Genomic DNA, 134997 nt, shown 5'->3' with positions numbered 1-134997 from the left:
TTAGTTTTTATTTACAACTGAAATGAATATGTGGAATTTTACTTTGCGTTTCTGAGTTATTTCACTTACAGTAATGTCCTCTGGTTCTACCAGTGTTACTGCAAAATGTATGATTTCATTCTTTTTCACAGCTGAATAATATTCCACTTTATATATACCACATTTTCCTTGCCTAGTTATCAGTTGATGGACATTTAGGTTGATTTTGTATCTTTGCTATTGTGAACAGTGCTGCATTGAACAGTTATCTTTTTGACATCGTGATTTATTTTCCTTTGGTTAGATATCCAGTAGTGGGATCAAATGGTATTCTAGCCTTAGTTCTTTGAGAAATCTTCATACAGTTTGCCATAAAGGTTGTACTAATCAATTAACATACATTCCTGCCAACAGCGTTCCTTTTCTCCACATCCTCGCCAACTTGTTACACTTGTCATTTTAGTAATAGCCATTCTTATTTGCATAAGATGGTAAATTCCTATGGTTTAATTTACATTTCTCTAATCATCGGTGATGTTGAGCAGTTTTTCTGGTTTGTTGGCCATTTGTTTGTTTTCTTTCGAAAAAGTTTCTTCATTTTCTTTACCCACTTTTTAATGAGGTTCTTTGTTTTGTGGTTGAGTTATTTGAGTTCTTTGTAAATTCTGGAAATCAATCACCTATTGGATGCATAGTTTGCAAATATTTATTTTCTCCCATTTTGTATGTTGTTCGTTTACTCTGTTGAGGTCTTAGACATAAATTATTTGCCTAGACCAATGGCTGGCTTTCCCTCAGTTTTTTTCTAGTATTTCTGTAGTTTCAGTCTTACACATTAGTCTTTGATTTATCTTGAGCTGATTTTTGTATGTAGTAAAAACTGAGAGTCAAATTTCATTCTTTTACATTTGGCAATACAATTTTCCTCACACCATTTATTGAAAAGCGTGTGTCCTCACCACAGACAGCCATCAAAGCCCACGTGTCCCGGGAATGGGCCTGCCCCTGTCTCCCTGCCTGTTCAGTCATTGTCCAAAAGCAGCCTCCAGGAAGCATGACCTCAAAAATGGATTTCAGATTGTAGCAGCCAGGGCCTCTGATCTTAGACTGACTGTAGGCATGTTCCTTTGCCTGTCCCAGCACATGCCTGGCATGCTCTCAAATGCTCAAAATTCATTTATGTTCAAAGTCATAAAATATTAGAATGATGCTTCCATGATCTTACTTAGACATCAGCAGTGTAATGGTTTTTAAAAAGGCATTTTCTCATTCAGGTTTTCCTAATCCGTAATATATTTAAATTAAGTTATTGCAGCCTGTATTTTTCACTTCCAGCTCAATATAGCTGTTTTCATTTTGAAGGAGAAAAGCTATGCTAGTATTTAACCTGTCTGTTGTCCTGGCAGCTTGGAGAGGAGTTGGGGGACTTTCTGAGTGAGACTCCCATTGCCTCGAGAGAGAGGAGCTTGTACACATTCTTAATTCGCTAATTTGGCCTTTTTGCTAAAAAACATTGCTTGCAAATTATCTCAATTTATAATTCTCCTAAGATTGAATTACTCCATATCTCCAAATAACGAGCATTGGTCCATTTGTTAGAGACACGTGCCTAAGTATATTGCTTCAGGAATTGTCATTTTTACTATCCTACCTCCTGTATTCATCTAATATATTAGATCATTTCCACCAGCATATAAGCATGCTCTAAAGCCTCCTGTGCTCAGGGCAAACGTCCTTCTTACATGCACAGTTCCTCCTACTAGTGTCCCATTTTTGTGGTGTCCTTTAAGAGTGGAACCCTGAAACATCTGCCTCCTGCTTCTGTTCCCACTCCTTCCCTTTTCATTTTCCCTTTAATTTGCCCCAACCTGTCCACCATCCACCTGACACTGGCCTTGTCAGGGATATCATGTCTTCCATTGCCAAACTCAGGGGTTAATCTGGTCCCCATTTTATCCAACATCTGCATATTACAAAGCATCATGTGATCACTGTCTCTTAAAACCCTTCCTTTGGTGCTGAGGACACTATCTTTTTTAAAAATTTGTATAAATTGAAGGGGCACAAGTATAATTTCATACATGAATATATGGCATAATGCTGAAGCTTGAGCCTTTAGTATAGTCATCACCCAAATAATGAACACTGTACCCAATAAGTAATATTTCATCATCCATCTTCCTCCCACCCCGCTCCTTCCGAGTCTCCAGTGTCCGTCACTCCACATGTTGTGTCCCTGTGTACACACTAGTTAACCCTTTTTTTTTCTTTCTCCTTCTGTAGCTGCTGCTTCTGGTTCTCTCTAATCCAGATCTGTCCCTCTCATTCATGAGCACTCAGCATCACCAGCATCTCCACTTGGCAATCTACTGGGCATCTCTAATTTGTGAATAAACCTCAACTGATGATCCCCCTCCCCTCCCTCCCAGAACAAAACAACTCATTCCTCATTTCATTTTCCTCCTCTTGGTAAATGACAGCGCTATCCTTCCAGCTGTTGAGGCCAAACACCCTGGAGTCATTTTCTACTTCTCCCTTTCTCTTATACCCTATGTCCAATGCAGCAACACATTCTGATTCTACATTGTAAATATTATCCAAAGTCAGGCAGCTTCTCCTCCATACCACTGTTTCCTTCCCAGATTAAACCTTCATTGTGTCTCCTATTATCTCATATTGAAACCATCCCATTGCAGGGTTTTTGTAAAAGCAATCTCTAATCCATTGTGTGACCCACACAGGGAGGACCTGTGTTTCTCTGAGCTGTGACTTGTATTTGTTTAGCACGTACTGCACTCTGCTAGGATTTAGAGATCTTGTTTCTGCAAACCCGCTCAGTCCCCAACAATAGGTGCAGATGATATTGGGATGCCAGCAATTTTTTTCTTTGAGGGACAACATTTCTTGGAATAACCGAACTGACCCCTGAGGAATAGGATAAAGGGGTAGATCTTGAGCCAAAGCATGGTGTGGTGTAAAGTGAAGTTCATCACCCCAGGTGTCATGTGCTGCAGATCCACAGATCACCTGATTGTTAACAAACAGGCAGCTCCTAGATAAGGTGAGCAGAGTGAGGAGGCATGGGTAAAAGGCAGGCCGCTGGTGTCTCCCTCCAGGCCTGTGCCACCAAACATCCTTCCTGTAATGTCACCACGATGAAGAGTGCAGTTAAAATCATATTCAGCGATGCAGCTTAACAGCTTACTAACCTTTACCAAATCACCCTGTTAAGGTGTCTAAACACTGACTGTGGTACCAAGCACATACTACAATAGTCGATAGGTGGTATGAGACATATGGCCATGGTTACTAATGTCATTTCTTAACATGCTAAAGACATCCCTGGGCCCTCTGCACATGCTGTGGGGCATTCAAATAAATACTGAGCTGTTATTGGGTTACTGACGATGCAAGATATCTGACCAATCTAGAAATCTATAGCAGCTATGCTAGGTTTTTCATAAATTAACTCAGTTTTGCCCTGACTTAGTTTATGAGATTCTGCCACAGAGAATGTAGTAGATGGGTCGCCTGCTAAAGGTTATCAGGAGTATTTCCCTGCTATGAGTTTGATGTGTCCTATGTGTCTCCTGGTTTAGAAGATCACCACTTAAAATCTTGGGATTAAACTAAAGTTGTCAGTGTTTGAATGAATTGTGTCATTTTAGTGAGATTATCTATCTGTACCACGCAAATTAGGAGGTGAAATTCAGGCTCACTACCTCTCAACATATTAGGAGTCAGGAGAGAGTTCAGTAGAATCAGTTTTCCTCTGTGAAGTTAGGTGACTATGAATCACTGGATGTTGGAAGCCATTATCCTCAGCAAAGTAATGCAGGAATAGAAAACCAAACACTTATCAATGGGAGCTGAACAAAGAACATATGGACACAGGGATGGGAACAACACTGGGTCTGTCGAGGAGGGTGGATTGTGGAAGGAGAACATCAGGAAAAATAGCTAATGCATGCCAGGCTTAATACCTAGGTGATGGATTGATTGATAGGTGCAGCAAACCACCATGGCACACGTTTACCTGTATAACAAGGTACCTCTACATGTACGTCCTGTACATGTACCCTAGAATTTTAAACAAGTAATAACAAAAAAAAAAAGCTTCCATGGCCATCAGTGGTCAGTCAGGAGAAGAGTGTGTCTCAGGTGTCCCACAGAGCAACAAACTCCCCACCCACTGCATTCAGCTAACCTTCTCACGTGTTTGCCTCCTAGAGTTTGCTGCTTCTTCAGTCTGATTGCATCTGGCAAGGCAGAGAGTGGGCAATGCACTTCAGACACATTTCACTTAAGAGTATGGACTTTCCTGACCACTTGACCCTTATGTAATATCATGACCATTGTCTAGTATAGTGACCACATGTCACTATGTGATGGGTAAAAGAGTTCCGGCCCTGCCACCAGACAGCCTAGCTTCAAATTTGTCTCTGCTGTGTGACATTAAAGAGAAATTATGTAAAGCCAGGTGTGGTGGCTCACACCTGTAATCCCAGCACTTTGGGAGGCTGAGGCAGGTGGATCACAAGGTCAGGAGATCGAGACCATCCTGGCTAACCCAGTGAAGCCCTGTCTCTTCTAAAAATACAAAAAAATAGCCAGGTGTGGTGACACGTGCCTGTAGTCCCAACTACGTGGGAGGTTGAGACAGGAATATTGCTTGAGACTGGGAGGTTGCAGTGAGCACTATTACACGCTAGCCTGGGCAACAAGAGCAACCATCTGATCATTGACAAACCTGACAAAAACAAGCAATGGGGAAAGGATTCCCTGTTTAATAAATGGCGTCGGGAAAACTTGCTAGCTATGTGCAGAAAGCAGAAACTGGACCCCGTCCAGACACTTTACACTAAAATTAGCTTCTGATGGATTAAAGACTTAAACATAAGACCCAATGCCATAAAAACCCTAGAAGAAAACCCAGGCAAAACCATTCAGGACCTAGGCATAGGCAAGGACTTCATGACAAAAACAACGAAAGCATTGGCAACAAAAGCCAAAATAGACAAATGCAACCTAATTAAACTTTAGAGCTTTCTGTAAAGCAAAAGAAACAATCATTAGAGTGAACCAGCAACCAACAGAATGGGAAAAAATTTTAGCAGTCTACCCATCTGACAAAGGGCTAATACACAGAATCCACAAAGAACGAAAACAGATTTACAAGAAAAAAACAAAACCCCCCAAAAGTGGGTGAAGGATAAGAGGAGACACTTTTCAAAAGACATGAAAAAATGCTCACCATCACTGGTCATTAGAGAGATACCATCTCGTGCCAGTAAGAATGGTGACCATTAAAAAATCTGGAGACAAAAGATGCTGGAGAGGATGTGGAGAAATAGGAACACTTTTACACTGTTGGTGGGAGTGTAAACTAGTTCAACCATCGTGGAAGACAGTGTGGCTCTTCCTCAATGACCTAGAAATAGAAATTCCATTTGACCCAGCAATCTCATTACTGGGTATATACCCAAAGGATTATAAATCATTCTATTATAAAGACACCTGCACACACATGTTCATAGCAGCATTGTTTACAATAGCAAAGACCTCAAACCAACCCAAATGCCCATGGATGATAGACTGGAAGGAAAATGTGGCACATATACACCATGGAATACCATGAAGCCATAGAAAACGATGAGTTTGTATCCTTTGTAGGGACATGGATGAATCTGAAAACCATCATTCTCAGCAAACTGACACAAGAACAGAAAATCAAACACCACATGTTCTCACTCATAGTCGGGTGTTGAACAACGAGAACACGTGGACACAGGGAGGGAGCATTGCACACTGGGGTCTGTTGGGGGGTGGGGCCAAGGGAGGGATAGCTTGGGTTTGGGGAGGTTGGGGGGGATAACGTGGGGAGAAATGCCAGATGTAGGTGATGGGGAGATATAGACAGCAAATCACATTGCCATGTGTGTACCAATGTAACAATCCTTCATGATCTGCACGTGTACCCCAGAACATAAAGTACATAAAAAAGAAAGAAGTTATGTAACCTCTCTGATCCTTACTTTCCGGATTTATAAATTAGGCATAATATAGCCACCATTTCACGGAGTGATTGTAGGAAATGAGTTAATATGAACAATTTGAAGCAGTAACAAGTATATTATACATTCATAATAATTATTCGCTCTTATTATCAATTATATACTCATCAGTAGTTTGTACAATGAAATATTCCTGCTACGTCATTTATAAGGAGTCGTGGTCCAGCTGGCTGTTCCTCACTTAAGGAACCATTCTTCTCTTTCCAAGAATGGCCTACCTTTGGGATATGTCCCATCCAGCCAGAGTAAGGATAAACTGGAAAAGGATAAGCAAGTCTGGAATGAAATGTCTCCAGCTTATAATGATGTTTATTCACCTACCTATTTGGTAAATATTTCTTAAATTCTCTGTATACCCAGGTACTGGGTTAAGCACAGATGATATAGAGGAAATGAAGATTGGCAAGGTCTAAGCTGCCATCAATGGGCCACAGGAACTATCCTGAATCCTTTCTGCAATAAGCCAGAGCACAAGTAAACTGAGTCCCTACCAGAAGGAAATTCGATAAAATGTAAATGGTGATTATTTTACTTTAAGAGGGGGAAATTAAAGGTGATTTTTAATTCTTCTTTTTCACTTCTCTGTAGTTTAGAAATACCTATAAGAATATATTACTTTGAAGAAAGCTTACCTGCGTTAAAAAAAAACTTTTATAAGGAAAGAAAGCAACTTGCAACTTTCTGAAAATGGAAGTACAGATTCAGAAATGCCTAGTCAATAATCTAAGGTCTATATTTTGTGAAGATTTAAGGAAGGGGAGGCAAGGCATAGGAAAAGTCATAAAAGCAGGTGCACGTGGCAAAGAAATGACCTCAGAGGCTGAGCATAGCTGGTTGGCGAACGGCTGCACTGTAATGATTTCTTGCCAGGGCAGTGTGGAGAATTGATTGTCCTTTCCCACTGACATGGGGAGGGAAGGAAATGTTGACTAAACCAGAGGCAGAAGAGGAGCTGAGTTTCAAGCATTTACAGGGGCCTGCTTCTACCCCATAGAATGCTTTCAGCCCCTGCTGGTCCCTGTAGGAAGGACCCACAGCAGGTCAGACCTGACACCTGACCTCTAAATGAATTCCTGGCTCCACCCTGGTTTCTACAAGTCTTAGCAAAGAAGCTTTAACGAGCACTGTGAGGCCCAGAAACAACAAGAAAGCTTAGTGCTGCACCTTTGCTGTGGCTAGCTCCGATCTCACACCCTAAGATCAGCATCCTCCTGTGTTACGTCTCGTCAGGTTTCCTGCTACTCTGACCCTCTGCAACTCAGCCCTCATCTCCTCTCTCATAGTTGGAGATCTGGCCCCAGACCTCAGGTCTGAGGTTGCAGCTTTGCTATGAGCAAATGGGCTTCTCAGGTGCTCTCCATTGGCTATACTGAATCTCTAAAAAGTGCTCCTAGAAAGTCTGAGAATTGCCCTCTTGAGTTTTGGGGAGATCTAAAATAGGAACATCAACTGGACTTGCAGAATTGTTTCAGACTGAATTATTCTCATGCAGCCAAACTATGTATATGAATGAGAGGTAGGTCTGTGGTTTGAGCCTGCCTCAAAGGTGTGATTGGTTTAAAATCAATTTTATCAGGATATACCTACACACCAATAAAAAGCACTCATTTTAAGAGCACAGTTCAATGAGTTTTGACAAATGTATATGCCCATGCAACCATTACCACTTCCAATGCAGAATATTTTTATCCCCAAAAGTTCCCTCATGCCCTTTTCAGTTAATTTTCGCAACCCCTAAAAATAGGCAAAAATTGACACACTTTCTGTCACTATCGGTTAGTTTTGTCTCTCTTAGAATTTCAAAGAAACTGAGTCATACACTATGCACTCTTTTGTGTCGAGCCTCTTGAGTTCAGTGTAATGTTTTTGCAAATCATCTGTGTTGTTATGTGGGTCAGCAGCTTCTTTCTTTCTGCTGATGAGTGGTAGTTCCATTTCTCATTGCATGGATGTAACACAATCTGTTTTTCATAGTAGAGTCATTTACTTACTATTATTGAGTTTTATGAGTTTTCTGTATTTATGTATTGTGACAGTTTCTCCCAGTCTATAGTTGTTCTTTTCATTATTTAAAGGTGCTCTTCAAGAAGCAGACATATCTAATTTAAATGAAATACAATTTATCAACTTTCTTATCTATGAAGTTTGTGCTTTTCATTTTGTCCAACATAAAAAATAGCTCCTGCTTAAACATCACAAAGAATTTTTTTAATTATACTTTAAGTTCTGGGGTACATGTGCAGAACATGCAGGTTTGTATACATAGGTATACACGTACCATGGTGGTTTGCTGCACCCATCACTCCATCATCTACATTAGGTATTTCTCCTAAAGTGATCCCTCCCTTAGCTCCCCCACCCCCTGCTATTTACTTCTTTATTCCACTTTGAGTTGATTTTTGTATGCTATGTGTGGTAGTGGTCCAATTTTATTCTTTGACAAGTGAATATCCAGGTTTGTTAGCACCATTTATGAAGAAACTGTTTTTTTTCCCAATTGTGTATTCTTAGCATCTTTGTCAAAAATCAATTGACCATAAAGGTGTTGATTTATTTCTGGGCTCTCGCTTCTATTTTATTGACCTATTTTTCTGTTTCTATTTTTTTATGCAGTACCATGCTGTTTTAATTACCATCACTTTGTAATATATTTTGAAGTCAGGTTGTGTGATGCCTCCAGCTATGCTCTTTTTGCTCAAAATTTCTTCAGATATTCAGGATCTTTTGTGATTCTGTATCCATTTTAGAATTGTTTCTTCTATTTCTGTGAAAAAATGACATTGGGATTTTGATAGGAATTACACTGAATCTGTAGACGACTTTGGGTAGTGTGGTAGTCAATTTTGCATTGCTATAAAGGAATATCTGATGACTGGGTAGTATGTAAAGGAAAGAAATTAATTTTGGCTCACAATTCTACGAGCTGTGGAAGAAGCATAGTGCTAGCATTTGCTTCTGGTGAGGGCCTCCGGAAGCTTCCAATCATGGCAGAATGTAAAAGGAGAGCAGGCATGTCACATGTCACATGGCAAGAGAGAGAGCAAAACAGAAGGAAGAAGGGGCCAGGATCTTTTAAACAACCAGATCTCACATGAATTTGTGATCATCAAGCCATTCAGGAGGCATCAGCCCACTTGATCCAAAAAACTCCCAAATAAGCCTCACTTCCAACACTGAGAATCACATTTCAACATGAGATTTGGAGAAGACAAATATCCAAATCATAGCAGGTAGTATGGATAGTCTCACAACATTAATTTTTCCAATCTATGAACATAGACTATCTTTTCATTTATTTGTGTCTTCAATTTATTTCATTAACATTTTATAGTTTTCAGTGTACAGCTCTTTTACCTTCTTGGTGAAATTTATTTTTCAATAATTTACTCCTTTTGACACTGTTGTAAATGAGATAATTTTATTAATTTCAATCTTTAGTAGTTTGTTGTTAGTGTTTAGAAATGGTATTGATTTGAATTTTTAAATTAAAGCCCTTTTTCATATCCTAAATACTTGCTTAAGTACACTTCATTTCACTTGGAGGGCTTACCTGTAGCTGTATTTTGTTTCATGACTATTTAGCAAAGATATGGGGATTTTCCTCAATTGATGCATCCTGGCTTTAATCTTAGCATTTTCTTGGAATTACTCTGTTAAACTTTGATTTTTCATAGTTGAATGATTGGAGTGGTTTAACAATGCCCATTTCTTTAATAGAGCAAAGTTCAGATACTTCAGTGAATTTTATTTTAGCATGAGTATGTAGTGGGTGAAAGGGGTTATGTTTCCTTTGATTTTGTGCGTTTCTTTTGTCTTATAGGGCCTTCAAATTTTCCCCTTTCCTCTCTTCCCTTTCTCCAACAAATTACCAAATGTCGTGTCTCTCCCCAAAGTTATGCATTTTGAGGGTTGCTACTTCAATTTATGCATATATTTAAATACCTTGTGAATAATTCAAACACTTTTTAGTATTTTCAGATTAAGGATAGAATAGGTCTTTCTGGAAATGATTTTAGATCAACCTTAGGCCCAGGAATAACCCCCTTCTTTCCTCTTCACTGACTGTTTTTGTTGGTTTTTGTTTCTAAGAAAACGTTTTGAAGCAGGGTCAGGGGGCAGATCAGAGGAGGACATGAGAGACTGAACACTGAAATTTGGCATCCCACCCTTATGTATCCTTAGTTATGTTGAATTTTGGTGATTTTCTGTCTTCAAATTATGCTGACAGTGTGGCTTTGTTTACTTTTTTTTCTTGTTATTCTCCATATTTTCCAGAGAAAAAAACTGAGGGAAGGGGTCTTAGAGTGTGGCCATCATCTTCAACTTTCCAGGCATTTATTACCTTCTTAATTCTACTTACTTCTGCTTAAATTTATTGTCTTTATTTTTTGAGTTCTACAGTTGAAATAATCACTTATTTATAATATTATAATATTTTCTATTTATAACTTACACATTTTGTTCTACAGATTGCCTTACCTGCATTTCTGTAATTTCTGTATATTGTATTTTTCATTTAATGCAAACTATTCTCTGTTATCTTGTGTGTTTTTTCCCCTAGAGGCTATTTAGAAGTATTTTGTTTAATTTCCAAATAGTGAATGCAGTTGCCAAATATATCCTTGTTATTCTATTTTAATTCCATTTGATACAGAGACTACATTCTTAAATGATTTAATTCATTTACAGTTTATTGAGGTACATTTTACGGTCTGGAATAGGGTCTATTTTAAATACTTCATGTACATTTGGAATTATATGTATTTGTCATTTTTAGGTAGAGAGTAGCATAAATATCAACTAAATCGACTGGAAGGCAGTGCAGTTTATGTTTTCTATATTCTAACTGATTTCCTCTGTACTTGTTCTACTAAAGGCTAAGAAACATTTCCAACTACAACCGTAGATATGTTATTTCTGTTTTCAGTGCTTTCAGCCTTTGCTTTGTGTACTTTGAAGCTCTGTTATGTGCTTTATACCTTTAGGATTGCTTTATAGCTTTAGAATTACTATGTCTTCTTAATGGATGTACCCCGTATCCTTAGGCCGTGTCCTTTACCCATAGGAGTGTCCATTGTTCTGAGGTTTACTTTGCGTGATATAATTATTACCAGTTCAGCCTTCTCATAATTACTGCTCGTGTAGTATTTTGCTCATCTTGTCTCATTTTTGCTTCTATCTTATCTGTATATATTTATATAGTGTGCCTTGTAGATGATATATAATTGGCTTTGCTTCTTTATGAATCTAAGTTTTCCACCTCTGTCTTTTAAATGGAGCGTTTAGGCTATCTACCTGCAATGCAAATAATGTTGGATTTAAATCTACCACCTTTCTATTTGCTCATTGCTCATATACTTATCTGTTTCTTGTTTAATTTTGGATTAATCCAAAATTACCCTACAGGGACTGGGAGATAGGGGTGGGAACCTGGCTCTCCTCCCACAAGCCCCTCCCCAGCGTCCCAACTCCTGGACATGCACTAACGGCGGCTGGGAAAGTCTCTCCGAAAGTGTGAAGGGGGATTGGAGGAGGTTTTTATTTCCCTTTGTGCCGGTAGCTAGGGCGGATGGAAGCGGCCCGGCCGGGACCTTGGGACTGGGGCTCCCCGCTGGACTGAGAGGAGCGTGACAAAGAATGCGTCCCGCCGGGGTCACCGTCTCCGCGCCCCAACTTTGCTCGCGACGCCCCCGCCCCTAGGGAGCAGGCCTGCTGCGCTGAGAACCCAGGAGTCCGGGCTGGGCAAGGGGCCGGAAGCGTCCACAGGCGGCGCTGACCCCTATTTTCGGATCCCAGGAAGGGACCCCGGAGCTTCCCGGAGGGGCCGGGCGGCCGAGCAGCGCCAGGGAACCACGCTGCCCGCGGAAACTCCACGCGCCTCCGGGGACGCCGCTCGCCCTGGCCTCCAGCGCGCGGAGTTCAGGGCTCTGCGGGGCTCCCTTCCCCCGCGGTGCTTCCCCAGCCGGGCTAAGGGGGGCTTGTCCTCCTCCCTCCTCTGTCGCCTCGTTTTTCTCCCCCTCGTTCACCTTTTCCTTCCCTCTATTCATCCAGAGCCCCGCCACAGGGCGCACCTGACCTTTCTCCTCTTTCCCTGCTCTTCCTCTCCTCCTCCTCCTCCTCCTCCTCCTCCTCCTCCTCCCCCTCCCCCTCCCCCTCCTCCTCCCCCTCCCCCCCTCCTCCTCCCCCTCCTCCTCCCCCTCGTCCTCCTCCCCCTCCTCCTCCCCCTCCTCCTCCTCCCCCTCCTCCTCCTCCTCCTCCTCCTCCTCCTCCTCCTCCTCCTCCTCCTCCGCCTTCCTGGGGAAAGGGGCCCGGAGAAGCGCATGTGGGGGTCCCTCTGACAGTGGCCAGATTGGGGGTGACAGGCGCCCTAATGGCCAAGTGGCTACGGGACTACCTGAGCTTTGGCGGTCGGAGGCCCCCTCCGCAGCTGCCCAGCCCGAACTACGCCAAGAGCGACATCCTGAGGGCCTCCTGGGAACAGAAGAACCTGGATTTCGAGGACCACTATGAGGACGCAGAGAGCCGCTTGGAGCCGGACCCTGAGGGCCCCGGGGACTCCAAGAACCCCGGAGATGGCAAGTATGGCTCTTTCAAGCACTGGCTCATCAAGGTGGAGGCTGCAGATATGGCCAGAGCCAAGACCCGTCTGGGCGGCCTCGAGGAGGAGGAGGTGCGTGGCTGGGCGGGCCCGGGAGACTGGGTGGAGGGGAGGCTCAGGCTGGGTTCCCTGGATCGTGGAGAGCTTGTTTTATGTGTGATCACGGGGAGACCAGGACACCAGACAGGCCCTTCCCAGTCCTCCAGACCTCCACCTGCTTGGAGAGGTCTATTTTGTTTGGTTTTTGTTTGTTTGTGTTTGTTTTGAGACACAGCCAAGTCTCCCTCTGTTGCTCAGGCTGGAGTACAGTGGTGGGATCTTGGCTCAGTGCAACCTCTGCCTCTCGAGTTCAAGCGAATTCTCCTTCCTCAGTCTCCCAAGCAGCTGGGATTACAGGTGTGCACCACTGCCCAGGGCTGTTTTGTATTTTCAGTAGAGACAGGATTTCACCGTGTTGACCAGGTTGGTCTGGAACTCCTGACCTCAGGTGATCCTCCCACCTCGGCCTTCCAAAGTGCTGGGATTACAGGTGTGAGCCACTGCACCTGGCTGATATCTGTCGCTTTTCAATGCATAATGCTGGCTGTCCTCCTGCCTCTCTGACCTCCCTGCTTGATCTCTGGGTCCTCCTCCTCCCCCATGGCCATCCCCATGGCCCTCAGTCCCCTCCCCTCAGAACTCCTTCCTCTTTGAACCTGCTGGGACCTTCCTAAAACAGATTTGAGTGAGTGGCTCCCCTATTGGGCACATAAACATCCTCCCTGTGACTCTGCACTTCCCACCACTGTGTTCCCATTTTGCAGAAGTGGAAACCGAGGCTCGCAAAAGAGCAGTGACTTCCCCAAGGTCTCAGCTCTAGCTTACTAAGATTTGAACCCAGGTTACCAGGAGCACTAGCTCATGCCAATAATCTCAGCACTTTGGGAGGATTGCTTGACTCCAGGAGTTCAAGACCAGTCCTGGCTAACAGACTGAGACCTTGTCTCTCCAAGAAAAAAAAAAAAATCAAAACATTAGCCAGTTGTGGTGGTGCACACCTGTAGTCTCAGCTACTCAGGAGGCTGAGGCAGGCGGATCACTTGAGCCTAGGAGGTCAAGGCTGCAGTGAGTCATGATTGAGCCACTTCACTCCAGCTTGGGTGACAGAGCGAGACCCTGTCTCAAAAAAAAAAAAAATGCTGGGCATAGTGGCTCACATCTGTAATCCCAGCACTTTGGGAGGCAGAGGTGGGCGGATCACCTGGGGTCAGGAGTTAAAGATCAACCTGGCTAAAATAGTGAAAATCCTTCTCTATCAAAAATACAAAAATTACCCAGACGTGGTGGCAGGTGCTGTAGTCCCAGCTACTTGGGAGGCTGAGGCAGGAAAATTGCTTGAACCCGGGAGGTGGAGGTTGCAGCGACTGGGATTGCACCACTGCAAACTCCTGCCTGGGTAACAGAGTGAGACCCTATCTCAAGAAAATAAATAAATAAAATAAAAACTCTTGGCTAGGCATGGTGGCTCACACCTGTAATCCCAGCACTTTGGGAGGGCGAGGCAGGCAGATCACAAGGTCAGGAGTTAGATACCAGCCTGGCCAATATGGTGAAACCCTATCTCTACTAAAAATGCAAAAATTAGCCGGGCTTGGTGGCACGTGCCTATGTCCCAGCTACTCAGGAGGCTGAGGCAGGAGAATTACTTGAACCCAGAGGCAGAGTTTGTGGTGAGCTGGGATCTCGATCCTGCACTCTAGCCTGGGTAATAGAGAGAGACTCCATCTCAAAAAAGAAAAGAAAAGTAACAAACAAACAAAAAACACCTCTTGGGCCAGTGTGATGGCTAACGTCTGCAATCCCAGCACTTTGGGAGGCCGAGGCAGGTGGATCATTTAAGTTCGAGACCAGCCTGGCCAATATAGCGAAACCGCATCTCTACCAAAAATGCAAAAATTAGCTGGGTGTGGTGGCGGCTGCACTGGGCAACAGAGCAAGATTCCATCTCAAAAATATAAATAAAATAAATAAAAATAAAAACTCTTGTATTTTTTAGTAGAGATGGGATTTCGCCATGTTGGCTAGGCTGGTCTCAAACTCCTGACCTCAGATGATCCACCCACCTTGGCTTCCCAAAGTTCTGGGATTGCAGTCATGAGCCACCACATCCCAAATACAGCGGCATCTGGCTTTGGGCCCATGAGGCATTGCTTGCAGACCGCTTGGAACAAGCCGACAGTAGTGAGTGCCCACCACCCTGTAGTCTCAGTCCCAGTCCCAGCACTCCACTGGGGTCCTGTTAGAGCGGCTGTAACTCATTGCCATATCGACAGGGCACTTTCTCTTGCCTGCCTTTGTTTGCTTCTCACTATGACCCTGTGTAGGAGGGGGGACCTGTTTGTTAGTGTACCCATTTTCCATCAGAGGAGATGGAGGCTCAGAGAGGTTAAGATTTCACTCCCCTGAGGCTGCCTGGTCGCTGTGGCAGACAGGATGAGGTCCTCTGTGCCTGCTGCTCTGTGTGCCCCATGCTGCCTCCCAGGCCTCTTGTGCAGATCCCACTTCTCATCCTAGACAAGAGGCCAGTGGGGTGGCAGTGCCCATTCCCAGCACTGGGCACATAGGCACAGCTCTGTCCTTGGTCACTCACTCCAAAAAGTACATGATGAGCTTTTCAGACACCTTCTGCCTGTTTGATATTTTGTTCTCTCCTCACTCCTCTCAAACAGGCAAACCACTGATTGAAATCTTGGAGTATGGTTGCCATTTAAATTGGATTTCCAGCTGTAACTACACTGGAGAAGCTAGCACTGATTTTTCACCTAAATGATGCAAAATATAGCATATTAATGTGGGGCATGGTCTAAGGTGACAAGCCCCGGGTGCGTTCCTCATGGTCCTAAGCCCTCTTGGGAGACACTCTGCTGACCGTGCCAGCTGAAAGCAGAGCTGCTGCCCTGGGCTCACTCAGTGCTGTGCTGCCCATCATGTGGTACGAGCTACGTTTGAGCAGACTTTGAGTTCTAAAAAACTTATCAGTGGCCGCTAATGCTCCTGCAGTAAGAGAAGAAAACTTAGCACCATTCTTTTTTTTTTTTTTTTTGAGACAGGGCTTTGTTCTTGTTGCCCAGGCTGGACTGCAGTGGCATGATCTCAGCTCACTGCAACCTCCGCCTCCAGGTTCAAGTGATACTCCTGCCTCAGCCTCCCCAGTAGCTGGGATTACAGGCATATGCCACCATACCCAGCTAATTTTGTATTTTTAGTAGAGACAGGCTTTCTCCATCTTGGTCAGGCTGGTCTTGAACTCCCTACCTCAGGTGATCCACCTGCCTCAGTTTCCCAAAGTGCTGGGATTGCAGATGTGAGCCACCACACTGGCAGCACCATTCTTTAAAAAACAGTTTGTGAATTATTCACTGGAAAACTGCCTTCTGTGGCCATACTTGCCTCTTTTTTTTTTTTTTTTTTTTTTTGGAGACAGGATCTGGCTCTGTTGCCTAGGCTGGAGTGCAGTGGTGCAATCATGGCTCACTGCTGCCTCAACTGCCTGGGCTCCAGCGATTTTCCCACCTCAGCCTCCTGAGTAACTGGAACCACAGATGTGCCCCAGCATGCCCGGCTACGTTTTATATTTTTTGTAGAGATAAAAGTTTTTACCATGTTTCCCAGGCTGGTCTTGAACTCCTGGGCTAAGGTCATCCTCCTGCCCCCCACTGTGCTGTCATTACAGGTGTGGGCTACCACCACTGGCCGAAACTACTTCCAGATTTGGTTTCTAATTTGACTTCAGTCTTGTTTTTAATACTATTTCTGGTTTCCGGGTTTAATGTGTGTCCAGCGAGGACTTTAAAACTTCCTTGACTGGCCGGTCTTGTCATGGCCCAACCCTCTCTTGTTATGGCTCCATGCATGGTAGCTTTGACCTTATGTTTCCACTGATACTGAGGGCAGTCTGGGAAACTTGAGCATCCTGGAATTTGGGTGCGCATGGGGGTCCTGGAGTTTATATCCCCTCAGATACCAAAGGATGACTGTTTTAGCCTGACTGGGTTCAAATTGGTTTCTCTAAATGCAGCTAAGTCATAGGTGTTCCTCAGTCTCACCCAGACATGGTAGATTCTTCTCCATGGGTGGAAAGTCAGTTGACATCAAGAAGGGAGCCTGGGCATTCTTCCCCAAGAGCTGCAGGAACCAACTAGAATTTCCATAGCCTTTGGGCCAGGTGGGGGTCTTGGTGCCCAGGCTTAACAGAAGATGGCTTTGGGGTGGCCGTGCCTCCTTAACTTGTTTGGAAGGCAGACGAAACACAGTGAGTGTGTGCCTTCAGAAGTAGGTAAGGTGTTTGTTTCTCTGTCCCACCCATTTCTCTGCTGTACTGATGTGACTCTGTGATTTAACCTGAGCTTCAGTTTCCTAAGGTGTTGTGGGCATTGATGTGAAATTGACCTGTGCCATATGGGGTGCTGCTTGGGCATGAGCAAAGGTTCTGTATCCTGTAAATCACAGTGTGTTGTAGTGAGTCACACTCTTTTCCCTCCCTGTGGTGCCCCAGCACTGATCATGCAGGGTGGAGAGCCAGGATGTGACAGGGGAACATGGTCACGATCATATCCCTGGTTAGACAGAATACAGAAAAGGCCACAGGGGGTTCCAACTGTGTGGAGTGTGAACTTGTGTACTACATATACAAATTTCTTGTGTTCTTTCTCTTGGAAATCCCTTCCCTGCAACATATGCAAAGATATTGTCACCACAGTTGGTGACATGCTGAAAGACAATGCCACCGAGGTGAGCAGCTGTGAGCGAGCTGCGGGCATAGGCACTGGTTCCTAAGAGAGCTGTGATTCTGGTGTCTAAAGAGCAATGGTGTAGGCCTGAGGGTGGCAGATGTCTTCTACAAAGGACCAAGGAGAAAAGATTTTAGGCTTTATGAGCCATCTACTGTCCCTATCACACAGTCTTTCTTTAACAATGCCTTAAGAATGTAAAAACCACTCTGAGTTCTGAGTTGTACAAAAATAAGCTGAAGGGCCTACTTTGCTGACCCTGGGACAAAATGCCCAGTTAATTCAGATGTCATGTTGCTGCCACTAAGACCTAGGTCCAGTTTGGCCCTCTCTGTGTAGAATTCCCCATGCCTGCTAGAGAGCAGATTGGAGGACCTTCATTTTGAACGTCATGTCTGCTTTTGCCTGATGGATCTGATAGAGCCGTAGCTAACTGTAGCCAAGTCCTTTTCCCCGAGGGCTGGTTGTTTTCCAGGCTTGGTTTTTCTGGTAGCTATTAATGGCTTCTTGCCTTCAGCCTGTTTATTCCAGGGAAAAAAAGCTGGTCCTGATTCTGACCTGGTGTCCTCTCGTAGGAGGAGATCCTTGTTTACTTGGTGAAGACCTGCAACTGGCTTCCTAAACCAAACATGTCTGCTTCATGCAAGGAGATAGTGGACTCCTACCTCCCAGTCATCCTGGACATCATTAAAGGAGAAACGGTAAGTGATGGGAGAATAGGCTTTTCCCTGAAGGTGTTTCTGAGACCCACAAGAGGCAGTGGCCCAGAGTAGACTGATTAAAATGGAAAGTCTGTTCACAGCTCTGGAATTCCTCAATAGCATCTTGCTACAGTTTGGCATGCAGAATAGCTTTGGCACAGCAGGCCCCTCTGAATGTAACTTGCCCTGGGGTTAGTGAGGGTGTGGCTGCTGGGGACTGGTCAGATTGCTGCAGGAATGTAAACCCACCTAACCTTCAGAGCTGTGAGGTGGATCGATCATGTCCTATCTTTAACTGACCCCTGTGAGCAAGAACAAAACTTTACTTCTGTGAATTTATTTCTGTGAACTTATAATTACGGAATAATCGAGGGAATGTATTTGGGTGTTCAGCTACAAGGATGCTAATCTTTCATTAGTTAAGTATGTATTATACACAGACCCTGTGCCACCAAGTGGCTTTTCAGCAAAGAACATGGAGCTAGCTTTGTGGAATTTGGAAAGGCCTTGACAAAGAAGAGGTGTTTTTAGTAACTGAAGAGGGACAGCGGGGCAGGACTGACCCAAGACAGGACCAAGGTTGTGATGAGGAAGGCAGGGGTTATGTGGCAAGTCCTTCTAGGCCATCTTTAAGGATTGCAGGTACGGTCCTTGGAGTGCCATGACTGTAAGGGGGTTTCAGTGGTCTTGGTCTCGGTCTAGGTCCCAATGATGGGGAGCTGCAAGTGGGGGAGCCTTCAGGACCCTCGGGAGGCCATTGCCTTCTCAGTGAGATGTGATGTGGGCAGTGGAAGTGGCAGATGCAAATTCCCTTTTGGAAGATTAAATGGACTGGACTTGCTCATGAGGGGGATGTACAGGAGCTCCAAATGTCTACTGGGTTTCTGTGAAGATGAAGGTAGAGTTATTCACTGCAATGGAGCTGGTCAGGCAGGATAGAATGAGGGGTAAGTTGGAGATGTCTGGTGGGTGGGCATGGGTACAAAAGTCCAGATAAACACTTGGGAGGCATCAGCATATGGAAGGTGTTGAAACCCATTGTGTTAGCTCATTTTGCAGGGAAGTGGCTTAGAATTGTTGACTCTATTCCTCCAACCAGAAGCTCCTATTTCTTTATTTTTTTATTTTATCATTTTTTGAGACAGATCATTGTGTCTCCCAGGCTGGAGTGCAATAGCGCAATCTTGGCTCACTGCAACCTCTGCCTCCTGGGTTCAAGCAATTCTTCCACCTCAGCCTCTTGAGTAGCTGGGACCACAAGCACCTGCCATCATGCCCAGCTAATTTTTGCATTTTTGTAGAGATGGGGTTTCACCATGTTGGCCAGGCTGGTCTTGAGCTCCTGACCTCAGGTGATCTGCCCACCTTGGCCTCCCAAAGTGTTGGGATTACAGGTGTGAGCCACCACACCTGGCCTCCTATTCCTTTAAAGAAGGGCTGAGGGGAGCAGAGGTAACATTTAGGAAGCCCGTATTAGTCCATTTTCATGCTGCTAATAAAGACATACCAGAGACAAGGTAATTTATAAAAAAAAAAATTACCATGTGGAACTCACAGTTCCACATGGCTGGAGAGGCCTCATGATCATGGCAGAAGGTGAAGGAGGAGCAAAGGCACATCTTACATGGTAGCAGGCAAGAGAGTGTGTGCAGGGGAACTGCCCTATATAAAACAGGGGATTATGGGAGCTACAATTCAAGATGAGTTTTGGGTGGGGACATAGCCAAACTCTGTCATTGCCCAACAGGATAATTGAGGAAGCGTAGGGGCTGCTGTGTGGTGAGGCACTTGGATTTGGTAATTTTGATGTTTTTGGGTATGTGAGCAGTTTGAATTTAGACAGCAGGTTTGTGTTTCTTTTAGGGGATTTAAAGAGTGGGACTAATTCAGAGGAACCAGGTGGCCTGTCTTATTTTCCCCTGGGGAGAGGATTTTCAGTGGGGATTCTTTCCTTCCCACCAGAGCTGTCCCAGGGAGGTGTGCTCTGCTCTCAGCCCCTGCGAGTCTCTCTGGAAGCACCTGGCAGAGCTGAATCACCAGAAACAGCTGGAGTCTAATACGATCCCAGAGCTGGACATGAGTGAACTGGTGGCCCCCTTCATGGCCAACATCCCTCTCCTCCTCTGCCCTCATTATGGGTCCTGCAGCAAGCCCCAGCCAAAGATAAGACAATGGGCTGGCCACTGAGGGCCCCATTTTTGGTTGCACTGGAGGTGAGAGACAAAAAGGGCAGAGAGTACCCCTGCCGTTCTTAAACTGGGGCTTATCCCTGCGCTTGACTCTGCAGTTACATGAGCCAGCTTTAAATGGTTGTACCATGAAGTTTCTAAATAATAAGATATTTAAAATATGCAAAGATGAACCCCCTTTTAAAAAATTGTACTTCTTTTGTTTTTGAGACAGGGTCTCGTTCTGTCACCCAAGCTGGAGTGCAGTGGTGTGATCATGGTTCACTGCAGCCTCCACCTCTGAGGCTTAAGTGATTCTCTCACCTTAACCTCCTAAGTAGCTGGGAGTACAGATGCACAACACCACATCTGGCTAATTTTTGTATTTTTGTTTTGCCATGTTATCCAGCCTGCTCTCAAAATCCTGGGTTCAAGTGATCTGCCTGCCTCAGCTTCCCACAGGTGTGAGCCACTGTGCCTGGCCAACGTTTTTATACTAAACCCCCTTTGTATACCATACTGTTCCTGTAATGAACACTCAATTAATTTTAAGTAATCAGTAATTTGAGAGCCTGTAAAGCACCTTTGGAACTGGTCAATAAGTGCCCCCTAATGCTGCAGCTCTGAGTATATGAGGACATTTTCCTAGGAATTTGAGTCCTCTTAAGTTGCTGACCTAACTGCTTCTCCTGTAGGTTGATGGGGACATTTGCCAGGACCACATTCAGATGGTGACTGACAGCCAGACTGCTGTATAGACCAACACCACCTTTGTCTAGGCCTTGGTGGAGCATGTCAAGGAGCAGTGTGACCACCTGGGCCAATATGGTGAGCCTTGTGTCCTGTGCATTGAGGATGCCCTGGGCCAGGGGGTTGGGTTCTGGAGGCTGGAGTAGGGCATTCAGACAACACGCTTTTCTTTTTCCTCAGAAAGCAGCTTGAATAGGTAGTGGAGACTTGAATCTATTTTGGTCAATGGAATCTGGACAGGTAACAAAACTGGGGACAAAAAGTAGGAGACCATTTCTGGGAAGATTTTCTCTCCTGTGAAGTTCCCTGTGTATTAGGAACACGGTAGAAACACTTTTTACTCCCCCCCTTTTTTTTTGTTTGGGACAGAGTCTTGCTCTGTCGCCCAGGCTGGAGTGCAGTGGCATGATCTCAGCTCACTGCAACCTCCGCCTGCTGGGTTCAAGTGATTCTCCTGCCTCAACCTCCTGAGTAGCTAGGATTACAGGTGCATGCCACTACACCCAGCTAATGTTTGTATTTTTAGTAGAGATGGGGTTTCACTGTGTTGCGCAGGCTGGTCTCAAACTCCTGACCTCAAGTGATTTGCCCACCTTGGCTTCCCAAAGTGCTGGGATTACAGGCATAAGCCACTGTGCCCAGTTTTATGTGACACTCAGAATTCCAGCTGAGCTCCTGCAGCAAGCATGGTCACTGACCATGGTTCCCCTGGAAGCCTTTCTTAGTCCTCTGGGCTCAGAAACTTATTTTATTGGCCCCTTAGGCAGATGGTTTTATTCTGGGTCCCTATTCCAACATTATTAATCACACTCTGGTGGATGTGTGAAACCAAAATGCTATTTTTAGTAACTGACAACTGAAGAAACCTGCCAGACTGGCAGGTGGGAAGCAGGTTGTAATCACTCTGTCCTTTAGGATCTAGAGAGGCTTTTTGAGTGGGAGTGGCTGGCTCTAGGAGATGAGGCTTTCTCTCTCCTCTTTTTTTTTTTTTCTTGAGACAGTGTTTAGCTCTGTCACCCAGGCTGGAGTGCAGTGGCACAGTCATGGTTCACTGCAGCCTTTACCTCCTGGGTTCAAGCAGTCCTCTCCACAACCTCGTGTGTAGCTGGGATTACAGGAGTGAGCCACCACACCCAGCTGAGGGTTTCTCTCTGACTTATTCTCCATTAGGAATATCAGTCAGGTCAATATTGATTGATTTTGAAAGCCTAGGAATTCTGTAGCCTCATTTTAAGTTTCTTTGCATAACACCATTTAAATAGGTTTCCCAATTGAACCGTCTCTGAGAGGCTGTATCAGATAGTCTGAAAATAGGCAGTGAAAAATCATAACTTGACTCTACTGGATTTAAGCTTTACAGTGACATCTGAGATGGTGTAAATGGTTTTGAAAGGCAATCTCCAGTTCCTAAGTGGTGTATCTCCTAGCTGCCTTATCTCCAAATTGCCACTGAATAGTTGCTGTATGATCCTGGGGCAAGTGGGGTTAAAATATAAAGGAGACAGGAGGATGAAATCTTTAAGCTCCCTTAAGATACATTTTCAAAACATCTTTTGCACACATTTTCTATAAATGATAGAATAACCAAAGTGTCATTTTCATCTTATTAAAACTGGTGCCGAGCAGACGTTTATTCTACTTTATTAAAACTGGCGCCGAGCAGACGTTTATTAATTCTACTTTAGAAACTTGCTTGTTAGTCACCAGTTGCCACTGTTGGAAACGCTGGCATTTCTTTTGGCTGGTTTTTGGTGCATAGTTGCAGTGATTTGTTTAACTAGCAATCTGTTTCTCTCTCCTCAGTGCAAGTACTGAATCAACCAGTATTCCAAAATTGCCAGTCAGATGATGATGCACATGGTGGGTGGCATGGAGGCCCCTTGTTAGCATTTTTCTTTTTCTTTCTTACTTTCTTTCTTTTTTTTTTTTTTTTTTTTGAGACGGAGTTGATCCACCCACCTTGGCCTCCCAAAGTGCTGGGATTACAGGCTTGAGCCACCATGCCCGGCCACCATTTTTCTTTGTTTTTCAAATTTCTTTTTTTTTTTTTTTGAGACGGAGTTTCCCTGTTGTTACCCAGACTGGAGTGCAATGGCACGACCTCGGCTCACCACAACCTCGGCCTCCTTGGTTCAAGCAATTCTCCTGCTTCAGCCTCCTAAGTAGCTGGGACTACAGGCATGCACCACCATGCCCAGCTAATTTTTGTCTTTTTAGTAGAGACGGGGTTTCACCTTGTTGACCAGGATGGTCTCGATCTCTTGACCTTGTGATCCACCTGCCTCGGCCTCCCAAAGTGCTGGGATTATAGGCATGAGACACCGCGCCTGGCAAATTTGTTTTTCAAATTTCATCATTTCCAGGAATTTTGAATATTCCATAGTTTAGTTTTCCTTTTTTAACCTTAGAGTACTGAATTGGGCCAAATGGAACCCTCTGGCTGGGGGACTCTCCACTTGTGATCTCAGTACCTCCCCGATCATGGGAGAGGCTGAAGTGTCTTGATCCCCAGCACCGCCCCAGTGGCTTCCTGACATTTTGTTAGTCTCTGCCCATTCAGGCCAGCCAGCAGGTTTCTAGGTCTGGCTGTAACCCTGGGATCTGTAGAAGTCACGTGCTCTCTTGCTGAGCCCCACCGGAGAATGGCTCTGTTGCTGCCTGAATGGGGGAATACTGCCTCCCAGAGTTTATCCTGTGCACTGCAGCAGTGTCCACTGAAGCTGTGGCTTGAGTTGGTAATTCCTACACTGGCTTTGGAGGCATTCAGGTGGTAAGGGTATGTTCCTTTATTAGAATCAAGAACACCCATCTGGGAAGGCACTGCCTCCTTAGATCTGATTGGCAGGGCTGAGGAGGTGGGCTGCACCTTTTTCCTCTCTGTCATGCTTTCTGAACACTTGAGATTGACACACCAGTGTTTGAGTTTGTTCTCTGATCCAGGGGTCAGTAAACTGACCCATCATCTGTTTTGTACAGAAAGGATACAAAACAGAAAGGGTCATTTTTCAGAAGACAATGACGCCTGTTTGGTGCTACAGCAGCACAGCTGAGTAGTTGCAGCCAGATCTTACTGCCAAGGAGGCTGAAAGATTGACTTTCTGACCTGCTCTAACCACTCAAGCAGGGCACCCAGGAGGAGCAGTTTCTTTGGGATTAAAACTCACAGTCTACCACGTTCTAAAAGCAGTTAAAGCAGCTTAAAAAGACACACACCTGAAGGAGGTAAAGAGAAGCGTTGATGGGACTTAGTGTCCTGAAGTACTTCCTAATAGCTAACTTAAAATATTTTTCTTATTATAAAAGTTATACTGTGTAGAAATGTTTTGAAAAATATGGACAATACTTCCCACATGAAAAATCATTTGGAGTCTTTAAAACCATCAACGGGATCATATATACTACCTTGTACTTTGTAGTTTGCATTTTCGCCTAAACATATCTTGGCCATTGAATATTCTTGTACAAATGATTAAGTGCTTGTATAATAATCACCCGTGAACATAGAACAGTATTTACATAACCAGTCCCCTGTGGCCAGATGTCTAGGTTGTTTTCAGGTTTGCCGTTGGGAAGATGAAGATCCTTATAGCCAAATGCATACATGTATGCACATCCCTGCCTTTCCAATTCGTATAGAGAAAGAAAGCTGGAACTGCTGAATGGAAGCATGAGGCTTTGTATATAGTGTTAAATTGGCCTTCCAGGCTGGCATTTGGCCACCTGTGGTAGATTGCCCAGGATTCCTGACTCCTCAGGGTGTTTATAACACACACCCCCTTACTTGGGCAGCCTTGTGTCTTGGTCCAAGGTGCTGCTGGTCACTAACCTGTGAAAACTCTCATGGACCTGGGGCTGGTGTGGGATCCTGAGGATGGAGACCCTTCATCAGGTGGCGTTTTCTGGGGACCCTGCTGCACAGTGTTTAGAGTGTGATTTAGTGTGTGAGACCTGGAGATGGTGCACACAAAAGCAGGACAGCCCCCAAACATTCTATCCTTGCAGGGCCTGGAAAGCTTTCAGGGGCCCCTTGTCCATGAGACAGCAGGAATAAGGTAGGCTTGCTAAGATCTGACCCGCAACAGCATTTCCCCTAAACTTCTTGGGACATCCTTACACCTGGTTAACTGCTTGATTGTTGTTGTAATTTTTCTCTATCTGTTGTGTCCTTTCCTTTCTCTTATTTTCACCTCCGATTTCATGTTTTTTTGTTCAACAGCAGATCAGGTATGTATCCAGTACTATAATCTGCTTATAGTAGTGGTCTGTTGCTTTCTCTAGTTACTATGCTGCTTTTTTTTTTTTTTTTTTGGTATTGTATGATTAACTCTGACAGATACAAGGAATGGTTACGAGGGGCAGGGTGCCTCTCTGTTAATAATTTTCAGCTGGAGAGGGCTTCTGCATCTCTCCTCTGTAATTCAGCCCATGAGCCCTTGAGGTGTTGTGGGGGGTGGGGTTTCATCTCCTCTTGAGGTGGGCCAGAAAAATGAAGCCAACAGGGCATTTTGTTCTGATCACAATCCACATAAAGCATATGTACATGCAGGCCACCAGTGTGACGATGGGAAACCATGGATAGCCCAGCTTCCTTCAGCATAGGCCGGCTAGGAAGTCCAGTGTAGATCTGGCTTCCCCAGGGCACCTTGTGTCTGTCACAATGCAAGTAGGAATTGCATGTCTTTAGTGCTGTTTTTCATAACCACAGAAATGCTTCTGTTGCATAAGCAAACATTTGTAAGCATCCAGCAGCCTGGCTGTTGGATCCAGAGAATTGGAAACAATCTCTTGATTGTGGCTTCTGCCCCTCTGGGTGACAGGGTGTTTTGGGATCTAGAGGCATATCAAATGGCATGCTGGAGGGACCAAGTGCCCTGTCCATACTTGCTCCGAGCCAGGGCCCTTTGGGACTGTCCTAAACACTGCTACCTTCTGTGCATCGGCATCCATCCTAGGATTAGCATAAGAGCTTTTCTTGAAGGTATTTTGAAGTCTAATGGGAGAGCACTTTGGTTGAAATACCCGAATTTTCACCTAGGCCTCTTCAAGGAGTTAGAACAAACCTGATAGAGGCAGAAACAGCCCTATACCTCCTGAATCTTGGCCTCTCTTTTTCTAGAAAGCTTGCTGTATCTTCAGCTGTGTTCTGATTTTTTTTTTCATTCTTGAGGTGTGCCAAAGATAGGGGACTTGGAATATACCTTGCAGACTCCCCCAGTCTTATTTAATTCTCAAGCCTTCTTGATATTAAAACAAGCTGAGCCATAGTAATAATCTAGCTCTTTTCCCTTAACAGCTCCCGTTTTTAGTACTTTTGTTCCTGCAGCTTTAGGGTATGGTGCTGGGAGGCAAATGCAATCAGGCTCAGAGCTGGTTACTGGTCATTGATTTCCATGGTATACAGAATGTAGAGGCTTCTCTCACTCTTGGCCATCAGAGTGTCATGGTCAGGATGTCTGGACTAGCTAGTGCTCTGTGTTTGGTGTCTAGATGGTGAAAGGGGATCAATCCAGAGACATTGTGACTTGAAATGATTCATCCATTTGGGGGATTGGGTTTTCATGTGCACTGTGTACAGTTGTAAACCTAGAATGTGGTTTATAAAAAGCCAGCATTTCCCCTTAATGCCTCGTTTTAAATTGTCCTGCCACTGAAAGATCCGATGTGGTTTGATTTCTAACACATTTGGCTTTCTGCTAATTTATAGGCATGACTATCGTAAACATAGCTTAGTTCCTACCTAGAGTGGCCTGAAAAACACATTCTAGAGCAGACCAGGTGTCCTTGGAGGTGTCAAAGGTGCTGGGGAGTCTCCCTTCCTTGTGGTGGCTCTGGATAGAGACTCTGTTCGATGTCCCTTAAGCGTTTTGTGTGGCCTCCTCTCCCAGATGTAACTGGCACATATGTACTGCTTCAGATGTGAGCCCTTTAACATAGAATCTGGAATCTGTTCACTTGTGGGAGGGGGAGAGGGAGGCAACCTTGACACTGGGCCCAGGGTGCTTCCAGCTCACTGTCCTCTGGCTGGATGGGACTAGGGGGGCAGTGGGCACAGACGCCGCTGACTGGTTGTTCTGTGCTCTCTTCAGCAACCCAAGGAGATCTGTGGGCTTGTTGGGTTCTGTGATGAGGTGAAGGAGATGCCCATGCAGACTCTGGTCCCTGCCAAAGGGGCCTCCAAGGACGTCATCCCTGCCCTGGAACTGGTGGGGCCCACTAAGGTACCCGGCATCACTGTGTGTGCTGGCCAGGGCTGTGCAATGCCACACCACTCCCTGCTGTGTCATATCACATCCTATGAGCCACATGTTTCTTTTGGTTCCCTGCCTGGCTCCCAAGGGTCTTTGAGTTTATCATCACTGATTCATGCTGTCCCCCATACTCATGCAACCCCCAACCCTGAGTTCTCTTGGAAACATTTTATTTCTGTGATTGTCAATCCTAATGTTTGTGGGATTAAGTCTGCATGTTTTCAGTGTGCCATTCACAGGTGACTTTGCAGTGTCTGGCTCCAGCCTCGTCTTCTCACATGCGCTGTCTGGGTCCCTCCCCATCCTGTGGCCCTGACAGATGGGATGTCCCCAGCCCACTTCTCAGAGTATACAGAAGCCTCACTGGGCCTGTGTGGTGTCTCTTTTGTTTACTACATCTCATTTAGTGAAGATCAGACTACTTTATCCCATAATAATTGTGTACTAGGCATTTATTATGGATTGGGCAGCATGTTGGGGGCTGTGTCAGACAGATGATGTCATTGTGCCCATGGGGCTTACACTGTAGTTCTTTGCCTAGGCTTGCCTTGCCTTTAGATGCCTTGCCTTGCCTTGACTTGACTTTAGATGGCTTGTCTTGCCTTCCCTTGCCTTCAGATGCTTTTACATGCCTTTAGATGCCTTGCCTTGCCTTTAGATGCCTTTACATGTCATTTGATGTCTTGCTTTACCTTGCATTGAGTTCCCATTAAGTTCCTTTACATGCCTTCAGATGCCTTGCCTTGTCTTGCATTTAGGTGCCTTTACATGCCTTTAGATTCCTTGCCTTGCTTGCCTTGCCTTTAGAAGCCTTAACATGCCTTTAGATGGTTTGCCTTGCCTTGCCTTGCCTTGCCTTCAGATGCCTTTACATGCCTTGAGATGCTTTGCCTTGCCATACCTTGCCTTTAGATGCCTTTCCATGCTTTTAAATGCCTTGCCTTGCTTTGTCTTGGCTTGCCTTGCCTTTATATGCCTTTAGATGCCTTATCTTGCCTTGACTTGCCTCAACTCTATATGCCTTTACATGTCTTTAGATGTATTGTTTTGCTTTGCCTTGCCTTTTGATGCCTTTACATGTTTTTAGAAGCCTTGCCTTGCCTTTCTGTGCCTTGCCTTGCCTTGATTTATATGCCTTTACATGACTATACATGCATTGCCTTTCCTTGCCTTTAGATGCCTTTAAATGCCTTACCTTGAGTGACCTTGCCTTTTTTTCCTTTGCCTTCAGATGCCTTTACATGCCTTTGGATGCCTTGCCTTGCCTTGTCTTGCTTTGACTTTCCCTGCCTTTAGATATTTTACATGCCTCTAGTTGCCTTGCCTTCCCTTTAGATGCCTTTAAATGTTTTTAGATGCCTTGCCTTGCCTTTAGATGCCTTGCTTTGTTTTACCTTGCTTTGCTTTTACATGCCTTTACATGCTGTTAGATGCCTTTTCTTGCCTTGCTGTGACTTGCCTTTAGATGCCTTTAAATTTCTTTAGATGTCTTGCCTTGCCCTTAGATGCCTTTACATGCCTGTAGATGCCTTGCCTTGCCTTGACTTGACTTGCCTTGATGTTAGATGCCTTTACATGCCTTTACATGCCTTGCCTTGTCTTGCTTTGACGTGCCCTGCCTCTTGATGCCTGCACATGACTTTAGATGCCTTGCCTTGCCTTTAGGTGCCTTTATGTGCCTTTACATCCTTTAGATGCCTTGCCTTGCCTTACCTTGCCTTTAGATACTTTTGCATGCCTTTAGATGCCTTGCCTTGCCTCGCCTCGCTTTGCCTTTAGATGTCTTTACATGCCTTGCCATGCCTTGCCTTGACTTTCAATGACTTTTCATGCCTTTAGATGTCTTGCCTTGCCTTGCTTTGCCTTTAGATGCTTTTGTATGCTTTCAGATTTCTTGCCTTGCCTTTAGATGCCTTTACATTCCTTTAGATACCTTGCCTTGTCTTGTCTTATTTGGACTTGTCCTGCCTTTAGATGCCTTGCCTTACCTTGGCCTAGTCTCTCTCTGCCTTGCCTTTAGATCCCTTTACATGTCTTTAGATGCCTTGCTGTGACTTGCCTTGCGTTGACTTGCCTTTTAATGGCTTTGCATTCTTTTTATGCCTTGCCTTGCCTTATCTTTAGTTGCCTTTACATGCCTTTAGATGTCTTACCTTGCCGTGTCTTGCTTTGACTTGCCCTGCCTTTATATGCCTTTACATGTTTTTGGATGCATTGCCTTGCCTTGTCCTGCTTTGCCTTTAGATTCCTTTACATGCATTTAGATGCTTTGCCTTGCCTTGCCTTGCCTTGCTGTGACTTGCCTTTAGATGCCTTTCCATGCCTTGCCTTGCCTTGCTGTGACTTGCCTTTAGATGCCTTTCCGTGCCTTGCCTTGCCTTGCCTTGCTGTGACTTGCCTTTAGATGCCTTTCCGTGCCTTGCCTTGCTTTGCCTTTAGATGCCTTTTTATGCCTTTAGATGCCTTTCCTTGCCTTGCCTTTAGATGCTTTTATATGCTTTTAGATTCCTTGCCTTACCTTTAGATGCCTTTAGAGGCCTTGCCTTGCATTTAGATGCCTTTCTATACTTTTAAATGCCTTGCCTTGCTTTGCCTTGGCTTGGCTTGCCTTTATATGCCTTTACATGCCTTTAGAGGCCTTGCCTTGCCTTGCATTTAGATGCTTTTACATGCCTTTAGATGCATTGTGTTGCCTTGCCTTGCCTTGCCTTTTGATGCCTTTACATGCCTTTAGAAGCCTTGCCTTGCCTTTTTGTGCGTTGCCTTGCCTTGATTTATATGCCTTTACATGACTATATATGCATTGCCTTCCCTTACCTTTAGAAGCCTTTAAATGCCTTACCTTGAGTTGCCTTGCCTTTTTTTGCTTTGCCTTCAGATGCCTTTACATGCCTTTGGATGCCTTGGCTTGCTTTAACTTGCCCTGCCTTTAGATGCTATTATATGCCTCTAGATGCCTTGCCTTCCCTTTAGATGCCTTTAAATGTTTTTAGATGCCTTGCCTTGCCTTGCCTTTAGATGCCTTTACACCCCTTTAGGTGCCTTGCCTTGCCTTGCCTTTTCTAGCCTTTATATGCCTTTACACATCTTTAGATGCCTTGCCTTGCCTTGTCTTGTTTTAAGATGCCTCTTCATGTTTATAGATGCCTTGCCTCAACTTGCCTTGCCTTTAGATATCTTTTTTTTTTTTTTTTTTTTGAGACGGAGTTTCGCTCTTGTTACCCAGGCTGGAGTGCAATGGCGCAATCTCGGCTCACCGCAACCTCCGCCCCCTGGGTTCAGGCAATTCTCCTGCCTCAGCCTCCTGAGTAGCTGGGATTACAGGCATGCGCCACCGTGCCCAGCTAACTTTTTGTAATTTTTAGTAGAGACGGGGTTTCACCATGTTGACCAGGATGGTCTCGATCTGTTGACCTCGTGATCCACCCGCCTCGGCCTCCCAAAGTGCTGGGATTACAGGCTTGAGCCACCGCGCCCGGCCGCCTTTAGATATCTTTACGAGCTTTTAGATGCCTTGCCTTGCCTTGTCCTTAGATACCATTTCATGCCTTTAGGTGTTTTTCCTTGCCTTGCCTTGCCTTGCCTTTAGATGCCTTGACATGCCTTTAGATGCCTTGCCTTGCCTTTAGATGCCTTTACATATTTTTAGATTCCTTGCCTTGCCTTGTCTTGCATTGCCTTTAGATACCTTTACATGCCTTTATATGCTGTGCCTTGCCTTCTCTTGACTTGCATTGCCTTTATATGCCCCTACATGCCTTTAGATGCCTTGCCTTGCCTAGCCTTTAAATTCCTTTACATGCCGTTATATGATTAGACTTGCCTTGTCTTCACTTGCCTTGCCTTTAGATGTCATTACATGCCTTAAGATGCCTTGCCTTTCCTTACTTTTAGATGCCTTTACATGCCTTTAGATGTCTTGCTTTACCTTGCATTGAGTTCCTGTTAGTTTCCTTTACATGCCTTTAGATGCCTTTCCTTGCCTTGCCTTTAGATGCCTTTATATGCCTTTAGATGCCTTGCCTTTCTTTGCCTAGCCTTGCCTTTCTTGCCTTGCCTTCAGAGGCCTTTACATGCCTTGAGATGCCTTGCCTTGCATTTCCTTGCCTTTAGATGCCTTTTTCCACTTTGCCTTCAGATGCCGTTACATGCCTTTGAATGCCTTGCCTTGTCTTGCTTTGACTTGCCCTGCCTTTAGATGCTTTTACATGCCTCTAGATGCCTTTAAATGTTTTTACATGCCGTGCCTTGCCTTGCCTTCACTTCAGATTCTTTTGCATGGCTTTAGATGCCTTGCCTTGTTTTGCCTTTCTTTGCTTTTAGATGCCTTTACATGCTGCTAGATGCCTTTCCTTGCCTTGCTGTGACTTGCCTTTATATGCCTTTAAGTTCCCTTAGATGCCTTGCCTTGCCTGTAGATGCTTTTATATGCATTTAGAGGCATTGCCTTGTCTTGCTCTGCCTTTCCTTTAGATGCCTTTACATGCCTTTAGATGCCTTGCCTGGCCTTCCCTTGCCTTGACTTGACTTGCCTTGACTTTACATGCCTTACATGCCTTTAGTTGCCTTGCCTTGCCTTTAGATGCCTTTACATGTCTTTAGATGTCTTGCTTTACCTAGCATTAAGTTCCCATTAAGTTTCTTTACATGCTTTTAGATGCCTTGCCTTGCTTGCCTTGCCTATAGATGCCTTAACATGCCTTTAGGTGGTTTGCCTTGCCTTGCCTTGCCTTGATTTTAGATGCCTTTACACGCCTTTAGATGCCTTGCCTTGTTTTGCCTTGCTTTGCTTTTAGATGCCTTTACATGCTGCTAGATGCCTTTCCTTGCCTTGCTGTGACTTGCCTTTAGATGGCTTTAAATTCCCTTAGATGCCTTGCCTTGCCCTTAGATGCCTTTACATGCCTTTAGAGGCATTATCTTGTCTTGCTCTGCCTTGTCTTTAGATGCCTTTACATGCCTTTAGATGCCTTGCCTGGTCTTTCCTTGACTTTAGATGCCTTACATGCCTTTAGATGCCTTGCCTTGCCTTTAGATGCCTTTACATGCCTTTAGATGCCTTTACATGCCTTTAGATGCCTTACCTTGCCTTGCCTTTAGAAGCTTTACATGCTTTCAGATGCCTTGCCTTGACTTGCTTTTCAATGCCTCTAGATGCCTTACATTGCCTTGCCTTTAGATTCCTTTTCATGCCTTTCAATGTTTTGCCTTGCCTTTTCTAGCCTTTATATGCCTTTACACACCTATAGATGCCTTACCTTGCCTTCTTTTTAGATACGTTTACCTGCCTTTAGATGCCTTTTCATGCCTTTAGATAACTTGCTCTGCCTTTCCTTGCCTTTAGATGCCTTTACATGGCTTTCGATGCTCTGCCTTGCCTTCTCTAGCCTTTAGATGCCTTTACACACCTTTAGATGCCTTTCCTTTTATTTCCTTGCCATTAGAAGCTTTACATGCCTTCAGATGCCTTGACTTGCTTTGTCTTGCCTTGCTTTTCGATGCCTCTAGATGCCTTACATCATCTAGACTTTGCATGCCTTTACATGCCTTTAGATGCCTTGCCTTGCCTTTTCTAGCCTTTAGATGTTTTTAAACACCTTTAGATGCCTTGCCTTGCCTTGCCTTGCCTTGCCTTGTTTTTAAATGCCTTTACATGCCTTTAGATGCCTTGCCTTGCCTAGTCTTTCCTTGCCTTGCCTTGATTTTAGATGCCTTACATGCCTTCAGATGCCTTGCCTTGCCTTTAGAGGCCTTTAGATGCCTCTTCTTGAATTGCCTTGCCTTGACTTTAGATGCCTTTACATGCCTTTAGATGCCAGGCATTGCCTTGCCATTAGATGCCTTTAGATGCCTCTAGATGCCTTACCTTGTGTTGCCTTGCCTTTACTTTAGATGCCTAGTATTGCCTTTAGAGGCCTTTTCATGCCTTTAGACGCCTCTTCTTGAATTGCCTTGCCTTGACTTTAGATGCTTTTACATGCTTTTAGATGGCAAGTGTTGCCTTGCTTTTAGATGCCTTTACATGACTTTATAGGTCTTGCCTTGACTAGCCTTGCCTTGCCTTGCCATTCCTTTAGATGCATTTTCATGCCTCTCAATGCCTTACCTTGCCTTTTCTTGCCTTTACTGTAGATGCCTTTACGTGCCTTTAGATGCCTTGCTTTGCTTTGCCTTGCCTTGCCTTGCTGTGCCTTGCCTTGCCTTGACTTAGATGCCTTTACATGCCTACCCATGCCTTGCCTTGCCTTTTGATGCCTTTAAATGTCTTTAGATGTTTTGCCTTGCCTTGCCTTTTTTTTTCTTTGCCTTCAGATGCCTTTACATGCCTTCAGATGTCTTTCCTTGCCTTTCCTTGCCCTTAGATATCTTTACATGCCTTTAGATGCCTTGTCTTGCCTTGTTTTTAAATGCTTTACATGCCTTTATATATTTTGTCGTGCCTTGCCTTGCCTTTAGACGCCTTTACATGCCTTTAGATGCCTTGCCTTTTCTTGCTTTGACTTGCCCTGCCTCTAGATGCCTTAACATGACTTTAGATGCCTTGCCTTGTCTTTAGATGCCTTTATATGCCTTTGCATGCCTTTGGATGCGTTGCCTTGCCTTGCCTTGACTTCAGATCCTTTACATGCCTTGCCTTGCATTTAGATGTCTTTTCATGCCTTTAGATGCCTTGCCTTGTGTTGTTTTGACTTGTCCTGCCTTTACATACCTTTATGGGCCTTTAGATGTCGTGCCTTGCCTTGCCTTGCCCTTAAATGCCATTTCATGTTTTTAGGTGTTTTTCTTGCCTTGCCTTTCCTTGCCTTTCTATGTTAATTTTTGTAATTGTAGTAGAGAAAAGATTTCACCATGATGGCCAGGCTGGTCTGAAACTGCTGACCTCAAGTGGATCTACCTGTCTCTGCCTCCAGTTTAGGTTTTAATGAAAAGATATCGGTGAGGGTTCGTGGCTCACGCTTGTAATCCCAGCACTTTGGGAGGCCGAGGCAGGTGGATCACCTGAGGTTGAGAGTGCGACACCAGCCTGACCAAGATGGAGAAATCCCGTTACTATTAAATATACAAAATTAGCTGGGCATGGTGGCCCATGCCTGTAATCCCAGCCATTTTGGAGTCTGAGGCCGGATAATCACTTGAACCGGAGTAGCGAAGGTTGCAGTGAGCCAGTATGGTGCCACTGAACTTTAAACTGGGCAACAAGAGTAAAACACTGTCTCAAAAAAAAAAAAAAATCATGGGCATGGTGGCAGGCACACGTAGTCCCAGCTACTCAGAAGACTGAGGCAGCAGAATTGCTTGAACCTGGAAGGTGGGGGTTTCAGTGGGCTGCAATCACCCACTGCACTCCTGCCAGGTGACAGTGCAAGATTCTGTCAAAAACAAAACAAAATCAAACAAAACCAAACATTTATGGTCCCTTCTGATTGTCCTACCCCAGTCTGTGAAATTGCTGGGATTATAAGCACTTCCCACCATGGCCAGCGTAGGACACGATCTTAATGGAAAGCGGTAAACAGTTTGAGTGGGAAGGTATTGGGGGTAAGCACTTTCCATACAGAGGGCACAGCCCATGCAAATGCCCTGGGGCAGGGCTATGTCAGGGGTCTTGAAGGAACACTGAGGTGGTCCCTGTGGCTTGAGCAGAGTGAGGAGTGGGAGAGAAGGAGGAGGGAAGGAGGATGGGTTGGGCAGGACCTGCTGGCCTGGGGAGGGGAGGGAAGTTAAGCAGTTTATCTTTTAATGTAAGCGTGATCAGAAATCAGGAAGCAGGGAAAAAAGTCCAATTTCAGTTCCTTGGATTTTTTTCCTCGTGACAGACTCTCACTCTGTCACCCAGATGGGAGTGCTGTGGCCTAATCTTGGCTGAATTCAACCTCTACCTCCCAGATTCAAGTGATTCTTGTGGCTCAGCCTTTGAGTAGCTGGTGTTAAAGGCACCAGCAACCATTCCTGGCTAATTTTTGTAATTGTGGTAGAGACAGGGTTTTACCATAATGACCAGGCTGGTCTGGACCTTCTGACCTTATGTGGATCAACCTGCCTCAGCCTCCAATTTATGTTTTAATACAAAGATATTGGTCTAGGTTGCTGGCTCATGCCTGTAATCCCAGCAATTTGGGAGGCCAAGGCAGTTGGATCACCTGAGGTTTGAAGTTTGAGACCAGCCTGCCCAAGATGGAGAGATCCCATTTCTACTAAATATACAAAATTAGCTGGGCATGGTGGTGCGTGCCTGTAATCCCAGCCATTTGGGAGGCTGAGGCAGGAGAATCACTTGAACCTGGAAGGTGGAGGTTTCAGTGGGCTGAAATCACACACTGCACACCTGCCTGTGTGACAGAGCAAGATTCTGTCTCAAACAAAACAAAACACAACATGAAAGCAAACCCTTCTGGACACATGTGATCCTCCTACCTCAGCCTACAAAATTGCTGGGTATGTAAGCACATGCCACCATGCCCAACCTAAGCCAAAATCTTAATGGAAAAGGGAAACAATGTAAGAAGGAAAGTATTCGGGGGTAAGCAATTTTGAGGAACAGAATACAGCCCAAGCAAAGGCTCTGAGGAAGAAGTATGTCTGTCCTCTTGGAGGAACAGTGAGGAGTCCCAATGGCTATAGCAGAGTGAGGAGGGGAAGAGAGAAAAGACAAAAAGAGGCCCGGTTGCGCAGGGCCTGAAGGCCTTGGGGAGGTGGGGAAAGTTATGCAGTTTATCTTTAAATGTAAGTGTCATAAGAAATCAGGAAGCAGGGAAGAACCAGCCCAATTTGAGTTTTGGGTTTTGTTATTTTCTTGATGGACTCTCACTCTGTCACCCAAGTGGGAGTGCAGTGGCATAATCTTGGCACACTGCAACCTCTGCCTCTAAGACTCAAGTGACTCTTGGGGCTCAGCCACATGAGTAGCTGATATTAGAGGCACCAGCCACCATTCCTCGCTAATTTGTGTAATTGTAGTAGAGACAGGGTTTAACCATAATGGTCAAGCTGTTCTGAAACTCCAGACCTCTAGTGTCTCAACCTGCGTCAGCCAACAATTGATGTCCTAATAAAAAGATATTGGTCAGGGTTGGTGGCTCATGCCTGTAATCCCAGCATTTAGGAAGGCCGAGGCAAGTGGATCACCTGGGGTTGAAAGTTTGAGACCAGACTGACCAAGATAAAGAAACTCTATTTCTACTAAATATACAAAACTAGCTGAATATGGTGGTCCATGCCTGTAATCCCAGCCATTTGGGAGGCTGAGGAAGAAGAATAGCTTGAACGTGGAAGGCGGAGGTTGCAGTGAGCCAAGATCGTGCCACTGAACATCAACCTGCGCAACAAGAGTAAAACTCTCTGTGAAAACAAAAAATAAAAATAAAAAAAATCTGGGCATAATGGGGGGGCACCTGTAGTCCCAGCTACTCAGAAGACTGAGGCAGCAGAATCTCTCGAACCTGAAAGGAGAGGGTTTCAGTTAGCTGAAATGACCCACTTCACTCCTGCCTGGGTGACAGAAAGATTCTGTCTCAAGCAAAACAAAAGACGAAACAAAACCAAACACTTCTGAGCTCATGTGATCCTCCTACCTCAGCCTGCAAAATTGCTGGGGGTTATCAGCATGTACCCCCATGCCCAGCACAAGACAAGATCTTAACCAAAAGGGGTAACCAGTGTGAGAAAGAAGGTATTGGGGTGTAAGCACTTTCCAGACAGACGGCACAGCCCATGCAAAGTCCCTGGGGCAGGGCTGTTTCTGGCGGGTTGCAGAAACATTGAGGAGGTCCCTGTGGCTTGAGGAGAGTAAGGAGTGGCAGAGAGGGATAAGGTAAGGAGGATGGGTTGAGCAGGGCCTGCAGGCCTTTGGGACATGAAGGATGTTAAGCAGTTTCTCTTTTAACGTAAGTGTTACTGGAAATCAGGAAGCAGGAAATAAACAGTCCAGTTTGAGTTTTGGATTTTTTTTTTTTTTTATTTCTGAGACGGGGTCTCACTCTGCAATCCAGGTGGGAGTGCAGCGGCATAATGTCAGCTCCCTGCCACCTCTGCCTCCCAGACTCAAGTGACTCTTGTGGCTCAGCCTCCTGAGTAGCTGATATTACAAGCACCCGCCACCATGCCTGGCTAATTTTGTACTTGTAGTAGAGTCAGGATTCTACCATAATGGCCAGGCAGGCCTGGAACTACAGAACTCTAGTGGATCAACCTTCCTCAGTCTCCAATTTACGTCTTAATAAAAAGATATTGGTTGGGATGGTTTCCTCACAGCTGTAATCCCAGGAATTTGGGAGGCCGAGACAAGTGGATCACCTGAAGTTGGGAGTTCGAGACCAGACTGACCAAGATGCAGAAATACAGTTTCTACTAAATATACAAAACTAGCTGGGCATGGTGGCCCACGCCTGTAATACCAGCAATTTGAAAGGCTGAGGCAGCTGGATGGCTTGAACCTGGGAGGCAGAGGTTGCAGTGAGCCAAGATCCTGCCACTGAACTCGAACCTGGGCAATGACAGTAAAATTCTATCTGAAAGGAAAAAAAAAAAAACCTGGGCATGGTGGCAGGCACCTGTATTCAAGCTATTCAGAAGGCTGAGGCAGCAGAATCGCTTGAACCTGGACGTTGGAGGTATTAGTTGGCTGAAATCACCCACTGCACGCCTACCTTGGTGACAGAGCAAGATTCTGTCTCAAACAAAACAAAAAGCAAAACAAAAGCAAATACTTCTGGGCTCATGCGATCCTCCTACCTCAGCCTGCGAAATTGCTGGGAGTATAAGCAAGTGCCACCATGCCCAGCCTGGGCCAAAATGTTAATGGAAAGTGGTCACCAGTGTGAGAAGTAAGGTATTGGGGGGTAAGCAGTTTCCAGACAGAGGCCACAGCATATAAGAGTGAGAATCTGCATTTTTAACACCAGGAATTGTTTTTCTCTTCACAGGACAGGTTGACAAGTGGTCTCCGTGTACAGGCGGTCAAAGCAATTTGAGGGAAAAACTTTGTAGCAAGCTGATGTTTTCCGTAAAAACAATAAAGTGACTAAATCCATTAGCATGTTGTGCTTGGCTTCCGTGGGGGTCCTCAGCGGCCTGCCTGGACATGAGTCTCGGGGTTCAGCTATGCCCCAGAAATCTTCTGAGCCGCTCTCTCCGCCAGCCCCGCCCCAGAAGAGGCTGGTTCCCTGTGTGGCCGCCTCTACCCCTGGCTGGGCTTGCTGCTTTGTCTTTCTTCACACCTTCTCCGGACAGCAGTGCAGAGAAGCAGGGGTCCCTGGGCTTGGAGACCGAGGCAGGGCCCCTTGGTGGGTGGCCCAGGTGGAAGCGGGGCAGGGAGCCCATGGAGCCCGGCAACGTTCTCCTTTCACCCTCCCGGAGGGTCCCAGGCATCTTTCTGGGTTCCACCGACCCCGCCACCCTTCACCAGACTGAATCTCCAGCCCCGCGGGACCCGATCCCAGCCGACGCCGTCCGATCCGGAATCCAGTGGGCAGAGCAGACCCGGGTGCGCACCTCACGGTCTCAAGCGCCCTCCGCATCCAGCCGACCCGAACAGGAAAGTCGGCTCAGGGAGGTCGGGAAGGTCGGGCTCTGCTCAGCTTGTGGCAGGCAGCCTCCTTCCCTGGGGCCGCCTCGGACGCCGCCGCCAGCATTTTCCGGTGCCCCTACGGCCCCCCTGCACGGAGCGCCCACGTTGCCGGGGCCAGCCGGGCACACCAATGCGCATGCGCAAGCGGCGCGTCAGACACGTGAGCTCCCACCCGGGGCTCGCGTCACAGTCACAGCCCCCGTGGCCTGCGGAACCGCCTTATCAGCGGCTGTGAAAACCACGGACCCTCCGTGGCAGTGCCTGGGCCTTGGGCAACAGCCTCCCCTCCCCGAGATCGTCGCCAGTGTCCCGCGATTTCAGGAGTCGGCCAGGGCGGGACCAGGCTGAGAAAAGCCGCAGCGGAGCTTCACGGATGTCCAGGCCGATCCCCAAGGATCCCCACGATGCTTCAGGCCTGCTCAGACGCTGTGGGGGGTGCGTGTCCTTGAAAGCTGTCCCTGCAGGGATTTCCAGGTACCGCCAGGTCATTGGTAGCTTGATGGGGAGAGCATTGAATCTGCAAATTCCTTTGGGCTGTATGGCCATTCTCGTGATATTGATTCTTCCTAATCATGAGCAAGGAATGTTTCTCCATGTTTGTGTTCTCTCTTATTTTGTTGAGCAGTGGTTTGCAGTTCTCCTTGAAGAGGTCCTTTGTGTTCCTTGTTAGTTGTGTTCCTAGGTATTTTATTCTCTTTGTAGCAACTGTGAATGGCAGTTCGTTCTTGCTTTGGCTCTCTTTAAGTCGGCTGTTGGTAGATAGGAATGCTTGTGATTTTTGCACATTGATTTTGTATCTTGAGACTTTGCTGAAGTTCCTTATCAGTTTCAGGAGATTTTGGGCTGAGACAATGGTGTCTTATAAATATACAATTATGTTGTCTGCAAATAGAGACAATTTGACTTCCTTCTTTCCTAATTGAATACCCTTTATTTCTTTTTCTTGCCTGATTGCTCTGGCTAGAACTTCCAATACTATGTTGAATAGGAGTTGTGGGAGAGGGCATCCTTGTCTGGTGCCAGATTTCAAAGGCAATGCTTCCAGATTTTGCCCATTCAGTATGATATTGGCTGTGGGTTTGTTGTAAATAGCTTTTATTATTTTGAGATAGGTTCCACCAATACCTAGTTTATTGAGGGTTTTTAGCATAAAGCGCTGTTAAATTTTGTCAAAGGCCTTCTCTGCATCTATTGAGATAATCATGTGGTTTTTGTCTTTGGTTCTGTTTATGTGGTGAATTACGTATATAGACTTGCATATGTTGAACCAGCCTTGCATCCCTGGGGTGAAGCTTTTTGATCATAGTGGATAAGCTTTTTGATGTTCTGTTGCAATCAGTTTGCCAGTATTTTACTGAAGATTTTTACATCTATGCTCATCATGAATATTGGTGTGAAGTTTTCTTTTCTTGTTGAGTCTCTGCTGGGTTTTGGTATCAGGATGATGTTGGCCTCATAAAATGATTTGGGAAGGATTCCCTCTTTTTGGATTATTTGGAATAGTTTCAGAAGGAGTGGTACCAGCTCCTCTTTGTATATCTGATAGAGTTCAGCTGTGACTCCGAATTCTGGACCTGGGCTTCAATTGTATTTTTCGAGACAGAGTCTCACTTTGTCACTCAGGCTGGAGTGCAGTGGTTCAGTTTTGGCTCACTGCATCTTCCTCTTCACAGGGTCAAGGGATACTCATGCCTCAACCTCCTGAGGAGCTGGAACTACAGGCAAGTGCCACCATGCCTGGCTAATTTTTGTATTTTTATTCGAGATGGGGTTTTACCACATCAGCCAGGCTGATCTTGGACTCCTGGCCTCAAGTGAGCCTCCTGCCTTGGCCTCTCAAAGTGCTGGGATTAGAGGCATGAGCCATCATGCCTGGCCCAATCATATATTTATTTAGTACATACTGTGTGTCCAGCACTGTCCTAAGTGCTAAGAAGACAGAAGTGAACAGACATGTTCCCTGCTTTCACTAAAGTAGAAGAAACCAACATAAACAACAAAACACAATGAAGGTTATTTGAGATGGGGATAAGTCCTATGAAGGAAATTCAGCAGTAGAATGTGATAGAAGGACTGGGTGGGCCAGATTGGGAAGGAGAGTGGGTAACATCAGGTCATCACAGATCTCTGAGAGGTGATGACACTGATGCTGAGACCTAGTAATGAAAAGGAGAGAGTAAGGCGAAGTTAGGAGCAGAGTGTATAATGCAGAGTGAAGAGCACATGCAAAATCCAACAAGTGAAACAAGCTTGGCCTCTTTGAAGTTCAGGAAAAGGGTTGGAGTGGCTGAAGCTGGTAAGTTCATAAGGCAAGTGGGGCCTTGCAGACCATAGTTTTGGAGGTCAGATTTTATTTAAAGTGCGATAGGAAGCCAATGAAGGGTGGCAAAACTTTTAAACAGGTTTCCTAGCTGCCCTATGAAGAATAAACTTTAGGAGAGCAAGAGTAGAAGCAAGAGAACAGGTAAAATGTTACTGTGGTAGGCAAGACAGCAGATAATGAGACTTGCACTTTGATGGTAGTGGTACAGATGGAAAATTCAGTGTGTACAAATTAAGTTTAAAGATCTCTGGAGCTTGGCAGACAGACTTGGGAGATGATGACAAAGATTGGGAATCCTTTGACATTTATGTAAATGTGCATACATGGGTAGTGTTTAAAACATTTTTTTTAAGAGACAGAGTCTTGCTCTGTTGCCCAGGCTAGAATGCAGTGGTGTGATCATAGCTCACTGTAGCCTCAAACTCCTGGGCTCAAGCAATCCTCCTGCTTCAGCCTCCCAGGTAGCTGGGACTAGAGATGTACACATAGGTAGTTTTTGCTAAATTGTTAAAATAAAAATTCTTTTCTTACCTGTTCTAATTTAGACCGATTGCTTCTGAGGCCTGTTGCACAGCTATCATACTGGGATTTCTTTTCATCACACTCCTGGGTTAGTTCCTGGTATAAAAAGGGCAAATGATTCAATAAGTGAAAAACAAAGGCCCCAAATATGGCTCTGAAACAATGCATGCCCTTGTCAGTCTTGTAATTTAACTCTAAGCTTCTTGGCATCCTTAAGAGTTATTTATACAACAACCAGACATTTGAGAATTATGATAGAGGAAGGTGCTGATAAGAATAATAGCTACCATGTATTGAGCTGTGTGCCAGGTTCTTTGTTAGGAGCTGGGGAGACAACAGTGACTAAAACAGCCAAAAATTCTTCCTCTCAAGTAACGTTCAGACAGGTAAACAGGCTGCTGAGAGCTATGATAGGAAAACACAAGGTGTTACAGAAGGCACACAGGACTCCCAGGAACCTAATGCAGGCTTGGAGACCAGTGGGGACAATTTCCTAGAGAAATTGATATCTAAGCTAATCATAGAGGATTAGTAAGAACAGTTAGGTGGAAAATAAACAAGGGGAAGAGAGTATTTAAAAAAAACATTATATATAAAGGATTGGAAGCTACAGAGAATAAGAATAATTAAGAAACTTACAAGTAGTTTATTATGCTGGTTTATTTACATATTTATTTTGAGATGGATTCTCACTCTATTGCCCAGGCTAGAGTGCAATGACACAATCTTGGGTCACTGCAACCTCTGCCTCCCATGTTCAAGTGATTTTCCTGCCTCAGACTCCCAAGTAGTGGGATTACAAGCATGTGTCATTCCCAGCTAATTTTTGTATTTTTAGTAGAGATGGGGTTTTACTATGATGGTCAGGCTAGTCTTGAACTCCTGACCTCAGGTGATATACCCGCCTTGGCCTCCCAAAGTGCTGGGATTACAAGCATGAGCCACCACGCCTGGCCTATGCTGGTTTATTTCTGGGAAATGGTGAGAGGAGGCTGAAGACCTAGGCAGGGGTTTAATTAGAAGAATTTCATAAAGTATTCTAGGGTGTTTAAAATGTACCACTGACACAACTAAATCTCATAATACCACCATATAATGCTTGGAGGAAGTTCAGGGAGGCCAAGTACCTTGCCAAAGATTATACTGCTAAAAAAAGTTGGTGTCAGAATTTGAGTTCAGATTGTTTAAGTAGTTTCTTTATCAGGAGTCGGTGGGGAGGAAATTTAAATTTTGTTTAGTTTAAGTGTTTCAAAGTTTCTTCTAATGTAATATTTTTAATGAGATAATTTGAAAACCTCCTGCTACAATCACCTAGAAATAATGAAAGTACAGTTATGCATGGCGTGATGGTTCAGTCAATAGTGGACCACATATATGATGGCAGTCTCATGTGATTATAATGGAGCTGAAACATTCCTATCACTTTAGTGATATCATAGGCATCATAAAGCCGTAGTGCAACTAATTACTCACGTGTTTGTGTTGATGCTGGTATAAACCAATCTGTCAATTGTATAAAGAATAGCAATACAATTACGTACTGTATATAATATTTGATGATGCTAATAAACCACTACCATTACTGGTTTATGTATTTACTATACTATGCATTTTATCATGATTTTAGAGTGTACTGCTTTTGCTTATAAAAAGTAAACTGCAAAACAGCCTCAAGCATGTCCTTCAGGAGGCACCCAGAAGAAGGTATTGTTATAGGAGATGACAGCTCCATGTATGTTATTGCTCTTGAAGACCTTTCAGTGGAACAAGATGTTTCAAGGTGGAAGACAGTGATATTGATTATCTTGACACTGTGTAGGCCTAAGTGTGTGTTTCTGTCTTAGCTTTTCTTAAAACAAGGTTAAAAAGTAAAAGACTTAGTGCAGTGGCTCACTCTTGTAATTCCAGCAATGTGGGAGGCCAAGTTGGGTGGATCACTTGAGCCTAAGGGTTTGAGACAAGCATAGGTGACATAGCAAGACCCCACTTCTACTAAATAAATAAATAAATAAATAAATATTAAAAAATTAGCCAGACTTGGTGGTATGTGCCTGTGATCCCAGCTACTCCTTAGGCAGAGGTGAGAGAGCTGCTTGAGACTGGGAGGGTGAGGCTGCAGTGAGCCATGATGGCACCACTGCACTCAGCCTGGGTAGCAAGAGTAAGACCCTGTCTTAAAAAAAATTCTTTTTTTAACTTTTTTTTTGGAGACAGGGTTTTGCTCTTGTCACCCAGGTTGAAGTGTAGTGATGGAATCTCAGCTCACTGCAACCTCTGGCTCCCAGGTTCAAGCAATTCTCCTGCCTCAGCCTCCTGAGTAGCTGGGACTACAGATGGGCACCACCACGCCCAGATATTTTGTATTTTTAGTAGAGACAAGGTTTCACCATGTTGGGTGGTCTCAAACTCCTGACTTCAGGTGATCCTCCCACCTTGGTCTCCCAAAGTGCTGGGATTACAGGCTTAAGTCATTGCACCTGGCAAAAAAATTTTTTAAATAGAAAAAACATACTACAAGGCTACAGTAATCAAAACAGCATGGTACTGGTACCAAAACAGAGACATAGACCAATGGAACAAAACAGAGGCACCGGAGGCAACACAACATATCTACAACTATACAATCTTTGATAAACCTGACAAAAACAAGCAATGGGGAAGGGATTCCCTGTTTAACAAATGGTGTTGGGAAAACTGGCTAGCCATGTGCAGAAAGCAGAAACTGGACCCCTTCCTGACACCTTACACTAAAATTAATGCCAGATGGATTAAAGACTTAAACACAAGACCTGGCACGATAAAAACCCTAGAAGGAAATCAAGGCAAAACTATTCAGGACATAGGAGTAGGCAAGGACTTCATGAACAAAACACCAAAAGCATTGGCAACAAAAGCCAAAATAGACAAATGGGACCTAATGAAACTCCACAGCTTCTGCACGGCAAAAGAAACAGTCACTAGAGTGGATCGGCAACCAACAGAATGGGAAAAAATTTTTGCAGTTTACTCATCTGACAAAGGGCTGATATCCAGAATTTACAAAGAACTCAAACAGATTTACAGGAAAAAAAACAAACAAGCCCATTCAAAAGTGGGCAAAGGATATGAACAGATACTTTATGAAAGAAGACATATATGAGGCCAACAGTCATATGAAAAAATGCTCATCGTCACTGGTCATCAGAGAGATGCAAATCAAAACCACATTGAGATACCATCTCACGCCAGTTAGAATGGCGATCATTAAAAAATCTGGAGACAACAGATGCTGGAGAGGATGTGGAGAAAAAGGAACACTTTTACACTGTTGGTGGGAGTGTAAATTAGTTCAACCATTGTGGAAGACAGTGTGGCGATTCCTCAAGGCCTTAGAAATAGAAATTCCATTTGACCCAGCAATCCCATTACCGGGTATATATCCAAAAGACTATAAATCGTTCTACTATAAGGACACATGTACACGAATGTTCATTGCAGCACTGTTTACAATAGCAAAGACCTGGAATCAACCCAAATGCCCATTGATAATAGACTGGATTGGAAAAATGTGGCACATATACACCATGGAATATTATGCAGCAATCAGAAATGATGAGTTCGTGTCATTTGTAGGGACATGGATGAATCTGGAGAACATCATCCTCAGCAAACTGACACAAGAACAGAAAATGAAACACCGCATATTCTCACTCATAGGCGGGTGATGAAAAATGAGAACACATGGACACAGGGAGGGGAGTACTAAACACTGGGGTCTATTGGGGGGAAAAGGGGAGGGCTAGTGGGAGGGGAGGTGGCGAGGGATAGCCTGGGGAGAAATGCCAGATGTGGGTGAAGGGGAGAAAGGAAGCAAAACACACTGCCATGTGTGTACCTACGCAACTCTTTCATGTTCTGCTCATGTATCCCAAAACCTGAAATGCAATAAAAAATTAAAAGAAAATAAATAAATCAACACAAGTTCTTATTATGATCTAGTCTCTGGTCTAAGTCCTTTACAAACATTGATTTATTTAATACAAACAACTCCTCCCTGCCAGAGTTATCTGAGTGTAACTGAAATAGGATTCCATCATTATTGTTCTTAGTTCTCTGAGCCACTCCTAGGAATGGTAGAGAGTATGTTATGGCCTTGACCATCAGGACTTAAGTGACCAACTGATTAGTCATTCTAGTTGACTTCATAAAGCGATCAATTTGACAAAGACACCAGCTTTGCATTCATAGGAGAAAAAAAAACTATACTTACTAATAATTCAGAGGAAAGATGACCAGTCATCAAGTGGCTTGGCTTCAGTCCTAGGCTTGTGATTCTAAACCAGCCCTCTAATCACTTTAGAGTTCATTTCCTCATATTCAAACTGAAATAGGTAGATGAGAAATTTAAAAATTGAATTACCTAGATGAGTTATAAGATCATCTTCACTGATTTTTAAGTCTATATTTCCTGGTGAAGATTGTGTTTCACTATACACCATTTTTTTATTTTCTTTAATTGAAAATTAAAAAATGAAACACTATTGAAAATTATGTTTTCTGGCCAGGCAAAGTGGCTCTAACCTGCTTGCAATCCCAGCATTTTGGGAGGCTAAGGTGTTTGAACCCAGGAGTTCAAGATGAGCCTGGACAACATGGCAAGAACCCATATCTACAAAAAATACAAAAATTAGCTGAGTTAGGTGGTATGCACCTATAGTTGCAGCTACTCGGGAGGCTGAGGTGGGAGGATTGCTTCAGCCTGGGGAGGTCAACGCTGCAGTGAGCCAAGATCATGCCATTGCACTCCAGCCAGCCTGGATGACAGAGTGGAAAAAAATGTTTCTTCCCATCATCATATGAAAAATAATTTAACAATAATTATATAACATCCAATACCTAGTGTTCAAAATCTTTCTTTAAAAAAAAAGATAGGCTGGGCATGGTGGCTCACGCCTGTAATCCCAGCACTTTGGGAGGCCGAGGCAGGTGGATCATGATGTCAAGAGATTGAGACCATCCTGGTCAAAATGGTGAAACCCCGTCTCTACTAAAAATACAAAAAATTAGCTGGGCACGGTGGTGCGTGCCTGTAATCCCAGCTACTCAGGAGACTGAGGCAGGAGAATTGCCTGAACCCAGGAGGTGGAGGTTGCGGTGAGCCGAGATCATGCCATTGCACTCCAGCCTGGGTAACAAGAGCGAAACTCCGTCCCCCCCCCAAAAAAAAGATAGAGTCTCACTCTGTCACCTAGGCTGGCTGGAGTACAGTGGCATGATCTTGGCTCACTGCAGCCTTGGCCTCTCCAGGCTCAAGTGATCCTCCTACCTCTGCCTCCTGAATAGCTGGGACTACAAGAGCATGCCACCATGACCAGCTAGTTTTTGTATTTTTTGTAGAGACAAGGATTCACCAGATTCCCCCAGGTTTTCTCAAACTCCTGACTCAAATGATCCTCCCACTTAGGCTGACCTCAAGTGATCTGCCTGCCTCAACCTCCCAAAGTGCTGGGATTACATGCATGAGACACCACACCTGGCCTTTTTATTAGGCTTTCTTTTTTTTTCTTTTTTTGGCAATATATTATATTTTGGCAATATATTAGGCAAGAATCTCACTCTATCACTCAGGCTGGAGTGAGGTGGTGCAATCTCAGCTCACTGCAACTTCTGCCTCCCAGACTCAAGCAATCCTCCTGCCTCAGCAACTCACAACTGTAGCTGGGACTACAGGAGTGCACTACCATGTCTGGCTAATTTTTTTGAAGTTTTTGTAGAGATGGGTTTTGCCATGTTGCCCAGGCTGGTCTCAAACTCCTGAGACCAAGCAGTCCATCCACGTTGGCCTCCCAAATGGGATTACAGGCAGGAGCCACTGTGCCCAGCCTTATTAGGTTTTCTAGGTTTGTAGCATCATAGGTAGGGATTGTTTAGCTGCAACTTTTAAAAAATATTGAATATGTATGGATGTCTAATTTCATTGTTGAAATATTCTGAAATCTGTAAATTAAATATTTATTGAAACTTGTCCATTCTTAAAATGCAAAAGAGAAATATGGCTTCATTTCAGTCTTTATGCATTAATATAATTTAGCTATTGGTATGACTTGGTAAATTGGCGATGGCAAAGTGATTCACTCTTATTTACATTTTCCTGGTTTGAATCATTATTAAAAACATACGCCTATCTATGCTTGTACTTGAAGGATAAATTAGCTCCTAGAAACCTATAAGTAATATTCTAAATAAACTTCAGAAAGCGAATGGTATAGAAAACACTGGAGTAATTGGTAAATAAAGGTGATATGTCCTCTACTTAAAAAAAAAAAATCTGGCCAGGTACGGTGGCTCACACCTGTAATCCCAGCACTTTGGGGGGCCTAGGCGGGTAGATCCTGAGGTCAGGAGTTCAAGACCAGCCTGACAAACAAGGAGAAACCCCGTCTCTACAAAAAATAAAAAATTCGCCATGCATGATGGCACATTCCTGTAATCCCAGCTACTTGGGAGGCTGAGGCAGGAGAATTGCTTTAACCTGGGAGTCAGAGGTTATGGTGAGCTGAGAGCATGCCACTGCACTCCTGTCTGGGCAACAAGAGTGAAACTCCGTCTCAAAAAAAAACTTGGCCAGGCACAATGGCTCATGCCTATAATCCCAGCACTTTGGGAGGCTGAGGCAGGCAGATCACTTGAGGTCAGGAGCTCAAGACCAGTCTGGCTAATATGGCAAAACCTAATCTCTACTAATAATACAAAAATTAGCCAGGCATGGTGGCATAGGCCTGTGATTCTAGCTACTTGTGAGGCTGAGGCATGAGAATCTCCTGAATCTGGGAGGCAGAGGTTGCAGTGAGCCAAGATCATGCCACTGAACTCCAGCTTGTACAACACAGTGAAACTATGTCTTAACAAAAGCAATAACAACAAAAAACAGACTGGGTGAAGTGGCTCATGCCTGTAATCCCAGCACTTTGGGAGGTGGGTGGGTCAGCTGAGGTCAAGAATTCGAGACCAGCCTGGCCAACATGGCAAAACCCCATCTCTACTAAAAATACAAAAATTTAGCTGAGTGTGGTGGCAGGCACCTGTAATCCCAGCTACTGGAGAGGCTGAGGCAGGAGAATCACTTGAACCAAGGAGGTGGAGGTTGTAGCACTCCGGCCTGGGTGACAAGAGCAAAACTCCATCTCAGAAAAAAGTACCTTTATTATGGAAATTCTCAAAAGTATATTTTAATTAATCCATACATACCCATCATCCAACTCTAATCATTAAATTCATTGCCAGCCATGTTTTGTCTATAGTCTCATCCAGTACCTGCCCCCAATTATTTTTTTTCTAAATTATTTTTAAGCACATATCAGACTTTTTATTATTTTTTCTCATCACATTTCAGTATTTATCATAAATACTCTTTTTGAACATAACCACAGTACCATTATCCTACCAGAAAGAATTTAATAATAATTACATAACATTCAATACCCAATATTCAAACTTTACCATGGTTTGTTTGTTTGAATCAGGATCTTAATAAGAGTCTACACATTGCTGTTAGCTTATACATCTTGGTCTCTCTTTCTCTAGGTTACTCCCTCATCATTTTTTCTTATGATTTATTTGTTGAAAAGAAAAAAAATCTGGTTATTTGTCCCGGTGGTTTTTCAACATTTTAAACTTTGCTGTTGGTGTCAATTAGCATATTTTTCTGTCCCCAGTATATCCTGTGAATTCGTAGATAGATCTAGAAGCTCAATTAAATGTTTTGATATTTGCCAAAAATATTTCATAAATGGTGATATGTGCTTTTCTCAGGAGACTGTCTTCTTATGTTGTAGGCAGCCATTGATAAGCATTTCCTAGATCCATAATTCATTAGAAGTTGCATAGTGTTAACATTCTGATTATATCATTCCTTATTCATTTATTGGCTGGAATAATTCTATAAAGAGCGAATTCTACTTATCTACTATTTACTTACCCTGAGTTACATTCATATAAGAAAGGTAAAATAACGTATTGATTCACTTATCTACTGGTTTTCAAATGATGAGTGGTTTTTTTGTCATCCTTCAAAAGTAATCTTATGACTTTTAGATTGAACATATTTGATATGTTTCAATCTACTGTGATTATTAGTCCCATTAGTACTCAAATTTGGCCAGTGGAAGCCTCTTGGAGTCAGCTTTTGAATCCTTTCAAGAAAACCCTGGTAGACTTTGATGACTTCTTCGTTTTCTGGTGTGACAAAATGTTCTAATCTCATACTGTACATTTGCTGTGCCAAACCCAAAATTAGCCATTTCTCTAGAGAGTGTTCACCTGTGATTTATTAATAAATGACATATCAATGAAAAGAAATAAAAAATAAAAGGAAGACTCCTCAAAGCTGATTCCCCCATTTACCAGAAAAATAGTGAATTCTGTGTACCTTGTTTTGCTTATGGGATACACACCATACTCAAAAAGAAGAATAAAAATTATTTTCATGTTTGAAAACATATATTTGAATCAAGTTGCAAACATTCATTTGTATAATACTTTAGCTAGAGATTTTTGGAATTGTAGGATTTGTTATGATTGTCAAAATGGACCTTTTTTTTTTTTTTTTTGGAAATAGAGTCTCACTCAGTCACCCAGGCTGGAGTGCAGTGGCATGATCCCCATTCACTGCAACCTCCCCCTACCGGGTTTAAAAGATTCTCACGTATTTTTGGTAGAGAGAGGGTTTCTACCTGTTTAGCCAGGCTGGTCTCAAACCCCTGACCTCAGGTGATATGCCCACCTTGGCTTCCCAAAGTGCTGGGATTACAGGTGTGAGCCTCTGCGTCCAGCCCAAAATGGACTTTCATTCAAAGATTTTATGTTAAGTAATGTACTTTTTTAATATGAAAACATTTCTCTATTTTTTTAAAGTATCTGGAAGGATGCTGAACATACAGAAATATTTCTCACACCTGAAATCCTTTCAAAGACACAAACTTAATTGCCAAATCTGATTAAAGATTATTCTCTTCCTCATCTATTGTAATGTTTTCCTGCAGGATCATTGGGAAAAGTGGCAATATAACGTCAAGTATATTTAAGCAAGTGAACCAATGACTAGCTTGTTCCCCAAATGTCAGGCTATATCATTTAAGACACAAAGCTTCTTAATCCTCAGACTTTTAGATTCGATCGAAATCTTCAAAGCAAACAGAACAAACCTAGCCTTTTAAAGTGATGATACAGTCTAAGCCCTCTAAGCCAATATAAACTGGACAACCATAGACCTCCTCAGGCCAATTGAGTTTCCCCCCTTCTCTACCACCATCTTTGTACATTGCAACTGTAAACAAATGTGTATTAAATGGCAATAAAGTTTAAAATATATTGCATACTAATATCAGTTGTACTCGTAAAGTTAAAGGTTTCAAACACACATGGTTATGAAGCAAATTAAATTTAATATTTCTGACACACACAGTGCCCACACCATGTCTTTGGTTCTTTAAATAACTTTTATAGGTTGTTAGGATTTTTTAACAAAGAAATTATTCCAATAATGTAAGAAAAGTTACAGGTTAATTTACAATCATGTGCAGAAGTATTAAAATTCTTGGTCTGCCTTAGTGGCCTTTCTAAATACTTTTTAGTTTATTAGGATAAAATACTTGTTGTAAGATACATTATTTGTAACATAAACTTAAATAGATATATTAATATGCCAGGTATTGCATCAAAAAAATTACTGGTTATATTTATACTTTTTAAATTCTGTGTTGTTTTCTATTCCTGTTTTCTGTGAACTTTGCTTTCATTTTGCATAGCCAGGTGGGCAATATTTAATGAGTGGCTTGAATCTGGTCCTCAGCTTAGTTGATCCTCTTACTTGGGCAAGTATCAACAACCAGAATTCTCATTTGTGTCTCAGATCAGCTAGTGTATTGACTGTATGCTAAAAGAGGGAAGGATGAGGATGTTCCTGTGCACTCTGCCTGTGTCTCTTCTTGCTTTTCTTTCCCTTTTGGTGATTTTCTCACACTTGGTGTCAGGACAGATATTTCTGACACACCGCATTTCCTTCTATGTGCACTATCACCTTCTCTACCAAAATGTCAACTGTAGTTGTCTCTAGAGCATGGGATTATGAATAGATTATTTTCTTTTCATTTCTTTCTTTCTTTTTTTGAGATAGAGTCTTGTTCTGTCACCTGGGTTGAAGTGCAATGGCACAATCATGGCTCACTGCAGCCTTGACTTTCCAGGCTCAAGAGGTCCTCTTGCCTCAGCCTTCTGAGTAGCTGGGACCACAGCTATGTGCCACCATACCCAGCTAATGAAAAAACATTTTTTTTTTGGAGAGACAATGGTCTCACTTTGTTGCCTAGGCTGGATTCCCTCACTCTTTTTTCCTACCTTGTCACTTGTTGTCTCTGACTTTGTATCTACTCTTGTTTTCAGTCACCCTTCCTCAATTTCCCATAATATAGAACCAAATTATATTTTTGTAATTTATTGAAGATCCTTTTATCCCTGTTTAAAAGTTTAGAGTCAATGAGCAAAACAGTTTTGGCAAGTGGACCATCCAAGATGTTAGTAACCAAAACAATTCTGAGAAGGATTTTGGTTTATTTAATAGTGTGCTATTTTTATAGTCACTGGGCCTTCTCCCTGAAGTATATTTGCATACAATTTGATTTATTTGGACATACATAGGGTATACACTGTTTTAAGATATACAACACTTAATAACAAGAATACATATAATATGGCTGGATAAAGTGGCTAACACCTATAATCCCAGCATTTTTGGAGGCTGAGGCAGACAGATCATGAGGTCAAGAGATTGAGACCATCCTGGCCAACATGGTGAAACCCTGTCTCTACTAAAAATAAAAAAAAAAATTAGCTGGGCATGGTGGCATGTGCCTGTAGTCTCGGCTACTCGGGAGGCAGAGGCAGGAGAATCTCTTGAACCCGAAAGGTGGAGGATGCAGTGAGTGGAGATTGTGCCACTGTACTCCAGCCTGGCAGTGGAGCAAGACTCCGTCTTAAAAAAAAAAGTATATATATATATATAAAACATGTAATAGCAAGTATATGTAAAATACATGATAATTTATGAAGTATTTCAATATTTATGTCACTTGAAAAAATGATTTATCAAGTAAATACTTTTGTTTTCCTCTATTATTAGCCTTGGTTGTTTTTTGTTTGTTCGTTTGTTTGTTTTGGTGCTTTTTTGTTTTTGTTTTTTTAAGAGATAGTGTCGCTCTGTTGCCCAGATTGGAGTGCAGTGATAAGATCATAGCTCACAGTAGCCTCAAATTCCTGGGCTCAAGTGATCCTTCCACCTCAGCCTCTCAACTAGCTAGGACTACAGGCATGTGCCACTACCATGCCCAGCTATTTTTTAATTTTTATTTTTGTAGAAACAGGGTATTGCTATGTTGCTCAGGCTGGCCTTGAACTCCCAGGCTCAAGTGATCCTTCTGCCTGGGCCTCCCAAAGTGCTGGGATTACAGGCATGAGCCACCTCGACCAGCCCCCGGCCTGCTATTGTTATCCTTAATTTTTGTTTTCTTGAGATGGAATCTCACTTTGTTGACCAGGCTGGAGTGAGGTGGCATGATCTTGGCTCATTGCAACCTCTGCCTCCCAGGTTCAAGCAATTCCCCCACCTCAGCCTTCAGAATAGCTGGGATTACATGCATGTGCCACCATGTCCAGCTAATTTTTGTGTTTTGTATTTTTAGTAGAGATGGGGTTTCACTATGTTGGCCAGGCTGGTCTTGAACTCCTGACCTCAAGTGATCCACCCACCTATATAGCATGAGTTCTGTTTTCCAGCTGAAACTTCAAGCATACTTGACACATAACAGGTGCTCCATAATTATATCTTGAATAAATAAGAATTAGCTTTTAGTGTATAGAATATACTGAGCCTGTTGGTTTCTTGAGAAATTTTTATGTAAATGGAATTCTAAAACAAAATGTGGATATTTCTCAGGCTTATGCTAATAACTGAATTATTTTAAAGCTATCTGAGCTATTATGTTAAAGCTGTCTGAGCTATAATTCTTGAGTAATATGTCACATCCACCTATCTTGTTTTCATTGGAGAACTAGAAAGGCAAGCAGGTTGACTTAGTGTCTCATAGTGGTGCAGTCTCAGCTCACTGCAACCTCCACCTCCCATTTCAAGCCATTCTCCTGTCTCAGCCTCCTGAGTAGCAGGGACTACAGGTGAACACCACCATTTCCAGCTAACTTTTGCATTTTTAGTAGAGACAGGGTTTCACCATGTTAATCAGGTTGGTCTTGAACACCTGACCTCAAGTGATCTGCCCACCTCAGCCTTCCAAAATACACTTGTGAGCCACCATGCTCAACCTATTAACCTTAATTAGTAACTGAGAAAACTGAGGTCCCAAGAAATTAAGTGCCTTCCTTACCACTAGAGGAGACAAAACCAGATTAAAACTGAAGACTTCTGACTTCCACATTCTACATTTTTCTTCTTACACCATGATACTCTTCCACTTTCCTAATTATCTTTTTCTCTCCCTTCCTTATATAATTTTAGGCTTTTTTTTGAGACAGAGTCTTGCTTTGTCATGCAGGCTAGAGTGCAGTGGCACTCATGCAACTTCTACCTCCCAGGTTTAAGCAATTCTTCTGCCTCAGCCTCCCAAGTAGCTGGGATTACAGGTGCCTGCCACTGTGCCAGGCTAATTTTTGTATTTTTAAATTTTATATTTTGTATTTTTAGTAGAGACAGGATTTCAGCATCTTGGCCAATCCACGTGCCTCAGCTTCCCAAAGTGCTGGGATTACATGTGCCAGCCACTGATCCTGGCCAGTTTTGTGTTCTTTTTAACTTCAAGCTGTCCTACATTAGTTAACTTTTTTGTGTGTGTGTTTTTTGGGACAGAGTGTTGCTCTGTTGCTGAGGCTGGAGTGCAATGGTGTGATCTCTGCTCACTGCAACTTCTGCCTCCCAGGTTCAAGCAATTCCCCCACTTCAGCAGCCCAAGTAGCTAGCATTACAGGTGCCCATCACCACGCCTGGCTAATTTTTGTATTTTTAGTAGAGAAGGGCCATATTGGCCAGGCTGGTCTCGGATTCATGACCTCAGATGATCCACTTGCCTTAGCTTCCCAAAGATCTGGGATTACAGATGCGAGCCACCACATCTGGCCCTGGTTAACTTTTATAATCTTAGTTTTGGTACATTATAGGAGTATGTGGTTAAGTTATTATTTATCAACTGTACAAAATGTACCATATACCTCTGAGTATATCAATAGAGGTAAATCCGTGTAACTGAGATTTAATTATTCTTGGTTATTTTAATGATAGAAACTTCGGGAAAAACAAAAAGTTGTGCTAGAAAGTCATGGTCCAAATATGAAACAAGCAAAAATGTGGCATGATTTGGAAAAACTAATGGAATGTAAGAAACAGTGCTTTCTGAAACAACAAAGCCAAACTTCCACTGGTCAGGTAATTCAGGAGGGAGGAGAGGACCGGCTAATACTGTGAATTCATGTGTCATCATTTGGGGTTTTAATTGATACCACTAGTTCTAAGCATAATCTCATAATGTATTTCTTTTTTGAAAGTGAATTATATGGCATTTTGCTTTCAGATTAGTCATTCTTTATTACGTTTTCATGGAAAATAATGTTAAGGCAGATTTAGTTTTAATGTTTTTTTCATATGAAAAAGAGGCTTTTATTGTTTTGCTTCGGAAGTAATATCTTTTGTTTTGAAGAAACATTTATCTGAAGTTCAGCATTTTCTACAGTTTCACTTCAGTTCCTTTTTCTTCTGTAAATGCAAGAAATTTAATATTTTGACTAACATGTTAGTTCTGAGTGTATAATTTAAAGGCAAATAAACTTGGTACATATTTTATGGCTATTTAAAAAATGTATAGTTGTTTCAAAATTTATTCATTTTAAAGTAAGTATTCATATCTAGTAAAAATTAAAGGATTATTATTTATTTTCACCAAAAATCTATTACAGATTTTTTTTGACATGGAGTTGCCTAGGCTGGACTGCAGTGTCATGATCTCGGCTCACTGTAACCTTCATTTCCAGGGTTCAAGTGATTCTCCTGCCTCTGCCTCTCAGGTAACTGGGATTACAGGCAGCCACCACCACACCTGGCTAATTTTTATATTTTTAGAAACAGGGTTTTGCCATGTTGACCAGGCTGGTCTTGAACTCCCAACATCAGGTGATCTGCCCACCTCAACCTTCCAAAGCATTGAGATTACAGATGTGAGCCACCCATGTCTAGCCTATTACAGATTTAATAATATAATAATCTGTCTGGGCACAGTGGCTCATGCCTGTAATTCCAGTACTCTGCGAGGCCAAGGCAAGCAGATCATTTGAGACCAGCCTGGGTAACATGACAAAACCACATCTCTAAAAAAAATAGAAAAATTAGCCAGGTGTGGTGGCACACCTGTGGTCCCAGCTACTTGGGAGGTTAAGGCTAGAGAATCACTTGAACCTGGGACACAGAGTTTGCAGTGAGCTGAGATCACACCACTGTATTCCAGCCTGGGCAACAAAGCAAGACCCTGTCTCAAATAATAATAATAATAAAATAATAATAATAATAATCTGATAGTTACAGGAACTGTTATTTTATTTTATTTTTGAGATAGTCATGATGGATGGTGAGTGGTGAGCCAGCACATCATATGGAAAGAGCAGGAGCAAGAGGTCAGGGTCAGGTGCCACTCACTTTTAAAGAACCAGATCTTGTGGCCAGGTGTGGTGGCTCAAGCTTGTAGTCCCAGCATTTTGGGAGGCTGAGACAGGTGGATCATGAAGTCAGGAGCTCAAGACAGGCCTGGCCAAGATGGTAAAACCCCTTCTTTTATAAAAATACAAAAATTAGCCAGGCATGGTGGCCTGCACCCGTAATCCCAGATACTTGGGAGGCTAAGGTAGAGAACTGCTTAAACCCGGGAGGCGGAGGTTGCAGTGAGCCAAGGTCGCACCACTGCACTCCAGTCTCGGCGACAGAGCAAGAGTCTGTCTCAAAAAAAACAAAAAAGACTTGTGTAAACTCAGAGCTAGAAATCACTAATCACCACAGGGATAGTACTAAGTTATTCACAAGTGATCCACCCCCATGATTCAGACACCTCCCAACAGACCTCACCTCCATCACTGGAGATTACATTTCAGCATGAGATTTAGAGGGGACAAACATCCAAACCATATCAGATGGGGTCTCTCTTTGTTGCCCAGAACTCCTGACTTCAAGTGATACTTCCACCTTGGCCTCCCAAAGTACTAAGATTATAGCCACAAGCTACCATACTTGGCCCAAAACCATTTTTTAGAGACAAAATTTCATTCTTGTTGCCCAAGCTGGAGTGCAATGGCATGATCTCAGCTCACTGCAACCTCCGCTTCCCAGATTCAAGCATCCTGGGAGCTTAGCCTCCCAAGTAGCTGGGACTTTAGGTGTGTGCCATCGCAAGTAGCTAATTTTCATATTTTTAATAGAGATTGGATTTACTATGTTGACCAGGATGGTCTTGATCTCTTGACCTTGTGATCCGCCTGCCTTGGCCTCCCAAAGTGCTGGGATTACAGGAGTGAGCCACTGTACAACCTGAAAAGTTTTTTATTGGTAATCAAAGAGCCTCACTAGCTAGAGATAATTGATAATTCCAGGAGCTGTAGCAAGAAGAGATGGGGTCCATCAGAATAAGGAAGAACTGGATTTACTGGGAAAGTATGGAGAGAAATATCTGTAATTTTTTTAAGATAAAAGGAAGCATTTCGGAGGGGACTCAAGATGGCGCTGTGAGAACAACCCAGGATTGGAGCCCGCGTTGAATCCGCAAACGGTGAGTCAGTGCTGCATTTCCAGACTGATCTTTGTTGCCCACAGAACGGGGAAACTCCCAAGTATAAAAAGACATGGGACGCCAGGCAGTAGGTCTGCCTGGCGAAGCCGGCAGCCGGGGCGGCGGTGGCCGGCCCTACCCAGCAATCCCCACAGGGCGCGCTTGTCTGGGTGCCTTGTTGAACCGGCAACCTGAGACTTGAGAGGGCTGGACTTGAGACTGAACGAGACTTGCACAGTAGCCCAGCCCAGGGGATTGCAGGGACAGATCGTTTGGGATACCCAGTGGGACGAACAAAACCGCGATTTCAAACTATCCCGGGCAGACGGTCCGAGACGCTCTGTCGGGGAGGGGCGTCCACCACTACGGAGGCAACTGGCCCCAACTGATATACACGCCCACTGCTGAGGCAGCCAGCCGTTGCCGAGGCAACCCGTCCCTACTGAGATACACGCCCACTGCTGACGCAGCCTGCCGTTGCTGAGGCAACACGCTACAACGAAGAGACTCCGCCGCAGGGCGTGGCGGAGACACAGCAGAGCCAGCAGAAACAGCGCGAATCACACAACAGCAGGGCGGAGCCTCGGCAGCCAAACAGTGGCTAGTCTGCCTTCGAGCTGGGCAGGACACCTGATCGGACATCCAAAAATAAAGCCCAAACCCCTCAACACAGAGCATTTGAGAAAAAAAAAAGGGTTGTTTAATGAGCTGTGTTGCAGCAGAATCAAACATAGCAGCCTAACAGCCCAGAATGAACAACAGAGTGCACAGCTCAGCAATTAAACCCCTATAAAGTACAAACTGTCTCCTCAAGCAGCTCCCTGACCCCTCTATATCCAAAAGACTGTCATTAGGCAGGCATCATCCTGGGACAAAGAGAGCAGAAAAAGAAACTGGTAGCATCCCTCGCTGTGCCACGGCTACTAGAGGTGGACCCCAGACAAACAGGGTCTGGAGCGGACCTCAACAGTTGTACAGCGAAGGGGCTAGACTGGTAGAAGGAAAACCAAGCAACAGAAATACTTCATCATCAACATTCTGGGTGTCCACTCAGAGACCCAAACGAAAAATCAGCAACTACGCAGACGACCAGCGGACAAATCCACAAAGATGGGAAGAAACCAGCGCAAAAAGGAGGAAAACACCCGAAACCAGAACACATCACCTCCTAGAAAGGAACAAAACTCCTCACCAGCAAGGGAACAAAGCTGGACGGAGAATGACTGTGACGAAATGACGGAATTAGACTTCAGAAGATCGATAATGAGAAACTTTAGTGAGCTAAAAGATCATGTATTAAATCAATGCAAAGAAACTAAGAACCTTGAAAAAAGATTTGAAAAAAGATTCGAGGAAATGATAACAAGAATGGATACCTTAGAGAGGAATATGAATGAATTAAAGGAGCTGAAAAACACAATACGAGAACTTCGCGAAGCAAACGCAAGTTTCAATAGCCGAATTGACCAAGCAGAAGAAAGAATATCTGAAGTCGAAGACCAACTCAATGAAATAAAACGAGAAACCAAGATCAGAGAAAAAAAGCGCAAAAAGGAATGAACAAAGCCTCCAAGAAATGTGGGACTATGTGAAAAGACCTAACCTACGTTTGATAGGTGTACCAGAAGGGGACGAAGAGAATGAATCCCAGCTGGAAAATACTCTTCAGGACATCATCCAGGAAAATTTCCCCCACCTAGCAAGACAAGCCAACACTCAATTGCAGGAAATACAGAGAACACCACAAAGATATTCCGCAAGAAGAGCAACCCCAAGGCATATAATCATCAGATTCAACAGGGTTGAAATAAAGGAGAGAATACTAAGGGCAGCCAGAGAGAAAGGTCGGGTCACCCACAAAGGGAAGCACATCAGACTCACAGCAGATCTCTCGGCAGAAACACTACAAGCCAGAAGAGAGTGGGGGCCAATATTCAACATTCTTAAAGAAAAGAACTTTCAACCCAGAATTTCATATCCAGCCAAACTGAGCTTCAGAAGTGAAGGAAGAATAAAATCCTTTGTGAACAAGCAAGTACTCAGAGATTTTGTCACCACCAGGCCTGCTTTACAAGAGCTCCTAAAAGAGGCACTACACATAGAAAGGATCAATCAGTACCAGCCATTCCAAAATCACACTGAATGCTAAAGAGCTTCAACATAATGAAGAATCTACAACAACTAACAGGCAAAACAGCCACTTAGAATCAAAATGGCAGTATCAAATTCACACATAACAATATTAACCCTAAATGTAAATGGACTAAATGCACCAATCAAAAGACACAGACTGGCAAATTGGATAAAAATCCAAAACCCATCAGTGTGCTGTATCCAGGAAACCCATCTCACATGCAAGGATACACAAAGGCTCAAAATAAAGGGATGGAGGAAGATTTACCAAGCTAATGGAAAGCAAAAGAAAGCAGGAGTTGCAATTCTCATCTCTGATAAAATAGACTTTAAAGCAACAAAGATCAAAAGAGACAAAGAAGGCCATTACATAATGGTAAAAGGATCGATACAACAAGAAGAGCTAACGATCCTAAACATATATGGACCCAACACAGGAGCACCCAGATACATAAGGCAAGTTCTTAATGACTTACAGAAGGACTTAGACTCCCACACAAGAATAGTGGGAGACTTTAACACTCCACTGTCAATACTAGACAGATCAACCAGACAGAAAATCAACAAGGATACCCAGGGCTTGAACTCAGACCTGGAGCAAGCAAACCTGGTGGACATTTACAGAACTCTCCACCCCAAATCCACAGAATACACATTCTTCTCAGCACCACATCACACCTACTCTAAAATTGACCACATAATTGGAAGTAAAGCACTGCTCAACAAATGCAAAACAACTGAAATCATAACAAACAGCCTCTCAGACCATAGTGCAATCAAGTTAGAACTCAGAATTCAGAAACCGACCCAGAACCGCACAGCTTCATGGAAACTGAACAACTGGCTCTTGAATGTTGACTGGATAAACAACGAAATGAAGGCAGAAATAAAGAAGTTCTTCGAAACCAATGAGAACGAAGACACAACGTGACAGAACCTCTGGGACACATTTAAAGCAGTCTCTAGAGGAAAGTATGTAGCAATAAGTGCCCATATGAGGAGAATGGAGAGATCCAAAATTGACACCCTATCTTCAAAATTGAAAGAGCTAGAGGAGCAAGATCAAAAAAACTCAAAACCCAGCAGAAGACAAGAAATTACTAAGATCAGAGCTGAGCTGAAGGAGATTGAGACACGAAAAACCCTTCAAAAAATCAATAAATCCAAGAGCTGGTTTTTTGAAAAGATCAACAAAATAGACAGACCACTAGCCAGATTGATTAAAAATAAAAGAGAGAACAACCAAATAGATGCAATAAAAAATGATAAAGGGGAAATCACCACAGATTCCACAGAAATTCAAACCATCATCAGAGAATATTACAAACAACTCTATGCACATAAACTAGTAAACCTGGAAGAAATGGATAAATTCCTGGACTCCTGTGTCCTCCCAAGCCTAAACCAGGAGGAAGCTGAAACTATGAATAGACCAATAACAAGGTCTGAAGTTGAGGCAGCAATTAAGAGCCTACCTCACAAAAAAAGCCCAGGTCCAGATGGGTTCACAGCCGAATTCTACCAGACACACAAGGAGGAGCTGGTACCATTCCTTCTAAAACTATTTCAAACAATCCAAAAAGAGGGAATCCTTCCCAAATCATTTTATGAGACCAACATCATCCTGATACCAAAACCCGGCAGAGACCCAACAAGAAAAGAAAACTTCAGGCCAATATCCATGATGAACATAGATGCAAAAATCTTCAATAAAATATTGGCAAGCCGATTGCAACAGCAAATCAAAAAACTTATTCATCATGATCAAGTAGGATTCATCCCGGGGATGCAAGGCTGGTTCAACATACGCAAGTCTATCAACGTAATTCACCACATAAACAGAACCAAAAACAAAAACCACATGATTATCTCAATTGACGCAGAGAAGGCATTTGACAAAATTCAACAGCCCTTTATGCTAAAAACCCTCAATAAACTCGGTATCGATGGAACGTATCTCAAAGTAATAAAAGCTATTTATGACAAACCAACAGCCAATATCATACTGAATGGGCAAAAACTGGAAGCATTCCCTTTGAAATCTGGCACTAGACAAGGATGCCCTCTCTCACCACTCCTATTCAATATAGTACTGGAAGTTCTAGCCAGAGCAATCAGGCAAGAAAAAGAAATAAAGGGTATTCAAATAGGAAAGGTGAAAGCCAAATTGTCTCTATTTGCAGACGACATGATAGTATACCTAGAATACCCCATCGCCTCAGCCCAAAAACTCCTGAAACTGATAAGCAACTTCAGCAAAGTCTCAGGATATAAAATCAATGTGCAAAAATCACAAGCATTCGTCTACACCAATAACAGACTTAAAGAAAGCCAAATCAAGAGCGAACTGCCATTCCCAATTGCTACAAAAAGAATAAAATACCTTGGAATACAACTCACAAGGAACGTAAGGGACCTCTTCAAGGAGAACTACAAACCACTGCTCAACGAAATCAGAGAGGAGACAAACAGATGGAGAAACATTCCATGTTCATGGTTAGGAAGAATTAATATCGTGAAATGGCTATACTGCCCAAAGTAATTTACAGAATCAATGCTATCCCCATCAAGCTACCATTGACTTTCTTCACAGAACTGGAAAAAACCACCATGAACTTCATATGGAACCAAAAGAGAGCCCGCATAGCCAAGTCAATTCTAAGCAAAAAGAACACAGCGGGGGGCATCACACTACCGGATTTCAAACTATACTACAAGGCTACAGTAATCAAAACAGCATGGTACTGGTACCAAAACAGAGATATAGACCAATGGAACAAAACAGAGGCACCGGAGGCAACACAACATACAAACAACTATACAATCTTTGATAAACCTGACAAAAACAAGCAATGGGGCAAGGATTCCATGTTTAACAAATGGTGTTGGGAAAACTGGCTAGCCATGTGCAGAAAGCAGAAACTGGACCCCTTCCTGACACCTTACACTAAAATTAACTCCAGATGGATTAAAGACTTAAACATAAGACCTGGCACCATAAAAACCCTAGAAGGAAATCTAGGCAAAACTATCCAGGACATAGGAGTAGGCAAGTACTTCATGAACAAAACACCAAAAGCATTGGCAACAAAAGCAAAATAGACAAATGGGACCTAATGAAACTCCACAGCTTCTGCACAGCAAAAGAAACAGTCACTAGAGTGGATCGGCAACCAACAGAATGGGAAAAAATTTTCGCAGTCTACCCATCTGACAAAGGGCTGATATCCAGAATTTACAAACAACTCAAGCAGATTTACAGGAAAAAAACAAACAAGCCCATTCAAAAGTGGGCAAAGGATATGAACAGATACTTTACGAAAGAAGACATATATGAGACCAACAATCATATGAAAAAATGCTCATCATCACTGGTCATCAGAGAGATGCAAATCAAAACCACATTGTGATACCATCTCACGCCAGTTAGAATGGCGATCATTAAAAAATCTGGAGACAACAGATGCTGGAGAGGATGTGGAGAAAAAGGAACACTTTTACACTGTTGGTGGGAGTGTAAATTAGTTCAACCATTGTGGAAGACAGTGTGGTGATTCCTCAAGGCCTTAGAAATAGAAATTCCATTTGACCCAGCAATCCCATTACTGGGTATATATCCAAAAGAGTATAAATCGTTCTACTACAAGGACACATGTACACGAATGTTCATTGCAGCACTGTTTACAATAGCAAAGACCTGGAATCAACCCAAATGCCCATTGATAATAGACTGGATTGGAAAAATGTGGCACATATACACCATGGAATATTATGCAGCAATCAGAAATGATGAGTTCGTGTCGTTTGTAGGAACATGGATGAATCTGGAAAACATCATCCTCAGCAAACTGACACAAGAACAGAAAATGAAACACCGCATATCCTCACTCATAGGTGGGTGATGAAAAATGAGAACACATGGACACAGAAAGGGGAGTACTAAACACTGGGGTCTATTGGGGGGAAAAGGGGAGGGCCAGTGGGAGGGGGAATTGGGGAGGGATAGCCTGGGGAGAAATGCCAAATGTGGGTGAAGGGGAGAAGAAAAGCAAAGCACACTGCCATGTGTGTACCTACGCAACTGTCTTGCATGCTCTGCTCATGTACCCCAAAACGTATAATCCAATAAAAAATTAAAAAAAAAAGGAAGCATTTCAGTGTTCATAAGTTATTTGAATTGGTCCTCGGCTTGTTTTATTCTCTTATTTGGACAAGTATCAGCTGCCACCATTGACATTCATGCCTTTAGATCTGCTAGTAGATCAGCCATCCCCCGAAAGAGGAAAAGCTGTGTTTTAGTGTGTATAAGTAAATCTTTAATTCAATAATCATTTTTTAGATAGTGACATAAATATATTTGTGTGGTGTTGGCTACTGGTATGTTGTTTTATATGCCAATAGTAAATGATGCTCCTTTAAACAGAATATAAATTACTTTGCAAGTATTTGGAAAAGACTAGATGCCCTTTATAGAAACAGCATTTTATTTCTCCAGAGGAAAGTCAGTCACAAAATTGTTAAGTCTAGTGGTCATTTTTTTAGCCCATCACTGTCTTTGATGCTCCTCTTGATTTTTAAAATGGTTAATGACAGATACTCCATGGAATCCTTAGAAATCTGATTTGATTATTGCTTGCCGTCTTTATTCCATACAGAAAGAATACATGGGTTAAACACAAAGGCAGCCCCAAAATTACTTTAGTCACTGAAGCAGAACACCATTATTCCTTCAAGAAAAGCAAATTGAAAAACACCTTAAAAGTACAAAGTTATTTATAGATTGTATGTAACATGGGGCATTTTGTAACGCAGCTTAATGGGTTTAGTGCAGTGACTTTCCACTCATTTCATGATCTGATTGGAACATTAAAACGCTTTAACCCTGACAGTCTTTGACAGCTGGCACTTACTAAAGAGCTTATTGCATTTTTCCTCCAGGATTGATACTCTGGCTATCTAATTGACCAGAGTACTTAATCATTTTGGAAAATAATTTGTCCTTCATGTAATGGCCCAAATAAAGGAGAAGAATGCAGCCTGTGAAATCTGCCTCTGTGTCCACCGATATCCTTCTTCTAGTTGCCAACTGTTGAATGGGACTGACTGTATAAATTGTATACATTTCAAAAGGCCACTGGTGATCTTGCTTTCTGTATTAGTTCAGGAAACAATCCAACTTTAAATGATGTCCTTTAAGAAGACTCTTATAATAGGATAATGTGCTTTTTGTTATATATCTATTAATAACTGAATTCCAAGGCCGTTTATTTTCTAGGTCTGGAGAGTGTACCAGAAAGGTCTTAGAACATTGTTCAAATGCATCATATGGAAATCAAAGCAGAAATTGCAGACCACCTACCTTTTTCTTTTTCCCTTTTTTCCCCTTGAGATAGAGTTTAGCTCTGTAGCCCAGGCTGGAACCCAGTGGAGCGATCTCGGCTCACTACAACCTCTGCCTCCAGGGTCCCAGTTCAAGCAGTTCTCCTGCCTCAGTCTCCCAAGTAGCTGGGACTACAGGCACACACCACCATGCCCAGCAAATTTTGCATTTAGTAGAGAAGGGTTGCACCATGATGTCCAGGCTGGTCTTGAACTCCTGACCTCAGGGGGTCCAGTTACCTCAGCCTCTCAAAGGGCTGGGATTACAGACATGAGCCACCACACCTAGCTCTTTTTCCTTAGATTAATACTTGCCCTCATTTTGCTTTAATTAGGAGACAATAATAAAATAAGCCATTTAAATAAGTTCATTTAAACTATCAAATAAGTACAAATGTGTATGTGCCTAATTAACATTTAAACATTTTTAAGGTCTATGCGCTTTCCAAGTATGTTTCTTAACTTTTTGAAGTAACACAGGACAGAGCACTTTTTGGTAATTTGAGTAAAATAAAAGGCTAAACATATTGCTGAAACTGAAAATATATAAATTTGCAGAATTCTTCTGAATCAAATATGAAAATATGAACAAATTAGTAACTTGCCAAAGCCGTCTTCACAAAGGCAAAGTCAAAGTTTCTATCGAAAAATGACTTTGTATGCAGGTGTGTGTCTTTTTTTTTGTATATTTTGCCCAAATATTGGGTTCTAAGATGTGCATCTTATAGAAGTCTTGTGTTACACAGGCATTCTACCCTATGTTAGTGACAAATGAGTGTGAGTAAAGAATTTACTCCAGCAAAGGATTCTAGGTGCTTACATCATTTGTCTTGCTTGGCATGAAGGAGTCTTTAGCCCAGGGAGTGGGTAAGACAGCATTCTGCTGATTAACTTTCTTTAAACTTGGTTATATCAGTAATCAATCAATAGCATTATTGCGCGGTGAGGAGTAGATTACACATGCAACAGATTCCTCATTTTTAGACAATTAATGGCAGCCAGGAGAGAAATAATCTGTACCTCTATTAAATATGTAAATTATTCCTCCACTCATCATACCAGCTTAGCTCCTCTTCCTCTTCCTTTTAATGAGAGCAATTTAAATACAGCTGCTTGGTGTGTGGCAGCCAGGCCTGGGGTGAGCATTTTCTCTCAGGGGATGGAGAGAAAAGTTATCTATGTGTTTTTTATTCTTGACCCTACTGTCTTAGGATAATCTTAAAAAGAGAAAGTTGACTGTTAACATTTTTGGCCCCACCCCATTCCTGCAAAAGATATCAAAAAATGAAACACAGATCCCAAATAAGTATTTTTAAGAGACTTGGACAAACATATGCTTTCTGCTCCTATGCTCCCTCTTTTGGCAAACTGGGAGTACTTTCTTGGCACACACCAGTATTTTCACAACTTCCTTTCTAGAATTGCTGAGAGGCTTGAGTCACCAAACTTGGTTTACTGCTATGTAAATTCACTATTCCAAGCACAGGAAGAAATTAAAGATTTCTGTTTTTCAGTGAAAGTATGTGTTTCTGCCTCAGTTCAGAGTGTAACAGCAGGTTCCTGGTTTAGTTTAATGCTACACACAATATCCTGGTAAACAGTCATAGAATTTTGGAGCTTGAAAGGAACATCAAAATGATTCGTGTAATGATTTATTAGATTAGGACCTTTGAGGGATCTTTTCCAACCTCTCTCCAATGTGCAAACCAGTTCTGTAGTGCATGTAGCGAATCACTTTCCAGCCATGGTGGTGTACCTGCAAAGCAATTCACTCCTCATGAGGGAGCCTGTTCCATTGTTAGAGCACAGTCTGATTAAGTTATTGGTTCTGAAAGTGAATCAAATATACAGAAAAAGGACTTTTTATAAACATCTGTTATGCAAAGCAAGATTTAACAAGTTTTATTCTCTGAAGCTCTAATCATGATGATGATCATATAAGTGATTCAAGCAACTAACCTGTTACCGAGCACTCCATTTGTACCAGGCACTGTCCTAAGTGCTTTATGTATGTAGAACTAACGTAACTCTCACAATAATCTTATGAGGCAGCTGTAATTATCCTCATTTTATAGATAAGAAAACTGAAGCACAGAGAAACTTTCACAATATTACACAACTAATGATTGTGGCAGAGCCAGGATCTAAAACCTGTGCTCTTAACTACTATGCCATATTGCAGTGTGACCCATGTATCTACCCATTGTATATAAGGAAACAGATTGATGTCTATTTATGAGTTATGCTATAAAATAATTTTTAGTGCTTATAAGATTACAGTACCTTTTTAAAAAAAATGCGTTTGCTTGCTGTACCTGAAGAACAGACTTTACTAAATGATTAACAGTAACCTCAACCAACCAGATGAGGGAATTATACTGAAAATGAACATCCAGTAAATGAATGAAAGAAATGAGTCATGGTTTTAAATAGAGAGCACACTGAAACTTTGCAGGGTTATCATTTAAATCTCTCTGTGAGTATGTTAAAATCGTGCATGTCTGCAATTGCTGGACATTTAGATCAAGTCCAGGTTTTCACTTTATAAACAATGCTGAAATGAAACTTAAAGATTGAAATACAGCTGGCTGTAGTGCTCACGCCTAGCACTTCAGGAGGCTGGGGCAGGAGGATCACTTGAGCCCAGAAGTTTGAGATCAGCCTGGCCAACATGTTGAAACCCTGTCTCTACTAAAAGTACAAAAAATTAGCTGGGTGTGGTGGCACACGCCTGCAATACCAGCTACTCTGGAGGCTGAGGCAGGAGAATCACTTGAACCCAGGAGGTAGAAGTTTCAGTGAACCAAGATTGTGCCACTGCACTTCAGTTTGGGAGACAGAGTGAGATTTTGTCTCAAAAAAAAAGATTGAAATATGATATAATATTAAGCAAAACCACAAAATTTATCAAATTTGGTTAAATCCAGAATCTGTTGAACAGTTTTATAGATATTTCTTGTCTTTTTTCTGTGAAAATACCAACAGGTAATTTCTTAACCAAAGAAATTAGCAAGATAATACTTGATTAATTGGAGAATGAAATTGAAAGTCCACTCATTTATTTTTATGCAGATGTTTGTTATATTGTGTGCCTGACACTGTGCTACGTGCTAAAATAGAAATTGAATGTGACCTAGTTTTTGCTCTCAAAGACCTTACAGTTTACAAATATGCAACAAAATAAGTGCTATGTATACCAAGAACAGGGAGCTCAAAGGAAGCAGCAATTAATTCTGATGGGGGATTGTGGAAAGATTAACAATCTTTGTTAGTTGTGAAAAGAGGAGATGGGAAATTGAGCTGGATTTGTAAGGATGAGTTAAAATTTTGATAGACATGGGAAAAGTGAAGACATAAGGGCATTTAAGGATACAGCATGTTAAGGAAAGGACAAGAAGTCTAGTATGGCTCAGTAAGTTCCACAGGTGCATGGGGGATGGGGAAGGAATTCCTATTATATATCAAACTCTTGGATTCTGAAATGTGCTGGACACTCAGCTAGGCTGAATGAAAAGGTGCAGATATATGCCCTATTGTTAACTGGACTAGCAATACATTAAACAACAGTAAACACATCAAGAAGTAATAACCAAGTGCTAAATTTTGTGGAGCAATAGAAATTCAAAATGGAGATATAGGGAAGACAAGATATAGGGAAGACTCTACTTAAGAAAGAGTAGAGTCAAGGAGGCTTTATCAAAGAGGTAGGAATTCATCTGGGCCTGGGAGGATAGGTAAGATGCAGACAGGTGAATGGGAGAGCATGGCAGAATAGCAGCAGTAAAACCAGAAAGCATTTATCACTCACCTCTCCCTTATCCAGCTCTATAGTAAGTGTACTGACCAAGAAAAGGCATGACTGCGGCTTTTAAGAAGTTTAAAGTCCAGTTATCAAGATAAGCAATGTAATCAACAAAGCAGTGCTGGATTAGCCAGTAGGCAAAGATGCACTACAGATTTTCTGAAAATATTTGATATTTCAAAAATCAAAGAAGTTTACATTAGAAAAAGCAAAATTCAGTCAGGTGAGGTGCCTCATGCCTGCAGTCCCAGCACTTTGGGAGGCCAAGATGGGCAGATCACTTGAGGTCAGGGGTTTGAGACCAGCCTGGACAATATGGCAAAATCTCTGTCTCTACTAAAAATACAAATATTACCCAGTCATGGTGGCATGTGCCTGTAATTCTAGCTACTTGGGAGGCTGAGGCATGAGAATCACTTGAACCCAGAAGATAGAGGCTGCAGTAACCCGAGATTGCACCACTATACTTTAGCCTGGGTGATGGAGTGAGACTCTGTCTCAAAAAAAAAAAAAAAAAAAAAAGAGAGAGAAAGAAAAAGCAGAACTCTGTTAGACTTCTTTATATTCATTTTATGGTTTAGTTTTTGTTTCTCATTGCATATAGTGGGGAGGGAATTATAATCTTTTGGGAGTTAGAGTCTCCAAAAATTTTAGTTCAGGTTTCTGAAATGGTATAAAAACCACATGGATAGTAGAGTTTATAATCCCACAGAACTCAAAGGGAGAGAAAACACAGGTTGGAGCACTCTGGTCAGGCTAGAGGACAAAACATTCAAGTTAAACCTCTTACAGAAGTTTGAGTAGAAATTGGCTCAGAGGGAGCAAGAACTCTGTAGAGAAGAGGAAGCCCCAAAAGGGAATGCCCTGAGGTACGTGACAGATGCTGCTGGAGGGAATAAAGATGAAGCTAGAAAGGAGTGGGAGATTGAAGCTGAAGGTTTCTAGCTGGTGCAATTATCAGTCATGGTCTGCTGGTAATAACTATAGGAGTTCCTCTTTTTTAACTTTTTTTTGAGACAAAGTCTCACTCTGTTGCCCAGGCTGGAGGGCAGTGGCATGATCTAGACTCACTGCAACCTCCATCTCCTAGATTCAAGTGATTTTTATGCCTCATCCTCCTGAGTAGCTAGGATTACAGGTTCATGCCACCATACCCAGCTAATTTTTGTATTTTTAGTTGAGATGGGGTTTCACCAGGTTGGCCAAGCTGGTCTCAAACTCCTGACCTCAGGTGATCCACCCACCTTGGCTTCCCAAAGTGCTGGGATTACAGGCATGAGTCAACACACCAGGCCAGGAGTTCTTCTTAATATCCCTTTGGACCATTGATGAAATGAGATTCACTGCATTATAGGGAATGACAAATCATCTTCCATGGAACTGCTGTTATGGACTAAGTTTGGTTTACTTTTTGTGACAGAGAAGAACAGTATAGGTGGTAAGCCAATTAATTTGTTTCATTGTATTTTGGGGCTATATTTTACACTAATTCAAAGATTCCACATTTTATTTATGTACTTATTTATTTTTGAGACAGAGTTTCATTCTTGTTTCCTAGGCTGGAGTGTAATGGTGCAATCTCAGCTCACCACAACTTCTGCCTCCTGGGTTCAAGCTTTTCTCCTGCCTCAGCCTCCTGAATAGCTGGGATTACAGGCATGCACCACCACACCCAGCTATTTTTCTATTTTTAGTAGAGACGAGTTTTCTCTCTGTTAGCCTGGCCGATCTTGAACTCTTTACCTCAGGTGATCTGCCTGCCTTGGCCTCCTAAAGTGTTGGGATTACAGTTATGAGCAACTGTGACCAGCCTCTTTTATTTTATATTTTTAGAGAGAGTTATGGGGTCTCACTGTGTTGGCCAGGTTGGTCTTGAACTCCTGGCCTCAAGTGATCCTCCCACCTTGGCCTCCTAAAGTGCTGGGAATACAGGCATGAGCCACCACACCCAGCCTCATTTTATTCTTTGATTCAGTTTACAACTCTGTATCATCTATGCCATCACTTTTTTGTTACATGTAACGTTTTCAGATTTGTGAAAAAGATTTGATAATTCTAAGGAATTAATCTGAGAAACAGAATATTTAGAAGTTATATTTTTATTGGGAGACATTTTTATAAGTTTATGTGATTTCCTATATTTAAAAAAATGTAAGAAAAATTTAAAGCTGGTTTTTCTCTGTGCTTGATTATTTTTTTTAAGAGGAGGAAAAAAGAACTTTTCACAGAACAATTGCCAAGTCAGCAAGGAGAGCCTCAGCCCTTGAAGAGACCCACTTGCTAGTGACTTGGCAGTGTCAAACAAATGTTCAACTTTTATTCTGACATGTTTTGAAGAATTTGATTGAAACTATATATGTCCAGATAACACTCAGCAAAGTACCCTTCTTGCAGTTGTTTCAAGATATATTTGGAAACAAAGAGATGACCTTGGACTCAGCTGATTTTCCTATTTAGGATTTTTCTCTAGATCTACTGAATAGTAATATTCCCCAACATTGAAAATTCAACCAATGGAAAAACATTTTAGTTACTATGTAAGTCCTATGATAGAGAAGTTTTTCTCCCAGCAATATATTCTGCTTCTAAAATAAATGATATATTTAGCCCACAAACTCTATATTAGCTTTCTACCCATCTACTTCAAAATACATTTAGGAACACCTTTGTTTTCCATCAGAGCGCCTTTTTGTAATCTAAATTGACTACCCTTGCTTTTTAAAATATTTTAGGATCTCAGAAATAACCCGCAGTTAACTCTTTGCCTTTGCTTTCTGGCATTTAAATTTTCATTTGAAGCCAGAGTTCATTGGAGCTTGATGTAAAAGCTAAAAGAAGACTTTGGAGGCCCTGACATCCCCTTCTAAGGCTATTGCCACCTGTCCAGATGACAACAGAAGTCCTGCTGGTGTATTACTCAAACCTGAATGCCAAGGTCCAGTTGTGTCTACATTTAGCCCATGGAGATGGATGTTTTAACTATCATTAAAGTGACATCCTTTCAGTTACCATTTTGCATATTTTGGAGGATTCAGCAGTTCCATTTTTAATTTGTTGTCATGGTCACAGGATAAGACATAGGTAACCTCTCTGATAGGGTGATTTTACTTTTAAGCAATTAAATACTTATTTTAGTCTGATCATTGTCCTACATGGTGTATTACCAGGGATAGTCACATTTTCTATTTTCATATGATTTCCTAAGATGTTATAGGCAATTAGAGCATTTACAGAGATTAATATGTTGTTAGCTACAGTCTCCAGCATGTGCAATACATTAATTCCCAGTAAAATGCTGTGTTACACATATGCACATGCAAACACACACATGTGGAAATAGATACACCGTATTATAACCCTTTATTAAAGGATAGCTTGTTCTCAAGGATTCCTTCTTGCTTGATTTCAAATTAAGTGTTAGTCATGTGTTAGCCACAAGGTGAGTGATTTTGAAAAGGTAGCCAAGAGATTTTTAAACTATTACCACAAAGTAAATAAAAAATGAGTGATTACCACTTAAGATAATTTTAAAGATGTCCCATCTCATCAGATGACATACTGATCTTAAATTTTTAATTGTTATACATTATTGCACCAGTATTACTTTGCAGTCTCTTAACTCAAAAACTGGAAACTTTTATTTTTAATCTGACATTTACTCATTTATAAAAACAGGTTTTACATGGGGGTGGCTATTCTGTGTACATTTCCATTATTGTAGTGAAGTTGAACTTGAGCAATTGCTAAAGTCACCACACTGCCCTAATTAAGTAAATAAGATCATGTACTACTCAAGCTAATTGATTTTATAGAATACACAGGAAAAGTAAAGTTTGATTTTCCTGGTGTCAGAGATGCTGCCAGCTATACAACTTTTGAACTGTACTTTTTAAAGTTTTGAAGAAAGAAAATAAGATGATCTACAGGATGTTCCTAAGGTCTGTAGTACTCAAGGATGATTTTAATGAGGAAAATGTCTCAAAAAAAGGTAATTTTATTTTAAGTTATAGATTAAATCTGCATTTTGCTGAATGTTTTTATGGAACATTATGTGTTTTCAAAAGTATGTTTTCTCATCCTTCTTCTAAAAATATGGACAAAAGTTTGAGCCAAAAGGTCAGAATATTCCTGCATGGTTTGTGGTTATTACATTTGTCAGTATGTTTCAGGAGTCTATTTTTCTCTATCCATCTCTCCTTATATTTTTAGATACTCTTAACCAAATCAGTATTATTGATGTTCAGTTAGTATTCATTGCTTGAAGGTGAGAACTTCTCTGTCAGCCTTTCTAAAACAGGAGAGATTTCTGGAAATACAGATAACATGGTTCCCTAAATTTTTTTATGTGTCTTCCATAGATGGAATTCATATCCAGCTGTCTGCACATTTATATGGAATCTGGTTTATCCAAATAAGAAAAAGAAACCTTTGATTTGATGGGATTTTCAGTCCCAAATATCTTACCTTGATCTTTCATTTACAAAATCCAGATGTGTTTATTTAAGGATGCAGATCTGGCTGACACGGTAGCTCACATCTGTAATCCCAGCACTTTGGAAAGTCAAAGTGGGTGGATCACAAGGTCAGGAGTTCGAGAGCAGCCTGGCCAACATGGTGAAACCTTGTCTCTACTAAAAATACAAAAATTAGCCCGGTGTGGTGGTATGCTTCTATAGTCCCAGCCACTCAGGAGGCTGAGGCAGGAGAATCGCTCGATCTCAGGAGGCAGAGGTTGCAGTGAGTCAGGCTCATGCCATTGTACTCCAGCCTAGGTGACAGAACAAGACTCTGTCTCAAAAAAAAGAGGCCAGGCACAGTGTCTCATGCCTGTAATTCCAGTACTTTGGGAGGCCAAGGTGGGTGCATCATGAGGTTAGAAGTTCCAGACCAGCCTGGCCAATATAGTGAAACCCTGTCTCTACTAAAACTACAAAAAATTAGCTGGGCATGGTGGCACATGCCTGTAATCTTAACTACTGTGGAAGCTGAGACAGCAGAATCACTTGAACCTGGGAGGCAGAGGTTGCAGTGAGCCGAGATCATGCCACTGCATTCCAGCCCAGGCAATGGTGAGAGACACTGTCTCAAAAAAAAAAAAAGAAAAGAAAAGAAAAGAAAAAGGATGCAGATCCAATATGCTTTTAAAAATTTTCTTTAGCCAGGCATGGAGGGGGAAGCAGGAGGATATCTTGAGCCAGAGAGTTGTTCAAGGCTGCAGTGAGCTATAATCAGGCCACTGCACTCTAGCCTGGGCAACAGAGTAAGATCTTGTCTCTAAAAAAAGAAAAAATAAACTTTCTTTGTTTTCTGTCTCTCACCTTCTCCAACATTTTTTGTTCATATATATTTTTCCCTCCCTTTTTATGAGTGTTATACTATTCAATTTTTTTCTGATTCTCTCTCACACAAATTTTCTTATCAGTAGTAAGTTCACTTTTGAAGCATCTTTCAAAAGCATTTTTTATTTAAAAAAATATGCCACAGACATGATTGCATAACTCTCAATATACCAAAAGCCACTGAATGTGTAAATACCCAAAAGTCCTCTTTAAATTGGTGAATTGTATGATGTGAGTTATGTTCCAATAAAATTCTTAAAAATTGAAATGCATGCTCAATGTATCAAAATTCAAATAATATCAAAGAATACTAAATAAAAAAAATAAAAAGCCCTCACCTGCCCCAGTCTTCTCACTCCTTGGAGATATTTCCACAATTCAGTTTTGAAATACTCTTCCAGATACTGTAATATGCACAAGCACAAATACGCATTTACATTCTTTTAAAATTTTATGCCAATGCTAGGCATGGTGGCTCATGCCTGTAACCCTAACACTTTGATAGTCCAAGGTGGGCAGATCACTTGAGGTCAAGAGTTCAAGATCAGCCTGGCCAACACGGTGAAACCCCATTTCTACTAAAAATACAAACATTAGCCATGGGTGGTGGTGTGTGCCTGTAATCCCAGCTACTTTACTTGGGAGGCTGAGGTAGGAGAATCTCTTGAACCCAGGAGGTATAGGTTGCAGTGAGCTGAGATTGTGCCACTGCACTCCAGCCTGGGCAACAGCAAGACTATGTCTCAAAAAGAAAGTGTTATATTCACTGTCTACAACACGTTTTTGGAATTAAACCATAATTTGTAATCATAGGTACAGAGTTATCTAAATAGTTACCAGTATTCTACTATATGGATATAGCACAATTAATAAGTTCCTTATTGAACATCCTACTACATATGTCTTCCCACCCTTCTGCAAGCATATCTCTAAGAAAAATGCTAGAATTGTTGGGTTCAGAAGTGTGTGCTTTAACATTTTAATAGATATTGCCAAATTGCCCTCCAAAAAGCTGGTGCCAATTTGTATGCCCAGGAGCTGGATATGACCATGCCTAGTTTGCTGTCTCCTTGCCAATACTAGGAATACTAGCTTTATAACAGCCTTGCCAATATGATGGATTTAAAGAATCATTTTGATTTATATTTTAAAAATTATGAGAGTGGTTGAGTTTTTTATGGCCCAGTTTAATTATGTAATATTTTTCTGTAATTGAAAAAGAAACCCATACAATTATTATAGAAATTTTGAACGATACAGGAGATAATTAAGATCATCCAGATTATTACAATTTATAATTTTCCTTTAGGCTTCTTTCTATGTAACTCATCTTGTGATTATTTTTAACAAATGATGAAGGCTGGTAAAGAATTATCTTTTAAATATGCAATTTATAAAATAAAGGCATAATGTAGCTACTTAGAGTATTACTTTGAGCCCTTTTAATCAAGGTGCTGTGTAAATATTCAGTGGATTGAGCTCCACTCTGCCAAGCTTTTTGTATCAGCTAGTGGAAAAATCATTAACATTCTTTCCTTGACACTGTCCTGTCACTACCAAGTCTCAAACTGGTTGAGATTTCCTTGGAGCATATAGGTATGTTAGTGGTGGAGGTGCAACTCTATGATCCCTTAATGGCAGTGAAAATAGAGGAATCCTATACCTTTAAAAAGGAGCATACACATTTCCTTAAATATATATGTGTGTGTTTACAGACACATGTATGTTTATGGTTCTGTGTATATATATTATAATTACACATATACACACTATGTAAACAAGACGAGGTCAGTAAGTCAGGACAAGAACATACAGAAGGTGTGATGAACCCTGGGAAACAGTAAATGATTAGCATGTAGGGTCAGCCATTCAAAGACAGACATCCTGGATGCTTTCATACCTGGTTCTCCTTTTGGACTGTAGGAGCATGGAATGCAGGACTGGTTTCGATTTCTAGTTATCTTGCCTGTGCCTCCTTAAGCAGATAGGCAGTGGTGATGATTAAATATTAGTTACATAATGAATGACAGGGAAAGAGTATTCCTTGAGCAAATCGCTTAACTGCTCTGGACCTGGATTTCATTCCCTACAATTTCCAAGAATTATTGAAAGGATCAATTCAGGTAATGTATGAAAATGCTACATGAGACTGGGAACCCTCTTCAAGGAAACTGTCTTCTCATTCTTTTCACAGAGCTCCATATGGTTCCCATTCAGGCCCCAGTCAAGGTGGTCCTAGTATATAGCAACTGCCAAAGCCTTCAATTGTTTTGGCTAAACAGACAGAGAATAAAGTAAACATAATATCACCTTATAATTACAAGTAACCCTCCCCAGTGTCTCTAGTATACCTTACATGGAAAGACTTGTGTCCTCTTATACAAAAAGAGGCAGCCAATGATATTTTTGTCACGATATTTACTAGAGAACAATTTAAGTGATCTGATTGTAATGAGAAAACTTGATATTTATAGTATGTCCTGGGAACTTTGACATCTTAGTCACTGCTGCTTTCTCAGTGGTTCTAGGTACATAAATTTAATAATAGAGCACCCACCAGTCTTAGGATAAAGTTCATAGCAAATGGATGCTATTGTGACTATAAGACACTTAGAAATGCATCTGTGTGATTATTGTTTAAAGGCAGAGATGCTAACTCTGGAAATCACATGATGCATGTATGGAATAGTAGCTATTCTGTGAGCTGGGCTTTTGGTATCTTGTATCAAATTGTCAAAAACAGAAGCAGTAGTTACATTTTGAAGTTGTGATGAAATTTTCAAAAGCTATGCAATATTTTCTGTATTACTCAAGATAGATTCTATAACCCTTTAAGTTTGTTGAAAGAGGAAGCTAGTGTATTATAAATCAGTTAAAATGAGAATGAATTTAGAATATAAAATAGCATCAGCTCATAGACCTTAGACAAGATGTAAGTTTTTATTAAAACTTTATATAAATAGAAACATCAGTCTTTTTAAATGTAATACCATAAATATAATAAACTGGCACATAAACTTTCCCTTTTTTATTTGTAACCAAAAGAATTGCATAATCAGGCAGGAAGCAAGAAGTAAAAATAATTAAAATTAAACCAAGTGGTCAGTTTTCACTGATCTAGAAAGAGTAAAAAACAAAAGTAAACACAGCCAGCAAGTTTCTTTATCAAATTTGAAATTGTTTCCATTTCAGTTATATCTTAATAGCATTATAAAAATGAAATTTTTTTTTGAGACAGAGTCTCACTCTGTTGCCAGGTGCCAGGCTGGAGTGGAGTGGTGCAATTTCAGCTCACTGCAACTTCCGCCTCCCAGATTCAAGCAATTCTCCTGCCTCAGCCTCCTGAGTAGCTGGTACTACAGGTGTGCACCACCACACCCAGCTAATTTTTGTATTTTAGTGGAGACAGGGTTTCACTATGTTGGCCAGGATAGTCTCAATCTCTTGACCTTATGATCCACCGCCTCAGCCTCCCAAAGTGCTGGGATTACAGGCGTGAACCACTGTACCTGGCAAAAATGAAATTTTATTAAGGTTTTTTACTCAACACCATGCTTTTTTTTAAAAAAAAATTTTTAATTATAGTTAAAAAACTCCAGAACATAAAATTTACTATTTAACCATTTTTCTATGTGACATACAGTAAAGTCTGCATATTGTTGTACAGCATATCTCCAGAACACTTGTCATCTTGCAAAACTGAAACTCTTTTTTTTTTTTTTAATTTTTTATTGGATTTTAGGTTTTGGGGTACATGAGCAGAGCATGCAAGACAGTTGCGTAGGTACACACATGGCAGTGTGCTTTGCTTTTCTTCTCCCCTTCACCCACATTTGGCATTTCTCCCCAGGCTATCCCTCCCCACCTCCCCCTCCCACTGGCCCTCCCCTTTTCCCCTCAATAGACCCCAGTGTTTAGTACTCCCCTTTCTGTGTCCATGTGTTCTCATTTTTCATCACCCACCTATGAGTGAGAATATGCGGTGTTTCATTTTCTGTTCTTGTGTCAGTTTGCTGAGGATGATGTTCTCCAGATTCATCCATGTCCCTACAAACGACACGAACTCATCATTTCTGATTGCTGCATAATATTCCATGGTGTATATGTGCCACATTTTTCCAATCCAGTCTATTATCAATGGGCATTTGGGTTGATTCCAGGTCTTTGCTATTGTAAACAGTGCTGCAATGAACATTCGTGTACATGTGTCCTTATAGTAGAACGATTTATAGTCTTTTGGATATATACCCAGTAATGGGATTGCTGGGTCAAATGGAATTTCTATTTCTAAGGCCTTGAGGAATCGCCACACTGTCTTCCACAATGGTTGGACTAATTTACACTCCCACCAACAGTGTAAAAGTGTTCCTTTTTCTCCACATCCTCTCCAGCATCTGTTGTCTCCAGATATTTTAATGATCGCCATTCTAACTGGCGTGAGATGGTATCTCAATGTGGTTTTGATTTGCATCTCTCTGATGACCAGTGACGATGAGCATTTTTTCATATGATTGTTGGCCTCATATATGTCTTCTTTCGTAAAGTATCTGTTCATATCCTTTGCCCACTTTTGAATGGGCTTGTTTGTTTTTTTCCTGTAAATCTGCTTGAGTTCTTTGTAAATTCTGGATATCAGCCCTTTGTCAGATGGGTAGACTGCGAAAATCTTTTCCCATTCTGTTGGTTGCCGATCCACTCTAGTGACTGTTTCTTTTGCCGTGCAGAAGCTGTGGAGTTTCATTAGGTCCCATTTGTCTATTTTGGCTTTTGTTGCCAATGCTTTCGGTGTTTTGTTCATGAAGTCCTTGCCTACTCCTATGTCCTGGATAGTTTTGCCTACATTTCCTTCTAGGGTTTTTATGGTGCCAGGTCTCATGTTTCAGTCTTTAATCCATCTGGAGTTAATTTTAGTGTAAGGGGTCAGGAAGGGGTCCAGTTTCTGCTTTCTGCACATGGCTAGCCAGTTTTCCCAACACCATTTGTTAAACATGGAATCCTTGCCCCATTGCTTGTTTTTGTCAGGTTTATCAAAGATTGTATAGTTGTATGTATTTTGTGTTGCCTCTGGTGCTTCTGTTTTGTTCCATTGGTCTATATCTCTGTTTTGATACCAGTACCATGCTGTTTTGATTACTGTAGCCTTGTAGTATAGTTTGAAATCCGGTAGTGTGATGCCCCCCGCTGTGTTCTTTTTGCTTAGAATTGACTTGGCTATGCGGGCTCTCTTTTGGTTCCATATGAAGTTCATGGTGGTTTTTTCCAGTTCTGTGAAGAATGTCAATGGTAGCTTGATGGGGATAGTGTTGATTCTGTAAATTACTTTGGGCAGTATAGCCATTTTCACGATATTAATTCTTCCTAACCATGAACATGGAATATTTCTCCATCTGTTTGTGTCCTCTCTGATTTCTTTGAGCAGTGGTTTGTAGTTCTCCTTGAAGAGGTCTCTTACGTTCCTTGTGAGTTGTATTCCAAGGTATTTTATTCTTTTTGTAGCAATTGCAAATGGCAGTTCGCTCTTGATTTGGCTTTCTATAAGTCTGTTATTGGTGTAGACGAATGCTTGTGATTTTTGCACATTGATTTTATATCCTGAGAGTTTGCTGAAGTTGCTTATAAGTTTCAGGAGTTTTTGGGCTGAGGCGATGGGGTCTTCTAGGTATACTATCATGTCGTCTGCAAATAGAGACAATTTGGCTTCCTCCTTTCCTATTTGAATACACTTTATTTCTTTTTCTTGCCTGATTGCTCTGGCTAGAACTTCCAGTACTATATTGAATAGGAGTGGTGAAAGAGGGCATCCTTGTCTCGTGCCAGATTTCAAAGGGAATGCTTCCAGTTTTTGCCCATTCAGTATGATATTGGCTGTTGGTTTGTCGTAAATAGCTTTTATTACTTTGAGATACGTTCCATCAATAATGAGTTTATTGAGGATTTTTAGCATAAAGGCTGTTGAATTTTGTCGAATGCCTTCTCTGCGTCAATTGAGATAATCATGTGGTTTTTGTTTTTGGTTCTGTTTATGTGGTGAATTACGTTTATAGACTTGCGTATGTTGAACCAGCCTTGCCTCCCTGGGATGAATCCTACTTGATCATGATGAATAAGTTTTTTGATTTGCTGTTGCAATCAGCTTGCCAATATTTTATTGAAGATTTTTGCATCTATGTTCATCATGGATATTGGCCTGAAGTTTTCTTTTCGCTTTGGGTCTCTGCCGGGTTTTGGTATCAGGATGATGTTGGTCTCAGAAAATGATTTGGAAAGGATTCCCTCTTTTTGGATTGTTTGAAATAGTTTTAGAAGGAATGGTACCAGCTCCTCCTTGTGTGTCTGGTAGAATTCGGCTGTGAACCCGTCTGAACCTGGGCTTTTTTTGTGTGGTAGGCTGTTAATCACTGCCTCAACTTCAGACCTTGTTATTTGTCTATTCATAGTTTCAGCTTCCTCCTGGTTTAGGCTTGGGAGGACACAGGAGTCCAGGAATTTATCCATTTCTTCCAGGTTTACTAGTTTATGTGCATAGAGTTGTTTGTAATATTCTCTGATGATGGTGTGAATTTCTGTGGAATCTGTGGTGATTTCCCCTTTATCATTTTTTATTGCATCTATTTGGTTGTTCTCTCTTTTCTTTTTAATCAATCTGGCTAGTGGTCTGTCTATTTTGTTGATCTTTTCAAAAAACCAGCTCTTGGATTTATTGATTTTTTGAAGGGTTTTTCGTGTCTCAATCTCCTTCAGCTCAGCTCTGATCTTAGTAATTTCTTGTCTTCTGCTGGGTTTTGAGTTTTTTTGATCTTGCTCCTCTAGCTCTTTCAATTTTGAAGATAGGGTGTCAATTTTGGATCTCTCCATTCTCCTCATATGGGCACTTATTGCTATATACTTTCCTCTAGAGACTCCTTTAAATGTGTCCCAGAGGTTCTGGCACGTTGTGTCTTCGTTCTCATTGGTTTCGAAGAACTTCTTTATTTCTGCCTTCATTTCATTGTTTATCCAGTCAACATTCAAGAGCCAGTTGTTCAGTTTCCATGAAGCTGTGCGGTTCTGGGTCGGTTTCTGAATTCTGAGTTCTAACTTGATTGCACTATGGTCTGAGAGGCTGTTTGTTATGATTTCAGTTGTTTTGCATTTGTTGAGCAGTGCTTTACTTCCAATTATGTGGTCAATTTTAGAGTAGGTGTGATGTGGTGCTGAGAAGAATGTGTATTCTGTGGATTTGGGGTGGAGAGTTCTGTAAATATCTATCAGGTTTGCTTGCTCCAGGTCTGAGTCCAAGCCCTGGATATCCTTGATGATTTTCTGTCTGGTTGATCTGTCTAGTATTGACAGTGGAGTGTTAAAGTCTCCCACTATTATTGTGTGGGAGTCTAAGTCCTTTTGTAAGTCATTAAGAACTTGCCTTATGTATCTGGGTGCTCCTGCATTGGGTCCATATATGTTTAGGATCATTAGCTCTTCTTGTTTTATTGATCCTTTTACTATTATGTAATGGCCTTCTTTGTCTCTTTTGATCTTTGTTGCTTTAAAGTCTATTTTATCAGAGATAAGAATTGCAACTCCTGCTTTTTTTTGCTTTCCATTAGCTTGGTAAATCTTCCTCCATCCCTTTATTTTGAGCCTTTGTGTATCCTTGCATGTGAGATGGGTTTCCTGGATACAGCACACTGATGGGTTTTGGATTTTTATCCAATTTTCCAGTCTGTGTCTTTTGATTGGTGCATTTAGTCCATTTACATTTAGGGTTAATATTGTTATGTGTGAATTTGATACTGCCATTTTGATGCTAAGTGGCTGTTTTGCCTGTTAGTTGTTGTAGATTCTTCATTATGTTGAAGCTCTTTAGCATTCAGTGTGATTTTGGAATGGCTGGTACTGATTGATCCTTTCTATGTGTAGTGCCTCTTTTAGGAGCTCTTGTAAAGCAGGCCTGGTGGTGACAAAATCTCTGAGTACTTGCTTGTTCGCAAAGGCTTTTATTTTTCCTTCACTTCTGAAGCTCAGTTTGGCTGGATATGAAATTCTGGGTTGAAAGTTCTTTTCTTTAAGAATGTTGAATATTGGCCCCCACTCTCTTCTGGCTTGTAGTGTTTCTGCCGAGAGATCTGCTGTGAGTCTGATGGGCTTCCCTTTGTGGGTGACCCGACCTTTCTCTCTGGCTGCCCTTAGTATTCTCTCCTTTATTTCAACCCTGTTGAATCTGACGATTATGTGCCTTGGGGTTGCTCTTCTTGCGGAATATCTTTGTGGTGTTCTCTGTATTTCCTGCCATTGAGTGTTGGCCTGTCTTGCTAGGTGGGGGAAATTTTCCTGGATGATGTCCTGAAGAGTATTTTCCAGCTTGGATTCATTCTCTTCGTCCCCTTCTGGTACACCTATCAAACGTAGGTTAGGTCTTTTCACATAGTCCCACATTTCTTGGAGACTTTGTTCATTCTTTTTTGCGCTTTTTTCTCTAATCTTGGTTTCTCGTTTTATTTCATTGAGTTGGTCTTCGACTTCAGATATTCTTTCTTCTGCTTGGTCGATTCGGCTATTGAAACTTGTGTTTGCTTCGCGAAGTTCTCGTATTGTGCTTTTCAGCTCCTTTAATTCATTCATATTCCTCTCTAAGTTATCCATTCTTGTTATCATTTCCTCGAATCTTTTTTCAAATCTTTTTTCAAGGTTCTTAGTTTCTTTGCATTGATTTAATACATGATCTTTTAGCTCACAAAAGTTTCTCATTATCCATCTTCTGAAGTCTAATTCTGTCATTTCGTCCCAGTCATTCTCCATCCAGCTTTGTTCCCTTGCTGGTGAAGAGTTTTGGTCCTTTCTAAGAGGCGAGGTGTTCTGGTTTCGGGTGTTTTCCTTCTTTTTGCGCTGGTTTCTTCCCATCTTTGTGGATTTGTCCGCTGGTCGTCTGCGTAGTTGCTGACTTTTCGATTGGGTCTCTGAGTGGACACCCAGAATGTTGATGATGAAGTATTTCTGTTGCTTGGTTTTCCTTCTACCAGTCTAGCCCCTTCGCTGTACGACTGCTGAGGTCCGCTCCAGACCCTGCTTGTCTGGGGTGCACCTCTAGCAGCTGTGGCACAGTGAGGGATGCTACCAGTTTCTTTTTCTGCTCTCTGTCCCAGGATGATGCCTGCCTAATGTCAGTCTTTTGGATATAGAGGGGTCAGGTACCTGCTTGAGGAGACAGTTTGTACTTTATATGGGCTTAATTGTTGAGCTGTGAGCTCTTTTGTTCATTCAGGGCTGTTAGGCTGCTATGTTTGATTCTGCTGCAACAGAGCTCATTAAAAAACCCTTTTTTTTTTCTCAAATGCTCTGTGTTGAGGGGTTTGGGCTTTATTTTTGGATGTTCGATGAGGTGTTCTGCCCAGCTAGAAGGCAGACTAACCACTGTTTGGCTGCCGAGGCACCGCCCTGCTGTTGTGTGATTCGCCCTGTTCCTGCAGGCTCTGCTGTGCTCTCCGCCATGCCCTGCGGCGGAGTCTTTTTGTTGTAGTGTGTTGCCTCGGCATCGGCAGGCTGCATCAGCAGTGGGCGTGTATCTCAGTAAGGACGGGCTGGCTGGGTCAGCAGTGGGCATGTATCTCAGTTGGGGCGGGTTGCCTCGGCAACGGCTGGCTGCGTCAGCAGTGGGCGTGTATCTCAGTTGGGGCGGGTTGCCTCCGTAGTGGTGGACGTCCCTCCCCCACAGAGCATCTCAGACCATTTGCTCGGGATAGTTTGAAATCGTGGTTTTGTTCGTCCCACTCGGTATCCCAAACGATCTGATCCTGCAATCCCCTGGGCTGGGCTACTGTCCAAGTCTCGTTCAGTCTCAAGTCCAGCCCTCTCAAGTCTCAGGTGGCCAGTTCAACAGGGCACCCGGACAAGCACACCCTGTGGGGATTGCTGGGTAGGGCCGGCCACCGCCGCCCCAGCTGCCGGCTTCGCCAGGCAGACGTACTGCCTGGCGTCCCGTGTCTTCTTTATACTTGGGAGTTTTTCCATTCTGTGGGCAACAACGATCAGTTGGAAATGCAGCTCAGACTCACCGTTTGCAGATTCAACCCGAGCTCCAATCCTGGGTTGTTCTCACAGCGCCATCTTGAGTCCTGCTTTCTTTTACAGATTTTTTAAAATTTTTCATGTCATCCATCACATAACCCGTGAACAGGAACAGTTATTTCTTCTTCTTCATTCTTTGTATCTTTTATTTCTGTTTCTGGCTTTATTGCCTTGAGCCAAATTCTTAATATAACGTTAAAGAGAAGTAATAAACATGAACATCCTTACTTGTTTCCAAACTTAGGGAGAAGGTGTTAAATCTTTCATTAATACGTATGATGTCACCTTTAGAATTCATGTTAATGTTACTTATTAGGTTAACAATTTTTTTTTTCTATTTCTAGTGTGCCCAGAGGGGAAGTTTGGTTGGCTGGCTGGTTGGTTGGCTGGTTAGTTGGTTTTATCATGAATGAAGTTAAATTTTGTCAAATTCATTTTTTTATTAATTGATAACATCATGTTGTTTTTCTTCTTTAGACAGTTAAGTCGTGGGTTATGTTGATTTTTGAGAAATGAATTAAATTTGCATTCTCACAATAAACCGAGTTTGGCCATGATGTATGTAATTTATTCACATTTGTAGAGGATGTTTGTTTCTTTCTTCACAAAATGTAAGTATCTGCACTTTTTCTTTCTTTCTTCTTTCTGTATCTATTTTCGTTACTGGGGCAATTTTCCCATCATAAAATCAGTTGGGGTGTTTTCTTTCTTTTATTCTTTAGAAAAGAATATCATAAAATTGGCTTTTAAATGTTTGTTGTATTTTGCCAGTAAAACCATCTAGGCCTAGAAACTTCTTTTTCGGAAAAGTTTAAACATGAATTCAATTTTTTAAAAGTAGCTATGTGAGCACTTATATTGGCTTGAGTGAATTTTGAAGATAAAAATCCGTTCCAATCATAAGAGAAATACCTTGGAAACAATTGTTTCACTTAATCTAGATTAGCTAACTTATATACAGTAAGCTGTTTGTTTTCTTATTCTTTTAATAGAATAATAGAATTATTATTAATACAGTAATATGATATCTGTAGTGATAGCCAACTTTTCATTTCTAATAATCACAAGTTTTTTTCATGTTGAGTTTTATTTTATCAGTTTGATGCATGGCGTTTTACTTTTATTACTCTTTTTAAAAAATAAGCTTGGAATGTCATTAATTTCCTCCATCGTTTTATGTTCTTAAGTTTGTTTCTGCTCTTATCTTTGTTATTAACCCTTCCTTATTCTTGTTTTGCGTTTACCTTTTTTCTAATTTCTTTAGATGAAAATCTTGGATGTTAATTTTAGACACGTATTTTATTCTAATATAAGCACTTCATGATATAACTGTACCTTTAACCACTGCATTTGCTACAGAGTTCAAATTTTGATATGCAGTATTTTTATTTTTATTAGGGCTAAAATATTTCTGTATTTGCCTTGAAAGCTTGTCTTTGACTCAACTCCCAGTGTTTGAAGATGTTCCTTTTCTCTTTCTTCCATTAATTACTAATTTAATTCCATTAAGTCAGAGAACATACTTCGATTTAAATTATTTTACTGTGTTAACATTTATTTTACAACTCATGATATATTTTGTTGAATATTCTATACACATGTAAAAGGATTTTGTGTTCTGACAAGGTACAGTGACTTATGCTTGTAATCCCAATGTTTTGGAATGCCAAAGTTGGAAGATTTCTTGAGCCTAGGAAGTTTGAGAGCAGGCTGGGAATAAAACAAGACTTCCTCTCTAAAATAATAATAATAATAAATTTTAAATTAGCCAGTAATGGTGGTGTGCACCTGAAGTCATAGCTACTTGGAAGGCTGAGGCAAGAGGATTATTTGAGCACAGGGTTTTGAGGCTGCTGTGAGCTATATTCAGTTCACTGAACTTCAGCCTAAGTGATAAATCAAGGTTCTTTCCCCCAAAGAAGTGTGTTATTTCCTTGTTAGTGTTGTATAAATATTTATTAGATTTGATTGGTGTATGGTGCTATTCAGTTACCCTAAATTCTCAGATATTCTGTCTGATAGTTCTGCTGATCACCAAAAAGAAGGAATGTTGAAGTGCCCAACTGTAATAGTGAACTTACTTAGTTTTCAGTTCAGTTTGTCAGTTTTTGCATCCTGAATTTCAGAACTGTTATTTGCATCTATATGTTTTAAATTAGTTCATCTTGTTGGAGAATTACCCCTTTTTACAGTATGCAATTCTTATGTTTCTCCTTGGTAATTATACTTGTCCTGAATTTTATTATCTGTGGTGTTTATATAACCACTCTATCTAGTTTTATTTTGATTGGCATTTACATGGCATATCTTTTTCATTCTTTTACTTTCAATCTAAATATACCTTTATGTTTTAGGTAAGTTTCTTGGGAAAAACATATCCAGAACAAATGGGATGTATTTATCTTCTGTTTATACAAGTCCAAGATGCAGTCAGCAAGTTGGAGACTCACAAGGGTGGTTGGTGTAGTCCTAGTCCAAATTCAAAGGTCTAATAAACAGCAAAATGCATTTTTATGGACTGGACTCAGTTCTATCTCCCCAAATTGATGTTGAATTCCTAATCCGCAATGTGATGATATTTGGAAATGGGGCCTTTACAAAGTAATTAGGGTTAGATAAGGTCATGAGGATGGGCCCTTATGCTGACATTAGTACTGTTATAAGAAGAAATGCCATAAAGCATGCTTCTTTTCTCTTTTTCTCTCTCTACAATGTGAGAACACAGGAAGACAGTCACCATCTACAAGCCAGGAAGGGAGCTCTCACTGGGGAACAAAATCAGCTGGCACCTTAATCTTGGACTTTTCTGCCTCTGGAACTGTGAGAAATAAATTACTATTTTTTAAGCCACACAGTCTGTGGTACTTTGTTATAGTAGCTTGAGCTGACCAATATACTAATGGTGTAGTTCCAGTCCAACTCTTGATGCCTGAGGACAAGAAGAAACCATGGTGTAGTTCCAATTAAAAAGTTGGCAAGCTCAGCCATGTGTGGTAGCTCATGCATAAAATCCCAGGGCTTTGGGAGGTTGAGATGGGCAGATCATGAGGTCAAGTGTTTGAGACCAGGCTGGCGAACATAGTGAAAACCCATTTCTATTAAAAGTATGAAAAATTTGCTGGGCATGATGGCAAGAGCCTGTAATCCCAGCTACTCAGAAGGCTGAGGCAGAAGAATTGCTTAAACTCAGGAGGTTTAGCCATGTTGGTCAAGCTGGTTTCAAATTCTTGACCTCAAGTGATCCACCGGCCTCAGCCTTCCAAAGTGGTGAGATTACTTACAGGAATGAGCCACCATGCATATCTTATGTTATACTGACATATATTATACCTACAAATATTGAGAACCTTTTCAAAAATATTTTAATTTTTCTTTCAACTGTGAAACATATTCTAAAACTGAAGAGGAGAGTTATATATAGTCTATTATGTTTATTCACTTATTTATCATTTCTGTTTCTTGACTTTTTCAAGTTGTTTTGAGCTTTTAATCAAATTTTCCTTTGTTGCGGAAATTTTCTTTCACAATTATTTTTGATCAGGTCTTCAGATAATGAATTATCTTAGTTTTCCTCCACTTTGTATATAGTTTTTGATCTTAATTCTTAAAGAATATTTTCATGGGATATAGAATTCTAGGGAGATGGTTCTTTTCTTTTCAGCATTTACACTTCCCCTAGACACCATGGATTCAAATGAGATTTTCACAATCATTCAAATCACCATTCTGCTCTAAGTAGTACATATATTTCTCTAATTTCACAAACTTTTCTTTGTGTTTGGTTTCCAGCTTTTTGATTATGATGTATCTGACCTTGGATTTATTTAAATTTATCCTGTTTGGGAGGTATTGAGTATATTAAAGCTATTAATTATTAGTTACTGAGTGTATTAAAGTATTGATTTATATGTTTTACCAAATGAGATAATTTTAGCCATTATATATCTCAAATATTTTTTCTCACCACACTATTTTTCTTCTCCTTCTAGAGCACCAATAGTATGAATGTTAAAACTTTTGGTACTGGCCCACAGGTCCTTGGGATATGGCTAATTTTTTTTCTAATTTTCTCTACACTGTTTGAAATGGATAATTTCTAATTCTCTATCTTCAAGTTTAGTTATCTTCTACTTTGTCTTCTCTATTCTGCTGTTGAAACTTTTCAATAATAATGAGGTTTTTCTAATTTCCATATTTTAATTTTTAGTGGTAAAATATATTTTGCTATTATTTTTATCTATGACTTTGTTGAGAATTGCTATCATCCTATTTATTTAAAAAAGAGTGTTTGCCTTTACTACTGTATCATTTTTATAATAGCGGTTTTAAAGTCCTTGTCAGATAATTCTGATTTCTATGTCATCTGGGTTTTGGTACATGCTGATTATTTTCTCCCATAACATTAAATATTTTCCAGCTTCTTCTTATACAGAGAAATTCTAAATTGTGTTCTAAACATTTTAAATATTATGTTATGATTGTCTGAGTCTTGGTTAAAACCTAAGAGAAATGTTGACATTTAGTTTAGCAGGCAATCAACGTGGTGAACTCAGGCCCCAAGTTCTCCCTAGCCTTTCAAGGCTTGTGGTTTTAGTGTTAGTTCCATTTTCAAAGTCTTTGAAATGCTATTTATGTCTTTCTGCGTTTTCTACACCCAGGGGCTGGTCTGAGATTTTGGTGGTGGTCTATGTCTTATTTTTGTTTTCAGAGTTCTTAGTATAATATTTAGGGCCAGCTTCATGAAAACAAAGCTCAGGGGTGAGGCCAAGAGTTTATAAGCAAATTTATCTGTTGTTTTTTATCCCCAGTATTTTCTGTCCAGAAAACTGAAGATTTCATGATCCTTTTCCATTGTACACTTTCTATTACTGATGCTTCATCCAAGGTCAAGCAGCAGGAGGGCAGAGACATAAGAATGAAACAGGGATTTGCCCATCCCCTGGAAACTACCACTCCTATTGCTGGAGATAAAGGTTATCCTTCCTCAGAGCAATAATATGTGTCCCTTGCTGTGGCGCTGTTACTATAGGACACTCCTACCCCACAAGTCAGAACCAAAGGGTTTGTTGTTGTTGCTGTTTTGAGATGGAGTCTCACTCTGTCGTTAGGCTGGTGTGCAGTGACGCAATCTTGGCTCACTGCAACATCCACCTTTCCAGTTCAAGCACCTGCCTCAGCCTCCTGAGTATCTGGAATTAGACATGTGCACCACCATGCCTGGCTAATTTTTTCTATTTTAGTAGAGATGGGGTTTCACTATGTTGGCCAGTATGGTCTCAATCTCCTGACCTCATAATCTGCTTGCCTTAGCCTCCCAAAGTGCTAGGATTATGTGCATCAGCCACCATGCCCAGCCACCAGAGGGTCTTCTGGAGCTTTCTCTATTCATACTAATTCCCACTTCCATGTTTCAGGGTGTGTTGGGTCCAGGCCAGGGAGTTACTGAAAGGGAAAAACACAGCATAGTAAACTCACCACTAGTGTGGTTGACTCCAAATTCTGGTTTTCTCCAATTTGACTGCTCTTTATTTTGCGTAGGCTTTAGATAGCTGCTCAGTGTATTCTCTCAATAATTAATAGCTGCCTTCAATGATAGATAAGGATGAAATATGCTTACTATGTGTTACTCAGAATCAAAAAACCATGGTTGAGTTTTGAAACCAACCTTATGACCTGTTTTGTTTGAAAGAATGCAATACTAAAATGTGCCAAACAAATTTTATTTAAGCTATGGTAAGTTTGCTCTTTATTTTAAAATAACAAGCCATCCAATTGGGGACAAACAGGCAACTTACTTGCTTGCCTGAGAGTTACCTTGCCTGTGTATCTGCTCCTGGAACTTCTTATTTCCTTCATGAGAACAGTCTGGCTTTTGCTATAACTTTAGCCTTTGCTAGCCTCCCTGTGACTGTGCCAGTCTCAGGTTGCTCTCATCTTTCAGAGAGTCTTACTCATCATTGGATAACCAGCCATTCACCTGGGGGCACACAGGCAACTTACTTGCTTGGCTGTAAATTATGCTGTAGGTGAATCTGCTTCTAGTGCTGTTTTGTTTTTTCATGAAAGCAGATTGGCTTTTGCTATGACTTAAGCCTTTAATGGCCTCCCCATAGCTGTGCCTGTTTTAAGTTGCTCTCACCTTTCAGAGAGTCTTATCTGTCATTGGCTAAGCAGCCATCCACCTGGAAGTCACACAGGCAACTTCCTTGCTTGGCTATGAATTATGCTGCTGGTGAATCTGCTCCTAGAGCTGCTTGATTCCTCAAAGGGAGCAGACTGGCTGTTCTCATGACTTTAGCCTTTGCTTTTCTCCCTCGCAGCTGTGCCTCACCTTTCAGAGAGTCCAATGCATCACTGGCTAACAAGCCATCCCCCTGGGGGCAAACAGTCAAATTACTTGCTAGTATGGGAGTTACCATTTCTGTGCATTACAGATGAAAAAATGCAGTCAGATACAAATTGCCAGTAAATGAGTGAGGTAGGGAGTCATGAGCCACTCACAGAGAGAGATCACAACTACATGACCCTGACTAGTTCACCCTCTCCCTATTTATTCAGTACAGGTTTAATAACAGAGGCTCTAGGTTAACAGTATGAGTTAAGCTGTAAGTACAGAAAGATTAAAGGCCAGGTTCTGAGACCAAAGCAAACACCATTAGAGGGTAATCTCCCTGGCCAACTTCCCCGTGAGAAGGCCATCTGGCTCAAAGGTTAGTTTTAAGACCACATAAGTAAACAAGTTATTCAGATAAACTCCCCCACATAGCCTAGCCATTTGCTTTTCTTATTAACTAACAGTAAAGGAGATTTAGGCTGCCTTCACCTGAAACATCTACTAAAACTATACAAATTTCTTGGCCCTCCAAGGTTTGTGACTATATGCTATAACTTTCTCTAATATTTTTTTCTTAATATTTTTACCACTGCCCTTAGTGAATTCCCACAATATGTTTTACCAAAGTACCAGGCCCTCATAGATAATAAAATTACTAAAAAGACTCATTAATACTTGCTTCCAGAATTTTTCAAACATTTATTCATTAAAAATTTATTTGTATAGAATTTTCCCAGATTGTTAACCAAATGGATAATTTGTTTATAGGACTGCTAAAACTAAATTATTAAAAGAATTTCTATCTGTATTCTTATTAACTTTATGAATTTCAGTGTTTAAAACTGACATCCTGATTATGTTAAAGCTCTAGAAATTTAACAGATATACTGAGATAATTTATCATACATCTTCAAGTGAAAAAAATGTTTAGGATTTGCTACTATTGTAATTGATAAAACCCAACTTGTAATGGACATATGTTAACACATAATCACCCACATGGTGACAAAGGGACATGAAATCATGAAAAGGTCAGCCCCTACTTATTGAAAGATTACCCATAAGCAAATTTCTAAAGACACTCTGAATGGCAGTGAATGATTAATGGTAGGATTTCAAAAGTGTTTCTGAACCTTGAGGTTTTTTGTTTGTTTGGTTGTTGCTGTTATTATTGTTAGAGACAAGAGTCTCACTATGTTGCTCAAGCTTGGACTACAGAAACATGCCACTGTGCTCAACTTCAAAAAAAAATTTAAACACATTCAGGCCTTATTAGATCTATTACATCAAAATCTTCAGGGGAAAGCCTACAATTTTAGACTTTTAACAAAATGTCCTCAGGTCACTATAATGCACAATTCTGAGAATTAGTGCAGCAGACAATCACTTCAGTCCCATCTCTCACCCACATGGCTAATTCCCTTTATCAGTTGGACATGTGGCCAAAAAGAGAAAAGAGTAAGAGATAGAGTCATTTATTAAAACTCCAGTTAATTTTCCTGGGCATGGGTATAACAAGTATATTCAAAACCCAACTTAATTTTGCTATTTATAAGCTTCTTATCTTCCACCTTCCCACCAAGACATTCTAGATTTGAGCATTCTAGATTTGAGAGGAGAATTTAGACTCTCATCTAAGTGGCTGTTTCTGCCAGGCTGAGTAATAAGTCAGTTAATAATTTGTTCCACATTCTGCAGAAGTGTTTCTCACCTTGTCACCACGTATTCACTGCCAATCTGGTTTCCTCACAGTCCTCCTAAAATTAATCTCCAGGCAAGTTTCAATTTACTCTTTTTTGCAAACCAAAAATTATTAGACCCAAAGGTAAAGAGAACCTTGTCTCAACACATAAACTGGAAGAACAACAAACTAAACAAACAAACAAACCAAACTCTTCTTGACATTTTTTCCTCATTACCTAATTTCCAACTGACTTGAATATTTCTGACTGCTCTCCCTTTCCCTGCCCATTTTTCCCTCTTAAGCCTTGCCATTGAGAGATAATACATCAGTATTTTAGAAAAATCATCATCAGCAGCACGATGTCTAATTATTGTAAGTTGCTTTAGTTTTGTTTGAGTTTTAAGATAAAGCTTATTTCCAGGGCGTATTTTCTTTCCTGTGTTGTTTTATGCTAATTAGGAAAAAAATCATAACGCTGCATAGAAAAAAATTGAAAGAATTATTTTCCAAAGAGCATTTTTAAAACTGTGCCCTTTAATGTGTCTTTAAAAGTATCCAGAACTTAGACTCAAGATGGCGCTGTGAGAACAACCCAGGATTGGAGCTTGCGTTGTGTCCGCGGAGAGGTGAGTCTGAGCTGCATTTCCAGACTGATCTTTGTTGCCCATGAAACGGGGAAATTCCCAAGTGAAGAGGAGATGCGGGACGCCAGGCAGAACCTCCTCCTGGAGAAGCCAGCAGCCGGGGTGGCGGTGGCAGGCCCTGCCCAGCGCTCCCCACAGGGCGTGCTTCTCCGGGTGCCCTGTTGAACCGGCAACCGGAGACGTGAGAGGGCTGGACTTGAGACTGAGCTAGACTTGGACAGTGGGCCAGCCCAGGGGATTGCAGAGACAGAGCGTTAGGGGTGGCCTAGTGGGACAAACAAAACCGCAATCTCAAACAAGCCCCGTGCAGACGGCCCGAGATGCTCTGTGGGGGAGGGGCGTCCAACATTACCGAGGCAACCCGCCCCAACTGAGATACACGCCCATTGCTGACGCAGCCAGCCATTGCCGAGGCAACCCATCCCTACTGAGATACACGCCCACTGCTGACGGACCTCCCATTGCCAAGGCAACCCGCTACAACAGAGAGACTCTGCCGGAGGGCATGGCAGAAAACACAGCAGAACAGCAGAGCCAGGGCGAGCCTCACGACAGCAGGGCGGAGCCTCGGCAGGCAAACAGTGGCTAGTCTGCGTCCTAGCTGGGCAGGACCTCAATGGACATCCAAAAATAAGGCCCAAACCCCTCAACACAGAGCATTTGAGAAAAAAAAGGGTTTTTTTAATGAGCTCTGTTGCAGCAGAATCAAACATAGCAGCCTAACAGCCCTGAATGAACAACAGAGCTCACAGCTCAGCAATTAAGCCCCTATAAAGTACAAACTGTCTCCTCAAGCAGCTCCCTGACCCCTCTATATCCAAAAGACTGACATTAGGCAGGCATCATCCTGGGACAAAGAGAGCAGAAAAAGAAACTGGTAGCATCCCTCGCTGTGCCACAGCAGCTAGAGGTGCACCCCAGACAAGCAGGGTCTGGAGCGGACCTCAGCAGTCGTACAGCGAAGGGGCTAGACTGGTAGAAGGAAAACCAAGCAACAGAAATACTTCATCATCAACATTCTGGGTGTCCACTCAGAGACCCAATCGAAAAGTCAGCAACTACGCAGACGACCAGCGGACAAATCCACAAAGATGGGAAGAAACCAGCGCAAAAAGGAGGAAAACACCCGAAACCAGAACACCTCGCCTCCTAGAAAAGACCAAAACTCCTCCCCAACAAGGGAACAAAGCTGGACAGAGAATGACTGTGACAAAATGACAGAATTAGACTTCAGAAGATGGATAATGACAAACTTTTGTGAGCTAAAAGATCATGTATTAAATCAATGCAAAGAAACTAAGAACCTTGAAAAAAGATTTGAAAAAAGATTCGAGGAAATGATAACAAGAATGGATAACTTAGAGAGGAATATGAATGAATTAAAGGAGCTGAAAAACACAATACGAGAACTTCGCGAAGCATGCACAAGTTTCAATAGCCGAATCGACCAAGCAGAAGAAAGAATATCTGAAGTCGAAGACCAACTCAATGAAATAAAATGAGAAACCAAGATTAGAGAAAAAAGCGCAAAAAGGAATGAACAAAGTCTCCAAGAAATGTGGGACTATGTGAAAAGACCTAACCTACGTTTCATAGGTGTACCAGAAGGGGACGAAGAGAATGAATCCAAGCTGGAAAATACTCTTCAGGACATCATCCAGGAAAACTTCCCCCACCTAGCAAGACAGGCCAACACTCAATTGCAGGAAATACAGAGAAGACCACAAAGATATTCCGCAAGAAGAGCAACCCCAAGGCACATAATCGTCAGATTCAACAGGGTTGAAATAAAGGAGAGAATAATAAGGGCAGCCAGAGAGAAAGATCGGGTCACCCACAAAGGGAAGCCCATCAGACTCACAGCAGATCTCTCGGCAGAAACACTACAAGCCAGAAGAGAGTGGGGGCCAATATTCAACATTCTTAAAGAAAAGAACTTTCAACCCAGAATTTCATATCCAGCCAAACTGAGCTTCAGAAGTGAAGGAAAAATAAAATCCTTTGCGAACAAGCAAGTACTCAGAGATTTTGTCACCACCAGGCCTGCTTTACAAGAGCTCCTAAAAGAGGCACTACACATAGAAAGGATCAACCAGTACCAGCCATTCCAAAATCACACTGAATGCTAAAGAGCATCGACATAATGAAGAATCTACAACAACTAACAGGCAAAATCACCACTTAGCATCAAAATGGCAGTATCAAATTCACACATAACAATATTAACCCTAAATGTAAATGGACTAAATGCACCAATCAAAAGACACAGACTGGCAAATTGGATAAAAATCCAAAACCCATCAGTGTGCTGTATACAGGAAACCCATCTCACATGCAAGGATACACAAAGGCTCAAAATAAAGGGATGGAGGAAGATTTACCAAGCAAACGGAAAGAAAAAAAAGCAGGAGTTGCAAATCTCATCTCTGATAAAATAGACTTTAAAGCAAAAAAGATCAAAAGAGACAAAGAAGGCCATTACATAATGGTAAAAGGATCGATACAACAAGAAGAGCTAACGATCCTAAACATACATGGACCCAATGCAGGAGCACCCAGATACATAAGGCAAGTTCTTAATGACTTACAAAAGGACTTAGACTCCCACAAAATAATAGTGGGAGACTTTAACACTCCACTGTCAATACTAGACAGATCAACCAGACAGAAAATCAACAAGGATATCCAGGGCTTGAACTCAGACCTGGAGCAAGCAAACCTGATAGACATTTACAGAACTCTCCACCCCAAATCCACAGAATACACATTCTTCTCAGCACCACATCACACCTACTCTAAAATTGACCACATAATTGGAAGTAAAGCACTGCTCAACAAATGCAAAACAACTGAAATCATTAAAAACAGCCTCTCAGATCATAGTGCAATCAAGGTAGAACTCAGAATTCAGAAACCAACCCAGAACCACACAGCTTCATGGAAACTGAACAACTGGCTCTTGAATGTTGACTGGGTAAACAATGAAATGAAGGCAGAAATAAAGAAGTTCTTCGAAACCAATGAGAACGAAGACACAACGTGCCAGAACCTCTGGGACACATTTAAAGCAGTCTCTAGAGGAAAGTATATAGCAATAAGTGCCCATATGAGGAGAATGGAGAGATCCAAAATTGACACCCTATCGTCAACATTGAAAGAGCTAGAGGAGCAAGATCAAAAAAACTCAAAACCCAGCAGAAGACAAGAAATAACTAAGATCAGAGCTGAGCTGAAGGAGATTGAGACAGGAAAAACCCTTCAAAAAATCAATAAAACCAAGAGCTGGTTTTTTGAAAAGATCAACAAAATAGACAGACCACTAGCCAGATTGATTAAAAAGAAAAGAGAGAACAACCAAATAGATGCAATAAAAAATGATAAAGGGGAAATCACCACAGATTCCACAGAAATTCAGACCATCATCAGAGAATATTACAAACAACTCTATGCACATAAACTAGTAAACCTGGAAGAAATGGATAAATTCCTGGACTCCTGTGTCCTCCCAAGCCTAAACCAGGAGGAAGCTGAAACTATGAATAGACCAATAACAAGGTCAGAAGTTGAGGCAGCAATTAATAGCCTACCACACAAAAAAAGCCCAGGTCCAGACGGGTTCACAGCCGAATTCCACCAGACACATGAGGAGCTGGTACCATTCCTTCTAAAACTATTTCAAACAATCCAAAAAGAAGGAATCCTTCCCAAATCATTTTATGAGACCAACATCATTCTGATACCAAAACCCGGCAGAGACCCAATGAGAAAAGAAAACTTCAGGCCAATATTTATGATGAACAGAGATGCAAAAATCTTCAATAAAATATTGGCAAGCCGATTGCAACAGCAAATCAAAAAACTTATTCATCATGATCAAGTAGGATTCATCCCGTGGATGCAAGGCTGGTTCAACATACGCAAGTCTATAAGCGTAATTCACCACATAAACAGAACCAAAAACAAAAACCACATGATTATCTCAATTGACGCAGAGAAGGCATTTGACAAAATTAAACAGCCCTTTATTCTAAAAACCCTCAATAAACTCGGTATCGATGGAAGGTATCTGAAAGCAATAAAAGCTATTTATGACAAACCAACAGCCAATATCATACTGAATGGGCAAAAACTGGAAGCATTCCCTTTGAAATCTGGCACTAGACAAGGATGCCCTCTTTCACCACTCCTATTCAATATAGTACTGGAAGTTCTAGCCAGAGCAATCAGGCAAGAAAAAGAAATAAAGGGTATTCAAATAGGAAAGGTGGAAGCCAAATTGTCTCTATTTGCAGACGACATGATAGTATACCTAGAAGACCCCATCGCCTCAGCCCAAAAACTCCTGAAACTGATAAGCAACTTCAGTAAAGTCTCAGGATGTAAAATCAATGTGCAAAAATCACAAGCATTCGTCTACACCAATAACAGACTTAAAGAAAGCCAAATCAAGAACGAACTGCCATTCTCAATTGCTACAAAAAGAATAAAATACCTTGGATTACAACTCACAAGGAACGTAAGGGACCTCTTCAAGGAGAACTACAAACCACTGCTGAATGAAATCAGAGAGGACACAAACAGATGGATAAACATTCCATGTTCATGGTTAGGAAGAATTAATATTGTGAAAAGGGCTATACTGCCCAAAGTAATTTACAGAATCAACGCTATCCCCATCAAGCTACCATTGACTTTCTTCACAGAACTGGAAAAAACCACCATGAACTTCATATGGAACCAAAAGAGAGCCCGCATAGCGAAGTCAATTCTAAGCAAAAAGAACACAGTGGGGGGCATCACACTACCGGACTTCAAACTATACTACAAGGCTACAGTAATCAAAACAGCATGGTACAGGTACCAAAACAGAGATATAGACCAATGGAACAAAACAGAGGCACTGAGGGCAACACAACATACATACAACTATACAATCTTTGATAAACCTGACAAAAACAAGCAATGGGGAAAGGATTCCATGTTTAACAAATAGTGTTGGGAAAACTGGCTAGCCATGTGCAGAAAGCAGAAACTGGACCCCTTCCTGACACCTTACACTAAAATTAACTCCAGATGGATTAAAGACTTAAGCATAAGACCTGGCACCATAAAAACCCTAGAAGGAAATGTAGGCAAAACTATCCAGGACATAGGAGTAGGGAAGGACTTCATGAACAAAACACCAAAAGCATTGGCAACAAAAGCCAAAATAGACAAATGGGACCTAATGAAACTCCACAGCTTCTGCACGGCAAAGGAAACAGTCACTAGAGTGGATCGGCAACCAACAGAATGGGAAAAGATTTTCGCAGTCTACCCATCTGACAAAGGGCTGATATCCAGAATTTACAAAGAACTCAAGCAGACTTACAGGAAAAAAACAAACAAGCCCACTCAAAAGTGGGCAAAGGATATGAACAGATACTTTACGAAAGAAGACATATATGAGGCCAACAATCATATGAAAAAATGCTCATCGTCACTGGTCATCAGAGAGATGCAAATCAAAACCACATTGAGATACCATCTCACGCCAGTTAGAATGGCGATCATTAAAAAATCTGGAGACAACAGATGCTGGAGAGGATGTGGAGAAAAAGGAACACTTTTACACTGTTGGTGGGAGTGTAAATTAGTTCAACCATTGTGGAAGACAGTGTGGCGATTCCTCAAGGCCTTAGAAATTGAAATTCCATTTGACCCAGCAATCCCATTACTGGGTATATATCCAAAAGACTATAAATCGTTCTACTATAAGGACACATGTACAGGAATGTTCATTGCAGCACTGTTTACAATAGCAAAGACCTGGAATCAACCCAAATGCCCATTGATAATAGACTGGATTGGAAAAATGTGGCACATATACACCATGGAATATTATGCAGCAATCAGAAATGATGAGTTTGTGTCGTTTGTAGGGACATGGATGAATCTGAACATCATCCTCAGCAAACTGACACAAGAACAGAAAATGAAACACCGCATATTCTCACTCATAGGTGGGTGATGAAAAATGAGAACACATGGACACAGAAAGGGGAGTACTAAACACTGGGGTCTATTGGGGGGAAAGGGGGAGGGCCTGTGGGAGGGGGAAGTGGGGAGGGATAGCCTGGGGAGAAATGCCAAATGTGGGTGAAGGGGAGAAGAAAAGCAAAGGGCACTGCCATGTGTGTACCTACGCAACTGTCTTGCATGCTCTGCTCATGTACCCCCAAACCTAAAATGCAATAAAAAATTTAAAAAAATCCATATTTAAAATAAAGTCTTAGACAATTAAGTCATTTCAAAATAACTTAATTTGCATTTGTATTCAGGGAATGCTTAAGCTTCCAACTGTGAAAAATTGACTCTTACCTATGGCAATGTCAAAAGAAATCTTTTGAAAATAAAGTTGATTGATCCCTACCTGGTCTGATGTTTCAATATCTGCATGATAGAAAAGAAGTATTTCTAAAGAGAGGAGTGTGTTTGAATATATCCCAAAGATTTGGATTAGCATTTTGCTTCAGAAGAATACTGGCATGATTATAATGCTGGCAATTCCCGGCCTGTCCAGATTAGATTAAGAAATAAATTGTAAGTTCTAAGAATTCAAAATACACATTCCACAGGTTTTCTCAACTAGTTTTACTTAAATGAGATAAATTTACTCTAATTCTACATATGTAAATCAAATCCATGTCATGCTGAAAGAGTTGGCTACTATATACCAGCATCCAAAGCATCCTGTCTTCACTGTCATGGCTGTCAACCTCGCAATTTCTGTTTAGCAGAAGAGTGACCTCTTCCACATGGCCATGTTCACAGGCCCAATGTAGAGGAGTTCTATGAGAGTAAGAAGACTTTCTGGAAAATTGTAGTGCAATATCTCAAAATATACAAGCTTTCAATTGTAAACATTTAATAGCATGCTTTCCTCTGTTTTCAAAACAAAATTTTTTTTGAAGAAAGTTCAATATTTTTAGCTCTTATTGCTCACTACCTGATGAAATCAGCAGCCTATTTGAATAGAATAAGCTCAGTCTTTGGATTCAGTTCAACTAGAAGGCTTGAGTCCTAATTTAAACTCTGTTACCAACTATTGCTTTGCCTTTCTTTGCCACAACTTCCTCATTAATCAAGTAAAGATGACAATAGTAGCTATCACAATTGTGATGCTTATATGAGAAACTAAAGTATACAGAATATTTCCTATGACAACAACAACTCAATAATTGTTAGATTTTTTTTTTTTGTGAGACAAGGTCTCACTCTTTTGTCCAGGATGGAGAGCAATGGTGTAATCATACCTCACTGTAGCCTGGAACTCCTGAGCTCAAGTGATCCTCCATCCCCAGCCTCCGGAGTAGCTGGGACTACAGATGTGCACCAGCATGCCCAGCTATTCATTTAAAAATTTTGGTAGAATAAGACTCTCACTTTGTTTCCCAGGCTGGTCTCAAACTCCTGGCATCAAGTGATCCTCCCACCTCAGCCTCCCAAAGTTCTGGGATTACAGATGTAAGCCACTGCATCCAGCCAGATATTATAATTATCACTATTAGTACTACTTAACAAAAACATTTTAATTAAGTAAAATGATACAATTATACCTACTTTGCAGGATCACTTAAAGAGTAGGTCACATTTTAAACACCTATGACATTGGAATGCTGCTTATAATTCATAATTGGTAGCATTTTAAAAATTATCATATTGATATATACAACAATGTGGCATCACACTATCCATGAGACCTTATACTAAGTAGAATATGATATACTCAGCAGGTCTAAGGCAGTTCTAGGCATATAACTGGCACTTAAATACATTTTAGTTCTTAAAGGTACTATGGGGAAAGAGCCCTGAAATAACAATAATACATTTTATTTTATTTTTTTTCTTTTTCTGGGGGGTAGGGAGTGCTGGGGTGGGGTGGTATTTTTTTTTTTGTTTTTGAGGGAAAAAGAGAAAAAGAAGGGGAAAAAAAGAAAAAGAGGGAAAAAGGAATATTACTTCATTTCTAAAATGGGTTTCAATAATGGCCGACCAATATTTTGAGTGTTTAAAGTGGTTAATGCATATTTTATGTGTTTAAAATGGAGACCTCTATTGTGTTTATTTGTTCTGGCTCTGAGTTCAAGTTCTGGTTATCATTATCAATTTGTTGTCTCGTTGAATCTAAATCTTATTATGTGTCTTATGTATCTGGGTGTTAAGATCTTTTATTGTTGCATTAATCTTTTTACCCTTGCGTCCTTGTAGCTCTGAAATCTATTTTATTAAGTATGAGAATTGCAACTCCTGCTTTTTATTTATTTATTTTTGCTCTCCATTTGGTTGGTGAGTTTTTTCCATCCCCTTGTTTTGAGTCTTTGTATATCTTTAGATATATCATTAGATTTTGTGGATAATGTATATTTTGTATGTTTAAAATGGAGATCTCTATTGAGTTTATTTGTTCTGGATCTTAGTTCCAGTCCTGGATATAGTTATCAATTTTCTGTCTCGTTGAATCTAAATCTCATTATGGGTCTTATGTATCTGGGTGTTAAGATCTCTTATTATTACATTAATCCTTTTGCCCTTGTATCCTTGTAGCTTTGAAATCTATTTTGTCAAATGTGAAAATTGCAACTCTGCTTTTTATTTATTTATTTTTGCTCTCCATTTGGTTGGTACGTTTTTTTTTCCAACCCCTTATTTTGAGTCTATGTATATCTTTGGATATACCGTTAGATTTTGTCTGTATCTTTTGATTGGGAGATTTGGTCGATTTAAATTTAGAGTTGCTGCCATTTGATATTAACTGGGAGCAGATCGATCCAAGATGGCCGACTACTAACAGCTCAGGATTGTAGCTCCCAGTGAAAGCCCAGAGAACAAGACGACGCCACACTTTTAGACGAATTTTCGTCATTCACCGATCAGCCGATTCCCAGTGGAGGAGCCCCACGGGTCGCCAGCGCAACTCTTGTGGCCACCGCAGCGGTTTTGCTGGCATCTTGGTGCAGCAGCTCTTCATGCAGAGCCAACGGGACTGCTTCCCCTACTGACCAGAGTTTGGAGCTCCAGGAAGTCAGAGCCACTTGTTGCGGACTCAAGAGGGAAGCCAGACCAGAGATTTCCGGGCAGAAGAGCACCATCAGTCTTATCACTGCTATTTAGGCTGCCATAGTGGGTTGCTCAGATCCCAGCACTGGGAATCAATAAGTTGGACATTGACTCAGAAACCTAATTAGAAAGGCGGTTCATCTACAATGAAGGGAAAAAAACAGCTTAAGAAGGCCGAGTATACTCAAAATCAAAACCCATCAGCAATGGAACAAGCCCTGATGGAAAAGGACTCATCAGCAACGGAACAAGCCCTGATGGAAAAGGGCTCATCAGCAACTGAACAAGCCCTGATGGAAAAGGACTCATCAGTAACGAAACAAGCCCTGATGGAAAAGGACTGTGTTCCATTATCTGAAGTAGGCTTTAAAAGGTGGATGATAAGAAACTTCTGGGAGTTAAAGGAACTTGTTCTAACCCAGTGTAAAGAAACTAAGAACTTGGAAAAAAGGTTAGATGAAATGTTGAAAAGAATAGGCAATATAGAGAGGAATACAAATGAACTTATGGAGTTGAAAAATACAACACGAGAACTTAGTGAAATATGTACAAGCTTAAACAGCCGAATGGATCAAGCAGAAGAAAGGGTATCAGAGGTCGAAGATCAACTTAATGAAACAAAACAACAAGACAAGAATAGAGAAAAAAGGATAAAAAGGAATGAGCAAAGTCTCCAAGCAATATGGGACTATGTGAAAAGACCTAATATACGCTTGATTGGTGTACCTGAATGTGACGGAGAGAATCAATTCAAGCTGGAAAATACTCTCCAGGACATTATCCAGGAAAATTTTCCTAATTTAGCAAAGCAGGACACTATTCAACCCCAGGCAATACAGAGAACACCACAAAGATATTCCTCAAGAAGACCAACCCCAAGGCACATAATTGTTAGATTCACCAAGATCGAAACGAAGGAGAAAGTATTAAGGGCAGCCAGAGAGAAAGATCAAGTTACCCATAAAGGTAAGCCTATTAGGCTTACAGCAGATCTCTCAATGGAAACCCTACAAGCTAGAAGAGAGTGGGGGCCAATATTCAATATACTTAATCAACAGAACTTTCAGCCCAGAATTTCATATCCTGCCAATTTAAGCTTTACATTTGAAGGAAAAATAAAATCTTTTAGGAACAAGCAAGCACTCAGATATTTTATTACCACCAGGCCTGCTTTACAAGAACTTCTAAAAGAAGCATTATACACAGAAAGGAACAACCAGTATGACCCTTTCTAAAAATACACCAAAAAGTAAAGAGCATTAACATAAAGAAGAATTTTTATCAATGAAAGGACAAAATAGCCAGTTAATAACGATAATACATTTTAAAAACAAATTAATTCTTTGATTTTCAAACAATGTGAAGCCAAAAAAGCCTCATAATTTAAATGAATATTTATAGCTCATGTTATTCAATACTTATTTTTACAAAATATATACAAATAACACCTCCCAATAATTAATACTAGTATTTAAGACTGATAAACTTTTGAAAGGGCAGTTAAAGGTTATCTTCTGCTATTTACTAACTTCAGAAATGCTTTTGTTTGAAAGGTGGGAGATGATGTTTCAATGAGATTATGTCCTAATATTCCCATTTTAAATCTCTCAGCTTCTGCTGGCATGGCAGGTAAACAAAAAGATTTTAAAAATGGAAGGCTCTTGAGAAATAGCAGAACATGTTACATACAGGTACTCTGCTACATAACAGGTACTCAAGCTAAGTTTGATGAATAAATGAAATGAAAGAATGGATAAATACAATTGATGAGTTCAATATTTTTAAGTTAACTCCTATAAAGCAATATTTTTACAATAGTAATTATATTTGTTATTTTTAAAGAATACAATTAAAATGAAATGATTAATTATTCCATAAGTTGAATGAAACTACATATAAGTAAAATATATGTACAAAAATAAAATATATCCATAATAACATTTGGAAACACAGATAAATACATTTCAGTTTTATTTCTGAAGAGGCTAAAAACTTAAAAAAGAAAACAACACAAACAGTAATAATAATGTTAAAAAATAGAAAGTGTGAAATCATTTATATCTGTGCAAGATTCATATTTCTCTCTTCCCAAAGATTATTCCATTAATAATAAACATTTACTTTAATTTTGTACATGTTCAATGCAGCACTCACAGATTAAAAAAAGGATAAAAAACTTTGCTTAAAATGTGAATGATCAGAAACCACAAATTTGATGATATTTTGTAAATATTTTTTGGTAAAACAAGACCATAGTATGTTTGTGTATTTGTATAATCAAACTATTTTTTTTCATCACTGGCTACAACAGAATACATCTTTGCACATCAACGTACTTCTATATTTACTGTCACCTTCAATGGTCACATATTATTCCATCCTATGGATTCAACTGAATTTATTTCTAGAATCCATTCTATGGATTTTTTATAAAATAAGTGCTGTGAAAAATAAAATGCATATATTTCTATTTCCAAAGAGTATTTTAGTATAATGGAGTTGACAGGTAAAGGGCATACACATTTTTGAAATGTAGTACTTGCCACCAAATTATCTATTTGAAAAGTCATCAGCAACTTGGACTTTAAGCAACAGTATAAAACATTCTCAGAAATATTATGGTTAAAAAACAGTTTCTTTCCTCTTTTAAATCCTTATACCAGAAATGCAAGGGATGTTTTCCTGTGTACATAAATTAAATTGTACATCTGCAAATAAGGACTTTTCCCAGTTTTAGAGTTTTTGATTATTTGATTTGAAAGAATTCCCTGTAAAATGAAGATGTATTTTTCATCTAATATTAGACACATTAGATGAAAAATACATCTATCTAACATACATATAACTTTTCATCTAATATATATATAATATATAACTGATATATATAACATATTATATCTGTAATATATATGTTATACATATCAGTAATATGTATATCATAAGATCCATAATAAAGAATATAGGCGGGGCACAATGGCTCACACCTGTAATCCCAGAATTTTGGGAGGCTGAGGCAGCAGATCACTTGAGGTAAGAAGTTTGAGATGATCCTGACCAATACGGTGAAACCCATCTCTACTAAAAATACAAAAATTAACTGTGTGTGCTGGCACAGGCCTGTAATCCCAGCTACTTGGGAGGCTGAGGTAGGAGAATTGCTTAACCACAGAAGGCAGAGGTTGCAGTGAGCCAAGATTGTGCCATTGCACTCCAACTTGGGCAAAGAAGTGACACTCCATCTCAAAAATAATAATAATATAAATTTCTTGTTAAATCAAAACATACTTTTCATCTGAATATGTATATATATGTAATATAGTAAATATTTTTTATGTATGTTCTCCTTTATTTTGTTAATTTTTTTTCCTGAAACGCAGTTTTAATTTTTAGTTTGCTAAATTAACCTTCAGAATCCCTGTTTGTGAGGTCATTCTTAGGAAGGCCTTTGACAACATAAAATATGCCCGTAAAATTAGCATTTGTTTGTGTTTTCTTCTGGTACTTTTCTTATTTGCATATGTAGAAATTTCAATCTGTATTCCATCAGAAACTCATGTTTATGACATAAAATTTCACTAGGTTTTTTTCAAACAGCTGGCATTTTTTTCATTAATAATTCATTATTTCCTACTCATAACGGTTAACATTATCAATTCTTACATATATCTTACAGAATTTTAGTATTTCTAGATTTCCTACTCTGTTTCATGCATTTATCTGTATTTTCAGCTGTTAGTAAACAATTAATTGTAAAAATTAATAGCACATTTTGATATCTAGAGGAGGTACTGTTTTTTCACTCCATTATACAATTTTTTTAAATGTCATCACAATAGTGAAAGACAGCACGTCATGCAAAAATGTTAAAACCTTGGTATTTTCATTCGGTTTATGTAAAATTGGTAAACACCCCACCCAGAGCGCAGGGTCCAGGCGCTGAGCACTGTGCAGCCTCAGGGATGGGGCTGACCGGTTCTCACCCTACTGCAGCTGCAGAGCTGACCACCTGAATTAGGTGCCTGGTTGCATCTGGACCAGGGAGCCTCACTCCTGGTGCCTCAGGTAGGCTCTGGGTTGCCACCACTCTGGCCCTGCACCATTTTCAGGTTGAGCCCCCAGCACAGGCTGGCAGGGCTGGTTCCAGAGTGGTTGCTGAGTGCACCGCTCTCCCTTCCTAGGGTCCCCTCCTCTTTGACTCATGTTCAGGGCGCTGGTCACAAGCGCTGAGTACGCTGCAGCCACTGAGATGGGGCGGAGCATCAGTTCCCACCCTGTTTCTGCTTCAGGGGCTGATTTAGGCATTGCAGTGGGGTCTGGCCCTTGGGTCCACCTTGTTGGTGGAGATTGGCAGGATCAGGGGTTGCCACTGCTGCTTCCACATTCGGTCTACATGTGACAGGTGCAGCAGAATGAAAGGTGGAGGCCACAGGGCTGGTCTCAGACAGCCTGAGGGTAGTCCAATGCACCTTTCCCCACCCTAAGGTCCCTTCTTCCTTGGCTCAAGGACAGAGTGTGGGTCTTGGGCTCTGGGCCCACTGCAGCCAGTGGGTGGATCATGAGGTCAGGAGTTCAAGGTCAGCCTGGCCAACATGGTGAAACCCTGTCTCTACTAAAAATACAAAAATTAGCCAGGCATGGTGGCAGGCACCTGTAATTCCAGCTACTCAGGAGGCTAAGATAGGAGAATCGCTTGAAACTGGGAGGCGGAGGTTGCAGTGAGCTGAGATTGAGCCACTGTAGTCTAGCCTGGGTGACACAGCAAGACTCCATCTCAAAACAACAACAACAACAAAAATAGCCATCCTGGTGTGAGATGGTATCTCATTGTGGTTTTCATTTGCACTTCTCTGATGATTAGTAATGAGCATTTTTTCATGTGTTTGTTGGCCACTTTTATGTCCTCTATTCCTGTCTTTGAGCATATAAGTGGATTAATTGGATAAAAGGCCACAAACATTTTAAAAGCACAAAGTGTACACCTAGAATCTCCTTTTTGAAATGTTTTAGTAATCTACCCTCCCTCCAACTCAACAGTGAGAAGGCCTATCTTAGACTTGTCACCAAAATGTGAATAATCTCTTATTTTAGTTTCAGGTTTTTTAGTTTTGTTTGTTTGTTTTTTGAAGTGGAGCCTGGCTCTAGTGCCCAGGTTGGAGTGCAGTGGTGTGATCTTGGTTCACTGCAACTTCCACCTCCCAGATTCAAGCAATTCTCCTGCCTCAGCCTCCTGAGTAGCTAAGATTATAGGTGTGCACCATCACACCTGGCTAATTTTTGTAGTTTTAGAAGAGACAGAGTCTGGCCATGTTGGTCAGGCTAGTCTCAAACTTCTGGCTTCAAGTGATCCACCTGCCTCAGCCTCCCAAAATGCTGGGATTACAGATGTAAGCCACAGCATCCAACCTAATTTCTTTTTTAAAATGTGGTATCTCAGTTTAAATTTTTGTTTCTTTGAGTACCTGTGAGGTTGAGTATGGTTTAATGCCTGTTTCTTCTTCAGTGAATTGCCTCTTGGAGCCTTTTGCAGCAGGGTAGATGTAGTCAATCCCCCTTTCTAAGTGAGGAGGAAATGGAAACTCGGAGAGGTTAAGTCACTTGTTCAAGGTGGCCCAGCCAGCTGAGAGTGGAACCATTTAGAAATCAGACATCCAGCTTCTTCATCTATTCCTTCTCCCCCACATTACTGGACAGAAGACTATGTCCTCAAACATGGACTGGATATACTTAGAAAAACACCAGAGAGTCACTCTGGGGACTCTGTATCCAGGCTCAGGAAGCCCGGGAGGCTTTCTGGAGCAGGACTCTCTGTGAGCTGAGCATATGGCATGAGTGACAGGACTGGGGTGCTGACTAGGACTGCAGTATTGAGACAGTAGTGGTGAAGCCGGCTTCTTCCTAAGGTCTCGCTCCTGACTCTCACTCCTATTCCCCTGTGACTTGCTTTCTACACAGCTTGCCTACTACACCAAAGAAGGCTTACTCCACCTGGCACCCTGGGGACCACCACGCTCCTCCCTGACACCCGCTGCCTGCTAGAAAACTCTAAGAGCCAGATGCCCCAGCTCCTGGACTGTGACAAGGTCAAGAGCAGCCTGTACAGGTGCTGGAACTTCATCCAGGTGAGCGCTGTATAGACAGGGCCAGCACCCAGAGTAGGGGCTAGAGGCTGCAGACCACAGAGGGGAATCCCGCTTCCCCAGGGGTCCCCAGCAAAGTGCAACCCTGAGCCCAAATCTTCCTGCCCTGGGCTGGGCTTGTATTCCCAAGGCACTTCCTGGGGGCAGCTGTGGAGTTTCTGCATGAGTAGCATTTCTGATTCCTACCTCAGTGCTAGGCTACGATCAATTCTGATTATTTCTGATTCCCACCTCAGTTGAGCTCTGATCAATCCTGAGAGAGTATTGAGGGCGAAATTCCCTGAAATTTACTAAGTACCCACAGCCAGTGGGCCTGAGAATATCAGACAAAGAATGTCCCAGGAAACTCCCCAACCCGACCCCATTCCCACCAATGCTCCTCACCTGATTCAGATACTCAAATGCAGTGAAGCTTATTTAGGTTCTGACTTCAGAGTGTGCAGAGGAGGTCTCATGATTCCTTGCCCAGCCCCATGCAAAGAACTTTGGTGGAAGTGGTTCTCTGCAAGAAGCTATGTGCTAGGCACCATGATGGTTAAGCCTTTCTCCCTCTCTTTCTTTGTCTCTCCTTCTCTGTTGTTCTCTCTCTCTGTCTCTTCCTCTCCCTCTCCACCTTTCTTTCTCTTTTCTCTTCTCTCTCTCTCCTCTTTTTTCCTCTATCTTCTCTCTTTTCCTCTTTTTGCTTTTTCTTTCTCTCCACTTTATCTTTCCCTTTGCCTCTTTTCTCTCTCTTCCCTTTTTCTATCCCTGTTCCCTTTGTCTTCTCTTTGTCTCTTTTCTTTTCTTTCTCTCTTCTGTATCGTTCTCTTTTTCTTCCATCTCTCTCTCCTCTTTCTCCTCTCTCCCCTCCATTTTTCTCTCCTCTGTCTCTGTCTTCTCTTTGTCTCTTTCTCTGTCTCTCTTCTTTTCCTATTTCTCTTTCTCATTTTCTCTCTCCTGTCTTTTTTCTGTATCTCTTTCTCTCTCTCTCTCCTCCCCTGTTCTTGATTTTGTCCCCTTCCAAAATGGAGCCATCATGAACAAGGGCATGGGGCACTGCCTGGAGGTGGAGAACTGGGACCTGGCTTGTATCAACCTTATCCTTCATAGCTGCATGGGTCAGAGGTGGACCATTAAGAACTCCATCAAGTAGAGAGAGGAAGCTGGGGCACTGGAGCCTGACCTCCAGGACCAGCCAACCTGTGGACCAGCCACCCTGGTGGAGAAACAGCAAGGGGTTGGCAGGTGCTCAGCAGGCTCCCCAGGGCTCCTCCAGGGCAGCACAGGGACCCCAGATGGATACTCTGTCGCCCTCAGGTATTCAGCTGCCCATAGAGTTCCTGCACCCTGAAAAGGCCCCCGCCCTTCTCTGGGAAACTGAGAGGTGTCTTCTGCAGCCTCTGATGTGGACCTGGTAATGAGGAGTGAGATTGTCCAGTTCTCCACCTCATTACTGGCAGAGTCCCCTCCTGCATCTTGTCTCCTGCAGCGGCAGCTGCTCAACTCCAGCCATCAACACAGTGGGAGGCAGCGGGGAATTCAGCCATGTCCTAACTCTTCACCCTAAAAGGAGGAAAAGGAGGAAGCAAGGACTGGCACTCAGTTTCCTCTGAGGTTGCTTCTTCCAAGATGACACCTACCTGATCACACCCGAAGGCAGCCACTGCCCCCAACTCTTTCCACCAGGGTGGCTTTGGGCACTGCAGCTCTGGACTCTTCTGGCCCCTCCTGTGATGACCTAGATGGAGCTGATGCTTTCTCTCCTGGTCACGTGGGCACTAGGCTCATATCAATGTGCTTAGGCCAGCTCTCCTGCCTCTGTCTAGAGGAAGCCAGAGACAGAAACAGACTAAGCCTGTAGGATGGTCTAAGCCATAAGAACCCTGCAGGATGGAGCTGGGTCAAAGACCTGGGAGCCCTGAGTCACGGAGGCTGTCCCCAGGAAGCAGAAGGGACTCTTCATCCAGAACCTAAAGGCTTCAGTGAAGGCTTCTGGGAACCTCAAAAATGCTTTCAGCTCATCTCATTTCACCCCATGCTCTGCTGGCTGGCAGAGGAGAAGGCAGTCGTTTCCTCTCTGAAGAGTAATAATTTTTTTTTTCGATTGCCCTCTCGTTAGGGTGCACATATAAATCAGAGTTAATATATAAACACGTGTGCATGCATGACTGTGTGTGTGCCTGTGTGCTCCGTGTGACAGGGAGTGTGCGTGCATGTCTGGCTGTGCGTTCCAAAGCATGTGACAATGCTGATGTAGCTGTGTGGCCCTGGGCTTGCTGCTTCATTGCTCAACTGGATAGAAATGAGGGGGATGAGAAGAATGAGTGGGGTGTGGGTTTGGCCCATGTCTGGCCAGAAGCATGTGACTCAGCCCTGCCCTGTGGAGACCCCTGCAGAAGGCTGCCCCATCTCTCAGTCCCTGTCTCTTTCCCCAACACTGTCGCTGGTCAAGCACCACCCAGAGCTGAATCTTGTAGCTTCCCCCTTGCCCTGTGTGGGATTCAAAGAGTCTCATTTGGTGACATCTTTTGGGTGGTCATCTCCTCACCCCATCTTCCACCTTGTGAAATAAATACATGTTAGCACTTCCCAGATCAGCCTCCTTTGTGTCTTGATTTCCCCAGAACTGGAAGTTGGGAGGGGAGTGATGGAGACATGGGGGGGGTGGCTTCTTTGGCATTGAGGGGTTGCTGTTATTTATTTATTTATATATGAGATGGGGTCTGGCTCTGTCACCCAGGCTGGATTACAGTGGTGCAGTCATGATCCGCTGCAGCCTTAAACTCTTGGGCTCAAATGATCCTCCCACCTCAGCCTCCTGAGTAACTGAGGAGACAGGTATACAACATGCCTTTTTAATTTTTTGATAATATTCTTGGCTGGGCATGGTCGCTCATGCCTGTAACCCCAGCACTTTGGGAGGCAAAGGTAGGCAGATGATGAGGTCAAGAGTTTGAGACCAGCCTGGCCAACATAGTAAAACTCCATCTCTACAAAAAAAAAATTAGCCAGGCATGGTAGTGGGCACCTGTAGTTCCAGCTACTTGGGAGGCTGAGGCAAGAGAATTACTTAAACCAGGGGAGTGGAGGTTGCAGTGAGCCAAAATCATGCTATTTGGCCATGAAGGGTTGGTGAATCTTAACCATCAAAGCTTGAGGGTGATGGTGGAAAGAGCTAGATAACTTCAGATCCCCCGTGTGAGGATGGTTAAGAGAGAGCTGGAGAAAGGGCTTTGGGACAGATTTTCAGGGTGTGGAGCCCACAGCCTCCAGTCCCACAGGACAGAGTCAGCAAGTCAAAGCTTATGCTCACCACACTTTGGGCTCATTTGTACTTACAAGGCTGCACCCTTAAGGTAAAGACATCAGCAATCATCTTGGAACTTGAGAGAGATGAGTACCAACTCTTTTTTTTTGAGACAGTCTTGCTCTGTCACCAAGGCTAAAGTGCAGTGGCACAATCTCAGCTCACTGCAACCTCCACCTCCTGGGTTCAAGCAATTCTCCTGCCTCAGCTTCCCGAGCATCTGGGATTACAGGAATGAGCCAAAACATCCAACTGATTTTTGTATTTTTAGTAGAGACATGTTTTCACCATGTTGGCCAGGCTGGTCTGGAACTCCTGACCTCAAGTGATCTATCTACCTTGGCCTCCCAAAATGCTGAAGTTACAGGCATGAGCTACCGCATCTGGCACCCCCTCATTTTTAGGGCCACACTGTGGCAGGACAAGATGTCCCAGTTTGCTTGTTTATGTGGCATGGGGGCTGCTAGCTCAGGACCCCTGGGAGATTCTCTGACACCAGCATGTGTGCTCTGAGCTCTGACCCTTGGTTACAAGGTTCTATAGCCTAGGTGGCCTATACATGTCAGCAGCATCTGCCAGCAGCTTCCTCCCATGGGACTGGAATACCTGGGGAGACTGCTCAGAGCTTGAGGCCAGGATCACAGGACAACCCCCTCTTGACCACATGGGATCCCATCTGGGCCTGATGGCACTGGGAGTGGCAAGGGACCAAGGCAGAGAAGAGGAGTTGATGAAGCAGGAGAGAATGAGGAAAAGTAAAAAGAAGCAGGACCCTGGTGGGGAGGAAAGAATTGGCCCTAAGTCCTTTGGGAGAATTTAAAAGTTCTGGATTGCTGGGTATGGTGGCTCATGTCTGTAATCTCAGCACTTTGGGAGGTGGAGGAGGGCAGATCACTGGAGGTCAGGAGTTCAAGACCAGCCTGGTAAACATGGTAAAACCCCATCTCTACTAAAAATACAAAAAATAGCTGGACATTTTAACATGAGCCTATAATCCCAGGTACTTGAGAGGCTAAGGGAGGAGAACTGCTTGAGCCCAGGAGGTAGAGGTTGTAATAAGATGAGATGGTACAACTGCACTCCAGCCTGGATGATGGAGTAAGACTCCGTCTCAAAAATAGGTAAATAAACAAATAAATAAAATAAAAGTTCTGGAGACCCCTAGGAGTTTGAGACCAACCTGACCAACTTGGTGAAGCCCCATCTCTACTATAAATACAAAAATTAGCTGGGCATGGTAGCGTGAGCCTGTAATCTCAGTTACTTGGGAGGCTGAGGCAAGAGAATCGCCTGAGCCCAGGAGGCGGAGGTTTTAGTCAGATGATATTGCACCAATGCACTCCATCCTGGGCGATGGAGCAACACTCCATCTTGAAAAAAAAAATTAAGTAAATAAAAGTTCTAGAGATCCTTAAGAGTCCAAGAACAGCCTGGACAACATGAAAAAACCTTCTCTCAAGTAAAAAATACAAAAATTCACCAGGTGTGGTGGCATGAGCCTGTAATCCCAGCTATTTGGGAGGCCAAGGCAGGAGAATCTCTTGAGCCCCAGAGGCGGAGGTTGCAGTGAGCCGAGATCGCACCACTGCATTGCAGCCTGGGCAACAGACTGAGACTCTGGCTCAAAAACAGAAACAAAGAAAAAAATAAGTTCTGAAGATTCCGTATCTCTGCACAGGGATGGCCAGGGCAGCAAATTCCAAGCCTTAAGCTCCAGGAAAATCTCCCCCTCCTTCACTGTGTCAGCCTGTGGCATCATCTATTATTATGAGAAGTGACAGATCTGTTTCCTCATCTGAGCACCCATCACGGTCCCCCCTGCCCCAGGAGAATGCAGGAAGGGCAGGAGGCCGGGCTCTGGCTTTGTTTTCCTCCCACCCTGCCCAGCCCCTTCCCCTTAGAGCAGCACTCCCACCCTCCACCATCTGTGGCCATTTCTTTCTCTTTCCTCTAACTTTTTGCCACTGAATGTATGTGGCAAAAAAAAAAAAAAGTTGCAGACGGTCGTCCTGATCAATGCTCAAGCTGTCAAAGCCATGTCTTTAAATATCTGTAGTTTCAGATATCTCACATGCTTTCTTTCTGGTTAGATGAACACTGGGGGGCAGAAAAGGAGAAGAATTAGAAAACACAGAGCCAGCACATTGGGGGCCAGACGCTGCCCTTGTAAGCCACTCCAAGCCTTCTTATGTAAGTTTCTGAGGCCATTTTTGTTTCATCTGATATTTTTTTAATCATCCATAAAAAACAATGTGGTTTCATAAAGTGAGGCCCCTGGGCAGAGCAGGCCACTCCCGCAGGGCTGCAGTGAGTGAGTTATCCCTGATTGACATGTGTTTCTCCTCTCTCCTCTTTGCCAAGGCTTTTTTTGGGAAGGCCGAAGTCACAGCCAGGCAGGAAAAGGCTTGCAAGGGGCTTGGAGTCTGTGTAGGAAACCATGTGGTTCATAAACGTTCCCAGGCTTTAATAAGCCCAGTGGCTGGAGCCAGGAGCCTGGTCCCTGTTGGTTGTCAGGGTGTCAGCTTCATGTTTTATCGGAGCTCCCATGGCTTGCAGGTCATCAGTTCCTAATGTCTCACAATCATGAATCTCTGAGTGTCTTGATTTTCATGTTTTCTCACTTCTCAGATAAGTCTCCTTAGATCCAAGGTTGGGGATCACTGCTCAGACCCAAACTGCAGAGGTGTATTTCAGTTCTGTTCAACAAATATATTTGGACACCTCTGTAATTTGCTCCTTAAAATTTTTTTCTTTTCTTTCTCTCCCTCCCTTTCTCTCTCTCTCTTTCTTTCCTTCCTTCCTTCCTTCCTTCCTTCCTTCCTTCCTTCCTTCCTTCCTTCCTTCCTTTTCTTTCTTTCTTTCTTTTTCTTCTCTCTCTCTCTCTCTTTCTCTTTCTTTCTTTTTCTTTCTTTCTGTCTTCCTCTGTTGTCCAGGCTGGAGTGCAGTGCATCTTGACTCACTGAAACCTCTGTCTCCCAAGTTCAAGCAACTCTCCTGTCACAGTCTCCTGAGTAGCTGAACTTATAGGTACCTGCCACCACACCTGGCTAATTTTTGTATTTTTAGTAGAGGTGGGGTTTCACCATGTTGGCCAGGCTGGTCTCTAACTCCTGACCTCAAGTGATCTGCCCCTCTTGGCCTCCCAAAATGCTGGAATTTCAGGTGTGAGCCACTGTGCCTGGCCTTTATAATTTCTTGGAAAAGGAAGAGGGAGAGAGAGAGAAAAGGCGGAGAAAGATTGAGTTGAAATGCACTAAGTGCAAGGCACTGTGATGAAGACAGAAATATGGTTTTTTTGCCCTTGGAATCTCCTATTTGGATGAAGAAAACAGATGCAGTATATTGGGCTTCCACCATGTATCCCAAGCAGTTATGAAACAGGGTCTGTGCCTATTGGCATGAATGGGGCTTTAGGCATATTAGGAAATTCCAGTGTTCTTTACCCTAAAGAGGCAGCAGCCAATGGATGGTCCTCACACATGTGGCTTCCAGCTTGACTTCCTATGTTGGGTATTGATAAAGACTCCCAATACTGATTCTCCAAAAACAAGGAATGAAGAATGGAAATATGGAGAGCCAAAGAGGGATCAATGAGGCTGTAGATGGTTCCAGAAGACAGGATACTGTCTGGCCTCACCAGAGATTATTGTCATTTCTAATAAATGGTTAATGGGCTCATATTCCTCCAAGAATGCAATTGTATCTTACCTGCCCCCCTAGTGGATGCCCACCTACCTGTCCAGGTAATCAATTACTCAGTATCTGCTTGATAAACTCTGAAAACAGGTTGTTCTAAGGGAGAAAATCTCTTTCTGACAGGGAGCCAAGACCAATCTGAATCTCAAGAATGTCTTCCCACTGTCCAGCCCTCTGGAGGCTGAAAACAAGACTCAACTTTCTGTCACCTGATGAGATTTTAAACCTACTGTGAAGGCTGGGTGGAGCACTCACAACTGTAATTCCAGTGCTTCTGGAGGACAAGGTGGGAGGATGCTTGAGGCCACGAGTCTGAAATCAGACTGGGCAAAATAGTGACACCTCTGGCTGGGTGTGGTGGTCATGCCTATAATCCCAGCTTCTTGGGAGGTCAAGGAGGCTAGATCGCCTGAGGTCAGGAGTTCAAGACCAGTCTGGGCAACATGGTGAAACCCCGTATCTACCAAAAATACAAAAAATTTGATGGGCATGGTGGTGCATACCTGTAATCACAGCTACTTGGAAGCTGAGGCAGCAAAACTGCTTGAACCTGGGAGCTGGAGAGTTGCAGTGAGCTGAGACTGTGCCACTACACTCCAGCCTGGGAGACAATGAAAGACAGAGAAAGACTCTGTCTCAAAAAAACAGCAAAAAAAAAAAAAAACCAAGTAGTGAGACCTTGTCTCTAAAAAACAAAATATTTAAAAACTACCCTGGTTGCAGACCCCTGTCTCTAAAAAAAAAAATTAAGCTCCAGGATGCCTAAAATTCAGTGGACCCCTTTAAGCTTGAACACGGCTGCCATGACTGTGAGGGAAACAAATTCTATTCCAGGAGCAGCACCTTGATCAGTGGAAAGAATTCATCTCTGCCACCTGGAGAAAAGGTGAACTTTCTTGGCTAGAGAAGCCCTGTGCCACTTCCTGCAGGATGTAGCATATATTGCTGACAATTTTAATCTAGTGTGTCTTTTTTTCTCCCATTTTTTTTTAGAGTCAGTGTCTTGTTCTGTCACCTAGACTGGAGTGCAGTGATTCAATTATAGCTCACTGCAGACTTAAACTCCGAGGCTCAAATACTTCTCCTACCTCAGCCTCCCCTGTAGGTGAGGCTACAGGTGCACATACTGATACAGGAGTTAAGAAAAAATTACATAGGCAGATAGTGAAGGCAAGGAAGCCCTCGGTAAGGTTTTCCTTTTAATGAAGAGCAAGTCCTCAGTAAGGTTTTACTTTTAATGAAAAACAGTCCCCAAAAGAGCAGCCTACAAAATTAAGCTGCAGACAGAGACAAGCAAGCTGGAACCTTGCACAGGTAAATGCCAGCAGCTGTGCCAATAGGAAAAGGCTACCTGGGTCTAGGCACGTCCAACATAAAGGCTCCATCTTCCCTTCTCCTTGCCAAATTATGTGGACAAGTAAGGAGAAGACAGTATGGTGCCAGCCAGGCAAATACCCCATTTGCATAAGATTAGGATGGGGTGACAAGACTCCCCCATGCACTATGTAAATGTCAAACCTGGTGGAACAAATCTGTGTGTCTTATGAAAATCAGACACTGTCTTTTCTTTTTTTTTTCTTTTCCCTGTTTTATTTTATTTCATTTTAGGTTTAGGGGTACATGTGCAGAACATGCAAGATAGCTGCATAGGTACACACATGGCAGTGTGTTTGGCTATCTTCCTCTCCTTCACCCACATTTGGCATTTCTCCCCAGGCTATCCCTCCCAAGCTCCCCCCCACCATCCCTCCCCTATTCCCCCCAATAGACCCCAGTGTGTAGTACTCCCTTCCCTGTGTCCATGTGTTCTCATTTTTCATCACCCACCTATGAGTGAGAATATGCGATATTTCATTTTCTGTTCTTGTGTCAGTTTGCTGAGAATGATGTTTTCCAGATTCATCCATGTTCCTACAAAAGGACACGAACTCATCATGTTTTATTGCTGCATAATATTCCATGGTGTATATGTGCCACATTTTCCCAATCCAGTCTATCATTGATGGGCATTTAGGGTGGATCCAGGTTTTTGCTATTGTAAAAAGTGCTGCAATGACCATTCGTGTGCATGTGTCCTTAGAGTAGAACGATTTATAGTCTTTTGGATATATACCCAGTAATGGGATTGCTGGGTCAAATGGAATTTCTATTTCTAAGGCCTTGAGGAATCGCCACACTGTCTTCCACAATGGTTGAACTAATTTACACTCCCACCAACAGTGTAAAAGTGTTTCTATTTCTCCACATCCGCTCCAGCATCTGTTGTCTCCAGAGTTTTTAATGATCACCATTCTAACTGGCGTCAGATGGTATCTCAATGTGGTTTTGATTTGCATCTCTCTAATGACCAGTGATGATGAGCATTTTTTTCATATGTTTCTTGGCCTCGTGTGTCTTCTTTTGTAAAGTGTCTGTTCATATTCTTTGCCCAATTTTGAATGGGCTTGTTTGTTTTTTTCCTGTAAATCTGTTTGAGTTCTTTGTAAATTCTGGATATCAGCCCTTTGTCAGATGGGTAAACTTCAAAAATTTTTTCCCATTCTGTTGGTTGCCAATTCACTCTAGTGACTGTTTCTTTTGCCGTGCAGAAGCTGTGGAGTTTGATTAGGTCCAATTTGTCTATTTTGGCTTTTGTTGCCAATGCTTTTTGTGTTTTGGTCATGAAGTCCTTGCCTACTCCTAAATGGTTTTGCCTAGATTTTCTTCTAGGGTTTTTTTGGTGCCAGGTCTCATCCTGATACCAAAACCCGGTAGAGACTCAACAAGAAAAGAAAACTTCAGGCCAATATCCATGATGAACATAGATGAAAAAATCTTCAATAAAATTCTGGCAAGCCGATTGCAACAGCACATCAAAAAACTTATCCATCATGATCAAGTAGGATTCATCCCGGGGATGCAAGGCTGGTTCAACATACGCAAGTCTATCAACGTAATTCACCACATAAACAGAACCAAAAACAAAGACCACATGATTATCTCAATTGACACAGAGAAGGCATTTGACAAAATTCAGCAGCTCTTTATGCTAAAAATCCTCAATAAACTCTGTATTGATGGAACGTACCTCAAAGTAATAAAAGCTATTTACGACAAACCAACAGCCAATATCATACTGAATGGGCAAACCTGGAAGAAATCTGGCACTAGACAAGGATGCCCTCTTTCACCACTCCTATTCAATATAGTACTGGAAGTTCTAGCCAGAGCAATCAGGCAAGAAAAAGAAACAAAGGGTATTCAAAGAGGAAAGGTGGAAGCCAAATTGTCTCTATTTGCAGACGACATGATAGTATACCTAGAAGACCCCGTCGCCTCAGCCAAAAATCTCCTGAAACTGATAAGCAACTCCAGCAAAGTCTCAGGTTATAAAACCAATGTGCAAAAATCACAAGCATTCCTATACACCAACAACAGACTTAAAGAGAGCCAAATCAAGAACGAACTGCCATTCGCAATTGCTACAAAAAGAATAAAATACCTAGGAATAAAACTTACAAGGAATGTAAGAGACCTCTTCAAGGAAAACTACAAACCACTGCTCAACGAAATCAGAGAGGACACAAACAGACGGAGAAACAGTCTATGCTCATGGTTAGGAAGAATCAATATCGTGAAAATGGTTCTACTGTCCAAAGTAATTTACAGAATCAATGCTATCCCCATCAAGGTACCATTGACTTTCTTCACAGAACTGGAAAAAAAACATCATGAACTTCATATGGAACCAAAAGAGAGCTCGCATAGCCAAGTCAATTCTAAGCAAAAAGAACACAGCGGGAGGCATGACACTACCAGACTTCAAACTATACTACAAGGCTACAGTAATCAAAACAGCATAGTACTGGTACCAAAACAGAGATATAGACCAATGGAACAGAATAGAAGCATTGGAGGCAACACAACATATCTACAACCATACAATCTTTGATAAACCTGACAAAAACAAGCCATGGGGAAAGGATTCCCTGTTTAATAAATGGTGTTGGGAAAACTGGCTAGCCATGTGCAGAAAGCAGAAACTGGACCCCTTCCTGATACTTTACACTAAAATTAACTCCAGTTGGATTAAAGACTTAAAGATATTGTCTTTTCAAGTCTACCTTTAAAATCTGATGGAGTCTCAGGGCTGTATTTTCTTTTTCAGATACCCCTCTCTCTCACAATGGAGAAAGACCTGTTTGCCTTTCTCTTTCCTTTTTTTGAGGCAAAGCCTTTTCTGTCACCCAGGCTGGAGTGCAGTGGAGCGGTCTCAGCTCACTACAACCTCTGCCTCTCAGGTTCAAGCAGTTCTCCTATCTCAGCCTCCTTAGTAGCTAGGATTATAGGCACCCACCACCACACCTGGCTAATTTTTTTGTATTTTTAGTAGAGACGAGGTTTCACCATGTTGATCAGCCTGGTCTCAAACTCCTGACCTCATGATCCACCCACTTTGGTCTTTCAAAGTGCTGGTATTACAGGTGTGAGCCACCACACCCAATCTCCTTTCTCTTTTTTTCTGCTTATTAACCCTCCACTCCTAAACTCACTCCTCATGTGTATCAGCATCCTTAATCTTCTTGGTGTGAGACAATGAACCCTGGGTATTTACCCCCGACAATGACCCCACTGCAGTACCACTATGCCCAGCTAAATTTTTTTTCCTTTGTAGAGATGAGATCTTACTATATAACCCAGGCTGGTAGTATTTCTTAAGTAGAGTAATAGGTGGCATCCTTCTAAAAGAAAAAAAATTAAAAGTCTCACGGACCCTCAGGGCTGACCTAATTTATTTTTTGCTATCATGTTTCTCAAATACATGTCCACATAAAATGACTTCTACTCTATTGCTACTATAAAATAAGAATAAATTGATTGGTCGATATGAACAAATCTACATAGCAGATAAAATTTCATTCAACAGCATTCATTTAACCTGGTGGCACTGTTGCTCACTGAAATGGAATCCTTGCTACTTCAGATGTGAACGTGACACCAATTGAGCCAGCAGAGGTTCTTCTGTGCTTCATGATCACCTGATTCTCCCTCTAGTTTCCTGTACTTCTATGAAGTATTTCTGAATCATTTAATCACCATTCATCCATTCACCCCATATTTATTCAGCATTTACTTTCTCTCAAGGGAGTGACTAAGGGTAAATTGGTAAGCAGAGAGGATAAAAATCCTGCTCTCTGGGAATTCATATTCTAGTAGCTTTCCTGCGTGAAAAATACATTTATATTAAAATCTCCACCCTTGGCTGGATGCAGTGGCTCATGCCTCTAATCCCAGCATTTTCAGAGGTCATGGCAAGTGGATCACCTGAGGTCAAGAGTTCAAGACCAGCCTGTCCAACACAGTGAAATCCTGTTTCTCCTAAAAATACAAAAGTTAGCTGGGCGTGGGGGCATGTACCTATAATCCCACCTACTCAGGAGGCTGAGGCAGAGGTTACAGTGAGCTGAGATTGCCCCACCACTGCACTCCAATCTGGGCGAAAAGAGTGAAACTCTGCTTCAAAAAAAAAAGTCACTACTCTCTTCTTCTCTTTACTACAGTTCCCATAGAACAACTTAGCCCCAGGGATGTTGGCACCCAAATGTCCTAAAGCCATGTTCAGTACCCACCTGGGCCATCCAGGCAATGTAGATGTTTATATTAACTTCTTTTTTTGATACGGGGTCTTACTCTGTCACCCAGGCAGAGTACAATGGCATGTTCTTGGCTCACTGCAACCTCTGCCTCCTGGAGTCAAGCAATTCTCCTGCCTCAGCCTCCTGAGTAGCTGGGGCTACAGGCGTGCACCACCATGCCAGGCTAATTTTTATATTTTTAGTAGAGATGGGGTTTCACCACCATGTTGGCCAGGCTGGTCTTGAAATCCCGACCTAAAGTGAACAGCCTGCCTCGATCTCCCAATATGCTGGGATTACAGGGGTGAGTCACTGTACCTGACCTAATTTCTGATAGTCACCCAAATAAAGACAAAAACACTTTGAAAATCTTACAGACATCATGTACATGCAGAAGTCAGAGCCTTCACCATGCACACTGGCTCACGCCTGTAATTCCAGCACTTTGGGAGGATGAGGTGTGTGGATCATGAGGTCAAGAGATCAAGACCATCCTGGTCAACATGGTGAAACCACATCTCTACTAAAAATACAAAAAATTAGCTGGGCATGGTGGTGCATGCCTGTAATCCCAGCTACTCATGAGGCTGAGGCAGAAGAATTGCCTGAACCCAGGAGGCGGAGGTTTTGGTGAGCCAAGATCATTCCATTGCACTCCAGCCTGGGTAACAAAAGCGAAACTCCGTCTCAAAAAACAAAACCATAACCACAAGTTAATCACAAGAGAAACATCAGACAAATTCCAGTACAGGGGCATCCTGCAAAATATCAGTACTCCTCAAAACATCAGATCATTAAAAACAAGAAAACCTTGAGAAAATGTTGCCTCTTAACCAAGAGGCACCTACAGAGACATGCCAGATAAATGTAGTACAGTATCCTGAATGGGATTTGGAAGAAAAAAAATATATTAGAATTAAAGTCAAGAAAATCTGAATAAATGACAGGCTTCAGTTAATAATGATGTATCATTCAGCCCAGTCAACATGGTGAAACCCCATCTCTACTGAAAATACAGAAATTAGCCAGGCATGTGGATTCACACTTGCAATCCCAGCTACTCAAGAGACTGAAGCAGGAGAATCACTTGAACCTGGGAGGTGGAAATTGCAGTGAGCGGAGATTGTGCCATTGCACTCGAGTCTGGGTGACACAGTGAGACTCTGTTAAAAAAAAGTATCAACATTGGTTTATTGATTCTAACAAATACATCTAACTCATGTAAGATTTTTATGACAGAGAAAGTTTGCATGTGTTGTGGTGGGGGTAAATTATGAGAACTCTTTGTACAGTCTCATTCAATTTTTCTGTAAATCTAAAACTGTTCTAAAACAAAGTCTAATACTAATTTTGAAAAGCTTTCCATAGGCATTGTGTCACGCAATCATCTCAGGCAGCCCCAACCAATTCTGGACACAAGGGTCTCAGAAGTGGTTATCCATTTGCCCAAGAGATATTACTGCCACTTCTAACACTCTGCCATTATTAGCTATCACAAAGGAACTGGTAGCCTTGGGGTGTTCTCAGCAGAGCCATAAAGGTGGAGAGATACAGACAGTTTAGCCAATACCGTTAATAGCTATTGCAGAAAAGGCAGCTGGGACTTGGATTTGTGGGAATCCATCTTTCTGCTCCCTTAGAGAATAAGACGATGTGTAAGAGACTGCTGGCTGTCTACTCAAGTTCCCCTACTTCTTGGGTTAGACAACCCATATTGCTGAGTTCAGCAATGCATGCAGCTGGAAAACCACACTTGCTGGCCTCCCTTGCAGACAGAGGTGGCCAATGATGTCACTGGGCTGGTAAGTAGATGTCAATGGGTTGAATTATAAGAATGGTCTTTAAAGGAGATAATTCAGCTGGCTGATACACCCTTTGGCCCTTGCCCTTTTTTTTTTACTGCTACCTGGAATACAGACGTAATGGCTGGAGCTACAGCAGCCAACTTTCAAACCATTTTGGAAAGAAAAATGTGACTTTGAAGTGGTGCAGCAGAAATTGCAAGGATCCTGATGAAGCTACCATACTAACTCAGTCTTGCTTACTCAAGAATTTCTTTACATGAGAGAAAACTAAAGTGAAAAAATAAACCTTTGGTTTATGCCACAGTCATTTGGGTTTCTTCATATATACCATTGAATATCACCTTTACTGAACCAGGAGCAAGATTTCTGCTGATTCAGAAATAGTGTGATCTAAAATTTGAGTGCAATGGTTTGACTTGAAGATGAAGATGTAGTGTTGTGTGGGAACATTGTGGAGCTCATAATTTTGTAGGCAAGTTAGGAATAAATCAGCCACTGCAATGCACAAAAGCCACTTACTGAAGCAGAAAAAACACTCTGTTGAATCCACAGCCTGAGTAGAGTCAGGCCAGAGGAGAGAAGATTCTTCCATGCTGTAGTTAGGCGGCATGAGGACACATGGACCAGGCCAGGTACAAGATGAAACAAGAAAAGAACTTCTCAGTAGACAAGTTCCCAACAATTTCAGTGTCAGGAGAGTTAACATGGAGGAGAGCCCAGGCGGGGCCAGACTCCCTTGGGCCAATGTACATTGAATAGTTTGAGGCTAGGTCTATGCTATGCATTCTAAGACTGGAGCCACCATGAATAGACATGGCTCAATTTACTTTCAAAGTAAGTGGAAACATGTGATATCATTTTCCCCAACAGAGGCCAGGCACAGTGGCTCACACCTGTAATCCCATCACATTGGGAGGCCTAGGTGGATGGACCACTTGCGGTCGGATGTTTGAGTCCAGCCTGGTCAACATAGTGAAACCAAAAATACAAATATTAGCCAGGCGTGGTGGTGCATGTCTGTAGTTTCAGCTACTCTAGAGGCTGAGGCAGAAGAATTGCTTGAACCCAGAAGGTAGAGGTTGCAGTGAGTCGAGCTCACGCCACTGCACTCCAGCCAGAGCAATACACTCTCTCTCTCTCTCTCTCTCTCTCTCTCTATATATATATATATATATATATATATATATATATATATATATATATATAATTTTCCCCAAGAGAATATGAGTATATATCATAGGCAGCTCTTTGGGGCTGTGCTTTTGTGGGAGTGAGTTTGCCTAGACCACACTCCCTTTCTCCTTCTCGGCTGGATGCAGACAACAGACAACAACAGGGCCTTAGGGGATAGTAGAGCCGTAAGGGGGAAGGAATCTAAGTCCCTAAATATCCACATGAAAGATACCCTCCTCATTGACCTGAATATCACACCAGGATTGTTTTGTTGAGCCATTTCATCATTAAGGTTATTTGTCACTGCACTTCAGCCTGCTCTAGCTAACACATCTTTTACATATTATCAGTTATCTATATCTGCATAATAAATTCTCCCACAATCCAATGACTTAAAGCCACAGTGTTGATCATCTCACAGTCTCAGGGGGTTATTTCCTGAAGGCAGCTTTGGGGAGTCCTTTCCTTCAGGGCTCTCCCCAGGTGCTATTGATATGTTGGCTATAGCTGGAGACATTTCAAAGCTTAAATGAGGGAAGATTCCTTTCCAAGACCCACATTGTTGGGATAATTCCATTGGCCTGAGAGTCTCTGTTCTTTGCTGGCCATTGGTCAGAAGCCAAAGGCCTGAGTTCTTCACCATGTGGGCCTGTTTGTAAGGCAGCTCATGACGTGATGGTTCTATCAAAGCAAGTGAACAAGAAGCACGCATGAGAACAGTTGGCCTGATGGAAATCAGTCTTGTGTAGCCAAATCTCAGAAGTGAAATCCCATACTTTTGCCATGATCTTTTTGCTAGAAGCAAGTCTCCTGCTTTGGCCCATCTCAGAGGGAGATGTTAGAGAGGGGTGTGAATAACCAGAGGCAGCACTCACTGGGAGCCATTTCAAAAGCTGTGTCTACCACAGGGCAGGGTGGCTCATGCCTGTAACTCCAGCACTTTGGGAGGTCAAGATGGATAGACTCAGGAGTTCAAGACCAACCTGGGCAACATAGTAAGACCTTGTCTCCACAACAAATACAAAAATGAGCCAAGTGTGGTGGCGTATGCCTGTGGTCCCAGCTACTCCGGAGGCTGAGTTGAGAGGATCTCTGGAGCTTAGGAAGTCCAAGCTGCAGTGAGCTGTGATAGCACTACTGCAGTGCAGCCTGGGTGACGGAGCAGAGCCATCTCAAAAAACAAATGAAAGCAAACAAACAAAACCCCACCCTGTCTTCCACACATCATAGTATCACAAGAAACCTGTTTACATACAAGATTTAATCTAATTTGTAGAGGCCCATTTAAACAAGAAAACAGATTCGGAGAGCTTCCGTGCCTTACCCCAGGTGGCTCGAGTCACCAGTGATAGAGGGAGAATGTTGTGTAAGATGCTGGCACCTGTAATTTCTACACCACCACCCATGGTGCAAGCTGCATTGTGCCCTGTGGGGAGGCTGCCTGGAGGAGGAGTCACAAAAGGGCCTTCAGTATTTGAGTATGGAAGCTATGAAGAAAGAGGCTGCCACTCTCTGCAATCCCTGTGGGTTCCTGGGTTTCATGAGCTGCAGAGAAGACCTCAGCCTCAAAGAGCTGCAGGCTTAGGAGGAAGTCGTGTGTGTGTGTGTGTGTGTGTGTGTGTGTGTGTGTGTGTGTGTGTGTGTAAAACAGATGGGGGAGAGGAAAAAGAAGTGAGAGAGGCAAATAAGGGAAGGAGGAGAAAAGAGATAAAGAGATACAGATAAAAAGTAAAGAGTGACAGGGAGAGATAAATGAAATTACACATAAAAATAGAGACAAGAGAGAAATATTTAGAGAGAAAGCCAAAAAGAGAGAAGGAAGGCAGGAAGGGAGGAAGGAAGGAAGGAAAGAAAGAGAGAAGGAAGGGAGGAAGGAAGGAAAGATGAAAAATGAGAGGAAAAGGATATAAAGGAAAGGAAGAAGGAAGGAAGTAAAAAGAAGGGAGGTAGGTAAGCAAAAAGCGAGGCAGGAAGAAAGTAAAGGAGAAGAAAATTGAAGAGAGGAAGGAGGGAGGAAAGGAAGCAATAAAGGAATAAAAGAAGGAAGAAAAAAAGTGAAGCAGGGAAGGAAGAAAGGAAGGTGGGAAGAAAAGGAGGAATAAGAGAGAAGAAAGGAAGGAAGAAGGAGCAGGAGGTAAGGAAGGAAGGAAGAATGGAGGCAGAATAAGGAGGAGGAGGGAAGGAAGGAAGGAAAGGGGAGGAAGGGAGAAGGAGGAGGAGGTAGGGAGAAGGAGGAGGAGGGAAGGAAGGAAGAAAGGAAAGAAGGAAGGAAGGAGGGAGGGAGGAGAAGGAGGAGGAGGAGGGAAGGAAGGAAGGAAGGGGGAGGGAGGGAGGGATAAGGAGGAGGAGGGAGGGAGAAGGAGGAGGAGGAGGGAGGGAGGGAGGGAGAAGGAGGAGGAGGAGGGAGGGAGAAGAAGGAGGAGGGAAGGAAGGAAGGAGAGAAGGGAGCAAGGGAGGAATTCTGGGAGTGCCAGGGCTACACAGACAGCAGGCTGTGGGTCTGTCCGGGTGGGCCACGCGTTGGCAGTACCCAGACCCGGGTGGAGGCACTACATCTTCCATGGGCAGGAACGGCCAGGGACTCCCATGAGGTCCAGCACGCATGCTAAGCGAGCGACAGGCGCCTCTGAAGCATGATGCTCTGAAGCCCCCTGCTGGCACCCGGCCCTGAGGCCGCCCTCCAACCCCTGAAAGGAGGGCCTGCAGGAGGGTACGGAGGCTGCAGGGGTGTCTCCCGTGGCCCAGTGGCCATGAGGGTGTGGATGAGGGGTCAGAGGAGACCAGAGCTGGCCACACACTCCCTTCTGTTCCCTGGTCTGTGCTGCGACGAGTGGCACGAGCCCTGGGTTGGTCTTGTATCTCCAGGCATTTGGGGGCCTTCCAGAGTCAGGAGGAGGGCTTCAAACTAGAATTATCTGGGTGCGTTGGCCCACCTGTAGTCCTAGCTACCTAGGAGGCTAAAGTGAAAAATGCATCATTATAAAAAAATCTGTGATTTCACACTGTGAAATTGTATTAGTCCATTCTCACACTACTATAAAGATATCACCCAAGAGACTGTAGGATCGTTTGAGCCCAGGAGTTCGAGGCTGCTGTGGGCTATGATGGCACCGCTGCACTCCAGCCTGTGAGACAACATGCGGGCTTGTATTTAAAAAAAAAAAAAAAAGGCCAGACTTGGAGTGGCTCTCCATGCAGCGGGGACTGGGCAAAGTGGCCTGCGCCCACGAAGGCACCGCCACACTTGCCCCTACAGCTGCCCACTCGGGATCGCCGACTGCTTCCGCCGGCGCACAATGCCCTCGGCCACCAGCCACAGCGGGAGCGGCAGCAAGTCGTCGGGACTACCACCGGGTTGGGTTTCTCTGGGAGAGGGGTGGCTGCGGGAGCCGGGGCCTCCGGGCCAGCTTCTCAGCACCCTGTAACCGGTACTGGCACTGTGCAGACAGAGGCCATGAAGCAGATCCTAGGGGTGATTGACAAGAAACTTTGGAACCTGGAGAAGAAAAGAGGTAAGCTTGATGATTGCCAGGAACAAATGAACAAAGGGGAAAGCCATAATCAAGATCAGCTGGATGCTGTTTCTAATTACCAGGAAGTCACCAATAATTTGGAGTTTGCTAAAGAATTACAAAGGAGTTTCATGAGACTAAGTCAAGATATTCAGAAAACAATAAAGAAGACAGCACGTTGGGAGCAGCTTATGAGAGAAGCTGAACAGAAACCTTTAAAAAGTGTACATGAGCTACAGTATGTTTTGGACAAACTGGGAGATGATGAAGTTAGAACTGACCTGAAACAAGGTTTGAATGGAGTGCCTATGTTGTGAGAAGAGGAATTGTCATTGTTGGATGAATTCTATAAGTTAGTAGACCTTGAACGGGACATGAGCTTAAGGTTGAATGAACAGTATGAACATGCCTCCATTAACCTGTGGGACCTGCTGGAAGGCAAGGAAAAATCTGTATGTGGAACCACATAAAGTTCTAAAGGAAATTGTCAAATGTGTTTTTCAGTCAAACTACTTTGACAGCACCCACAACCACCAGAATGGGTTGTGTGAGGAAGAAGAGGCAACTTCAGCACCTACAGTTGAAGACCAGGTAGCTGAAGCTGAACCTGAGCCAGCAGAAGAGTACACTGAGCAAAATGAAGTTGAATCAACAGAGTATGTAAATAAACAGTTCATGGCAGAAACACAGTTCACCAGTGGTGAAAAGGAGCAGGTAGTTGACTGGACAGTTGAAACAGTTGAGGTGGTAAATTCACTCCAGCAGCAGCCTCAGGCTGCATCCCCTTCAGTACCACAGCCCAACTCTTTGACTAGAGTGGCTCAAGCAGATCCTCTTGTGAGAAGACAGTGAGTGCAAGACCTTATTGCACAGATGCAGGGACCCTATAATTTCATACAGGATTCAATGCTGGATTTTGAAAACAAGACACTTGATCTTGCCATTATATCTGCATAGCCTATGAATCCAGCACAAAACATGGGCATGCCCCAGCTGGTTTGCCCTCCAGATCATTCTGAATCTAGACTTGCTCAGCCTAATCAAGTTCCTGTACAACCAGAAGCTACAAGGTTCCTCTGGTGTCATCCACAAGCGAGGGGTATACGGCATCTCAACCCTTGTACCAGCCTTCTCATGCTACAGAGCAACGACCACAGAAGGAACCAATCAATCAGATTCAGGCAACAATCTCTTTAAATACAGACCAGACTACAGCATCATCATCCCTTTCTGCTGCTTCTCAGCCTCAAGTATTTTTAGCTGGGACAAGCAAACCTTTACATAGTGGTGGAATCAATGCAAATGCAGCTCCATTCCAATCCATGCAAATGGTGTTCAATAGGAATACCCGAGTTCCCCCTGTTAATGAACCAGCAACGTTAAAACAGCAAAATTAGTACCAGGTGAGTTATAACCAGAACTTTTCTAGTCAGCCTCACCAAGTAGAACAAACAGAGCTTCAGCAAGAACAGCTTCAAACAGTGGTGGGCACTTACCATTCTTGAACTGGTGGTTCACCGGACCAGTTCCATCAAGTGACTGGTGACCACCAGCAGCCTCCTCAGCAGAACACTGAATTTCCACGTAGCAGTCAGCCCTATTACAGTAGCCGTGGTGTTTCTCATGGAGGTTCCTGTGGTGCTAGAGGCTTGATGAATGGTACCGGGGCCTTGCCAAAGGATTCAGAGGAAGATATGATGGTTGCCACCCTTCATTTTCTAACACTCCAAACAGTGGTTATACACAGTCTCAGTTCAATGGTCCCCAGGATTACTCTGGCTATCAACGGGATGGATATCAGCAGGATTTAAAGCAAGGCTCTGGGCAGAGTGGACAACGGGGAGCCCCACAAGGTCAAGAGGGCCCCCAAGACTCAACAAAGAAATGCTGCAAATGAACACTTAGCAAGTGAATTAATCTGATTCACAGGATTATGTTTAATAGCCAAAAACACACTGGCCAGTGTACCATAATATGTTACCAGAAGAGTTATTAGCTATTTGTTCTCCCTTTCAAGAAACCTATTGTAAAGGGACTGTTTTCATCCCATAAAGACAGGACTACAAGTGTTAGCTTTATATTACCTGGATATGGAAGGAAATTATTTTTACTCTGCATGTCCTAAGTGTCATCTTGAGCCTTGTACATAATACTCAGATTCCTCACCCTTGCTAGGAGTAAAACAATATACTTTACAGGGTGCTAATTATCTCTACAGTTATTTGAAGTGGCTTGAAAAAGTCAAGATTGACTCTTTTGACATTGGATAAAACCTACATATCAGCCCTCGAGTTATTCAGTGGTAACTAACAAACTAAAATATTTCCCTAGAAAGGAAGATGAAAGGAGTGGAGTGTGGTTTGGCAGAACAACTGCATTTTACAGCTTTTCCAGTAAAATTGGAGCACTGAATGTTTAGATGCACATCAGATTATGCATGGGTCCTAATCACACATATAAGGGTGGTTATCAGCTTTGACACAGTACTGTTCATCTGGCCAAGCAACTGTGGTTTAAAAACACATGTAATGCACCCGAATGTTCATTGTAGCACAGTTTACAATAGCAAAGACCTGGAACCAACCCAAATGCCCATCAATGATAGACTGGACAGGGAAAATATGTCACATATACACCATGGAATACTATGCGGCCATCAAAAACGATGAGTTCGTGTCCTTTGTAGGGTCATGAATGAACCTGGAAACCATCATTCTCAGAAAACTGACACAAGAACACAAAATCAAACACTGCATGTTCTCACTCATAGGTGGGTGTTGAACAATGAGAACACATTGACACAGGGAGGGGAGCATCACACACTGGGGTCTGCAGGGGGGAAATAGGGGAGGAACAGTGGGGGGTGGGGAGTTGGGGAGAGATAGCATGGGGAGAAATCTCAGATATAGGTGATGGGGAGAAATCTCAGATATAGGTGATGGGGAGGAAGGCAGCAAATCACACTGCCATGTGTATACCTATTGCATGTTCTTCACATGTACCCCAAAGCCTAAAATGCAATAAATAAATAAATACACATGTAAAATGCTTTTTAACAGCTGATATTGTATAAGACAAAGCCAAGATGCAAAATTAGGCTTTGATTGTCACTTTTTGAAAAATATTCAGCAAATATGCGATGTAATCTGGATGACTGTTTCTGCACTTAATGTAAAATATTTAGATACACTTTTGAATACTTAACAGTTTATTTCAGACAATGAATTTTGTAAGGATTGGTACTATCTAGCACTCCTTATGACATGTACATTGTCTGTCACTAATCCTTGGATTTTGTTGTATTGTCATCTAAATTAGTACAGCTACTGACAAAAATCCCCAGTGAATAATCATAACACTCTTGGACACATGTTTTTCCTTCAGCTTGAAAACTTTTTTTTAAAAAGAAAAGATATCAAATACCTGCTGCTACCACCCTTTTAAATGGCTATCTTTTGAAAGTCACCAGTGTGTGTTTAAGATTGATTTCCCTGTTTCAGGGAAATGACAGACAGTAGATTCAGTTCTGATGGTATAAGCAAAAGAAATAAAACATGTTTATAAAAGTTGTATCTTAAAACACTGGTGTTCAACAGCTAGCAGCTTATGTGAGTCACCCCATGCCATGTTAGTGTTACAAATTTTATGGGTACCTTCAGCAACATTTCTCTAGTACTTGCACTTAACCTTTTGTCTAATTTAATCTTAACTGAATTTTCCTTGTCTCCTGGAGGCATTTATATTCAAAGTGATGATTCCTTCCTTTAGATGCCCAGAGAGAGTCTCTAAATTTGATAAAAATGGATGCTTGAGTAGTAACTTAGCTTTATGTACTCTGTTGGAATTTGTGCTAGCAGTTTCAGTACTAGTTCTGCATGCCTATGAACTTAATGCTGCTTACTGTCTCATTCTGACTTCATGAAGAATTAATCCCACCTTTAAGCAAAGACTACTAAGTTAATATTTTTTGTGCAAAAATTAAATTTATTTTCAGCTGTTAGCAAAGGAATTTTTCCAGTACATGTGTGGGGGTCCGGCACATCTGCCGGGGGGCTTCCGACCAGCGGAGAGCCTCAGCCCCACTCAAGTGTTCTTAACCTGGAAGAGGGAGTGCGCGGAAGAAAAGATAGATAGAGAGCAGGGTCTGGAGGACTGCCAGGCATTGCCGGAGCAAGAAGTGCCAAGACAGCAAGTTTATTTGTGCAAACTATAGGTTATATACCTTTCAGTGTTTGAGGAGTGACATACATTCCATTGTATCTTGAAATAAAGTCAAGAATATAAATCACAAGAAAAGGGGTACAGAAAGTATGACTCTTAATCAAAGGGTGTACAGCAAAGGGACAATAAAGTTTACAAAAAGGGGGTCATAAATCTAAACGTGTTTTTCTAAAATCAGTTAAGCAAGCAAGTAAGATTGTTAACAAGGTACAGCTGGACCTTTCCAAATGTCATTCTAACCTTGCCTAGTCATACAGGATCATATGCAAACAATATGATTGAGTTAGCAGAGGTAAATGAAGTCATACAGTTATTGTGCAGAGAAGGAACTAGGAGGCATACAATGTCTACCCATACAATGTCTCATTAGACCACAAGGCTTGAGCTCAGCCATTCTGTTGCAAATGTCAGAGGCAAAGATTGATGTTTATAAAATCAGTGCAACTAGACTTCCTCCTTTCCCTTAGCTCAACAGCCTCCAAGAGAGGAGAAACGTGTATGGGCTCAAGCTCAAGATGGCGAGGGTCCTGTCAAGGGCCCTTCGCAGGAGTGATCCCCACATACATGCTCAGCTATTTAAAAACAAAATTATTCTCAAACATTCATCATTGAACAGCTGGAGTTTTTGCTGGTTTTGTAAACTACCAAAATGGATAGGCGTTGAACATTCCATATTCAAAAGTTTTGTAGGGTGGTGGGAAATGGGGTATCTTCAATATTTATTTTTAAATAAAATAAAATAAGTTCTTGACTTTTCTAAAAAAAATGCCTAGGCAGGCAGATCACGACGTCAAGAGATCAAGACCAGCCTGGCTAACATGGCAAAATCCCATCTCTACTCAAATTATAATAATTAGTTGGGTGTGGTGGTTGACACCTGTAGTCCCAGCTACCCGGGAGGCTGAGGCAAAAGAATTGCTTGAACCTGGGAGGCGGAGGTTGCAGTGAGGAGGTCTTCAGCACCTATAATTTGACAGAAAATCTGTGACTTTTGTTGGTGACAAAAGTGTGGGCTCTTTTTATCTACCGTGGTTTGTTGTCCACATTCATCATTAAAGGAAGTGTTATCTTTCATTTAGAAATAAAGAAAACAAAGGGAATAATTTTCCCATCCAAGTTCAAAGATCCCCTGAATCTTACCCATGGAGCCCTGAGGAATTCCTGCACTTGTTTAGAAGCTGCAGAAGGCTGGGCACCATGGCTCACACCTATAATCCCAGAGCTTTGGGAGACCAAGGTGAGAGGATCACATGAGGCCAGGAGTTCAACATCAGCCTGGGCAACATAGTGAGAGCTTAACTCTATTTTTATTTTTATTTTCTTGGGATGGAGTCTTGCTCTGCTGCCCAGGTCAGAGTGCAGTAGTGCAATCTTTGCTCATTGCAGCCTCTGCCTCCCAGTTCAAGTGATTCTCCTGCCTCAGCCTCCTGAGTAGCTGGGATTACAGATGCCCACCACCACTCCCAACCAGTCATGAGTTCGAGACCCAGCTGGGCATGGTGGTGGCCACCTGTAATTCCAGCTACTCTGGAGGCTGGCAGGATTTCACCATGTTTGTCAGGCTGGTCTCAAACTCCGCACCTTGTGATCCACCCACCTCGGCCTCCCAAAGTGCTGGGATTACAGATGTGAACCACCGTGCCCAGTCTTTACTTTTAAAAAATAAATAAAATTTTAAAAATAGAAAAAGAACCTGCCAAGAGCACAATGTCATGTCAGACACCATCCTTTGAAGTGAAAACCCCAAAAGTATTAAAGGCAGGCAGCAATTCAAGATATGGATCCCCCAGTCACTGTGAATAGTAACAGTAATGGATTTTCAAAGAATAGCAACCAAATTGTCTTATGTGCTGGATACCATGCAAAAGACTCCATCTCATTCCATCTGTCCACCTCATGCCTCTTAACCAGCCCAGATAACCTGACAATATTTCAGGTGAATTTTCTGGGTCATCACAGCCAGCTTTCATACCTGGGTCCCTGGAGGGGCTCAGGTCAAAAGAGGGTATGGGGGGCTGCTTGTCATCTCAGATGTGCCCCAGAATGGCTCATCCAGGCCCTGGGGTACCTCTGCAGGGTGCTTCCTAGAATCTAACCTGACAACAGAACCCTCCCGTTTTGTCTTTGCATTCAGCTTTCATAATTCTAAGCTTCAAATTTTGCCATATGCTGGGTCAAATATACCTGCCTGGGCCAGGCGCAGGGCCTCATGCCTGTAATCCCAACACATTGGGAGGCTGAGGTGGGAGGATCTCTTGAGGCCAGGAGTTCAAGACCAGCTTGGGCAACATAGCAAGATTTCATCTCAGCTGGACATGATGGCTCACACCTGTAATCCCAGTATTTTGGGAGGCCGAGGCAGGCGGATCGCCTGAGGTCAGGAGTTTGAGACCAGCCTGACCAACATGGTGAAACCTCATCTCTACTAAAAATATGAACAGTTAGCTGGGCATCGTGGCACATGCCTGTAATCCAAACTACTTGGGAGGCTGAGGCAGAGAATCACTTGTACCTGGGAGGCAGAATTTGTGGTGAGCCGAGATAGGGCCACTGCACTCCAGCCTAGGCAACAAGAATGAAAATCTGTCTCAACAAAAAAGAAAAAGATTCCATTTCTGCAAAAATCAAAAAATTAGCTGGGTATAATGGCATACACCTGTTGTCCCAGGTACTCGGGAGGCTGGGGCAGGAGGATCGCTGGAGTCCAGAAGTTTGAGGCTGCAGTGAGCTAGGGTTGCACCACTGCACTGTAGCCTGGGCAACAGAGTGAGACTCTGTCTCAAAAAATAAATGAATGAGATAAAATAAATGCCCACTTCTGTGGTCATATCCTTCAGATACAACAGATCAAGTCTTCGGGCTGCAGAGTAAGGATCAACTCTTGCTGCTATAACAAGAGTTTCAGGTCATGAGGCATCCAGGAGCTGTTTAACTCTGCCCATCAGAACACCCTGGCAAAGGCCAATCCAGGTGCTCCATCTCCTAAAGACAGGCATGAGCAGGGACACCCAGACCTGCACACAGTGGATTCTACAACAGGGCTATGTGCTTCAACAAAGCTCTAAGTTTAAATATGGCCTTCAAGACCCCATGGACACCATGGAGAGAACCCCAGAGACAAGCCACTGAGTAGAGATTTGTGCATTAAAATCTTCTTGCCTCAGTTTGCTGCGAATGATGGTTTCCAGCAACGTAAAACCAAACACCACATGTTCTCACTCATAAGTGGGTGTTGAACAATGAGAACACATGGACACAGGGAAGGGAACATCACACATCGGGCCTGTTGGGAGGTGGCTAGGGGAGGGATAGCAGGAGGTGGGGGAATTGAGGAGGGATAGCATTAAGAGAAATACCTAATGTAGATGATGGGTTGATGGGTACAGCGAACCACCATGGCATGTGTATACCTATGTAACAAACCTGCATGTTCTGCACATGTACCCCAGAACTTAAAGTATAATAATAAAAAAGAAAAAGAAAAAAATCTCTTCACCAAAGTCCCGCCTGGGTCTGTGACAGTTTTCCGGCTCATAGGTTTCCTGAGCAAG

General features: G+C 42.2%; 1 protein-coding gene and 2 pseudogenes across 5 annotated transcripts; all 3 read left to right on the top strand.

Moving 5' to 3' along the window:
* The first annotated feature begins 14817 nt into the window (after positions 1-14817).
* Positions 14818-28130, top strand: LOC100402599 (prosaposin-like; annotated as a pseudogene).
* A 10924-nt stretch (positions 28131-39054) lies between these two features.
* LOC128929677 (uncharacterized) lies at positions 39055-110734 on the top strand. Of its 5 annotated transcripts, none has more exons than XM_054245272.2 (4): positions 39055-39327; positions 92811-92884; positions 107954-108120; positions 109435-110734. In XM_054245272.2, exons 1-4 carry the CDS (start codon positions 39227-39229, stop codon positions 109450-109452), a joined length of 360 nt encoding a protein of 119 aa, XP_054101247.2. In that variant the 5' UTR covers positions 39055-39226; the 3' UTR covers positions 109453-110734. The 5 variants fall into 5 exon arrangements, with proteins under 5 accessions (XP_054101247.2, XP_078204514.1, XP_078204512.1 ...); XM_078348388.1 differs by having other exon boundaries at positions 109607-110733; XM_078348386.1 differs by having other exon boundaries at positions 109578-110733.
* A 16275-nt stretch (positions 110735-127009) lies between these two features.
* Positions 127010-129137, top strand: LOC100392433 (caprin-1 pseudogene; annotated as a pseudogene).
* The last annotated feature ends 5860 nt before the right edge of the window (positions 129138-134997 follow it).

The sequence above is a fragment of the Callithrix jacchus genome, chromosome 14, assembly GCF_049354715.1.
Source record: "Callithrix jacchus isolate 240 chromosome 14, calJac240_pri, whole genome shotgun sequence".
NCBI lineage: Eukaryota > Metazoa > Chordata > Mammalia > Primates > Cebidae > Callithrix > Callithrix jacchus.
The sequence above is the reverse complement of the archived record's forward strand: the minus strand, read 5'-3'. Positions and strand labels throughout refer to the sequence as shown.

Bases quoted from the DNA above. Each gene is read 5' to 3' on its own strand.
- LOC128929677 (XM_078348386.1), top strand. From the start codon at position 39,227: ATGTCCAGGCCGATCCCCAAGGATCCCCACGATGCTTCAGGCCTGCTC. The intron at 39,328-92,810 runs GTACCGCCAGGT...TGTCTTTAAAAG, and splicing joins GTCCCTGCAGGGATTTCCAG to TATCCAGAACTTAGACTCAA. The intron at 92,885-107,953 runs GTGAGTCTGAGC...CTTTCTACACAG, and splicing joins TGCGTTGTGTCCGCGGAGAG to CTTGCCTACTACACCAAAGA.